This window comes from Rhipicephalus sanguineus, chromosome 10, assembly GCF_013339695.2.
Source record: "Rhipicephalus sanguineus isolate Rsan-2018 chromosome 10, BIME_Rsan_1.4, whole genome shotgun sequence".
In the NCBI taxonomy this organism is placed as follows: domain Eukaryota; kingdom Metazoa; phylum Arthropoda; class Arachnida; order Ixodida; family Ixodidae; genus Rhipicephalus; species Rhipicephalus sanguineus.
This window is the reverse complement of record NC_051185.1, coordinates 87,573,640-87,717,818: the sequence shown is the minus strand read 5'-3', so window position 1 is coordinate 87,717,818 and position 144,179 is coordinate 87,573,640. Positions and strand designations below refer to the sequence as shown.

General features: G+C 47.1%; 3 protein-coding genes across 3 annotated transcripts in view; 1 reads left to right on the top strand and 2 right to left on the bottom strand.

The window, feature by feature from the left end:
* LOC119372213 (cytochrome P450 3A24-like) overlaps window positions 1–42,520 on the bottom strand; it is a 52,265-nt gene extending 9,745 nt beyond the window's left edge. The window contains exons 1-11 of the mRNA XM_037642690.2: window positions 42,453–42,520; window positions 40,455–40,551; window positions 40,281–40,333; window positions 35,800–35,896; window positions 28,167–28,283; window positions 23,275–23,363; window positions 21,306–21,451; window positions 20,358–20,473; window positions 16,965–17,106; window positions 15,254–15,414; window positions 13,176–13,267 (exon numbers count right to left, since the gene is read on the bottom strand). Of these exons, the coding sequence (XP_037498618.1) occupies window positions 13,176–13,267; window positions 15,254–15,414; window positions 16,965–17,106; window positions 20,358–20,473; window positions 21,306–21,451; window positions 23,275–23,363; window positions 28,167–28,283; window positions 35,800–35,896; window positions 40,281–40,333; window positions 40,455–40,551; window positions 42,453–42,520 (1,178 nt within the window). The remainder of the gene's footprint in view (window positions 1–13,175; window positions 13,268–15,253; window positions 15,415–16,964; window positions 17,107–20,357; window positions 20,474–21,305; window positions 21,452–23,274; window positions 23,364–28,166; window positions 28,284–35,799; window positions 35,897–40,280; window positions 40,334–40,454; window positions 40,552–42,452) is intronic.
* Window positions 42,521–67,167: 24,647 nt separating this feature from the next.
* Window positions 67,168–68,447, top strand: LOC119372211 (uncharacterized). The gene has a single exon (XM_037642688.2). The coding sequence runs from the start codon at window positions 67,191–67,193 to the stop codon at window positions 68,376–68,378; it is 1,188 nt and encodes a 395-aa protein (XP_037498616.1). The 5' UTR covers window positions 67,168–67,190; the 3' UTR covers window positions 68,379–68,447.
* Window positions 68,448–77,857: 9,410 nt separating this feature from the next.
* LOC119406578 (cytochrome P450 3A24) lies at window positions 77,858–141,457 on the bottom strand. Its single transcript, XM_049420146.1, has 13 exons — window positions 141,428–141,457; window positions 135,530–135,582; window positions 126,594–126,690; window positions 113,503–113,619; window positions 100,059–100,147; window positions 96,044–96,189; window positions 95,262–95,377; window positions 91,877–92,018; window positions 90,150–90,310; window positions 88,522–88,613; window positions 80,741–80,884; window positions 78,204–78,366; window positions 77,858–77,947 (listed from the first exon to the last, which is right to left on the bottom strand). The coding sequence occupies exons 1-13, from the start codon at window positions 141,455–141,457 to the stop codon at window positions 77,858–77,860; spliced, it is 1,440 nt and encodes a 479-aa protein (XP_049276103.1).
* Between the last annotated feature and the right edge of the window lie 2,722 nt (window positions 141,458–144,179).

Below are 144,179 nucleotides of genomic sequence, written 5' to 3'. Positions count from 1 at the left end.
GCCCGGGAGCCGTCTGCACGAGCCGCGTGTATTGATTCACAAGGTGGGCCTCCCGCAACTCCTGGTAGGAGTTGAGCACACCTAAAGCTCTGAGTTTGGCGTTGGAGGTGGCCACAGGGAGATCCAGAGCTCGCTTAGTCGCCTTGCGGATGATGGCGTCTATTCTGTCGTCTTCGTGCTTGTTAGTGCGAAGGTATGGGACGGCGTAGAGTATCCGGCTAGTCACGAAGGCATGGGCGAGCCGAAGCGCGTCCCTGCCCCGCAGACCGCCCCGCTTGTTGGAAACGCGGTGGATCATGCGCCCTACCTGTTCGCCTACTATCCGGAGTTTCGCAATTGTGGAGTCCGGTCTGAGTCTATGGTGAATGAACAGGCCGAGAATTCGAAGCTCCTCCACTTCTCTGATGGGAACCCAAGACAGAGAGATGTGTATGGCTGATTTATCTGTTGGCATCGCTCTAACATGCAGAAGCTCTGATTTGGTTGGATGCCTCGATGTGCGCGCGCTTCCGCTGCAGGGTGCAGACACCATTTGAAAGACTCCGCGCCGCCTGGCGGCCATATTGTTTCAAAAGTGTCGGGCGGCGCGCAGAGGCCAGCGCGGGAACGACGCTGTAGACACGCTGCTCTTGACGTATTGAGATGCGTTCTTTGGCAGCTATGACAGGCTGCTGTGTGACACTGTGTACTAGTTCACACGCGAAAGGCCAGAGGATGTTCCGCTTGCCTCGTAACAGCGAGCGAAGAAAAAAATGGGAAGCAGAAGTGAAACGCCACCGCTGGCATCCGACCGACAGCACCAAGATATGCGAGGTTAGTTGTTGACTTGTCCAGCATGTGGCCGTGAATTTTTTATCGCTGGCAGTGAGCATGCTGTTATAAAAATCCTTGCTTGTCTCGCTGTAAGTGCATCGCATAATCATCGCGTGAAGCTGCTTTTAGAAAGAGGATGCTAAGCTTTGCGTTAAGCCGTGCGGAGTGAATAGTTGCCTCGGCTACCTTGCCGATAAGCTTAGATAAGCTTGGTCAAGGCAAGTTAATCATAGCTCATGCTAAACAAGCATAGTCGAAACAATCAATAGTAATTGATACAAATTAATACTGATTGATACTCACTGATACCAATTAATTGAGTTTGGACAAACCAATTTAAGGCTAGTCGATACCAATCTATACTGATAGATACCTATCAAGTGGGATCAGGCAAGATTAGTGGAGATTATGTCGGATCACGCTAATCTGGTCCGAGCTGAGATGGCATAGCCATGAGGTTGATTCGACCCCACTAGGCTATGTTCTTTTGGATTGAGCATGACTGAATAAATCCGGGTTAAGCTAATCCTGAAGAAATCATTGTTGAGTGAATTCAGAATGACTAGCCATTTGGATGACTGAGCATCGCCGCAATAAGCCAATAGAGACTAAGCCGGACTAAGGTAATCCGGACTAATGTAAACCCGAACCAGCCATTTTTAGTAAATTCAGTTTGTCTAGTCTGTTGGATGATAGAGTACGGCGACAGAACAGTCTGGATTAAGCCGGGTTTAGCTAATCCGCATTAAGCTAATCACGAGCAAGTTAATTTGTAGTGAGGTTGTCTCGCCTGTTGGATGCCTGAGCATGGCCACGTTAAGCCAGCCCGTATTAAGCCGGATTAAGCTAATTCGAATTAAGCTAATCCTACAGAAATCTATGTTGAGTTAGTTGAGATTGCCTAGCCAGTTGGATGACAGAGTATGGCTACGATAAGGCAATGTGGATTAAGCCGGATTAAGCTAATCCACATTAAGCTAATCACGAGCAAGTGAATTTGGAGTGAGTTTAGATTGTCTAGCCTGTCGGACGCCGGAGCGTGGCCCCTTTAGGCCCATCCGGATTAAACCAGATTAAGCTAATCCGAATTAAGCTAATCTTGAGCAAGTGTCTTATCAGTAAGTTGAAATCAGTCATGCGAGTCATACTCTCTTACCGCGCCATGTCAATATTGGTAGTGAAGAAGTTAAAAAATCCGCCATCGAAGCCCCATGACTTGGTCATGTGCGTCATGGTGCATATGACATGCATGACATGATTTTCGTGTTATGACCAGTCAGTTATGGTAGTTATGCCTTCTTATCGTGTCATGTCAATTTTGGTAGACACCAAATTAATAAAGTGGCTGTTAGAGCTCCATGACCGGGTGATGTATGTCATGGCCTACATGACATGCATGACAAGGTTTTCCTGTTATGATCAGCGATTTATGTCTTCATAATCTCTTACGATGCCATGTAAATTTTGGTACTCAACAAGTTAATGGAACCGCCATTACAGCTCCATGACCAGGACATATATGTCATGGCGTACATGACATGCATGTCATCTTGCATAGGGGAGCGCGGATTTGGTTAAAAAGAGATACAACACGACAGAAAGGATGCTCAAGTGCTGTCTGTTTCTAACCAAATCCGCGCTCCCCTATGCAAGATATCAAACCAACTAGCCCAACAAATGACCATTTTGATGCATGACATCTTTTTGGTGTCATGACAAGCCATTTTTTTTTCATCTTACGCTGGTATCATACCCTGTCAATTTTGGTACTCGTTAACATAATCAATTGGCCGCGAGAGCACGAGGACCTACACAGCCAGTGAGATAGATAGACCGATAGATACGCTCTAAATGCCTTTATTTTGCCATCAAAGGCTTCGTACGTAATAATTAGTGCCTAATCTATGTGTTACCAACATTATGTGTGCAAGCCAAATCGCCAGACGAGATAAACTGCGCCAAATTACCGCGCATTTCGGTGAAAGCGTTCCATCTTTGCATGCCAGGCATTGCCACCGAACGCGAACGTTAGAACCAATATGGCGTCCACAAAAGCAGTGTCTCCACCCTGTTCCAGAGGAGCATATCGAGGCATCCTAACTTAGCGCCATGCTCACTCATAACGTAGTTCAGCGCAAAAAACAGGCAACAGACGAGTGAGAGGACAAGGACACAGCGCATTCTTCCAACTAAAGTTTATTGGATTGGGACGCATGTATATATACACACAGGGAAAGCAAGAAAAGAAAAAAGAAAAAAGAAAAAACCAGGAAGTAAAACCGAAAGGTGAAGAGAAGAAAAGTGCCGATAAGTCACACACGTGGGCCAACACCGCCCCCTTCCCATGTCTTGCCAAAAACAAAAGCTCTTTGTCAGAAAGATGCAAGGAAGGCATGCTTACGCATGCGTCCCCAGACCGTTTAATTTCCTCAGCCTCGATGATTTCCCTCACCCTTGGGGTGAGGGAAATCTGGGGACGCATGCATAAGCATGCCTTCCTTGCATCTTTCTGACAAAGAGCTTTTGTTTTTTGGCAAGACATGGGAAGGGGGGCGGTGTTGGCACACGTGTGTGACTTATCGGCACTTTTCTTCTCTTCACCTTTCGGTTATTACTTCCTGGTTTCTTCTTTTTTCTTTTTTCTTTTCTTGCTTTCCCTGTGTGTATATATACATGCGTCCCAATCCAATTAACTTTAGTTGGAAGAATGCGCTGTGTCCTTGTCCTCTCACTCGTCTGTTGCCTGTTTTTTTGCGCTGAACTACGTTATGACTGACTCGTTCCAACTCGCCCAACAAGCAACGTTGCCATGCTCACATCGCGGCGCACCTTGTTCCACCACGTGGCGGCGCTCTCTCCGTGCCACCCGTCTACTCTTCCGCGCCCTCTGCTGATCTATCTATGGTCGCGTTAGTACACGTCATCACTTGCTGCTCTGGGTGTTTCATGGAGGGACGTGTGTGAGCTTGCTGCGCGCAAAAGCAAGGCAGCGGTTGTGAATAATTCGGTCCTAGTGTACTGTGTCTATATACTGAAGCTACACAAGTTGACAAACAAACGTTAACCCAAACCAACTAAAAGTGAACCAAAACTTTACCGAACGCTGCGGGCTAACGCCCTTAGAGACACTTAAAGAGGTCCTCAATCACTTTTAACACGAAAATGTTTTATGCCAGGGTCCACCACGGCTCCACTGACGTATTTCCGTCACGGATATAACGTTGTAAAATATAGACTAACAGTGGGCAAAGAAAAAAACCAGAAGAAAAAGTTTCGTCACCGGGAATCGAACTCACAACCGCTCGCTCCGCAGCGCGCAGCTAGAACCGATTCGGCCACGGACGGCAATGCTAACGCGCAATGCGACGGCAATGTTCTTCGCAATGCTAACGGCTAGCTATTTATATACACCATTTGCGGGTGGCTCGACTCAGAGATCTGTGTTACGGTGTGTTTTCGTTATCACTAGCCAGATGGCGCGACGGGCTCGAAGAGCGTAGAAGAGCGCTCTTGACATGTCGTCGCCGCTGCGACGAGCGACCGCCTCTATAGGGCGTGGTTGCTTGTGCGTGCGCTTATGTCGTGATTGCGGTGGTTTGTACGTCTCGCGTTGAGAGCACGAAGGTTGCTTGGCCCACTCTAGCGGCCGCTTTTGCGTAAGGAGCGCGGTGCTCACACAGAAATAAGTTACAAATGTGTCAGTTCGCTCTCATCCTATGTATGTTCGTTCCGTGAATCCTTTCTGCTTGAGCAGGGCATCGCCCTTGGGGCGAAAGAATGCGCAACAAACGCTCAACCACGTCTGTGAAGACACGTTTCACTTTCGTGTTATACCGATACCTATAACAGAGGGATCATTCATGTTTTTTTCCAACAAATAATCGAGTGGCGTCATTATCAGAGTTTATTGCCTCCCGAATCTATTGTCGCGGAAATTTGTCGAATCGGTCAAGAACGAGCGCAGCTACAGAGATTCGTAGCACGCTTTAAGCGCTTCCTCCTTTCTTCATGACGTGCGCCTTGGAAGCTACACAGGAAGTGATTTCGTGGAGGGAAATTAGCTGCGTCAGCGCGCGTCATGACGTTGAGCACGTGTCATGAAACGGGATCGCTCCCGTCCCCGCGTGATTCCGGTTCGTGGTAGTGCTGCTACCGCGTAACATTAGCATACTTGTAGCGCCACCGACATCGACGGGATTGCACAGTGAAGAAAGAAGAGGTCGGACGTGACCTCGTGCGGCGCGGCAGCAAGGCTGGCGCGAGGGGCGCAGAAAAATAAAGAAAAAGTTAGTTGGTTTTAGGCTTCGGCGCTAGAAGGACGTGCCGAGTCGTTTTCTTATGTGTGCTCCACAAATTGGTGACCCGGACGTGATTGACCGTGAGCAAGCCTCGACCAACTCGGCCAACGCCGAGACCTCTTCAACCGCTGCGGTTATTTCGAACACCATCCGACTGCCAGAGTTCTGGGAACGGAACCCCTCGGCGTGGTTCATCCAAGCAGAGGCCCGTTTTGAACTCTCGCGGATTACGTCCCAGACTCGCAAGTACCTCCTTGTGGTCGACGCGCTTCCAGCGGCCGTCATCGACGAGATTTCCGACCTTCTCGGCAATCAACGGCCAAGCCAGCTACTGCGTCGATTCCTTAATCTGCTCGGCCCACGCGTTTCCACTACGGACAGCACCTTCGTCCGTGAGCTATTCCTTCAGCGCTTGCCCACCCAAGTCCAGATGGTGCTGGCAACTGCTTCAACCCAGAATTTGTCAGAGCTCGCTACATTGGCTGACAAGGTTATGGAAGTTGCGAATCCACTTCCAGTGGTTGCAGCTGCGATTCCGGCTTCAGCATCGCACGCCGTCAGCCCTTCACTGACAAAGCGGTCCGAGCCAGAATCACCATCATTTCCCGTAGCTGAGATATGCGACAGACTGGAGAAGCTTCTGGTTGCCACTACTCGTAGGAGCGCTTCTCCTCCTTCACGTCGACGTCGCCGTTCTCCATCTTATCGACGCTTCCCATCCATCGAGAGCCAGCGCAACAGTGAATCACAGTGACATCTGCTGGTACCACCGCCGTTTTGGCGCTCGCGCGCGTCGCTGCCTCCTCCCTTGCACCTGGTCGGAAAACCGCCCCGCCGACCGCTAGCGGCGACAAGCGGTCACGGGCCTACCCCATGTCGCCTCTTCTATGTGTACGACAAGGTCACTGGGCAACGCTTCCTAATTGATACAGGCTCACAGGTCAGCATTCTACCAGCTACACGAATGGATCGCACCGCTACTCCAATGCTGTACTTGCAAGCTGTGAATGGAACGCGGATTCCAGTATTTCGACAACGGTCGCCCACATTCAACCTGCGACTACGAAGACCGTTCCGCTGGCTGTTCATGGTCGCCGACGTTCCTTCTGCCATTATCGGTGCTGATTTCCTCACCGACCATGGCCTCATTGTCGACGTCAAGCGACAACCTCTCCTAGACGCGACAACTTACCTCTCTGTGAAAGGCATTGCTTCGCCGGGAACCACAGATTTAGCCCTCTCTTGTGCTACGGTTTCCAATGAACCCTTCGCGGATTTGCTACGAGAATTCCATGACATCACCGCACCGCCTAATTGGAAAAAACCAGTTTGCCACGACGTACGCCATCACATCGTTACTGTCGGACCTCCTGCTTTCTTCCGGCCACGTCGACTTACTCCGGAAAAGATCAAGGTTGCACGTGCAGAATTTGAACATATCCTGGAATTGGGAATTATTCGCCCGTCCGCAAGTAACTGGGCAGCTCCACTCCACATGGTGCCCAAGAAATCGGGTGACTGGAGGCCATGCGGAGACTACCGATCTCTGAGCACTAAGACAATTCCGGATCGGTACCCGTTACCCAAGATACAAGATTCACTGCCGCTCTGCACGGCGCCAACATCTTTTTGAAGATTGACCTTGTCCGCGCCTACCACCAAATTCCCATGGCTGAATCAGACATGCCCAAGACGGCTATTACAACACCATTCGGACTCTTCGAGTTTTTGCGAATGCCATTCGGTCTCAGGAATGCCGCTCAGTCCTTCCAACGTTTCATTGACACAGTCACGCGTGGTCTACCCTTTGTTTTCGCCTACGTCGACGACTTGTTGGTGGCCAGCCAATCTGCGGAAGAGCATTTACAACACCTTCGTTGTGTGCTACAACGACTATCTGACCACGGCATCGTCATCAACGCCTCGAAAAGCGAGTTTGGTGTCACTAGCTTAGTCTTTCTGGGACATCACCTGGACACCAGTGGCATCTGCCCACTTTCATCAAAAATCGAAGCAGTCCAGAGCTTCCCTAGGCCCACAACGATCACGAAGCTGCGGCAATTCCTCGGCATGGTTAACTTTTACCGCCGCTTTATCAAGAACTGTGCCGATATAGTGGCGCCTTTGGACCGTCTGCTTACCAGCAAGAACAAGACGTCCTTACTCCCTTGGGACTCCACTGCTGAAGACGCCTTTAGCAAGATCAAGGGCGCACTCGCCAACGCTGCCTTTCTTGCCCACCCCAACCCCACGCCATCTCTAGCCCTCATGAGTGACGCGTCTAGCACAGCCGTGGGAGCGGTTCTCCAGCAGCGTGTTGACAACTCATGGCAACCTTTAGCCTTTTTCTCCAAGAAACTCAGCCCAGCGCGAGCTCGTTACAGCACCTTCGGTCGAGAGTTACTTGGAATTCACCTCGCCATCCAACACTTTCGCCATATCGTCGAAGATCGACCATTTACAATTTTCACGGACCAAAAACCGTTGACATATGCGCTTTGCAGAGAGTCGTCGACGCACACGCCACGAGAAATCCGCCATCTCTTGTTTATATCGGAATTCTCCACCGACATCCGACACGGCAGCGGCGACCAGAACATACCTGCTGACACTCTCAGCAGGGTGGACGCCGTGACAGCACCTGCAAATCCTGCGTCACTCGATGTGCAGACGCTCGCAGCACACCAAGCTAATGATCCCGAGCTCATACAACTGCGCTCATCTCAAACAGCACTGCGATTGGACGATATCCTGCTTGATGGCGCCAACCTCGTCTGTGACACTTCTACAGGCACACCCAGACCATTTGTCTCTAGGACGTTACGCAAGCAGCTTTTCGACACGCTGCACCAGCTCGCTCACCCCGGCGTTCGTGCCTCGCAACGCCTTGTTTCATCGCGCTACGTATGGCCCCGGATGAACGCAGACGTACGCGACTGGGTACGTGCATGTACACCCTGCCAACGTGCCAAAGTCCACAGGTGCCCTGTTCCCTCAACTCGCCAGTTTCTCCAGCCTGACCATCGTTTCGATATTGTTCACATCGACATCGTCGGACCACTACCACCGTGTGACAGATTTCGCTACCTGCTGACAGCTGTCGACAGATTTACTCGATGGCCAGAAGCGACCCCGCTTCCAGACAGCTCTGATGCAACCGTCGCATCTTCACAACACGGGTTGCCCGCTTCGGATGCCCTACCAAGATCGTGACTGACAGAGGACAGCAATTCGAGTCTGCCCTCTTTCACGAACTCCTACGCTTGCTTGGCACGCATCGTCTTCGCACGGCTGCCTACCACCCCCAGACCAATGGCCTCGTGGAGCGCTACCATCGACAGCTCAAGGCAGCACTGATTGCCCATGGCACGCCATCGCAATGGGTTCAACGTCTGCCACTGGTACTTCTGGGTATCCGGTGCGCCTTGAAATCGGACTTCGGGTGCTCGAGCGCGGAGCTCGTCTACGGTACTGCGCTCCGTCTGCCCAGGACTTCTTCTCCTCAGAACCACCCTCGGCAGCTCTGTCTACTCACGAATACGTACACCTTCTTAGGGACCTCTTCCGGGATCTTAAACCCTGTCCGACACGTCCTCCTCCAGACCGCACCCCGTACATTACATCCGACCTGACTAATGCAACCCATGTTTTCCTGCGCTTTGGACCTATTCGGCCTGCTCTCCACCCACACTACCTCGGGCCCTTTCCGGTACTAGAGAAACGCGAGTCGACATATGTCGTAAACGGTAATGGCAAACATGACACCATCGCACTGGAGCGCCTGAAGCCAGCCTACTGTGAGACGACTCCCACAGTCGCCTGGCTCAATCCAGTTCCACATGTCTCCGTTCCCGTCGCTGCGGACACTACTTCAATCCGGAGAGTTTCCTGGCAGTGCTGATTTCGTTCGCAGACCATGCTGCTCTCTAGGGGAAGGAGCTATGTAGCGCCACCGACATCGACGGGATCGCACAGTGAAGAAAGAAGAGGTCGGACGTGACCTCGTGCGGCGCGGCAGCAAGGCTGGCGCGCCGAAAAATAAAGAAAAAGTTAGTTGGTTTTAGGCTTCGGCGCTAGAAAGACGTGTCGAGTCGTTTTATTATGTGTGCTCCACATACTAAAGAACGCTGCACCGGCTCGTGGCGGCACCCTGTTGCAAGAGGGTCATTTCATCCAAACGCCACTTTTGCCTTTTCTGAGATTTCGACCAATAGGAGCAATCTGCTGTATGACGCAATATAGCAGCCACCGGTAGAGCTGGAGAGAGTGAGGATGGGCGTCTGTATGAAGAAATGGCACTTGAAGAAATGGCAACCTTGCCCTCCGCTTATAAACTCTTCTTGCCGAGCATGACTGCAAGATTTGGGTGAACTCTTTACAGCAGCGTTTGCTTTCTGCCGAGTGTATTTTTTCACCAAGCACGAAGGGTGCTTGAGAAATCCGTTATTTGGAACATTAAGGACAGCGAAATTTCATTCCGATGTATTGGTGAAGCGAACGTAACAGGCGACAGCCAGCACACTCCAGCGCTATGGGCGTCGCGATGGCTCTTGCATCTCGGCGCATTTGTTTCCCTGCTGACCAGCGCTGCGCGTGGTTCGTCTTTATATCTTCCTCAGTGTTTATCTCAAGTGGGCGCTGCAACCAGTTGCATTTATTGATCAACCAACAAGCCCATTGTTGCGACTCTCGCTCTTGCCCTATTTGCGCGTTCTTCGCACCGGCTACGCAGATCCACGACGAATTCCGCGAGAAGAGACACGGACGGCGTTTCGCTATTTAAAGCGGCGCGTTGGTCTGGAACCATCCTGTCTGCGTGCTGCGCATTCTTCGAAAAGAGCAGTCGTCGACGCACGCATCGGACCGTGCGTCGAACCACGACACCCTGTACTCCTGACTTGCACAGATAGCCGAGCTTCTACGGCAACGCGTGCCCCAATTCTCGTTCAGTCGATCGGTGGCGCTCCTATAACCTGTTCGTCTGCTACTGTGTGGCCATTTGCACGGCGCTCGAGTGGGAACGCTCGTATTCTGTGTCAAACTGCCGGCATATATTTGACTGTTTTTCCACACGTAGACGGAGGCTTAAGCAAGCGGTTCAGCGCGGCTAAGTATTTGTTGTACAGTGTGTGGTTGGCTAAAGTGTAAAGCCGTAGACTTGCGTGGTGCAAGACGGCCCACATGATGCCGTGTCCTTAGGCGCCCATTTAAATGTGAAGAGTTTCTAAATCACTTCTCATATCTTTATTTTCGGGATTATCTGCATAAATGCATAATAATTACACTATATGAACGCTCTGCGCTGGCTGAAACATCACCACGAGCGCTGACAGTGATGCAGGCGAACAGGCACTGAATAGCGCCTTGGCGATCATACATTCCGTCCCTGGCGGCAGAATGAGTTAGCAAGAACATGCGCACTAGAGTGGAGGCACCCGTGCAGGTCTGGAGTTCCAGTAGGCTGTGCTACGAGTTATAGAGGGCATGGTATTTCGGTGGGCGCGGCCGGAGCAGCGTAGCGTGACTTGATGAAACCAGCCCTCGCCCGCGCGCTGAGCACGTCATATGTAAGCGCACCTTCAGATGTGTGCTCCCTTGCGCTGGCCTAAGCTCGCTCCACTGCCATACAATGGAGGTGGAGGACTGTCAACAACTAGGTCCTAGTGGAGTGTGTGCGTTCGCACAGTCCGTATGTTCAAATAAAGGCTCCTCGGTAGTTTACCGAAACTGTAAGCTCCACACGCAGTTGACATGCCAAAACGCTAACCCCCTAGCGCCAGTACGACTCCTTAAGCGCCGATACAACTAAAGTAGTCCATCAGATCATTAGGCCAAGGAAACCATAGGAGCCAACATTTGGTCTTCAACTGTAGTGTAGTAACCATGACGTAAACTGAAATAATTAAATACAATCTGAAACACTCCATCCGTTGGTGTTATCCGAACCCAAACCCTTCGAATAAGTGTCCGATGCTCTACCAACGGTGCTCCGACGAAGGCCCCTCTCCTTTTCTACTTCGTTGGGCATTTCTGTTCATTTGGTTGCGTTTAACTACAAAACGAGCCCCTCGAAAAAAAAACATCCTTTTTCAGCCGAGCGAAGGCCACCAAAAGTTATTTCCCTGATCAAAAAAATCAATATATAAACAACACCAAGGACGCTTGAGCTTCGCCTTCAGGAGTAGAACGCGATAGCGTAATCGGGCCCCGTGCACATCATCACCTTCTCAATTGCTAGCCTGCTTTCGGTTCTCGGTGCATGCCTCAACCTTGCCGTAAGGAAACGAATGGCTGTGCGCGTAACATTGACCGTTTCAAAGTCTCCTAGAATGCCTACTGCAAATAGAGTTGTTAAATGCCCACTACGTCATAAGTCTTTCTTTCGCGTATCAGCGAACGGCCCAGTATACGCGTACGTAAGGCAACACGCGAACCTACGCAGCTGCTCACATTGTTGATGCTTTCGCTGATAATGATGATTAAGTATGTCTCAGCGATTTGTAACGGGTGGGCATTTAAAACAGCGATTCATTGCGCAATCCACATGTTTTGAGGCCTGGCGCGATTCTACGCTTCTGTCACGCAATATTGCATGCGTTAAGGAAACTCCTTCAACTACATGACATTCATATAGTGTTGTTTACCGAGGTAGTCTCAAGCAGTATCATAACTCTGTAGTAGAGCACCTGTCTGCCACGCAGATGGCGTCGGTTCAATTCTCACTTGAACCGAACATTTTTATTTTCCATTTATTTTATTTGAATCGTTCTCGATTTTTCGGTCACGGACAAGAAGATGATTTTTATAGCGGCGGCATGTCCCGCGGCGTCGTCGGCGTCCGCACTCACGCTGCGCATGCGCAACTCTCCTCCTTCCCTCTCTCCAAGAGCTGCCGTTACTCTCTCCACTTCTCTCGTACCACCTGCTTGCGCTTCTCCTGCGTTCTCGCTTCTGCTCTAACGGCGCATGCGCTACTCTCCTCCTCTAGTCTCCTCTCCTTAAAGTGTGAATATAAACCGGGTAGAGCGCTGCGCGCGTTCAGTTCAGCGCTTGCTTCGGTTCACTCCGCTTGACTCCGTTGATGCTTCCGATGATGTGTAATGGTCTGATGAAGTGTGATGCGGGCTCGACATGCCGAAGTTCTCTCCTGCGCAACGCCGCGATGAGCGCCAGCGCATGCGCGTCCCCTACCCCTCTCTCTCCTCTCCTACGCTGGCCTCCTCTCGCGCGCTTGTCGACCGCGTTCCCCACTGGCAGGCTAGAGGGAAGACACGACGCGCGTAGCGTTCCTCTTCGCGTTCCGCGACGCGAGGTCGGTAGCATGCCCAACGAACGCCCACGGAAGGCGATCGTGCAAGTGCTCCGGCTTCGCATTGCCTCATGGTCCCCTTTAGCGAGAGATGGTGTAATTTTTTCGCTCAAATCCAATGACACCGACCAGTAAAACGACCGGTACACTGACGCGGACACCGGAGTTTCTGCGAAGTGAGCTCTTTAACGCTGTCACGTTAGAAAAAGGAAATTACAATGTTAAAGATAGGCACACAGCGACTGAGCGTTAGCAAAACAACGACAATAAAGCATGTTTAATCAAAAGTCATTGTTCGTGCCTAAACACTCACACCCCATACATGCTGCATTTAGGCATTATGTGTTGTCGCTATTATTTCCTTTTTCTGCTAAGTTAAAATTTGTAGACGACATATAATTTACAACACAGCGCTAATTCATTGCAGGGTAGCTGTTAGTCGGCAAATAGAAACGTTGTGCTACTTTATTCTAGAGATCCATTGCGCTCACGTCTGAAAGTTATTTCGCCGTGTGAGAGCTCCAGTTAAGCCTCGAAAAAAGTAAAATATCTATAGTCAGGCCTTCATTTGCTTCATACCATACGTTGCTGAGAATCCGCTAAGTGAACAGTCAATTTCACCGTACGCCGATAAACTGGAGCGCGCGATTACTATTGGTACTGGTTCAGCAGTTCTCAAGGTATATACACAATCAGCCAGCGCTCAGCTGGGCAATTCATTGAGCACACTCTTATAAATAGCCTCGCAAGCTCACCTTGCTGTAGCTGGAAATAAGCGTAGCGCTTCGGATACCACGCAGTTGAGGTACTTCAATTGAGATATGACGTCCAAGCTCGGTTCTGGGCCCTGCGCAAGATCAGTACGGAGCCGTTTCAGCAGCAAGTTGTTGAAGTAGACAACTATCGTGCGTGCCGTATGAGGCGTGATGTGAAACAACCTCAGGCAACGCGGGCTTCAAGTTCAGGTCATGTTTTTATCGCTGCCACATTTGTATTGTTATCTCATTCAAGTCACACAAAGAGAGAAATATATTTGGACTAGAATGAGCAAGAAATGTAAAACTTAGGACTATATTGAATACGCTGATGTATTTGTTGGTGACGTTCAGAACGCCCTGAGAATTCCCAAGACATCATGTATGCTCTGGCATGCTGGTTTACTTCTAAAGACAGAATGAAATACACTATTGCCACGCCAATAAAGGAAATAGTACGAGTCTAACCGAGGCATCATTAGGATCAGGAAATTGCGTGATTTTAGCACAGTAATCATTACAATGGCCATTAAAGTCTTCGAATCAACGCTTCCAGTTCCTTTCAGTTAAGGGCATGAAAATTAGGAGTTTGTCAGGTGGAATTCCTGAAAGAAGCATCAAAAATTGAACAGCTTCACACTGGTGGTACCAAGCATGAAGGAACAGCGGCCAATCCTTGCCTAGAGATGGTCAGTTAAGCCTAGATATAGCCACATGAGCACAGAGAGGGGCAGTTAAACCTGGGAAAGCCATGCTGAGTCTAGGAAAGCCAAGTTGGCTCTCTCTTTTTTTATTTCTCTCTCTTTGTTTGTCTTTCTTTCTATTTTTTCTATCTCTTTCTCTGTCTATTGATTTCTCTTTCTTTTATTTTATTTCTGTCTGTTTCTCTTCTCTGTTTTTCGATCTTTCTTTCTTTCTTTCCCTCTTCCTTTCTTTCTTTCTTTCTTTCTTTCTTTCTTTCTTTCTTTCTTTCTTTCTTTCTTTCTTTCTTTCTTTCTACGCTTTTTTCGTTTTGCGGCCTATAGCAACGCAACCATATGGTTTCTATGAACGCTTGTTCTCCTAGCGTGCCTGGATATCCAGTAGATACGACGCTCGTTTTCGGACCGTGAGCACCCGGGTTCGAATCACTCCTTGGCAAATAATTTTATTTTCTTTATTTCTCTCTGCTTCTTTCTCATTTCTCTGTATCCTCCTCTTTCTCTCGCCCACAGCAACACAATAATATGGTTTTCATAAACGCGGGTTCTGCTAGCGTGTCTAAAAGCCGAGTCGTTACGACGCTCGCCTTTGGATCGTGGGTACCCGGGTTCGAATCCCGCATAGTCAATACATTTATTTTGCTTTATTTATTTGTTCCCCTTATTCTCTACACTTCTCTTTTCTCCTCCTCCGTTGCATCCTCCAACGCTCTGGTATGGGACGCATGGTGACGCCATCGCTCGAAGGAGTTTTGCGAACACAACCGGACTAAGATCGAGCTTAAACAGCCCAGCTTTTAAAATTAACCCTTTCAGCCCTGGATTTTTTATTTTGGTTGGGGACCATTTTTGTGCTTGTTTTCCTAATAGTTATGACCTCAGAAGGCCACAAACGAAAAATTGAGCCAGTGGTGCAAGTATTAATGGATTTGCAGATATGACATCAAATTAGGTCATCAGGGCTCAGCGACTGTGAAATGAGAAAAATGGCATCTTTTTTCCTGCTATTCACTAGAGTACACCAAATATGAACCACGTCTCATTTTTCAGTGTGATACTCATTGAAACAGCTTCGGTACGTCGACCTGAACATTGCGCTTAGCCGCCTCAGCTGACCCGCCTCGGCGTCACCCATGACTTCGGTCAAGCTTCCTCTCCTTTGCGGCTCCGAGCTCCACAAGCATGTCACCATTTTGGTGTCAATAGCAGTGGGGATCATTGAAGAAGTATTCCCCCAAGAATGGGCAGTTTTGGTTTCATTTCCGAGGTGCTAGGGGAAATGTTGTGTGATGGTGTCAATTGACACCGCCAGGGCCGAAAGGGTTAATGTGTCACAGGTACGCAAAATTCAAGGTGCACAGTCGGAAATGCACTTACGTTGGTCGCGAAGCAATCGTCCACTTCTTTTCGAAGTTTTTCCTGGACGTCTGGATTAAGTGCAAGGAAATAGGCGGTGACAGCTATCGTTGTCGAAGTAGTCTCCTGTCCGACCACGAAGAAAAGCACACACTGCGCCATGGCTTCGAGTTCACTCAAACCTTCAGAAAAGCAAACATATCTCATGTTAGTAAATTATGTGCGCAAAAAAGCGGTATAAATGCTACTACTCAGCCTATTAGGGAGTGTAAGAAACTGTTCATGGTTATATGAAAAGAATGCCAGATCCTGAGTCAAAAGGCAAAGCGTAATGTTCAATGTTAGCACAAGTTTTCCCGCTGCAAAGTCACAACGTTTCATTCGAACATAAGACACCATTGAATGAACCAAAATGCCTCGCATCGTCTGTGCAATTTTCGCTTTCTCTTTGCAGAAGTTTGCAACTTAAGACGATGACTGCCCACACAATTTCTTTTACAGTGATTTGCTGATAACTCTACGTCTGCTTAGTGTACTTTTATGCATAATGATTTCGAAAATGACGTTTGTACGTGATTTTAAAAATCTACATTTCTGTGTCCATCTTACGCAATATGCGCAAATGAAAATCCAGCAGAAAACTGGTACTCCGCAATCAATTCATTGCTTTCTGCAACGACAGAATAACACGAATGGAAATTATGAATAAAGTGAGAGAGCTGTCTCGAATACGCCGGCACACACTGTACAGAGTAGTTGCACCGTCTAGAAAGTGCGGCTTTAAGCACGTTCGTATTAGTTGGCCAAGAAAACGTGGATTTGAAATTCAACAACTATATAGGCGAAGTGCGAGAGGCCCGTGTACAGTGCGATATCAGTGCAGATTAAATAACGCCAGATGGTCAAAATTTCCTGAGCCCTCCACTACGGCGTGCCTCATAGTCATATCGTGATTTTGGCGGGTAAAACCCAAGATATATTCCTAGAACAAGCACCGCTTGAAACCATCTTCCCCGCCTACCTCGCCAGAATAGTGGACAAACAAAATTTCAAACTTGCCGTACAAGGTGCCTTGTAACTTACACTCCCTTTTAAGTGCACGTGTATTTATTGTTTTCGCACCTCCTTTCTGGTAGGGCCTTCGGGGCTTGAAATTATCTTAAATAAATAAATAAATACTAGCATCGTCGTAGCTCAATTAGGTGCCCTTCAGTTAACGAAGCACTTCGCTGCTATTCGAAATGACATCATTTTTTCTGACAAGTTGTCTTTATGAAACTCGCCGCTGTGCAAGAAGACCATGAGTACGTGGACATAAGTACCTTCACGCAATCACGAGTATGAATTACAAGAATAGCATTTTCTTGGGAGACCAGTGTGTCATGCGCAATACCTCGACCCTTTTGGAAGCAGTGTAGACAGTGACATGCCAAAAATATTTGTTTCTAAAAAATTCTAAGAACAAGAATATTTTTTTGCGGTTTGATATGGCGACGAAAAATTGAGTCCTTTCGATAACCTCATTCTAGTAACCAATAGTAGTACAGCAGTCAGACGCACCCATTCAGACGTTTCACCTAATCTGAAGTTAAAGCTATTTAGGGCAGCCAGTCATGAATTGACATCATTGTATTGGCGTATAGATGCGCTGGTCAAACAAGAAGTGTTATTTTTTGAAAGGTACATCTCAAAACGTCATTAACGCGCGTGAGTACAAATGATAAACACGCACGTTTTCTATTGGTTGGCGCCGTCACATTAGTTTCCGAACCAGCGTGGAACAGCTTGTGCTCAAGCTCCAATGAGCCATCATCGCTGGAGGCCAGACTACCATCCTGAGCATCCATCATTAGTTGCAAGAAATCTTCTTGGCGCTGAAAAGAAACAAGATAATATTGTTACACGAAGTGTTATCTGCAGTGTGTCGTAAAGAATGTTTTAAACATACGCAATCACAGAACTCGTGAACTTATCGAGGCATTTCAAACCAAAAAAATTGGCCGCGTATCTGCGTGCTTCGCTGCAAATGTCGTGTAAAGACGATAGAAGAGGCGCTGTGTGAGATATGGACGGCATCTGGCAATACGTCGGGAAACATGAGTGCTGTGTTGCATGCTGGTAGTCCCGGCGCAGCAGCAGGCGAAGACCGGCGGTGACCAACGCGACCGGCGGGGTCGCCAGCCAGCCCGCAAACGCGGTTTGGCGCGAAGCGCTGAAGCAGAGAAACGTCCGCACTCAACGAGTACTCTCCACACACTCTTTTATTTACACGTCGCCTGGGTAAAACAGGAACGCCAGAGCGGCGCCCACAACCGGCAGCCTGAAGGCCGCCCACAACGCTGCTTTTTCATTTTTTAAATATTTTTTTTCACCTTCTTGGCCTTCTCAAAACTAAAGTTTTTCAACACCAACCCATGGCATTCGTACAGTGCAATACAGAACCGAAACCGAAACACAACAATGAGCTCGTGCGAAGGGCACGGAGGAAGGCAAATTTCAGCGCAGTCGCATTTTCAGCTTTGTTGAAACAGCGCTCACTAGACGACGACGAAGTAAAAGAAGGCACACGACAGGACAGCGCCTGTCCTGTGCCTTCTTTTACTTCGTCGTCGTCTAGTGAGCGCTGTTTCAACAAAGATGAACGCATACCAACTCGCTCAAGCTTCCATTCTTATGCATTTTCAGCGCAGCTTAAGAAACTAGGCTCCTTAAAATTACGTATGTATGCATTTTCTATTAAAGGAACACGCCACCTAATACTTACCTAGTGATGTTGCACCTCAGATATGCAGATATTTGCACCTCAGATATTTACTTTTTGATCGACAACGTTCACAAGTATGAACAGCCGTACCAGTTCAAGACGGCTGGCCCTTGGGCAAGTGGTTCAACTTTGGCCGAGTGGCTGAATCGAGGGACGTGCCGACAAACAGAAAGACAGACAGACAGAAAGACAGACCAAAATTTCTGCGTTTAAGTTCCCCAAGAAAGACTATCGTCTTTAAAAAAAATCGACAGATCGAACGTACCGTGGGAATCAATCTTATGTGAAGCATGCGGCTGGAAGGCGACTGTGGCGTATTTTATTCAATGAGCGAAACGTTACGAAATGACTTTAAGGGTATGTGCAAACGGTACACGCACACACGTATGTTCAGTCGCACATATTTTATATAGCCAGTTGCTTACAGTTGCGTAACGATGCCAACAGCAACATGGGTATTAACAATACGAGACGCGGTAAGCTGATATGTAGTGCCTATACTTATGGCCGTTATGATGGAGAACGCAAGCACGCTTTACGAACCCGTGTGCATGTGTACAAGTGGTTCTCGAGAGTTCTCAGGTAGATCGCGGCGAGTGGAATGTCTTTGTTATTGTAATTGATGTTCGCAACGCAGACCTCCCTGATTTCTCTGCTTGTCTGCGCGTGTTCTGTGACTGGCGGCCGGCGAAGTGCGATGCGGACTACGTTGAAATTGCGTATCGCCGTATACCTATATATGTCCACGCCTCCGCACCTGCCATGAAACCTCTTGCTGTGGACGACACAGTGGGCTCATCGCTCCATGTTTCAGAAAGTGTTAACACAAGAGTTTTTGTGAGCAGAGAGTCTTTTTCGAGGTCATGCACGTGCGCGTGCACGACCTCGAAGTGATTGTTGTAGTTGTGGCATCCAATGAAGGTGGTAGCCTGGTCCAAGACTATATCTAGAGGCCCCTGTTGCCGCCTTAGTTGAATATCTAGAGGCCTGTTTGCTAGCCGGGTCATGTCGCACGACCTTGGCATTGTCGTCCCGGCCAAGAAGATGCACATCACTACCGCACAACCCTCAATAGATTTAAAATGGGTGCCCGTGGTAATGCGCACTACCACAACCACGATTTACGCCAGAAAATATCTCGTGTAAGAGGACACAGTCTCCCCTTGCGCAAGCAAGCGCCATGACTATATATAAGTCACAAAGGGCCACATACGCCCAGGTAGACTACGGATACGATAAGCGCCAACCACTGAAGCTGGTCTACGTAGCACTTTCGAGGGCTACCAGCCACGACGGCCTATACCTCACCAACGGAAAAGGTGGCTTCAGGTTCCGACATGCGGCCGGCTTTATCGACAGACAGTCCGTCGCCGACATGACACATCTAGCAAAGAGGTCTCTAGAGGTTGTCTTGAACCAGGCTACCACCTCCATTCGATGCCACAACCGCAACAATCACTTTAGGTTCGCGGCTACGTGCACGACCTCGAAAAAGACGCTCTGCTCACAGAAACTCTTGTGTTAGCTCTTTCTGAAACCAGGAGCGATGAGCCCACTGTGTCGTCCACAGCAAGCGGCTTCATTGCAGGTGCAGGGGCGCGGGCACATATAAGGACACGGCGATGCGCAACTTCAACGTAGGCCGCATCCCACTTTGGTGGCCGCCACTCACAGAACACACGGAAACAAACAGCGGAATCAGTGAGGTCTGCGTTGCCAACATCGGTTACAATAACAAATACATTCCGCTCGCCGCCATCTACCTGAGAACTCTCGAAAACCCCTTGCACACATGCACACGGGTTCCTAAAGCGTGCTTGCGTTCTCCATCATAACAGTCAAGTGTGAGCACTACATATGAGCTTACTGCGTCTGGTATTGTTAATACCCATGTTGCTGTTGGCATCGTTACGCAACTGTAAGCAACTGGTTATAGAACACATGTGCGACTGTTCAACATATGTACGTACGTGTACCAATTGCACATATCTTCAGTGTCATTTCGTAACGTTTCGCTCAGTGTAAAAAATTACGCCAGAGTCACAATCCCGTCGCATGCTTCGCATAACAGCGATTCCCACGGCACGTGGAATCTGCCGAATTTCTTTTTTATTCACATTGTTCGCAATAGCTGTTGTTATGAACTCCGTCAGCGGCGGCGGTCAGCTATGCCATCAAACTCGGTGGTTGTTGGGATCTCATGATAGCTTTTGCTGTAAAAATGAGTAAAAAATGATCAATGACTTCACAGCGATTCGCTGAGTGCTCCCGGCAAAATATTTTACATTAAAACATGCAGGCAATGTGCTGCAAATGTGCCGACATCAATGGAATAACCAATTAATAAAACATTATACGTACTTGACCATTCTGACGTCTCTCCTTGATGATGCGCTGGCAAAGATTTCTGAAATACTCATACTCTTCATCGTCTGCGATTATAGAGCTAAAGAACTTGATCAGACCAGGAAAAAGCACTGGAAAAGACCAACGACGTTATCGGTCCTTTCGTCATTCCTTTTTTTGTCAACAGTTCCAAAAATGAACCGACACAGCTGAAATACACCCTTTATTTAGTTGTACCACCTTTGACAACATTCAAACAAAGTCTCCCTTCAGCAGAATAAAGGTGTAAAAGTTGAACACCAATTAATATTAAGGCGCTGCTGTGCGCTTTCCTTAATAATGGAAAGGTTTCTTTCCCAGTCATAGGCTGAAACCGCTTATGCATCACGCACTGCACCAGTAGCAGGGCATTGAAAGTAAAGACATACTGGTTCTCTTCAGTTTTGTGCAGTATTAGTTCTGGTTGGGGTTCACTTGCGGCTAAGCTATGCCTCAACTTCCGATTAACGTACGAAGGGGCCCTGAGTACAACGCAAGGTCTGGGTACGGGCTAGTTCGTATTTCATTTTAGGTGGCGATCGCAGCGCAAAGTAATACACGAGACAGGAGACACGAGACTTCGTTGCTCTCTGTCTGGTATCTTACTTTGAGCGGTGATTACAGTTTAGACTTGAGTACGAGATGACCAGGTTTACTCCTAGCTGTTCATTGTAGTTTTTATTGTCTGCTCACCCTCGCAATCTAGTTGCAGATAGCCTCGATACAATTCAATTCAGCTCATTGTTGAATTTTGGTTTAGGTTGAACATTGCAGTCAGAACTTGAGCTATCTTTCCGGGACAGTCCATATGTATTCAGAGCAACAGGGAACATCATCGTTGGCGTTATTTGTCTTTTGATATCACATTTCAAGAAGAATTTCGCGAAAGAGGTTTTCAAGCCCGTAGAGGGAACCAAGGCATACCTTTAATAAGAGACTTCAAGGATAATCCTGGGGAGAGGACTTTAGCGGCCTGCGTCACAAACTCGTTGGTCGCATCCGTGTGGGAGTCGATTCTCGTGCCGAACGCGCACCTTGCAATGACGTCAAGGGAGTACTTCCCGAAGAACCTGGCACAAGAAAATACCCTATTAAGGAAAACATTAAATAAATTTCGTTGCACATAAATGTGTCATCAAAAAGATCGTGGGCGATATTTTGCGAGAGAGCCATAAATTTGCCATAACTAGCGCGCGTCACTGATTCTATTGCAAAACACGCTAGGTGCTTATGTGGGGACAATAATTGCTCAATGTTATCTACATATTACCCGCTCTTCTCTCGACTAATGATGCCATAAACCCGAGTGACCGCGCCATAAACACAAAGAGTCAATGGCCATTGGGTAATTCGAGCATCGTGAGCTGCATAGCTACGGCGGCTGCCATGGGATGCCGCCATGTTCCCGCGCTCTCTCTCGCGATCACGCTGAAAGTAAGCCGCGGGATTTAAGGGAAAAAAAAGTCACGGTTTCGCCGCAACGGCGAAGCAATGAATGCGATAGCAACAAATTCGAATGTAACGCGAAGAACAGAAAGCAGCTCGAAATTGCCAGCGCGTCGCTCGAGCCCAAAGGACGCACGAAAAAAACGCACAGGACGAGCGCGAACTATCATGCGTCACAGCTCGACACTTGAAGCGCACTGCTGAAACATAAAGCAGCACGCACGAAACGAACGAACATGTACACACAGGACGAGCGCGAACTAACTGTCACAGTTGTTACTTGTTTCTGTTTGAACAGCGCGCTCCTTTCGCAAACGCGGACGCTGCAGCCGACGAAGTGACCTTCGTACGCTCTGTGATTTCAGCGCGCACATCGCGGGAAAAGCACAAGACATAACTCCCCGCTCGGGAGCGCGGCGACGATCTTTAAAGCGCGGCACGCGCGCACGTCGCGCCATCTATGTGGTGACTAAGAGAATATGCTGAAGTAAGTGGTGTACATAAATAGCTCGCCGTTAGCAGGCGGAAAGACGCTACTGTTAATGGCCTAACCCTCTAACGCCGCGCGCTGGGAAGCGAGATGTCGCCCGTTCGATCCCGCGCGTTGGAAAGTTTTTCAGATTTATTTTTCTTTGTGTCTTTCATATATATATATATATATATATATATATATATATATATATATATATATGGTGCATGACAGCGGAGACGGGGATGGCGAAAATCAGCCGAGACTGTCCATATAATTGCTATCGCAATAAAATTGATTTGAGACAAAAAAGAGTGTGTGACTATTCCGTCACACACTAATGCACCTTAACTAGTACCACATTACCGCACACTGTTTAACGCTTTTTCCGCACGCACGCATATTCAAAAAGTCTCTTCTCAACGACAGGAATGCTTCAGCGCACGTGAGCTAATGGCGCTCCACCACGATGAGGCGCTTAATTTTGATGATGTTAGGCCGCCGTTCTGAAATGACGCCAGAATTGGTCACAATTAACGATGCTAGCATTAATTATACAATACGTTAGATCAGTTATGATTTAATTTCGGTATTATCGGTCACGAACGCACTAATCAAAGCATATAGGTCACAAACAATAATGTGGCTGCCAGGAGTCACATAACGAGAAACGATAACATCCAAGTGTTTCTTCAGAAAAACCAGTTTCGTTAACGAGTACAAAAATTCTGTACATACGATGCTAGGCTCCGGCCTAGCATCGTATGTACGATGTAAAGTGAACTTTTAACTACATTATTGTTCTGATAAATGAAACATGCATCGAGATATAAATGCACTAGAGTTCGTTCTTTTTTGCTTTCTGTAGCAGACTAAAGAGAAAGATCCCATGGCATTTCGCTGAATATTGTATATGAAACGCAAATGTAATTTTATTTTCAGAGGGGTGATTGTTTTGCTGGTCTTTTACTCACTCACCGTTTGACATCGATGTCATCGTTTTTCTCCGCAAAACTTTCGAGGTGCTTACGCGTGATCCTCGCACATTCCTGAATGAGTACATTCATCTGGAAAACACAATGTATCCCCATATGTTTGTAATATTTTTACATTTTTACATTGTACAATTTACAGTGCCACCGCCACATACGTGTCAGTGCATTAATTGATCATTTCCTTTTTTTTTCGCTCCCCCCTCTCTCTCTGTCTCTCCCATCTTTCCACTCCCCTTCCCTTTCCCCCGGCGTAGGGTAGCCAACCTGACTGCTGTCTGGTTAACCTCCCTGCCTTCTCCCTTTCGTATTCCTTCCTTCCTTCCTTACATTGTACAGTGAAGAGTATTTGTCGCGGGCCTTGCTGGACTCAAGGCCAGACTCTTCAACGAGCTTTGTTTATTCACATTTTAGTTTATCTCGTGCCAATGTTTTTTTAAATTTTAATACTATGTTACTCTAACTTCTGAATGCACATGAAAAACAGATTAATCAGTGCCAATTAATTGTTCCACACCCCCTCAATTTTACTAAGCATCATATTTAAAAAAAAAACACACATATTAATGCACTCGCCATGACTATATAAGATAGTGAGATTGTGAGTGTTCACATGAAGCGCGACGAGTTTCGTGGAAAAAAAAAAATTTAAGTTCGCTTCCATGAACATTGAACTACAGACTGCGTTAGAGAATGACCTTTGGTGATGGTACACTTTAATCAAGGACAAAAGCATGGGCAGACATTGCCGTGTAAAAAGCGACAGACGACAGTGCAGTAATTGACCACCACATGTACTGACCACCAGTTCACTATATGCAGGACGCAGCTGGCTACTGTACAAAAAGACGCCCTGTCGCTTGCAAACAACGTCATCCCCGTGGAACACCTGATCTGTCCACGGCTCCTCGTGGATAATTCTCAGGTATCGTTGTCCTTGTAAGATTGTGTGCGGCTACATTTCCATTTTTCAGGAGGTCCCTTCGTGAGCATTGTGCCCATTAGCTTGCAAACGTGTGAACGCAACTCTTTGAATACTTGAGACATGATTTTAGGCAGATGTTTATTTTGTTCCTTTTGCTCCTATTATCCCACTTTGACATAGGACCATGTACTAGAGGTTAGAAGTGAGTATCTTGCGGTGTTTTTACAGTGCCTATAAGTGCCTATATTTGCATTTGTGCTTAATTACCTATAAATGCCATTTTCAAAATCGGCGCCTCTGTGAACACTACTTAGCATCAAGTATCGCTTTCGGATCAAGTTTGAGACCCTTATTTATGTTCCCGGCAAAATTGTTCGGAAATATGTGGGGTTCAACCTAGTCCCCAAGTTCAACGTATTCCCAGAAAACAACCGCTAGCAGCAGTGAAGTGGGACGCGGCGGCCAGCATACGTCGCCGCGCTGACATGGCGCCAGTGGATGGCGATTGCGAAACCACGAGCGGAAGCCGTGAGGGGAGAGTGAAGTGCAAAACAATGAAGAAAAAATGTGATGTGCACGAGGCTTTTGTTTTGTTTGCAATTCCCATTTTAAGGTATTTACTGCCAGGGGAGAACTTGGCTGCACGCGATTGGACCCGGCTAATAGGAGGCATCACCCCCTTCTGGTATTTTAGCGGTCTGGCTACCTGCTCCTGCTCTGCCCTTCTCAGCCATGCCCAAAAGAAAGACACCAGCGAATGCTTTGATTGTGGGCGCTTGACTCACCATGTATTGAATAAACGGAGAGACCGCGTTCTGTGAACAGTGCGCGAATAAGGACAAATGGACGGCTATATGTGAAACTGATGGCGCCTTTGTGTCATCTCAAACAACATCTTTTGTTTTCCTGTCGTAGATACAGGTCGCACACGTCTTCACTTGGAATTATTTGCATATATGTAAAAAAGTATTGCGCCGATATTTACTATGTTGGATGCCTAAAGTGTTGTTTTGCCTGCCTATTTCTGACGCCTAAAACTCGCTTTTGAAATGCCCAAAAATCCGGCCTCTATTGGTTACCTAATGTCACGGTGAAATTCTTCTTCGTCTCCCGTTAGCGGAGCTTCGCAATTTTAAATGGTAACCGTTCGGAATACAGCTCAGCGTTCACACGAATACCGTGGACCCTACGCTAAAGCAATGTTTAGAAAGAAAAGAGGGCGCGTTGCGTTGCATCGACTTAGAGTTACTGTATATGCTGCCTTTAGGTAGCAGAGTTGCGCATTTGTGTTCCAAACGCCGCTAGCAACCATGCGTTGCGGAGAAGCTGACGCTGGGGCCAATTTTTGTATTTCTCGATGGCGCCGCTGCAGCGAACTGGATTGACACTAGTCATTCACATTAAAGTAAATCACCGGTCTTCGACACGCCAAACATGTCGACCGGTGACCCGGTAGGCATGTCGCCTGCAAAAACGGAGTGAGTCTTCACGACATAGCCATGGTTGCTAGCCAGACCTATGCGCAGCAATGCTGCCCAAAGGTTGCATATACAGTAACCCTACATCGACTGAAACTTGATCACTGCGCTCCGTTTGCCTGGTACTTTCCTTTCTTGACCCCTCTTCGCGCACTTCACTCAAGTTGAATGCCCGGAATTCAAGGCCGTCGCGGATAAGTGGCCAAACATCCGGGCCCGTATACACAAAAAGCGCCTTAAGATAAAACTGCTTGTAATCAAGTCAGCCAATCCTGACGGTGGACATATAATTATCGACTCCATCCACCCAGTGGAAGAAAAAGCTTACGAAAAAAAAATGGCGAAGCTTTCACTAAGCCGCGCAAGGCTTAAAACATCGTAACTGGACGATTCTGAACACTAATTTGGCTTTTCTAGGTTGTTTCTATGCCTTAGCTAGGTGATGCAGGTTGTTTTCTAGGTTGCTTCTCTGGCACGAAAGGGAGGAGAAAACGTTTAAAGGGTGCGGCAAATCCCCGTAACTATGCTCGTACTTGACGGATTCTAAAAATTTTTGGCAGAGTATTTGTGACGCAATAAACTCCTGTAATGAAGCCATTCGACGATTACTTTGAAAAGTGTTGCAAGGTTCCTTTAATAGGTAAATTCTAAGTTTCATCAGCAGTAAATCATCAGCCGAACCACTGCGTAAAGATGGTCGGACAGCGAAGCCGTTCCGTTCACGGTCGAGTTCGCGCCGACGTTCCTCGTAAGAAGCTTGTTGCTCGGCGATGCCCGGCGGTGCGGAAAACAGGCGGTCTACCCATCTCGAATCAGGCGAAGCGTATACGCGCGAGTCTACACGATTGGCTAGCGAGATCACGTGATGTTGTGAATGAACCGCTAGATTTGAAATACGCGATTGGTCAAACGGGGATCACGTACCCTACCGGCTCAGTCAGTGGCGTTTCAACGGACGCCTACTACTGCTACGAACCATGTTAGGTAAATACAGCTTGACTGTAAAAGCAGTGCAACTATACGAAGACGTGTAAATACTTTAGGCTTGACGTGGCCTTGTGTTTGCACAACCAAAATCCATCAAACGTAGGGTCAGGGTCGCTATTAAGACTCCCCTGCCTTCCTACTTCACTTGAAGGCCCCGTGGCTTTCTTTGAGACCTCGACTGCCAACCATAGCCACAACATTATTTTTTCATGGAGCGTTCCTTATCCTCGCAATTTCAGTGGGGTTGAGGAGGTGTGTTTGTGGTCACAGCTGTGCAAAACAGCCTGAACAAGAATAGATCAACGCACTCAACTAATTGTTGATTATAGAATACTAGTTAGAGTTACGAAGGACAGCTTTGCATGAGATTTCCCAGGCTACATAAAAAAACCTCAGTTCATTGGACTTCTACTATTTATTAGATTTTCCTGGAGTTCATACAGCGTTATTCATCGCGTCGCAATGACCTTGAGCTGCCGGAGCGCAAGCGCGGCACAAGGTGCTTCCGGCTGGCCTTGAAAAAAGAAGAGCCGAAGGTTTAACGGATGCTGCCACGGAGCTTAACGGTCGCTCAGTCTACACATAGATGACCCGCTCACTGGACCGTCTATGCGTGCGCTCCAGCGCAAGTTACAAGCGGAACCCAACCATTCAGTACATATAGCTAGATGGCAAGCTGCGAAATTCCTCATAAAGGCAAAGTTGCCTGCTGAAACACCGCGGCAAACGCAGGTGTGATTAGCACTGATAGACACCGTGCAGTCGATTTTTCGAGTGTGGCTGCAGTGCCAGAACGCACAGCCCAGCGGACAGAAAGAGCAAGATTAAGAAGGGCTCGGCAAACGTGCGAACGCGGTGCGCGCGTCCCCCTCCCCCTCCTCCACTATGAGTGGGCGTACTGTGGCCGGGGGAAAGCGGTGGGACTCGTGCGCGCGTCTGAAGTACTTCGTGCCCCTAGCGGCAAATGGCAGCAACCTTGTGACGGCCACTGAGAGCTGTGTAGCTCCCTCTGGTCAGTGGACGGTGCCTTAAGAGGAGCTTAACAAGCGCTGAAGCGTGCCGTGATCGAAGCTACTGCAGCCGCGACCTGTGTGCACAGTCATTGCAAAACCGAGCGAAAGATACTTTTCGCTCGAAATAAGTATGTTTAGAAGAGTTTGTAAGTTATGAGGTGTTTGTAAGCTATGAGATGGAAAGAAAAAAGTGGAAAGTGGCCTTAAGAAAGTGGTTCACCATGAGACAAATAGATTAGCAAAAAAATGTCCGGTGAGCATTATGCTGGATGGTTGCCTCTCAGCTGCAACTGCCCCTGTATTAACACGGCGTAAAAAGCAAAATAGTGTAAAAAAAACTACGATGTCCCTGGATTATGAATGTGTGGGACATTATAGCAGTTGATCATGGCGATTAGATAATGTTCAGATCAATAGCATCATGCTTCCAGCATGAAGCAAAACTACTAACAACAGCTTGAGTTTCGCGACGTACCTTACGCAGCTTCCCGGTTGAGAACGCCGGGCTCGAAGCGGGGCGGATTGTGCGCCAGCGGTCAGCGCTAGCCATAAACATCGTGATGTTGCTTAGTGTGTCTGGGGGTAGTTGATACTGCAATGAAGGGTGAGGAAAACAGTTATACTGGCTGGCTGTGAGTACTGCCATATATATACATATATATATATATATATGTATATATATACATATATATATATATATATATATATATATATATATATATATATATATATATATATATATATATATATATATATATATATATTGTAATGAAGGCAGTGGACACGGAGCTCGAGCAAGAGAAAAGAGAAAGACGACGTGCTGTGATCGTTGGGCTGTTCCGTGTTAGCTCTTCGGCAAAGTAAACCGCTGCGTCCTCGGGTCAGCTCCTGCCTGTAAAACACCCCATTTGAACTCGTGAAGGTGCTGGGTATAACGAGCAACCATTTACGGCTGATGGGGTTGTAGTTGTGGCGGTAAAGCAGGTTATCTCGAACAGCAAAGTGTTGTGCTTGGCGGCGAAGCGTCCGGGAAATGGGAGCGGCCGTGCGGTTTGACAGAAAATCCAAAAGCGACAAGATCCAAGGGTCTTTGCGTTGCTCGGAAGGCATGTCAGAAATGTTGATGGCCATGGCAATTATATATATATATATATATATATATATATATATATATATATATAATGAATGCCAGGACAAATTATGGTATGCAAACCATTGAGTATGAAACTATGTCTTTATGTAATATGTATCCTAGTGTTGTTGAAATAGCCAGTAATTGAAAAACAATCTATGAATTTCAACATCTAATAATGAACATGTTTTTTGCTTCGGAAGTGGATGTGTTGCATAAGTGTTAATATGTTTGGTTCCTGCATTAGTAATGGTACTGTTAGCGAGCATTACTGGTCACTGCATTATTCATTATGTTCTTGTTGTTATTACTGCATTAGTGATTATGTTCTGCTACTATGTCATTACTGTCATTATGTTATTACTGTAAATAGTGATCGTGGTCTTACTGTCCTAGCGATTATTTTCTTGTTAATTGATCATGTTCTAGAGAAATTGGAACTTTCGACTTCGCTGTCTCTGCTGCCCCAGCGAGGTAAGGCCTAGTCAGGGGGTTTAAGTCCTCCTTTTGCCTTGCCTCGCGGGCAAACCCTGTATGTGTTATGCCCCCCAAAAAAAACCACTCGCGGAGATAGATGAGCAGACAGGCTCAGAAGCCAACGGCGAGCGGGATAGGGCATCGGCGTCGGAATGCTTCCGGCCAGAACGGTAAACAACGCGGATGTCGAATTCCTGTAAGCGTAATGCCCAACGAGCGAGCCGACCATTGTAATGAAGGCAGTGGACACGGGGCTGGAGCAGTGTACACGGGGTTCGAGCAAGAGCAAGAGAAAAGAGAAAGACGACGTGCTGTGATTGCTGGCGTGTTTCGTGTTAGCTCTTGGGCAAGGTAAACCGCTGCTTCCTCGGGTCAACTCCTGCCTGCAAAACACCCCATTTGAATATCTATCTATCTATCTATCTATCTATCTATCTATCTATCTATCTATCTATCTATCTATCTATCTATCTATCTATCTATCTATCTATCTATCTATCTATCTATCTATCTATCTATCTATCTATCTATCTATCTATCTATCTATCTATCTATCTATCTATCTATCTATATTATAAACGGCAGGAAGGCGAAGATGGAAGCTTGCGATGAAAAAATCCGCAAACAGGAGGTGGGTGCTCGAGCCGACGTTTCGACAAGTGGACTTCTCTTTTTCAAGGCTGGAACTGATTGCATTAGCGCTCGCGTTATATTGGTTATATGCATCGTGCTCTCTCCACAATAAGAGCGAAGGGGAGGACAACTGCAAAAATGGGTGGGGGGGAGAGGCCGCCGTGACGAACTGGGTGAGTCAGAAGCACGGGGATAAAAGAAGCAAAAACGGGGGGGGGGGGTGGCGAGGATATACGTTTCGCTTGAATAATGGTTGTTAGAGGAAGCACGTGGCACATAACGATGATGGGTTAGAAATTCTTAGAAGAAGGGCTTAACTCTCCTTGGTTTTCGTTGTGTATGTGCCATATCGTATGGATTCAAGAGCCCCCTTATTAGTGTTAATACTTGCTGGCTGGAGTGCATTGATCTTGTGAATTAGGCTTGACTGTATATTTTCTGTCTCTTGGGGACGGGAAGTTTGACTGAAGTATGCAAATCTCTGTATGCTGGCACTCTTGTGGTCGTCTGCTTGACTTGACATGTACCAAAATTGGCATATGAGGACATGAGTGGATGACGAACATGATTCAGAGGTCGCGACATGTATAACGTGACTTGCCTGCCGCATAGGTCACCGAACCCTTTCCAGCTGTCACGTGTGGCACTGAGCCGCGTGTTACGGCCCGTGGTGCGCAGGTGTTCGCCACAGGTGATTCAAAGTATATATCATCCAAGGAACAGCGAGAAGAGACTTTGGAAATCGTGACCCGACAGAGTTAACGAGCTCGTGCCGCAGGAAATGCCGTGCAGGCGGTGACGGCGTTGTCAATGAGCGAAAAGTCTTTATGGAAGCAACAAATAAAACTCACAGCTCGAGCCGGAATCGAATCCCGGCATTCTGCATGGCAGTCTACCAAGTACTCTACCACGCTGGTGCTTCAAATTTTACAGGGAAAAGACCGCACACAAGCCTCATGTCGGGGCAACTCCAATTATGGTTGCAGTTCTGGGTATCTCGTAATATTAAAACGAGTAATTTGAACCTGCCACCTATTACATAGGGCTTCGCCATTATCTGTCATCGTAAGCGTCGCGTCGGAGTTCATTTTGAGCGCCACTCCGCAAGCTATACCCAAGCGTTGCTCGAGTACGCCACTTATCATAGGCACATCATCAGACCCTAGCGTGCACTTTGTTGCGATAAAACTTACACCTGCTTTAACGTGTGTTCCGACGTTAGGTCGAGCCACGAGCGTTGCACTCCTTTACAGGCCATTGTATAGTCGACGTGCCTGGCAAGCCCGCAACATGCGCACAACTACTAATTTTACACATAGACGTTTCTCCACCTCGTAAAGCTTGAGTGAAAGCGAAAAAATTACACCATTTCCCGCTAAAGGGGACCATGAGGCGATGCGAAGCCGGAGCACTTGCACGATCGCGTTTCGTTGGCGTTCTTTGGACATGCTACCGACCTCGCGTCGTGGAACGCGAAGAGGAACGCTGCGCGCATTTTGTCTTCCCTTAGCCTGGCCGTTAATTTTCAAAGGGCGAGCGGGGAACGCAGTCGGCAGGCGTGCGAGAGCGGGGCAGCGTAGGAGAGGAGAGAGGGGGAGGGGATGCGCATGCGCTGGTGCTCATCGCGGCGTTGCGCAGGAGAGAATTTCGGCATGTCTAGCCGGCGTTTCAGAGGAAGAGTGTAGAGGGGGCGGGGAGAGGGAAAGTGGAGAAGGGAAGGGGAGAGGGAAAGTGGAGAGGGTGTGCGCATGCGCAGTAAGGGCGGTCACGGCGCACACCACCACCACCACCACCACCGGATTGAACTCCGCCATAAGATACTTCGCATCTAAAAATCTGGCATTGGCTGCTGCTTGCCGAGTGCTTCGCATGAAATAGATTCCAACAATACGTGCGCGCTGACGGAATTTTTTTCGAAGTGGCTATTACGAAGAGGTGTTTTATAAACTCAGTGAAATCAATTGATACGTTCTCATATAATGGTTCCGCTCATGACTGCAGGTGGTGATATTCATTAAAGAGAGCCAGCAGATACATTGCTTCTCAAGGGGGCCAACTTCACATCGAAAATAAAAATTGGGATAGGCCATAGGTTTCCATAAAGAGTCGTACGAAACAAAAGATATTGAAAGCGTACTATGAAACTGCGATGAAAGCCGCGATACGATCATGTACCGTCACGCCTACGTACGCAATAAGCACTGAGAGAATAAATTAGGGTGATGATAAGAAAACGACAGCGGAGGTAGAATACAGCAAAAAAGTTCAGTATTTGTTAGCGTGGGATATGTTCTGTTCGTCGTGCATTCCACCGCCCCTCTAGGTTTATTTGTCTGCAGAAGTTCACAATTTGTGTTCATTTTTGCACTTTTACACGATACAGCACGAATAAGGCATTGCCGTGCTCAAAAAATTATGACCACCAACGTCATTATTATCCTCGATATCACGAGTGTGTACAGAAAAAGGCCACTTTGTCGTGCGCGTATCAAGGGCAGTTTGCAATTTCAAAGAAAATTAGGAGCGTTGCATGATAGAAAACACGCTCAAGCTCCTCCGAGATTTGCTTACCAGCGGTAAATGGTGTATATAAATAGGTCGCCGTTATTTCGCCGGCGCAGGCATGGGGCGTGGTTGAGTTATCTAATGCAACGGGCTGGGGAGCGAGTTGTCGATGGTTCAAATCCCCAGGCGGGTGCTTGGGAACTTTTTTCTTATGCTTTAGTTTTCTTTGTGCCTTGTATATATATATATATATATATATATATATATATATATATATAAACATACACATATCTGAGGCATGACGGCGACGGCAAAAATCAGCCGAGAATGTCCATTTAATTGCTATCACAATAAAAGAAAGATGTTAGGAGAATGCTATGAAGCGAAGAAAAACCTAATGAAGCCGAAAAGCACAGACACAGCACGACGTGCTGAAAGAAAGCAGTAGCAAGAAGGTTTATGGTGAGTAAAACCGATTTGCCTGCGGGTAATGCTCGCAGCGGCTTGAAAGGTGGAGGGATGGTGCGAGGCAGTTCAGGACTCGTAGGAGATGATTTCTGGTAATTACAGATTCGTAATGAAACACTCGTAAGGAGAGTAGAATTTCCTATCCTCGCCTAACGCCGCTGTGTGTGGTCCGTGGCCACTGAGCCTGCGCTGGCTTCACTTATTTATCACGAAGCGAGCGAAGCGCAAGCAGTAAACGACAGAAATATCCGAAGAAGAAATACAAAAGTGCACGAATGACAAAGTAGCCACCGAAGGACAAGATGATACTGTCTATGCGAAAAAAATGTGAGTTGATATTGTGAGTAGATGCGACACTGAGGTAGAGCAATGTCAGTATTTCATTTCGCTGAAGATTGACGGGAGCAGTCCTGGCAAGAGCTTGCGCCACCTTGCGCGGTAACGTCCTGTGATGTGAGTATGCATGACTAGAAGTAACATAAACGTGGGTCTGACGACACCTACATCGCGAAGGCACGTGTGAGCTCTATACGGCTGTGCTCCGCAGGCCGCACCAGGAAAGAATATCCATAAATCCTCGTAAACCTGACCTGAGCTCCGCCTCCGAGCTGGTCCAAGGCAAATTACGTCGGAAACAGCGACTCCAATACATCCAAAGCGACGTTGAGGCGTGCAATATGGTGTCGGGGCCAGCGGAGCGAACGCGACAAGATGGCGTCGAATTAACGGCTGTAAAGTTGCTAGTTATTTATATGCTTATTTCCATTCATGAATTGTATGTTTTCGATTTGCGTTCTTTGTGTGAAATATAATAATTTGTGTTATACGTTGCATGGTGGGTGCTCGATGACCCTGCATGTTTCACAGGGAAGCTGAATGTGGTTAGGGTTCTGTGCATTTTTCCTGAGCGCCGGGAAATATGTTGTATTAGTGTCCTCAGCTGCACTTAAGAGGCCTAATGATGCTAACTGCGTCAACTTCCTGTGTTAGCAACTATGTGCGCAATTAGCAGCTTCGGTAGGCTTTGCCGACTCTTTAGTTAAACTTGCAGCTCGCTACGAGCTGGTCGATCACCGTCCATAACCTCCCTTGTACCCGAATGGAGCAAGCGCAAGGGCGCACGCATCTCATTCCAACGCATTCCAGCCATGCGACTCCTGACGCATCCGAAAGCGTCGGCGTGAACGACCGCCGAACAAAAGGGGAGTAGTGGAGGAACGAGAGGTGTTCTCGATGCTAGTGCTGTCACGAGAACACAGCGAGAAGCGCACGTCCCGGTCCTGACGCCTGCCTGACGCAGCGCAGCGGAACATACGCAGGTGCAGCTGGCGCCAGAGAGCGCCACCACGGCAGCGAATGGAGCGGCGCGCGCCATGCGCGGGCGCAGTGAGTAATGTCACCCCCAAATGAAACGAATGATACAGTACACTAGTGCGGCGTAATCTTCCAAATGTACCTAGACGCCAAAAGGAGTGTCTCTAGGTGTACTTGCAAAGAAGCTATACGCATTGCATGGTCTACTGGGACCCTTAATTTTCATTAAGTAATAAGCGAGGTAAGTATACTCATAATATAATAATAATAATATCTGGGGTTTAACGTCCCAAAACCACCATATGATTATGAGAGACGCCGTAGTGGAGGGCTCCGGAAATTTCGACCACCTGGGGTTCTTTAACGTGCACCTAAATTTAAGTACACGGGACTCAAACATTTTCGCCTGCATCGAAAATGCAGCCGCCACGGCCGGGATTTGATCCCGCGACCTTCGGGTCAGCAGTCGAGCGCCATAACCACTAGACCACCGTGGCGGGGCAGGTAAGTATACTCGTACTTATCTCAAAACCTGGGCGCTACGTACTCACCGAGCGTCACTTTCCTATGATAACTTACGGCGATGTGGACCGTAGAACTATATTGCTTGGCGAAGTGTCGTCATTGCTACGTGAAGTGAACGAGTAATCAGTATGTTCTTAGTTACCTGGGTAATAAACAGCATTGTACTAATTAGCAGTAATAGTTAGCAAAAGCCCAATTAGCATAGTCATCATTAGTAAGTTAATGATTAACAGGTTCTAATTAACGTGGCTTTTGTCAGCAAGATCTTATTAGCAAATAACCTTATTAGCCTTACTCAGCAAGGTTTTGGGATGATGAGGACAAAGAAAGCACACGTCGGGCCCAGCACCGCGCTAGAAAGTAGAGGCCGATCATGATGATGATAGCTCTTTGTTCACTCTGCACGGCCTAACCGCGAGCTTTAGCAGGAAAAAAGGCTATTTTCCTGCGGCTCCCTGAGCTGGCGGTAGTTTTATACACTCTGGAGCTGTCGCATTTACGGGGGCTCTCCTCGTTCGGGAAGGATCGTGGCTGTGTTAAATCTAAGCGCATGATGCATTCGGTACTGGTCACACGTGGTTGCGGTACTAGCGGACTGCGTCTGCGAATCGGCTTTCACAATTGCCTCTTTGCTTTGGTGAATCTTTGTTTTGTTTGGTCGATGGCGATCGCAAATGTGCGGACATCCGCTACGCAAGTTGGTTCGAAGATCTAAGACAATTAATTGCCACCGGACAAGACAACAAAAGTGTACGCATGCCTTTCTTCCCAACCGCCACTGGTCAAGACGATAAATGAGGGTCGTGCCTTCCGTCGAAATACTGTGTCACGCTTGTGTAGTGTACTAAGCAGATTCGCTGGCCATTCACATTTACTGAGCGGAATGGCTCACAATTTTGAGTCTGCGAACTCCATGGCTCTGTAACGGGGAAATTAATGCGCGATTGCTTCAGAAACTGCCCTGTACGATGGCATGGGTGCTTGAAATAGCCACAAGCGTTATATTGACGAACGCCTCTACGATAAAAAGAAATAGCGAATGAAATTAGCATACCTTCCTGTTGGGCAAAAGATGGAAGTCTTTGACGAGGCTCTGCTTTACCAAGCGTGGTTCGGCAACAAACAGACATGGCTTTCCTTGTTCATAAGCACTGCGTCAAAGCAAAGCAAGACGACACGATCCAGAGTATCAATTGAAATAGCATGCCATACGTGTTTAAATAGATAACGTAACTGCGAGCATTTATACCCGACATAAATCGACTGTATACCAGCTTTGGGACACAACTTCTTCTCGCTGCCCTAGTACCCAGATATGGTGGCCACGGTGACGTTAATACACAGTCACCTCACCCAAGCACCGCTTTTGCGCCTGCATGCGACCCTTTCTGAGCGCTTTATGACAGTTTGCATTAGTGTTATGGCGCAAAGAGGGCCTGTGTCCGTGTTTGTTTGCGGCTTACGCAGATACTCAAAATATTAGTACCCTAAGATGGCAGCAGTGATGACATCGATTCGCATCTGGCGCTGACTGCACTGAACACTCACCTTTAATGCTGCTCGTTTTTTCGAAAGCGCCGCACTAGCGTTTAGCTGAAGCTTTATGACCGGAGTTGAATATGGCTGAGGCAGGGCGGAGTTTGAACAACATGTTAGCTAACATTGCCTACTATTGCAATAAGGCCTTCCCCATAATCACATATATGAGTCATTTCTGAGGCGTATTTCACGTGAGGCGTTTAGCGAAAAGCATCGATACTGATCTCCAGAAGGACTAAAACATGGGCGCCGATTTTGAAATATAGAGTTTTTATTCCACGGCTATATTTGGACACATGGTGACTAAATAGGGAACCTCACGAAAAAAAAATATGCTTCAGCCCAGTCACATATGTGTCCTTCGTGAACACATATATTAAGAAAAAACTGGCACGAAGACAGGCATGTGCTCGCCGGGCTGCTAGCGAAAGGCTCGTGGGCCCTGTGTTTGAGACCCCTTCTCTAACTATGGTTGACCACCGCTGTCGTTATCGATACCTTCATGGTTCCACGAGATTCTCTCAACGTGAGAACGCGTGCCTCCTTTTACAATCTGCTTCGTTCGTTCGTTCTGTCTCCTTCTTGGTTTGTTTTGTTCTCTTCAGGGTGGTATAAGTACAACGATGCTGGGGGATGAAACAAAGAGGAAAAGAAAGGGCGTCTTTCAACAGGACGTACAGGAAGGAGATACGCTCTTTCCTGGCCTCTTTGTTCCTTCCCATTGGTTTGCATTATCAGTTTGTACAGTATGAACGAAGTTGCCCAACAACAGGTCTCGGGACGATGCTGGTATGCGTCCTGTTTTAACAGCAAAACTGTTTAGGTTTGCTGTAATTTGTCTGTAGGAAACAGAAATGATCACCACTATGAACCGGCACGGGCTCTCTACATCGCCTTCTTCATCTTCGTCCTCTGGTGCTTCGCTCCCAGAACACGTGCGCCGTTTTCTCCGGCGTGGCCTGTAATTACCCAGATGGGTGAGAGAACGAGTAGAGAGAGAGATAAAGAGAGAGAGAGAAAAAAAAGAAAGAATGATATGTAGAGAAAGAGAAAGACAGAAATTTTTCGCGCAAAAAAATTCTTCACCAGGCGGGATTCGACCTAGCGTACCCTCAACACAAAGGGGAGCGTCCTAAGCACTCGGCTATACAGCCACGCTATCAGAGCATAGCATAGCATTGTATAGTATAGCGTAGAAAGGGGGAGGGAGGGGAAGGAGCGCGAGGAGGGGAGATCGTAAGGGATAGCATAGAAAGTATGAGAAAGAGAGAAATAGAGAGAAAGAAATGCGGATAGAGGAAGAAAGAGAGAAAAAGATAGAATAAAAAAATGAGAGAGTAAGAAATCCAGTGAGAGACAAAGGGAGCGAAAAGCATAGAAAAAAGGAGGAAATGAAGCGAGAAATAGAGGGAGAAAGATAGGGATGATATAATAAGAAAGATAGAAAGAGCAAGAAGGAGAAATGAAGAGAGAGAAACAAACACAGCAAAAAGACAGAAAAACAGAGTGAAGAGAGAAGAGGAGAGAAATAGAGCAAGAAAGAAAGAGAAAATTTGCAAAACTTAGCAATAGAGAAAACGCCAGGATTACATAGGTGCCCGTCAGCTCTGCTGTCTCTTTAGCATTGCGTCTCTTGTGCGAGCTACGCTATTCTTTGCTTGCTTTTCGAGTAAAGTTTGTTTATTGGTCCAGGTGGTGCACTTTTGTTCCTCGGATGTAGATACGGATGTTCGGCAGTGCATGTGTGGTGGTGTGTTCTTTATTTGTTTTCAAATAAGACGAAGGATACTGTAAGAAGTGGGCCCTGTAGATCTCCGCAACCGGATCGCCAGTGCTACACAGGATAGGCTCGCGCTAGAGGCTCATTCTGTTGCTACTGACTAGGCCTACACAGTACAATCACTTGATCATATGACTTTGTAATGGCTCTACAATTTGGCTGTGCAACTGGTTCAGGCTGGCTGAGGAAGAGGCAGAGCTGAGGGGCAACTGCTTCCTACAAAAATAATCTGATCTGCGATAGAAGAGTGGAATCTTGCACCGAGTTTAGGCCAGACAACGATTCCTGACGTAGAACAGGGCGGCTGGTGACGAGGCATCGGTAGAGCTCGTCATAACTTGGTAAAGCTAAATAACTTGAACTGGAGTACAGCGGCTCTTCGAAATCAGCACCTAAACGTGTCCTCATCGATGCCCTCGGGTGTCGGATTTACTTAACCACCACGGTTAACTGACGCATTGATACGTCGAGCCAAATCATTGACATCCTCCAGATAACTCAAAAATATCACTAGGTTGCCGTTATCGCGAGTGCGGGTGCCCTTCCGCACTAAGGTTTTAGCAGCAGGGCGAACTAATACTGCATGAACCTTATCTTGGCCGCAGTCAAAGTTGTAATGGCGCTTTCGTGGTGCCGAAACTACATGTCGGCTATAACGGTTAAGTAAAAACCTACGGTGGTCAGTTTTATGGTATCATTCCATTTGTTGTGGACATTCAAGTCGTGCTCATAAAACGACTGCGAGTCATCAGCACCAGGGTATTTAGTGCCTCCGGAAGCGTTCCGCTGACGGAATGAATCGGGGCATGCAGTGGCCTTGGTAGCAGGTAGTGCTCTTGTGTTATTTTTGGTGGTTCTCGAGGTAGGTAGGTTATGGCTGTCCAATCCCAGAATTGCAGAAGAGCCAGCTACCTCCACTTCCAAAAGCTACAACTTGAAGAAAACAAAGAGCAAGACGCGACAATGTAGGCCTAGCCCTCACAACAGCAAGAACACAAGCATCTCCTACGTGGCGCTGGCGGCCCGACTGCGCAGCTCTGCATGACGCTTTTTTTTTTTTTACTTTATGCCACGTGTTGATGTTTCCCCGCTAGCCTCCTTCTCTTTTACTCCGAAGAAAATTGCACCATTAGTTTGCCAACTTCAGTGCTCAAAAAGGCCGCTCCGTGGCGGATATAAGAAATTATTCGCTCTTCACTTGCGCTTCCTGAAGCTATCGAACTTCAGATGGCTCATGGATTGCAAAATCCGCCGTGTGCCACCAGAAATGCTGTCTCCACAAAATCGTGCTTAAACTACCATTGGCTGCGAATTAACGCCGCGTGCACGCTTCATTAAGCTGAGCATAAGAAAGTAAACGCTGCCTAGTGCAGATTCTGGAGCTGTCCACTTAGTGCACTGCCACTTTTGGCTCCCGTTGATTGGCTGGTGCTTGAAGAGCAGCACGGCCCCTGTTTCTGGTTCTTCTTCCTTAGCGTGATTTTTACGTGATGTAGCACCTACAAATCTCGACGCATATGAGAAGAACGGAATGCGTTTCAATGTGGCGAAGGCACCCGCCTGAGATCTGATGTTGGCTGCGATAATATCGGAGGCCCTGCATAAACTCCGATTCTGTGATGACGTTAGGCCTCGAAATAGGTTTGATGCGGCTTCCAGTTTAACGCCCCTACGGGACTACGATATGGGCTGGTGCTGTTATCGGTAACTGAACGCGCTCTGATGGCACCAGCCGGAAATGGACATATCCATTAGATGGACAGTTTCAGAATTGCTTCTCATGTCTTGCGTGAGGCCATCGCCCCTGTTTCACGTCACTTTAGCTCCATTATGCCTGCTATTCGCGCGTTGCTTGTCCGCAAAATCTATCCCTTCCGTTGTGACTTGGCTTCGGTAGTTGTACTATAATGACAATAAATCTATAAAAACAAAACGAATATGAAAGCAATAGAACCGGCTGACGTTATTGTTTGCACTATGAAGCTACTACCCCACACTCTTCTGTTGCCTTCCCTACTGGGCTAAAGCGGTGCCTTCAAGATAGGAGACATGTGTACTCTGTTTTGACATCATACTACTTGGAGAAAGTTCGTGACAACAACGTTTTTGCCGCGCCATTATTGCGAATGAAAGTTTCGGTCTATGCAGATAATCCTACATTTCTTATTCGTGCAGCGCATCGTCTCATGAACAAAAACAGGCGTAGAAATTCTCACCCGTATAATCGACCATGTTTCTTATATCTTTCCTGATCGATGAGGCATACTGGCTGCAAGAAACACAAATTGTTTATATATGACTTTGAACAATTGGGCAATGCAAACGTTCGAGTGAATTAATTGCATCACGCACTGTACGCGCTGCGGTGTATCGTTGAATTATTAGCATACCTTCGACAATAATTCCTTGGCAGGTCCGAATATCAAGGAAAGCTTCTCGTGGGTCACGCCCTGGTTTTTCCAGTAGTTGCGGTGTCTTGCTGCGTACCTGTTGACAGCGTGATATTACAGCCATTGAAAGCAAATAGTGGGTTTAGCTTTGAGATTTCATTGTGACCCTATTAGACACTCGACACGCATGAAAACTTTGCACGTAACCAATCGATGGTGATACCGACAACACACGTTGTCAATATCGACACAACACAACACACAACCAAACCCATGCATTGATCTGGTGTTGAAGACCGAACTGGTTGAGTAAATGGCTGTCAACCCGCTCGGATGTGGTCACACAAAAAGCTTGCCAACAACCGGACAATTTGCCTATCGACGATTGGTCGCACACCCAGAATTACGCGAATACCTATACCGGAGCAGAACGCAGTATTCTTCGCAGCCTGCCTGGTCGACCTCAGAGGAAGGGGTTTTTAAATAATATGATATTACAGAAACGAATCGAAACATAACCTTAATCAGGAAAAAGATCTGCTCACTACTTCTACGTAATAGGCAGATTAAACCTAGCAGCCCGCACCTATCGGTATAATAGCAAGCAATCTTTTAATCTAAACGGTTCTGTTTAGATGCGTGCGGTCGCGATCGGTAACACTTAATGCGGCTGATGAACTGTTCTTCCATATATTCATGGCGCATCCAAGACACCTCATAATTGTTGGGGTGTTACGTTCCAAAAGCACGGTATGATTATGAGAGACACCGTAGAGGAGAGCTTCAAAAATTTTGACCGTCTGGTGTTTAACGTGCTCCTCAATCTAATTGAACCTACCTCTAGCCATTTGCCTCCATCTAAATGCGGGCGCCGCGTCCGGGATTCGACCTCGCGAGATTCCGGTCAGCAGTCGAGCACCTTAACCATTAAACTAGCATGGCGGGTTCCCACAAACTTAATAAAATAGGGCGAAGATTGCATGCTGACGTAGTTTTTTTCAGCTGATAGAAAACTTTTGCGCCTTTGCGTTAGGACTAGCCCGGTTGCTTAGGCGCGTAGTACTGGTAGCAATAACCATAACAAAAAGTATGTGCCTTGTTCCAAAGCAGGAATAAAATACATATAGGTGTGCGTAACGTACCTCTATCATGAGGTTTGTCCTACGTAGGACAGACGGGTAGATGTCCTCATGTTAGACTGCAAGTGCAGTCGCGCTCAATATGACTTGCAACATGGGAGGGAGTGGCCTGATGAGTTCAAACATTTCGCATGGCTTCAACGTGTTTGCATTTCAACAACCAAATGATATTTTCCTAGTTTGAATCATCCCGGAGTGAGAGAACAGCTTTTAGTTGTGAAAATAAGAGCTAGTGGAAGCCATGCACAGTCTTTGAACTTGTGAGGCCAAGCGCTCCCGTGTTGCAAGTCATATTGAGAGCGACTATACATATGATTAAAGTGCGAAGAGGGCGATAAGGTCTCCTTAGTTTGCATTGCGGACATGTGGCTGCATTCTGTTCTTTCAGAACGAGCGTAGTTTACCTATTCACCCTAGCCAAAATATCATTGATCATTGAAACTGCGGCGATCGCTCAAGATGATCGGTGCAGTAAGCCGTCGATAGCTTTAACCTAGAAGGAGCTCAGTATCGTGCGTTTGCACATGTGCTCTTTTTGATCTTAAGCGGGCTGTTTGTTCTTTGTTTTTTTTTTTTGAGGGATTACCTATGTTGGTTTCGTGTTTAGGAAAGGCGCGCTTTTTATGATAGTTTATTTTTCATATACTCTTGTTGTTCAAAATAAAATGCCAGGTGCAAGTCAGCGCTCGACTTCGTCGGTCGTTGTCCTGTTAGTGCGCTGCAACCACACACATAGTGGAGCGCAAGCTTATTGGACGCACATGCCCTAGCACTCGAAGTGCTGATTATCCTGTTCTAAAACTCTAATACGTTTATGAAGACTACTGTAAGTGACAACAAGCATTTCACCATTACTCACATGTAAAGTAGAATGAGAGCTGTCACACCAAGAAGAATCCCATCAGCTAGGCCCAGTAGGAACGTCATTGCAAAACCTTCCTTGCCCAGTGCAAACTCAAACGGAAGTCCCGTACTGGAGACGCAACTATCCGAACATAGACACCTTCCTTCTTTTGTGGCACCTTATCTCAACGGGAGGATTGCGAAAACTCACAATGATGCGTTGGTGAAGCGGGTTGTTGTGAGCACTTCTTGCTACAACAAAACACTTATCTGACTGGTAAATAAAAATGCCTTCCGTTCCGACTTGTTCTGAAAAAGAAAGCGATAACAGACGGTATTTCGAGAGAAAAGAGGTGCCACGTGTATCAGGAGGTACAACGTTCATTTCTGTGCTGGAAGCGCTTGGCAACACAGCAGTAGCGCAGCGAGACATTTTATTTCGGTTGGGGGTGGGGGGTAGGAACATACTTTATGTATGTTCCTGCGTGTGCACGTATTCCTATGTATGTTCCTGCGTTTTTATGTGTGCACGTATAAGTATGCAACCATGCAAAATTGAAGAATTTTTTTTGGGGGGGAGGAAGGGCTTGAACCCTTTCTTTGGCTTCGCCACTGCGCATGACTTCTTTGGCTTCGCCACTGCGCATTGTGCATGAAGAGGCCACGATACGTCACATATCAGTTGTACCTCCATCAGTGGTACCTGCATGGTTCCTAATGAAACTGTTTGTTCACCGACATGCATGCGGAAGCTCCCCTTCCGTGAGGAAAAGCCAACATCCTGTGACAGAAAGCCAATCCCCTGGGGCGTTTCACACGGTCCGATGTTCGCTGTATCAAGTGTCCCAGCTATTTTTTTCATTGTAGCCGTACACTTTCCTGCCGCGTTCAGACCACTGTCGCGTTCGAAAACAGTTCGATGTGAATGATAAATCGATCGAACCGGATTCAGTAGGTATTGCCACGTTTGGCTATAAAGAATCCGTCTGTAAAGTTATCAGACTGGGTCGGGCAAAAACAGCTTAATGATTCAATAGGAACGTATCATTGAAGTTCTTCACTATAGTTTTCATGGGAATCGATACACCGCTTCCAACGCGATTGCCACGCTGCAAAAGGCTCCCTGAATGTCGGCTGCCGTGGCTTCTATCAGAGACTGTGACAGCCGCTTAGATGGAATAAATGGAATTATTCTGTATATGGAACTGTTTTCGAATACGGCGATGCTTTAACATCAACGCATAGGAAAGTCGGCGGTTATATAGAACAAACATAGCTGGAAAACGTGATACAGCGAGCATCGGGCAGCGTATACACCATCTTGGCGGTGACCTTTCTGGCTACCATTCTGGCTACCCTTGAGCATCGGCAACAGGACAGTCTGTCAGGCTCACAACAGGACCGTAACAGGGCTGCATCAGGACTTCTTCATGACTGCACCAGCACTGATGTGAAGCCTGGCAGGCTTGTTCCTGTTCCCAAACCCAAGAGAGGCCGGAACGGTGACCTTTGCGACGGTGTTCCTGCTAGGCAACGGGCTCTAACAGATTCTCAGATAGAGGTCACGGCAGCTGACTCTCCGAGACCCTTTGCAGCGTGGGAATTGCATTGGAAGCGGTTTATCGGTGCTCAAGAAAACCATCATGAAGGAATTTCATAATATGTTCCGATCAGAATAATATTTTTTGCCGAACCCAGTCTCTTAACTTTACGGACAGACCTCGTATATCAGATATCTCATTCATGTAGTAAGCAGTAGGTAGCACAAAATGCCCGCTGCATAAATTATGGGCGCCGAGAACACGCTGGTTATGTCAAAGAATGGTCGGTACGGTTTGCTGGTCTCGCACTGCATCACGTGTGGGTGCAAGCCGCTTTTACAGCGAAAGCTCTTATGAGATCATTTCAGCGGCCATTTTTGGCGCCGTAGTTCTCCGCCGCCCCCGCCGCCGGTGTCCTTAACCACTATCGCTCGAAATAAGAAACAAAAACGAAATAAAAAAAAATTCCAGGATGGAACGAGGTTCGAACCTGGGCCCTCTGCGTGGGAACCCAGCGTTCAACCTTTTTTTTCTTTCTTTCATGGTATTTATCACACTGAGTATTGCAGTGCACAATAAGAGCACAAATAAAGCAAACAAAAGTACAATCACATAGCAACCTCTGAGCCATGCCGGTGTTTGAAACTGCTTTGCAAAAAGGTCCTATACAGGCTTCATGTCGGGAAGGAACCACATTAGCATATGCAATATAGCGTGGTATAAGAGTAAAATAAGCACCAAGCGTCGCACAACGCAAGTTCTGTAACCAGGCGTCACACAATGCGAATTGCGCAACGAGTAGGTTGTTGAATGCTTCCAACCCATTACAAAGGGCTCTGCCATAATTCTTCATCGTCATCAGGCACAGCATCAACAAAGTGCGCATAATACCTTACATGCGTTTAGCAGGTACCAACGCTCTTCGTAGAATGACGAAAAATGGCACAGTGCCTGCTTCCCTACTTCTCCAAAATTATATTGCTTCATAGCGTAGTGGCTTCCTCGCAAGTGCACTTGTATTGGTTGCCATGGACGCCCATAAGCGCATGATCCCTTTCCTCGGGGTCTCAGTAATGTTCTTCGCCCCCCCCCCCCTTTGCGCGCCGACGTCAACGTATACAGCATGGCGGGAGAGGGAAATAACAACCGGGCGTCACCCAATGCAAGTTGCATAACTGCTGGGCCGTTTAAAGCTTCGAACCCATAACAAAGGGCTGAGCTATAATTCTTCATCGTCATCAGTCGTCGCGTCAACAAAGTGCACATAATGCCTTGCAGACGTGTAGCTGGTGCCTCGCTTCTCCGCAGAACGACAAATAATGGCTTCGTAAATGCTTCCCAACTTCACAAAATTTGTGATTTATGGTGTAGTGGGTACCTTGCTTGTATTTATGGCGTCGTGGGCACTTGTATTAGTAGCCCCAAGAGACCTTACAACCGGCTCTAGAAACGCCGCTCTTCCGGCTTTCGCTGTGACTGTGCTGCGGTTTCAGCGCAGGCCTGGCGTTTTTTTAAGAGCCCCGCCGTCATAAGGAAAAAAAAAATTGGGGGACCCTTAAGCTTGGCCTTTAAGAGTTGAACGCAATAGCCAAATCCGGCCCCTGGTGCGCACTTCAACCACTAAGTGCATACTTATGAATGTGTATTGTTACACACACGCGCGCGCACGCGAGAATGGTACATACAGGTTTTTGATCTAAAGCAAGAGTCGCATGGCCTTCAAGATATACACCGCGCGCTTGCCATCTCGGAAGCTATGAAGAGTCTCACAATGCCTCACAGATGGCAGCACATTATCTAGCGTTTGCTGTTTGCTTGATCAACGCCTCCCCTGGAAAGGCGCACGGTCGGGCTAGACCGCAAGCGAGCGCGCGCGTGCGGTTTAGCCCGGCCGTGAAAGGCGGCATTGGCTTGATATGTTTTCCGCTAGATGGACATAGTTGTCCATTTTCTTTCTCGATTTTTCGCTCACGGATGATTTTTCGCTTACAACCAACGGTCCCGACACCGACGTCGAAATTTCTGCGACACGAGCTCTCTAACGCTATCGCGTTAAAAAGTCACAGTTTCGCCGCAAGGGCGAATCAATGAATGCGATAGCAAGAAACTAATGCTATACGAAGTGAGGCTCGCCAATGGATACTCTCAGTTTGAACAGCGCTCCTGTTGCAAAGGCGGCCGAAGCAGCGAAGTGAACTAGCGTGCTTCAAGTGTCGAGCTGTGAAACTTCTTAGATCGCGCTCATCTTCTGTTCGTTCGTTTAGCGGCATCTCTTGAGCTCCAGTGATTTTCGTACGCTCCGTAACATGAGCGCGCACATCACGGTGAAAGCGACGGCTTTTAAATGCGCCCGTCGCGCTCCTCGCGCCATCTCGCTGGTAATGAAGAACGCTTATAAGAGCCTGCCGTCTCTGAGTCCTTCCAGCGGTAAAGGGTGTGTATATAACGCTCGCCGTTAGCTACGTGAAGGATCCGCGCTTTCCGGCGTAGTGGTTAGCGCCACGCGCTGCGGAACGAGAGGTCGCTTGTTCGATTCCGCGCTTCGGAAGCATTTTTCTGAATTACTTTTCTTTGGGACCTTGATATATATATATATATATATATATATATATATATATATATATATATATATATATATATATATATATATATATACATACTTATACATATACGGTGCATGACGGCGGCGACGGCGACGCAAAATCCAGGCGAGACTGTCCATATAATTGCTATCGCAATAATACAAAAACACGACAACGCTAAAAGTTGTTGCGGGAAAGGAAATTTATAGTTAAGAGCATGATTGCATTAGCATTGCCCCCATCGGGCTTGGTGATAAACACTTAATATTCCTAAGGCTGTAAAATTGTTCGGGCATTGCATTTGTGTGCATTTTGAATGGTTCATCGTAGCTTTCTTCGGCAGTGCGTTATTTGCACGCTTAACGAAATGAATGTTAGCCCTCCCCTTCATCCCTCCACTTTGTCTTGCCTCCTATTTTTTAGTTACGTGTAAAATGGTCCATCATCACAAGCCCAACTTTATGGTCGCGTAAGTAAATATAGCCTAACCTTTCGAGATTTAACAGCACCATTGGTGTCAATATATTGCCTTGTCTCAACTTAAAGTAGAAAAAAAAAATTTGAGAGATCCCACGCGTTATGGGAATCGGTTTCATGCGAAGCATTCACTGAGCACTTCAATGTTGTATTTTATGGCTTTGAGCCCAGCGTTACGATGAGGATCGACATGTTTTTGTCAGTGTAGTAGCTGTGTGCACATCGCGGTCTTACCAGGCACGTCGACAACGCCGCCGTTTAAAGGGCAACTTATGGTGCGACGTAACGTCAGCCCTCACGTAAGAGTACATACGTCAGTATTATCGCAACTATGTGCACTTTATGGTGCAGTCATGTAGATAGCATACGTAGCTTTCGTTAATGTATTCCTCCGGGGTCGAGCAACGCTTCTGTATAGCTTACTGAACCGTAGCAATAAAAATGTAGTGGTTATTTGTCTACTACAAAAGCGGAGCCAACACTGGAACCAGAGACGTTGATCTGATATGGTGCCTGTATCGCAGGAGTATATATGTAGTGTCGATTGCTTTCTTGTAAAATTAGATGGCCAACAGCACCACAACCACGATTGACGTCGCACCGTCATTACGCCTGCATAGGCTGTTTTTCCTAAGCATATTATAGACCAGGCATGGCTCTGTCATAGAATACCTGATTGCCACGCAGAATGCTTGGGTTCGATTCCTGCTGGGATCCCAATTATTATTCGTCGGGTCAACGCTCCCGATATGGGTTTTTTTAACGCTCTCGTGATTAAATTACCAATGTCTGTACTCGCCGTTCCTGGGTAGATATAAACTGTCAATCACCTGTGGCGCATACCCGTACAACGTGGCCCGTGGTAAACGGGTATGCGCCACGCGTGTCTGGAGGAAAGCGTTTGACGGCGTACGCAACATGATTTTTAAGTTATTCCTGTAATGACCGAAGAGACATGTTCCTCAAGTCCTCTTACCCTCTCATGTCAATTTTGGTTTACACCAACTTAAGGAGGCGAACATGAGAGCACCCAGACGTAGGCGGCTAGATAGATAGATAGATAGATAGATAGATAGATAGATAGATAGATAGATAGATAGATAGATAGATAGATAGATAGATAGATAGATATATAAAAACGCTCAAAGTGCTCAAGTTTTGCGAAGAAATGATTCGCAGTTAAAAAACAAACCCAAACACTGATGATAGCGAGGGAACTACGAAGCTTTTGCTGTTCCATACAAGATGCGATAATGTTATAGGCCGCTTACCCAGAGGACGAAGAAGAGAAGGACGGATTCGTTGCCGTTTCGTCATCTTGGTTGTTACCCCAATCACTGCGATTGTGTCAGTATTGTAAATACAGTCTTCTTCTGTCGTCTCCCCATAACATCTTTGGTGGAGGCGCTCGGTATATCCGAAGCACACCACGGAACTTCGCAGCGGGCGTCTCCTTGGGCAATGCATCATGTCGACAGGGTGGCCTGTTGAGCCGGCCCCCGCTACGCCAACTGAACCCAGCCACGTCGTAGTGACCCATCTCCTAGCCTATTGAACGAGAACTAGCCGCCCAGAAAGAACTTTCGTGCTGTGCACAAATCTCGACGGAGCCGTACAGGGTGCGTCCAAGATGTCTTAGCCTTGTGCCCGCAAGTTGACGACCAAATGCCCGAAACTGATAAACTCAGCCACATTCTTAAAGCATCGACGATGACGCATTTCACTTACTCGTCTACAAGGACTGCTCCACCATCGACGACATCGTCAGGGAGGGCCGACGCTTTGAAGAAGCGAAGAGTCGTCGAGTCGCTCAGCAATTTGTTCGGCTCCGTAACACCGCTGCCACGTCATCGTGCGAAGACGTCCAGCTCCAGCCGCTGCCCTGTACTGAACATTTCCTGCGCCTTGTGCGGCGAAAGACCGAGGCAGCATCCCCATTCGCACCGCAGGCCCGTTCTTAAGAGGAAACCCGCCCAACAGTGTCGTCCATCCAGGCCTTCGTGCGAAAACTGGCGAACGCAGGTATCCAGCCTATATGTGCCCTAAGCCGTCCTGCGGTCAGCACTGTTCCATCCAACCGCCCACAACCGAGCTATTCCAGGTTCCGTGATCCGAACTAGTGGTGTACACGAAATGACATGCCGATATGCTTGAACTGCAATGAGGTAGGCCACATTTCTTGCTATTGTCGCTATCGTCGGCCATCGTCTCCTCGTGCAACGTACCGTGCAGATGACACTCGATCCTCACCTTTTGCGCCCGCGAACACGCTACGAAACTTAACGCCCAAACCTCGGCCGCACGTTACGACCGCTCGCTGTCCCCGCAGAACCAGCGACGTTCACGGTCACCTTTGCCCCGTTGGTCGCCTTCGCCGTACCCTCGCCGTCCCCCTTCAGAAAACTGACCAGTGCAATTCCCGGAGGTGACGCATTACCTACCGACCCGGAAATCACCTGCTGACTCTAGCTCCCGACAAAACCTTTTAGACGTAGGAGTAGTTGGCGTGCCTCTTTCGGCGCTCATCGACACTGGCGCCCAATTTTCAGTATTGAGTGCTACCCTTTCTCGCCGTCTCCGCAAGGTTCGTAGGCCCGCTTCATCACCTGGTGTTCGTGTAGCCGATGGCGGTACACCTTGCGTTCTTGGAATGTGCAATGCGCGTGTGAGCTTCGATGACCATAAAACCTTAGTTCTCTTTGCTATTCTGGATGAGTGCCCTCATGACCTCATTCTCGGCCACGACTTTCTGAGCAGGCATTCTGCCCTTACCGACTGTCCTTCTGGCCTTTTACAGTTAGAGCTTCCTGCTAAGCCCGACCTCAGCATCGCATCGCCACCACGTTTATGTGCTGTGCAGTTGGTTCGTTTGCGCCCAGCTACACCTACCTAAGTCTCATTTACCCCAGACCCTCCTGTATGTGATGGCGACTGCCTGATTACCTTTCCATTGGACGTTCTTCTGACGCGACGTGTAGCTCGGCCTCACTCCCTCGGGACTGTTTCTGGGAACCGAGCGTGCATGCCTGTACTCAACTTTGGACGCTGCGCCTAGTTGCTTCCCGAAGGTATCACGCTGGCAACTATAACACCTTTAGACGCATACTACCCTGTGAACCTGGCCATTGATACTCCACAACCGGCTTCAGGAAGCCCTGCTACTAGCGCAACACTTGATGACCCGCTCGACGACATGATTGCCCCGGATCTTTCCCCTTCTCAAAGCAACGAACTACGCCTTTTGTTGGCGTCACACTGCGACGTTTTCGATTTCGCTTCGTCGCAGCTTGGCCAAACATCCCTGGTCACCCAATGTATTCATACCGGGGACGCAAGACCCATGAATGGACGTCCTTACCGTGTCTCTCCAACCGAGCGCGGCGTCATTCAAAAGAAAGTTGACAAGATGCTCGCTAAGGACATCATCGAGCCATCCTGGCGGTTCTGCGTCGACTATCGGCACCTTAACGAGATCACCAAGATAGACGTATACCCTTTGCCGCGATTAGACGAAGCCCTTGATTATCTTCATGGCTCACGGTATTTTCCTTCTATAGAACTTTACTCAGGTTATTGGCAAATAGCTCTCGATGAAAATGATCGGGAGACGACGGCCTTTATTACACCGGATGGGCTCTACCAGTTTCAAGTCATGCCCTTTGGGCGCATGATGAACTTCCTACTTTGGGGCTTCAAATGGCCCACATGTTTCTGCTACCTCGACGATGTTGTCGTTTTCTCACCTACGTTCTCAAGCCACCTGCCACGCTTGTCGGCTGCTTTGCAAGCCTTTCGCACCGCAGGTGTTCAGCTCAACTCTTCAAAATTACGCTTTGGCCGCCGCGAGATGACCGAGCTTGGCCATCTTGTTGACGCTGCGGGTACATTGTCTGAACCTGCAATAATACGCGCCAATGGGAACTTCCCTACTCCACGTTCTTCCAAGGACGTTCGCTCATTTTATGGCCTATGCTCGTATTTTCGCCGCTTTGTTAAAGGTTTTATAGCGATTGCGCAGCCCCTCACATGCCTTCTTAAAGAGGACGCCCCTTCTCTTGGGGTCCTGCCCAGGCGTCGGCTTTTTCTCACCTCGTCGACCTACTCACATCGCCCCCTGTGTTGGCTCATTTCGACGACTCTGCACCCACCGAAGTATGTACCGATGCGAGTGGTCATGGAATCGGCGCTGTTCTCGGCCAAAATCAACGTGGTCAGGATTGCGTTATTGCATACGTCAGCCGCCTTCTTTCCGCAGGTGAACGGAATTATTCAATAACAGAGCGAGAGTGCCTCGCTCTTTTTTGGGCCGTCGGCAGGTTTTGTCCTTATCTGTACGGCGGACCCTTCACCGTTGTCAGTGATCACCACGCCCTCTGCTGGTTTTTTTTCTCTCAAGGATCCCACTGGTCGCCATGGTCGTTGGGCATTACGACTTCAAGAGTACACGTACGCTGCCGTATACAAGTCTGCCCGCTTGCATATGGACGCCGACTGCCTGTCCCGTTATTCCGTAAACCCACCATAAGCTTCTGCGAACGATACCATTCCATCTGTGCTCGCAATAACTGACCTCTTCAACATATCTGCTGAGCAATGCCGTGACCCGACTCTCCGCAAGATCATTGACCGCCTCAACTCATCGACTCCTGATTCCTCCCTTCGTCTCTTCGTGCTCGATCGAACCTTGCTTCCTCGCAGTTTCACACCTGACGGTCCTGACCTCTTGCTTGTGATTCCGGCACACCTTTGCTCGGCTGTTCTGGCCCAACTTCATGATGTGCTGACAGCGGGGTACCTCGGATTTTGCCGCACCTACGAACGTGCTCGCCGTCGTTCCTATTGGCCAGGAATGTATAGGTCGGTACGCCCTACGTCACCCCGTGCGGCCTTTGTCAGCGCCGGAAGAAGTCAACACTCCCGCCTGCTGGCCGTCTTCAATCGCTCGACATCCCATATGAGCCGTTTCATCGTGTCGGCCTCGAATTGCTTGGTCCGTTTCCTACGTCTGTCTCGGGAAATCGATGGATCGCCGTGGCCACGGACTGTGCAACACGGTTTGCAATTACTCGCGCACTTCCAACCAGCTGCGTGGCCGACGTAGCAGACTTCTTGCTCCATAATATCATCCTTCAACACGGGGCACAGCGCTAGCTCTTGACCGACCGTGGCAGACAGTTTCTTTCCAAGGTCATCAATGACATCCTGATGTGTTGCTCAACCAAACATAAGCTAACCATGGCCTACCATGCACAGACGAATGGCTTGACGGAGCGGATGAACCGGACCATTACCGATTTGCTAGCAATGTACGTGTCGGCCGACCACCAAGATTGGGATACAACATTGCCTTTTGTCACGTTCGCTCATGACACGTCCCGGCACGAGACGGCTGTTTATTCGCCTTTCTTTCTCCCATTCGGCCGAAATCCAGCGTTGCCTATGGACGCGATGGCGCCTCCTTCCATGTACCCACCTACTTAGTACGCTCAAGAAGTCATTGCCAGCACCTACCATGCACGTGAGGTTGCGCGCGTTCGGTTAACCGAATCGCAAGCGGGCCAACAACCTCACTATGATCGCCATCACAGAAACGCCCACTTTCATTCTGGATCTCTTGTCCTCCTTTGGTCTCCAGCGCGCCGTGTTGGGCTTTCTGAAAAGCTACTCTTCGCGTGCACTGGACCATACAATGTATGCTGCTTAGTGACCGACGTGACGTATGAATTCGAGCCATTGTCTTCGTGCTTGTCGACGCAGCCCCGCACCGACATTGTTCACGTTGTCCGTCTGAAGCCCTATCACGTATACCCGAACCCTCTGACGGGTGTGTATTGTGACCATTCTCCCGACCGTCTTTGCCCGGGTGCACCGAGTCGGTGCTTTCCCCGCCGGAGGGTAATTTTATGCGCCGCTTACCCAGAGGACGAAGAAGAGAAGGACGGGTTCGTTGCCGTTTCGCCCATAAAGTTTCCTACACTTACCTAGAGGGAAAAGTGGCGCTGGGAGCTGTTGGACGCATGGGAATGCCGGGATATGTGAGCTTCGAACTTGACTCGGATTCGTATACATCACGTAGAGCCCAGACACCTCGAAGACGCGTCTAGCTTCAACGCGTTCTTTGCGCCGAAATGATGATGATGATGATGATGATGATGATGCAAACTTTATTGGGGTCCAGAGAAGACGCAGGGGAGACCCCGCAAATGGTTGATTTCTTACTGAAGGAGCACGTAGTGAGCTATTTGTTTTTTAATATTGCAGAAGAACGAGTTTTCTTAAACATTGGAAACTTCTGCGTCGATGTATAGTTTTACGAAGCGTAAAAAGTAACCAAAGGCCGCTAAACTTGGAAACGTCTGTTTCTTTCTTTTGCCGTTTGGTTATGCCGTTAAGGTGACTGGACGTTTATTTTAAAATATAATACGCGTAAATGACATTCGCTTATAAAAGTTTTGTTTGAGAGAAGCAATCGTGCCCGCTTTTGAGCCGAAGCCTCGCTCAACACCAGCCAACACAAGCCTCGCAGACACATATACCGTCATTCCCAGCGCTCCAACGGCGCCCCTTAAGAAATTCGCATAGACGGTGGCGCCAGATTTCCCTCTAGGTATGTTTGTAAGAAACTCTATGGTTTCGCCACCTTGGTTGTTACCCCGATCACTGTGATTGTGTCAGTATTGTAAACACAGCCTTCTTTTGTCGTCTCCCCGTAACAATATGCCCTAGATTTTTATTGCGATAGCAATTATATGGGCAGTCTCTGCTGATTTTTGCCGTCGCCGTCATTCTGTATATATAAGTATGTATATATATATATATATATATTATATATATATAGAAAAGTCCCAATGAAAAATAATTCCGAAAAAAGCTTCCGAAGCGCGGAATCGAACCAGTGCCTTCACGATCCGCAGCGCGTGGCTCTAACCACTATGCCACAGAGCGTAAATCGTTCATGCAGCTAACGGCGAGCGTTATATACACACCCTTTACCGCAGTACTCAGAGACGGCAGGCGCTTATGAGCGTTTCTTCATTACCAGCGAGATGGCGCTAGGAGCGCAACGGGCTTACTTAAAGGCGTCGGCCAGCTCGCCCCGCTTTTGCGAACGCCGTTTCTCTTCGCCCTACATGGCGTGGTGGCATTCGTGCGCTTGTCGAGAAAAGAAGGGGCGGGCGGGGGGGGGGGGCGGGTTGGTGCGGGGTCTGTCTTGTGCTTTCTCCGCGATGTCCGCACTGAAGTCACAGAGCGCATGAAGGTAACTTCGCTCGCTGCAGCGGCCGCGTTTGCACAAGGAGCGCGCTGTTCAAACAGAAATAAGTAACAACTGTGACAGTTAGTTCGCGCTCGTCCTGTGTGTACGTGTTCGTTCGTTTCGTGCGTCCTGCTTTATATGTGAGCAATGCGCTTCAAGTGTCGAGCTGTGACGCATGACAGTGCACGCTCGTCCTGTGTGTCTTGTTTTCGAGCGTCCTTTGTGCTTGAGCGACGCCCTGGAAATTTCGAGCTAGTTTCCGTTCTTCCCGTTACATTCCAATTAGTTGCTATAGCATTCATTGCATCGCCGTTGCGGCGAAACTGTGACTTTTTTATCTGTCGACAGTCCCTTATGTGCATTTTAAGCACAGTCCATCCTTTCCCTTGAGAGAGATAATCGCCATATAAAACTGTAAGCCCTTTGCAAGCCGAGTGACTCGCTGCAGACATATACCAAGTAGAATTTTGGACAAAACGTGGAAAGGCTTCTCCAATCAATAACGCGATAACATTCTCCTGTAGTGGTGAACAGACATTCATGCCCTCGGATAGCCTCATTTATTTATTTAATTTATATTATTGTTACGTGGGTATGGATTTACTTACAGGTGAGGTGAAATGACTAAAAGCAGAATGAGCGTAACTGCAGGTCAAGACCAGTCCGGTTCGCCCAACTACACAACCACACAGTCCAAGCGCCCGCTCCCCTACTCTTCCTCTTCTTCTGCGTTCCGCACACTCGCGCGTCTTCCTTACATTTTCCCCGGGGGCAGACGAAGCTTGCCGAGCGAGCTAAAGATGCCTATGATGGTACTGCTTGAGGCGAGCCACATGAACAACTTGTGTAACACGCGAACGCCGGTTACTTGCCGTCACTTGCGCGACAACGTAGGTTACGTCACTTAAACGAGAAATTATCACGAATGGGCCTGAATAGTTGGCTAGAAACTTCCGGTACAGTCCTTTTTTTCGAACAGGAGTCCACAGCCAAACGTAGTCACCAGGAGAAAAACTTACAGGAATATGCTTGGCATCGTAGCGACTTTTGCTTTGTTCTTGCGAGGACAATGTTCTAAGGCGCGCAAGTCGACGTTCTTCTTCGGCACGACACAATGTCTGAGCGATGGAAAGATCTTCCTGAGGCGAGAAAGGTAGTATAGTGTCGAGAAAACTCTAAGGGTTGCGTACATAAAGCAGGAAGAAAGGCGCATACCCAGTACCTTCATGCTTGGCGGTATTGTATGCGTAAGTTACGAAAGGCAAAATGGCGTCCCAGTTCCTGTGGTCAGCATCAACATACATCGATAGCATATTCGTAAGAGTACGATTCGTCCTCTCGGTGAGACCGTTAGTTTGCGGATGGTAAGGAGTTGCGTGACGATAAGAGGAACCAAAAGGCGCAAAAGTTCTTCAACAACGTCGGCGATAAATTGCAGTCCACGGTCACTGATGACTACCCGTGGAGCGCCGTGCCGCAATACGACCCGTTGTAGGAGAAAAGAAGAGACGGCGGCCGCTGAGGCAGATGTAAGTGCCTCTGTTTCCGCATATCAGTATCACTAGCATCAGTATGCAATTCTGTGAAACCTTCGGGATCAAAATGCTTCAGGATAGGTCCTGAAGTCAGCAAAAATTTCAGTTGTTGAAATGAAGCCTCACACTTATCATCCCACAAGTACGGCGCGTCTTTATGGAGAAGGGACGTCAACGGTGCAGCGAGCTGAGCAAAATTCTTAATAAATCGGCGGAAATATGAGCATAGACGTAGAAAACTTCGCAGGTCCTTCACGTTTCGCGGTTGTTCAAAGTTACGAACCACTGCGGTCTTCTGTGGGTCCGGTCGAATGCCTTCTCTGTCCACAAGAAAGCCTAGCACGAGGGCTTCACGTTCGCCAAAATGACACTTTTCAGAGTTTAAAACAAGGCCAGCTTTCTATATGCATTCAAGTACAAGCGACAAGCGGTGATTGTGCTCTTGAAAAGTCTTTCCATAAATAATAACGTCATCTGAATAGTACATGCAAATCTCCCACTTTAGTCCACGGAGTACTGTATCCATAAATCTCTCGAATGTCGCTGGAGCATTGCACAAACCGAAGGGCATAACGTTAAACTCAAAAAGACCATCATGTATTACGAAAGCTGTCTTCTCCTTGTCTGCTGGGTGTATGGGAATTTGCGAATATCCTGAACGCAAGTCAACGGAAGAAAAATAGGAGGCAGAGTGCAGACAGTCGACGGCGTCATCTATACGTGGTAGAGGGTAGACGTCTTTTTTCGTAATGGCGTTTAGGCGGCGATAGTCCACGTAGAATCTCCATGAATTGTCCTTCTTTCTGACGAGAATGACAGGAGCCGCCCAGGGACTACACGATTCTTTTATCACTCCCTTCTTCAACATGTCTTCAACCTGCTCTGCGATGACTTTCCTCTCAGAAGGCGATACGCGATAGGGCTTCTGGCGAATCGGCGGTGCTTGCCCTGTATAGATTCGATGTTGTGTACGAGATGGTGGCGGCGTACCGGAAGATGATTCGTCCTGGGCAAAGTCAAACACGGAAGCGCAGCCTGCGAGCACCTCCTGCAGTAGACACCGCTCAGCAGAAGGAAGTGACTTGTTAACCATACGCTGAATGTTGGCAGAATAGTCAGGGTTGGAATCTGGGTGGGATTTCTTAACGGCCGGCGATGGTTCAATTGACCGGATGGTAAGAGTAGTTTGTTCATAGTTTGCCAATTTAAGTCCTGCAGGCAGAATTATGGGCTGCACTGAAACGTTCACGGTCCACAAGTCGGCACAGCCATCGACGGCGAGCACGAGGCAGCGAGGCACAATGACGTTTTTCTTGAGTGCGTTATTAAAATCCGGCTCGGCTAAACCATAACAAGAGCCCGCACGAGAACGTGAAGAGTTTACGCGCACAAACATTGCGCTATGCGGGGCAAAACAGATGTCTTGAGACACTGACAACATGTCCGAACTATCACCACTATTTTCCGTCAATGAAGTGGGCAAGGCGCTTCGAAGAAAAAGCGCGCCACCGCCACAATCCAGACGGGCATCGCATTCACGCAAGAAATCAATACCAAGAATAATGTCATGAGTCGGACGTGCCAGCACCGTTAATTCAGCTCTAAACTTTTGATCCCTACGGCAACTGAAACAGAACAAACACCAACAGGGCATAACGTTTCTCCTCCTACACCGCGAAAGGTAGCACTCCGATTCCAAGCAAACATTACTTTCGTCCCAAGGCGATTTTTGAAAGACAAGCTCATTATAGAAACCGCAGCACCGGTATCGACTAGGGCAACAGTACTCACAGTGTCTACAGAAACACGCACTTTGTTCTTAACCATTACAACACAAGGGGGTCTTGAGAAAGATTATTTTGCGGCCTCGCCCCCATCGGTCGCACTAGTTAGTTTCCCAGCGGCGGTGGTGACACCGAGCGACGACGCGGTGACGACGATCGCCGTTGTCTTGCTGGCGGTGGGGTAACGCTGCGGTCGGAGAAAGGGGAGTCAGCGCGTGCTGCGTGTTGCCGTTGAAAGGAGTTCGGAAATGGTCGGGGCTCATCAGTAGACACACGGGGCGTGCACACGTTGAATCGCGGCGTTCGCTGCTGGCGGCGGTAGCAGTACCTAGCGATGTGACCAGGCAGCCTGCAGATGTAGCAAGTACGGGCGTCGCGACTGGTCGTCCTCGCTGAGAAAGACCTCTCTGGTTGGTAGAAGCCGGGAGATGGCGGCTGGGGAGCAAATCTCCGTGATGCAGCTTGCCTACGTTCCTGGTTGTCGAGTGGCCGCTCTCTCCTTTGTTCAAACCGCTCGGTGTAAGTCGGTCGAGGCTCCGAGTAACTCGGACGCGACCGAGATACCGGTGGTTCATGGGGGCGTTGGTCGAACGCACACTGATGACATACGTTAGCTGTGTCCACAACTTGTAGCTGGGCAAGTTCTTCTTTAACAACTCGTCTGATAACCGAGGAGATGTCGTCATGGGATGGGACGGTGACACTTGCAATCGTGATCACATTACGAGGCGCCCAAATTTCGGAAGAATTCTCCTCCCCTCCAACGCTTCAAAGGCACGGCAGTGCTTTCTCAAGTCGCAGGGAGTGTTCAGATCTTCTTTTGTGATGAGAAAATTATACACGTCTTCCGCGATTCCTTTTAGGAGATGGCCTACCTTATCTTCGTCAGACATAGTCGCACTTACGATTCCGCAAAGTTTCAATACAGCTTCGATGTAGGTGGTGCAAGTTTTGCCGGGTAACTGAGCTCTGCGCGAAAGCGTCTGCTCAGCCTACTTAATCTTAGCTGTCGAGTCCCCAAAACACTTTTTCGTGGTACCACCTGTTATTTATGTTCGTCACACAGTCACGTCACGCGATACCAATTTTGGTGTATATCAAGCTAGCGAAACGGCCGCCAGCGCGCCATGAGCGTGGCACGTAATTCATACTGTGCATGACATGCGTGTCATGATTTTCATGTTACCACCTGTTATTTTTGTTCGTCACACAGTCACGTCGCGCGATAGCAATTTTGGTGTATATCAAGCTGGCGAAACAGCCGCGAGGGCACCATGAGCGTAGAATTTAAATCATGCTGTACATGATATGCCTGTCATGATTTGCAGGTTAGGACCTGACCTGTCACTTGTGTTCGTCATACACTAAAGTAACGCCATACCAATTTTGGTATGCATGCCATTAACCAAACGGCCAGGAGGGCTCAAAGTCGTAGCGGCTAGATAGATAGATAGATAGATAGATAGATAGATAGATAGATAGATAGATAGATAGATAGATAGATAGATAGATAGATAGATAGATAGATAGATAGATAGATAGATAGATAGATAGATAGATAGATAGATAGATAGATAGATACGCTCAAAGTCGCAGAAGTTCGCCAAGCAACGCTTAGCATTTAAAAATGGAAACATAGAACATTTTCGCAAAGCTTTTGGTGGTGTATATGGCAGAAAAGTCGGCAGATCCCACGCGTTGTGGGCATCGGTTTCAAGCGAAGCAGTCAGTGAGTACTTCTATGTTCTACTTTATGGCTTTGAGCCAAGCGTTACGAGGTGCATCAACGTGTTTTTGTAAGTGTAGTAGCGATGTGCACATCGTGGGCTTACCAGGCAGGTCGTCAAGACTGGCGTTTAAAGGGTAACTTCTCGTGCGACGTGACGTCAGCCCTCACGTTAGAGTACATACGTAGGTATTATCGAAAGTAAGTGCACTTTAAGCTACCATCATCTGAATATCACGCGTAACTTTTGTTAATGGATACCACCGGGGTGGATCAATGCTTCAATATAGCTTGCTGAATCAGGAATACAAATGTAATCTCGCCCCTTCACGCTGGTCTAGTGCATGCTTGTCATGCTCGATGCTGACCCGAAGGTAGCGGGACCGAATCGCGGCCGCGGTGGCTGCAGTTTCGATGGAGGCAAAAATGTTTGAAGCCCGTGTACTTAGATTTAGGTGCACGTCAAAGAACCCTAGGTGGTCGAAATTTCCGGAGCCCTCAACTACGGTGTCTCTCATAATCATATTGTGGTTTTCGGAAATAAAACGCCATATATTATTAATACAGATGCAATGTTTATTAGACTGCTATAAAAGCGGAGCCAACGCTGGAACCACTGACGTTAACTGATATGACGCCTGTATCGTAGGAGTAAATAAGTAGTGTTTATTGCTTTCTTGTGAAATTAAATAGCCAGCACTACAAACACAATTGAGGTTAAACCAACATTAGGCCTCCATATGCTGTTTTTCCAAACCAGTTTACAGACCTGGCGTGGCTCGGTGGTAGAATACCTGATTGCCACGTATAATGCTTGGGTTCGATTCTTGCTGGGATCCTAATTCTTATTCTTTCCATTCTTCGGGTGTGCGCTGCCGATGTCGGTTTTTCTTAACTCTCTCTCATATAAATGAAAAAAAAAGTCTGTTCTCGCCATTCCCAGGTCGATATAAACTGCCATTCACCTGTGGCGCATACCCGTACACCGCGGTACGTGGCAAACGGGTGTGTGCCACACGTGTCTGGAGGAAAAGGTTTGACGACGTACACCACGTTATTCATGTGATGACACGACAGTCATACTCGTCAAATCCTCTTACCCTCCGATGCCGAATTTCGGTGTACAGCAAGTAAAGGAAGCGATCATGAGAGCACCTAGACTGCGGCGGCTAGATAGATAGATAGATAGATAGATAGATAGATAGATAGATAGATAGATAGATAGATAGATAGATAGATACATAGATATAAACGCTCAAAGTGCCAAAGGTTCGCTAAGAAATGCTTCGCATGTAAAAATTGCAGTAATATTATTGAGCTTCGAACAACTTACACAAATATCTTGGCTTAGTATTTAAACCAAATTTGGTATTGAAGAAAACAAAGGTACTTTGAGAATAATTTTTCCGATAAACTTTGCTCAGGCCATATTCTGTCACGTGGCCAAAATTTCTGTCACGTGGCCACGTCACAGCCAAAGAGTTATCACGTGGCCACGTCACAGCCAAAGAGTTATCACGTGGCCAAAATGTCTTTCTCGCAAAAGTAATCCAGTGATTCGCTCTCTTCAATGAAGAAATCAGCATGATTTCTTTCGAAAACATTTCAGATGGTCGCCAATATGTCTGGCGAAAATCTCAAATGGTTTGGCGTGGAATTACCCATATTAAAAAAGTAAATGCATGGGCTTCAAGTTGCCGATACAATTTACCTTCAGCAGCAATGTCTTGGCAGGTCCGAATATCAGAGAAAACTTCTCGTGTACCACGTTCTGGCTTTTCCAGTTATTTTGGTGCCCCGCTGCATACCTGTTGACTATGTAGTACTATAAACATTACAAAAATACAGGGAACTATAGATTGCCTGCAGCCCGCTCCACTTATACACGAAAGTTTGCCTTCATAATAAATAGATGGAAAGGATTTTTTTTACTAGAAATATTTCTGCCGCCGTATATATGTGTGTCTACGTGTTTTTCTGCATCGAGAAGAGGATGTTGAGCAAGGGGTTCCTAGGAACAGGAAAGCAGGAATTCAAGCGAAACAGCAGGAGCATATATGGCAGCAAAAAGAACACGTGGGAAAAATGTAATGGTGGGTATGTAGGCCGGTTTGGAGCATATTGCGTAAATTAATTTTGTACTAGAACACAATATGAAATTTTAAAACATCACGTCGCTGTGGAGAAGACATAAGACTTGCTTTTTTCGATGTCTACTTTGAAAGCTGAGGTGAACATAGTTCATTATGTGTTTTATACATATTATCTTGCGATGCATGCTTCCTGTACTGTTTTGAACATTTACCTACAAACCTGCTGAAATTCGCGGGCCTGAAGAAACTGTTCCTTAAAAAAACACAGGGGCAACCAACCAAACGATAGATCGTGTTCGCGGACTCGAAGCTTCCGCACAGAGCATGCGCAAGACGTATAAGGCATCCAAACAATATTAAGGGATTTGGGACAGTGATTACCATCATTTTACTATGAATTCCGTGGCCGCATCATCGTGTATCTGTGTGATTACGGACACTGTTGTATATACACAAATTAGGAGGCGGATGCAGCTTTCGTAGATGTCTATACTTGAGACAAACATTGCCGAGTATGTTTTAGAAAATTGAACTTATCAGTAATGGCAATAAAACATGCCACGTGGAAAGAAAACGACCATCAAATCTGTCACCTTAATGCCCCCATCTTCGTTCAACAGACTAGGCATGGAAATGAGGGCTTCTGCAACACCTTATTCTCTGCAACACGTCATTTACTTCATCACCTTGAGGCTTTGCATTCAGCTTTGGAAACACGCCGAATTTACTGAATACACGCTCAACCTGTGCTACGATGGTTGATCACTAGCCCGTAATACGATGCAACTGGTGCGCCAGAACGACCATCATAGAGAAACAAGAACTCCAGGTCTTCGCGGTACACACAGCAAGCAGCATCCAGCACAAGATGGAGGAGAGGCCTGACACACAGGTCGTTTCAGATAGAAAGCGCCAAGTATTAAAAAATTAAGCATAGGCGCTACGCGTCTCCAATTAGCGCAGTATTGTTCTGGGCCATATAGGGCACGTCAGAATAATTTTTTGCAATCCGCAAACCTCGGCAATTAACAAAGATTGATTAATGAATATTCAAACTAGTTATTCTAGAGAAAAATCTTCAATACACAAGTTGTAGCGCTTGCTAAGAAACACCAAAATTTTCTATCGATGGTAAGATAACTCCCCTGCTTAATTTTTTTTCCGGCCTATGTTTAAAGCGCCCGAAATTAAAAAAAAATACCACGTAACTGCCGCCTAACACGCGGCGCTTTTAGTGCCCTCATATGTAAGTAGAACGAAATATCAAAGGCTGCTTCGCGCACGGACATCGATTGAACAGGCTATCAGTGACTGTGATGGACGTTAAAAGTGAGACATGGAGCGTAGAGTGTTAACAACAACAAAAAATGTGGTTAAGCGAAAACGCCAAAGCCACGGAACAAATGCCACATGAGACCGTAGGCAGCATTTCACGCAGCAATGGCATTCGTTCTGTTCTTTTCGCACCAATGAAGAAACACATTGGAAGGGGCGAGGGTGAAAGCGTGATGGGGGACCGAGATAAAATATTCACTCAAACTTTGTGGCCGCTTTTTCGTAGATTTTTTTGGGGCGGTACACCCCTACCATCATTTAGCGTCCATCGCAGTCACCGATAGTCTGCTCAATCGACCTTCGTGCGCGCAGCAACCTTTAACAATAATTAATAACTTAACGGTACTAAAAGCGCCGCGCGTAAGGCGGCAATCACGTGGTATTTTTTAAAGTTCGCGCGCTTGTAAGAAAAGCCGGAAAAAATTAAGAAGGGGGGTTACCTTACGATAGATTAAAAAATTCGATGTTTCTGAACAAGCGCTACAGCTTTCGTACTGAAGATTTTTCTCTAGAGTTACTGTTTTTAAGTACATTAAGTAATCTTTGTTAATTGCCGAGCTTTGCGGATTGGAATAAAATATTCTGACGTGCTCTAATGGCTTAGAATATTACTGCGCTAGCGCCTATGCTTAATTTTGTTATTACTTGGTGCTTTTTGTATGAAACACCCTGCATTACTGAGTACGAAGGCGCTAGCGCAAGCCAGGCCACAGAGAAAGCTAAAGTCAAGCCACTGTTGCTAAATTGTGCAGGCGCGCATTTTATCGGTATAACATCGTACCAGTAACATCTTTGTGCGTCGGAAGCTCTAACTTGGCGTGGAGCGACTCCTTAGATTGCTAACAATACAGTTTTGTGATGGATTTTTTTTCAAATAAGATAAGAATATGATGTTGCCTTCGGAGCACAGTTTCAAGAGGCAGGAGGCTCTGTGAATATGCAAAATTTTTTTTTGAAGAATTGGCTAAGAAACCCCCATCGACAAAAACTGCCTTCACAAGGCTGAATGCGCACGAACCAACGCGCTGACTAAGGGAATTAACCTCCAAATGTCGCCCTCCAGAAGACACCATGAAAAGACGACGCACGTCCACCAGCTGCAACTGAATGTCTTTTCTAGGAGAGTCGCCCTCCGAATGCTTATCGGCAAAAGCATACATGCTGCTCCGACGAGAGCTGCAAGTGGTCTGGCAGAGCTGCTTATCTATTGCAAACACGTTGCGATAAAGAAAAATGCATCCTCCTTGTTACATAAAAGGACGTTCGAACGGAGAGAACGGTGTTTTCTGCCTAGCTGTACAGATTTCACCACGGAACGTATCCTTGCCGGAACAAGTTTGTCCTGCAGTGCTGCAGTACACAGGGACCCAATGCAAAAGCTCTCATGCTTCGCAATTTCGGTGAAGACCTAACTTGGCCTTGACAACTTCATGGCATCCCACGATGGCTTCTCGTATGGATATATGTCTATTTCCGGGATGACGATTGCCATATCTCGGCGTAAATTGTCGGTTTAATAAATACGACCTACTATGAATGGACACATTAAGCTTCTATTTCTGGTATGTGTCCTGGACCTTTCATAATTGTATCAGGAAAAAAATGCTACATAAGCCCGTCCTCGAGCCGTTCAGTAGGAACATTCAGATGTCATGCAATGTCACACGATGCTGAAGTTTTTGTTTACGAAGCAGCGTCATGTATTGGGCTTAATCTACAAGAACAGAGTGATTTAACTTGACTGCTTTATTCGGAAGCAGAGATTTGAATCTTCACAAGATCTCATATACTGGTCGTGACTGTGCAAATCTCATGTCATGGCTATGCGGACAGCAACAGTTTTTCTGACTCACCAAATAAAGAACAATGGTAGTGATTAAGTAACATTGAAATGTCAGGGTTTTCCTTCATTATTTCCTCACTAAATCTGTCGAAGGAGCATCCGACGCAATTGTAGTTTTATTCTTATATGCTACATGGTGTAATACGCACTCACCTAAACACCTAACATAACCGCGCCCCCTTCACCATCAGCTACTGCGCCACCCAAAGCACCATCCGAACAACTGTTTTGCAAATACTCACATGTAAAGCAGAAAGAAAGCAGTGACACCAAGGATGACCCCGTCGACTAGGCTGAAAGAGAACGCCATTGCAAATCTTGGTTTGTAGTATACAGTCGGCATAGAGATGCAGATATATAGATGCACGATGAACTGAGAGTAAACGGATCGGTTCTGTCTCGGACGCCTTCTTGTGCCACACCCTCTCTGAGTCAGTCGGCTCAAATGACTCACTAGTATGGAGGCATCGGTGAAAGTGGTTTGAAAGACAGGTACTCGTTGCGTCAGCAAAGCATATCTCTGGCGGATAACTAAGTTTATCCTTTTCGTTCGGGCCCTTCGTGAAAGAGGAGATAGGAGACTGACTTCGGGCTTTAGGGAGATGGCGCACATATCTACAAGCACGATGTTATCTTGCATGCGCGGCACGCTCCGCCAAAGATCATCCACGAAGAGGCGTGTTTACAAGTGGTGGGTGAGTTGTACTTCAGAAGAACATAACGAAAAAAAAAAACGTTGGCGCGATCCCAGAGTCACTCACCATGCCGGCTCATCCGAAGTCTCGAACACAAAGAAAAAAAACACAAGCTGACGATGAAAATTACCTTTGATGACATTCGATGTGCCCCTACAGTACCCCCGCTTTTCAAAAGTTACATGTACGATCCCTTATTTGAAATTATGCTGGGAGGTATTAATCACCTTTGCTTAATACGCAGCACATAGTAATCTCGGCACCTGAGAGTAAAGAGTCCGTTCTTTCTCACTACTTACCGCTCTTGCCAACGTGTTCTACTTGTCGTCATTGGCCCTTTTTATCAGAAATGCTTGGACAAGCCGAGCGCGCACATCAAATGTATGCGGTTAAGCGTGCTTAAATCGCACATATAGCTTTAAAGAAACCCTGGGACACTTTTTGAACATTATCAGAAAACGCTTCCAATTTCTAGGCAAGGCTGCTGTATACGTATATAAGGGTGTCCCAGCTATGACGCAGCATGAAAAAAAAAAGATAGAAGAACGGCGTCACGCGAAGCGAACCTGCTGCATATCGTTCATAGTACACAGAAGTAGCCACTGCTATTTTTAAATGCGAAGCATTTCTTAGCGAACCTCAGGCACTTTGGCCCTTTCTATCTATCTATCTATCTATCTATCTATCTATCTATCTATCTATCTATCTATCTACCCGCCTACGTCTGCGCGCTCTCCAGGTCGTCTCCATGATTTGGAATACACCAAAATTGGCATAACAGAGGATCGGTGTATGATGAACACGATCCACTGGTAATGACATGAATAACGCAAAATACCTGTTGCGTACGTCATGAAACCCTTTTTCTCCGTCACGTGTGGCACATACCCGCATACCAGAGTTCATGTTTTGCGGGTATGTGCCACAGGTGATACACAGTCTCAACCAACATAGTAACCGCGGACACTAACACAATGACATGCAATGACAGTGATGATGATATATAATTGTTGGCATTTTATGTCCCAAAACCACAATATGATTATGAGAGGCGCCGTAGCGAAGGGCTCCCGAAATTTTGACCATGTGATATTCCTTAACGTGTACCGACATCGCACAGTACACGGGCATCTAACATTTTGCCTCCATCGAAATTCCACCGCCGCGGCCAGCATCGAACCCGCGACCTTCGGATCAGCAGCCGAACATTGTTACCGCTACACCACCGCGGCGGACGCAAGGAAAATGAGGAAGCTGAAGACAGAACAGACCTGGCGTAATCCATCACGCAAAAACCAGGATCAATGCTTCCTACAACAAATATGCCGAGAGAACCAGGCCTCTCATCATTACCGGTGACTTCAACATTGAATTCTCAAACCCAACAACACCTCGTCCTTAAACAGCCTGAAAGACGGCTTGGATGTGGACAGGGCATCAAAATACCTCGCTGCCACGTTCCGGAGTGACCCTCTGCGTCTCCTACCACGCGGGCGCGTCTGACCTAGGGACCTTAGGTGTGCCCGGTGTTCTTTTATTTTCTTTCCACATCACGAGTGGGTACAGAAAAGGGCCACTTTGTCGTGCGCGTCTCAAGGGCAGTTTTCAAATTCAAGGAAAATGTAAGAGCGTTGCGTGATAGAAAACACGCTCAAGCTCCTCCGAGATCTGCGTACCAACAGCGGTGAATAATGAACATAAATAGCTCATCATTTCGCCGACGCATACATGGCGCGTGGTTGAGTTGTCTCACGCAGCGCGCAGGAGAGCGAGGGGTCGCTGGTTCGAATCCCTGTCGAGTCCTTCAGAATTTCTTTCGTCAGCTGTATTTTTTTTGTGCCTTAGTTTATATATGTGACGTGGGCCAGGCAGCGGCACTCCGGGCGAAATGCTCACCAAACCATTCGTCTTTGTGGTGCAGGTTGTGGCTGCCGTTTTCGGAACGGAAGCTGCTGAATATGCCTCCGTTTTGACAGACCCGTCACATGACTGGAAGGATCATCACGGCATCGAGATTCGACTGCGTGATCACCGTTGTCTTATCGAAGAAGCCATCCTTCCCTTTGTCCCGACTCCGACGCATGCGCCAACATCGGTGACGTCAGCGGCCTCGGACCTTCCAAAGGCTATAAGAAGCTGCGTACCTCCGTCGAACTTCAGTGGGCCAGGCAGCGGCACTCCGGGCGAAATGCTCACCAAACCATTCGTCTTTGTGGTGCAGGTTAGTTCCTACTTGCCTGCGCCATGTTACCGCAGTGATAACCGCTTTTTAGTGTTGCTGCCACGCCCACTTGGTAGCTTTTTCTCATGTATTTGTATTTTTGGTGTGGATTTGTTAGTTTGCGGGGATATTGAGGCAAACCCTGGCCCTTCGGATAAAGAAATACTGCAGCAGCTTCTTTCAGGACAAAAAAACATGACTGATATGATGAACAGTGTCTTATCAAAACAAGAAAAAATTGAAAAAGAAGTTGCTAGCTTGACTGAAAGGATGAGTTCTGTCGAAATGCAGACAAAGCCTTTGATTGAACTGAAAACAGATGTAAACGATTTAAAGCAAAGAGCAACACAACTTGAGAAAGATTTGGAATTTGCGGTCAAGAAAATTGACGAGTTAGAAAACAGAAGTCGACGAAATAACTTGATTGTTTTTGGCCTGAGGGAAGAAGCTAATGAAACGACTGCTGACCTTACTGAAATAATAAAAACGGACTTATTTGAAGGAAAGCTGGGAGTGAATGTCAGTGGCATAGAAAGATGTCACAGATTGGGAAAAAAGAATGGCAAAGAACGACCAGTAATTATAAAAATACTCGATTACCGGGACAAGGTAGCTATTCTACAGAGGTGTTCCAAGCTGAAGGGCACCGAGCTGTCGATAAGTGAAGACTTTTCCGCTCGTGTTCGTGATATCCGAAAAAAATTGTGGCAAAGTTCGTCGCGTGAGCGCACAAATGGATCTAAAGTGAAGTTAGTTTATGACAAAATAAGCATTGATGGAAAGATTTTTTGTTGGGATGATGATAAGAATAAGAGATATAAGTTATCTAACCAAATTAAGGCTCGGGGAAACTAGATGAACGATGTTTAGTGATGCTAAATGTGAATTGCCGCAGTATTGTTAATAAGGCTGAGAAATTGGAAGGCATGCTTTTAGCGCATGACCCAGATATTGTGTTGCTAACTGAGACATGGCTACGAGATGATGTTTTTGATAGTGAGTTTGTACCGAAAAATTACAGAGTGTACCGTAAGGATCGAGATGGGAGGGCAGGGGGCGTTGCTGTTCTTTTTAGGAATACAACACGTGTTGTAAAAATGCCAGACGTTCAAGACATAGAAAGCATCTTCTGTAAAGTGTACAATGGCAATATTAGATATCTTCTTGGTGTCGTTTACAGGCCACCCAATGCTTCCCTCGATGTTATCGCAAAGCTTAAGGATTACCTTCATTGTCACGTAAAAACCGAAGATAAATTAATCATAGCGGGAGATTTTAATATGCCAAACATGAATTGGGAAACATTTTCATCAGACCCATTTCAAGCTGCGGATACTGAAATATCCGATATCATGTTTCAATATGACTTGACGCAAATAGTTACCGACCCTACTAGAACAGATCAGGGGACGAAATCTATCCTAGATATATATCTTGTGAGTGGCAATATAAAAGAAAGCATGTCGTGCAGCGTCATAAACGGCATATCGGATCACAAGGCTGTGGTGCTGGCACTAAAGGGAGTTGCACTTAATCAGCAGACGACGGTGAAAAGGTTTCCCAATTTTTCAAAAGCAGATGATGAATCTATAATTGATGTACTGGCCCTTGAATATGATCATTTCAATGCAGGCAATCGTAGCGTTGAAGAACTGTGGCTTTGTTTTAAGAGAATAATTGAAGATTGTGTGCAGCGTTTCATCCCTTTAATTACAAAGAAAGCCGAAAATCACAATCCCTGGATAACAAGAGAGACGCTACAACTGAAGCGAAAGTTGAAACGGTTAAAAAAAAGGTCGAACAAGGCTAAAAGTCCTGATTTAAAAGCAATTATTTGTAATATACGTGAAGAAATTAAAGAAAAGTCTTTTCGTGACAAAGAAAAGTATTTTAACGAAAAATTACCGTCATTTATTAAGACGTGTCCAAGAAAATTTTGGAAAGAGGTCACTCCAGGCACGTGTTCTACCGATGTATTTCTTTTAGATGGAAAATTTGAGAGTGACGAAAAAGCTGCCTGTACGGCCTTTAATAACTATTTCAACAGTGTCTATACAAAAGATAATAATCATCTCCCACCCTTCGATGCAAACCTACCACCAATATCAGATGTCACCATTTCCGAAGAGGGTATCTTTAATTTATTGTTAAATCTGGATGTTAAAAAATCTGTTGGACCAGATGAGATACCGAATGCCTTCTTAAAACGGTACGCAGAGTGGTGTGCAAAATATTTGTGTGTGTTGTATAATAGGTCTCTGAACGAAGGTGTGCTCCCTGAGGACTGGAAGGTTGCCCGAATTAAGCCCCTACACAAAGCAGGTGACAAAACTCAAATAAAAAATTATCGACCGGTTTCGTTAACCTCAACAGCTTGTAAAATTCTAGAGCACATAATTCACAAACACATTGTTACATTTCTTGAGGAACACAAAGTAATAACAAGAGCACAGCATGGGTTTCGACGTGGATATTCAACCACTACACAGCTGGTTGAAACCATCCACGATTTTTCTACCGCACTAAATGAAGGTGAACAGCTAGATGCCATTTTTATGGACTTTCAAAAGGCTTTCGATAAAGTTTCGCATACAAAATTACTTCATAAATTGCAATATATCTTGAAAAATTCGAAACTGATAGCATGGATACGAGCGTACCTCCAAAACAGACAACAATTTGTTTCACTTAATGACAGCTGCTCTAGCAAACTTCCTGTAGATTCCGCCGTACCTCAGGGCTCGGTCCTCGGACCTCTTTTATTTCTTTTATATATAAATGATATAACCAATGGTCTTTCTGTTAATGTAAAGCTTTATGCTGATGATTGTGTGTTATACACGAAAGTATCATCTGCTGGGGATCAGATAAGGCTCAATAATCAATTTCACAAGGTCGTTTCTTGGTGCCAGGAATGGCAAATGACAATTAATTACAACAAAACAGTTTATATGAAAATCACACTAAAGAAAAATCCTTTATGTTATCAGTACGGCACAAATAGCGTCAAGCTAACAGAAGTTGCAGAATACAAATACCTTGGATTATGGATAACTAATGATCTCAACTGGAACAAACACGTTGACATAACTACAGGTAACTGTCTACGTAAACTCTTTTTTTTAAAACGATCCTTAAAGTATTCTACCCCGTCAGTACGCATGCTAGCATACAAAACACTCATTTGTCCAATGTTGGAATATGCTGTGATAATATGGGATCCATTCACTAAACGGAATGTTAATCAACTAGAAAAAGTGCAAAAGAAAGGCTTACGTTTTATTTATAACTCCTACGGTAGAACATCGGTATCCGAGCTATTAATAAAAAGTGGCCTCCAATCCGTTGTGGACAGAAACCGCATTTGCCGACTTAAGTTTTTCTTTCAAATAATAAATGGCCATTTAAATGTTGACACTACAGGCATCCTTCAGTACTCTTCCGGTTACGCCACTCGCAAGCGACACAGTAAAATGATAACCCCTTTAACTTCACGGATTAACTGCTACAAGTATTCATTCTTCCCTAGAACTATTAATGACTGGAATAGCCTTGCAAATGATATCGTTTTACATAACACACTGTCATTGTTTCAAAACAGCCTCGCCTAAACCATCACTAGTTATTGTATTGTATTATTTGCTTTATTGTAATTATTGTGTTAGTCTGTAACATGTATTATGCGTATTACGTTACTATGTATTATGTTACTCTGTATTGTGTTACTCCACGAATTTACTGAAATAAGCGTTTTTGAACCTTAGCCCTGTATATTCACATCGTACTTAGTTATTGCACGTTGATTGTTCCTTTGAATGTATGTACATATTTTCGAACATTTTCCCACCCTGCCACGATCTTTCAAATGAAAGATCGCAGTATTTATAAATAAATAAATAAATAAATAATAAGGCAGGGATGGCAGGAGAAGCTGACGAAGAGGGAGTGCTCTTCCTATGGAATAAAAGTATGGCCTCTGAGCCACGGCACGTCTCTCATTCATATTGTCACGTGGTCGTGACGTCTACGAAGGCAGCAGTCAGCACGTCCAACATGAATCTCTTTATTTGGCCGAACTTGTGGCCGGGACACTGAAAGCCAAACTATAGCAATACACTGATAGCGGCGAACAGAGCGTCGACCGTCGAATAACAGACAAGTGGCCAAGCGCGTCGGCTTTTATACAGCTGCTATCGAACTTTCCAGCGATATCGTTGGTGGAGGCGTTATTTCTCGACCAAGCTGGAACATTCGTGTGCGGCGCGCACTCCTAACAAAACGATCTGCAATAATCGCGAAGCTTCTCGAACAATAAGGTGCGGTTTGCGCTGAGCGTTGCTGAGAGTCTTTGTGGGCGAAAACCGAATACAGCAAAAGGGATAATAAGAAACGCACGTGGCAATGCCCCCCTCTGAAAAAGCATCGTCGCTATGCTTAAAACAGAACCTGGGGGGGGGGTGGCCAATGCATGTAGCAGGAAATAACAACAATAAAGCAAGAAAGTACAATAAACAGTAAGCACAAACAAGAAAGTACAATAATAAAGCAATAGTGCAGTCCTGAGATTCACTAACGTGCGTAATATGGCTTGATGCGCACGACATGGACTACTTCAGGTCGGGCACGGCGCCGCTGAGAGTTCGTAATGCCATCAGGAACAACCTCGTAGTCGAGTGCGCCGAGGCGTCGAAGTACTTACCCTGTACGGTCCGAAGTATCGTCGAAGAAGCTTCTCACTGAGTCCCCTTCGCCGTATTGGCGTCCATACGCATACACGGTCACCGGGTTGGTACTCCATGTGGCGTCGTCGAAGGTTGTAGCGGCGGCTGTCAGTCGTCTGCTGGTTCTTGATCCGTAGGCGGGCGAGCTGTTGTGCTTCTTCGGCGCGCTGTAGGTAGGTGTTCACGTCAATGTTTTCCTCGTCGGTCACGTTTGGTAACACGGCGTCGAGCGTCGTTGCCGGGCTCCTTCCGTAGACCAACTTGTACGGTGTCATCTGCGTCGTTTCTTGGACGGCCGTGTTGTAAGCGAATGTCACGTACGGAAGGACGGCGTCTCACGTCTTGTGCTCTACGTTGATGTACATGGCCAGCCTGTAGGTGATGGTCTTATTTAGACGCTCGGTGAGGCCATTGGTCCGCGGGTGGTAGGCGGTGGTGCGGCGGTGGCTCATCTCGCTGTATTTGAAGACCGCCTAAGTTAGGTCTGCAGTAAATGCGGTACCTCTGTCTGTGATGAGGACCTCTGGGGCGCCATGACACAAGACGATGTTCTCCACGAAGAAACTTGGCCACCTCGGCGGCACTGCCTTTGGGCAAGGCCTTTGTCTCGGCGTAGCGGATGAGGTAGACAGCTGCTACGACGATCCACTTGTTGCCGGAAGTCGACGTCGGGAACAGCCCCAGTAGGTCCATCCCGATTTGCTGGAACGGCCAGTGAGGTGCTTCACAGAAGTGCCGCGGGCCTAGTCGGCGGTGTCTTCCGTCGCTGGCGATCTCGGCAAGTCTTTACGTAGTGGGTGACGTCGGCAGCAAGGCGTGGCCAGTAGTACTTTTCTTGTATTCTGGCGAGCGTGCGGGAAACACCCAGGTGTCCAGCTGTCGGGTAGTCGTGTAGGGCCTGGAGGACTTCTGGTCGCAATGATGAGGGCACGACAAGAAGGTAGTCGGCTCGAACTGGCGAGAAGTTCTTCTTCAGGAGAACGCCGTTCCGTAAGAAAAACGACGGCAGTGCTCGCTTGCATACATTCGGAACTACGCCAGTCTTGGACTCGAGGTACTCCATAAGGCCCGCCCAGTTCTGCGTCGGCTCGTTGCCTTTCGGCGAAGTCGTCGGCACTTATAGTTCCGAGGAAGCAGTCGTCGTCTTGCGGCGGCGCGTCGACGGGGGCATGAGACAGGCAGTCGGCGTCAGAGTGTTTTCGTCCGGACTTGTACAAGACGGTAATGTCGAATTCTTGAAGCCTCAGACTCTATCGTGCGAGACGACCTAAAGGCGTGATGGTCACTGACAACTTTGAAGGGCCTGCCATAGAGGTAAGGGCGAAACTTTGACGTAGCCCAGATGATGGCAAGGTATTCCTTTTCTGTTGTGGAATAGTTGGCTTCTGCCTAGGATAGTGACCGGCTAGCATAACTGATAACCCTTTAAAGCCCGTCAGTCTTTGGCACAAGGACGGCACCGAGTCCTACGCTGCTTGCGTCGGTGTGTATTTCCGTATCGGCGCAATCGTCGAAATGCGAAAATATGGGTGGCGTCTCCAGGCGTCGTTTAAGCTCGTGAAATGCCTGCACTTGCGCCGTCTCCCACCTGATTCCGCGCAAGTCTTCGTGAGAAGCGTCAGTGTTTCGGTGATCCGTGAAAAGTTTTTGACGAAGCGTCTGTAATAGGCGCATAAACCAAGAGATCGGCGCATGGCCTTCTTGTCGGTGGGTGGCGCGAAGTCGGCGATGGCAGCTGTTTTCCGCGGGTCTGGGCGCACTCCAGACTACTGATCACACGGCCCAGAAAGAAGAGCTCGTCCTACGCGAATCGGCACTTTTCTGGCTTCAGTGTCAGTCCAGAGGTCTTTATTGCTTGATGTACTGCCTCAAGCCGCCGGACATGCTCGTCGAAGGTCGAGGAAAACACGACGACGTCGTCCAAATACACAAGGCACGTCAGCCACTTCAATCCGGCCAGCGCGGTGTCCATGCGAGAGGTACTGGAATCGATACCCAGCACATCCACGAGACGTCACGTGGTCGTGACGTCAACGAAGGCAGCAGTCAGCACGTCCCAGATCAATCTCTTTATTTCGCCGAACTTGTGGCCGGCAAATTGAAAGTCAAACTATAGCAATACACTGACAGCGGCGAACAGAGCGTCGACCGTCGATCAACTGACAAGCGGTCAAGCGCGTCGGCTTTTATGCAGGTGCTATCGAACTTTCCAGCAATATCGCTGGTGGCGGCGTTATCTCTCGACAAAGCTGGAACATTCGCGTGCGGCGCGCAGTCTTCATAAAACGATCTACAATAATTGCGAAGCTTCTCGAACAATGAGGTGCGGTTTGCGGTGAGCGTTGATGACAGTCTTTGTTGGCGAAAACCAAATACAGCAAAGTGATAATAAGAAACGCACGTGGCAATATAGACGTCCAGCGACACAGACGCCATACTTTTATTCCATAGCACGAGCACTTCCTCTTCGTCGGCTTCTCCTGCCATGGCTTCGTTTGTCACATATATATTAGCTGTAAACAGCTCATATTGGGAATGGATTTCTTGCGCGAATACGGGGCTGTGATTAACATCCGCGACAGGAGCGTAACGTTCGCTACAACCTGGGGCACTGCTAATGATGAGGACAACCAACGACCTCGATTACGTATCGCCGGCGACGACGTCATACTGCTGCCGCGGAGTTGCTGCCTCGTACCCGTGCACTGCGAGAGCTTGCAGAGCGGCACTGGCATCGCAGAACGCATCAATGAGCTAGCATTCACTTGCGGCATTTCTATTGCCAGGGCTGTCATCAATGTGATCGATGGACGCGCTGACCTCTTGTTGACGAATTTCAGCAAGGAACGCCGACACATTGTTAGAGGCACTGCCATTGCCTATTTCGACGAACTCGCGCAAATTGAAGATTGCCATCTAGTGGAGGAGGTGGCAGCGTCTCCTATCACTACACCGACACCTGTTGACGTTAGTCCGACGTTATCGACCGTCGAGCGAGACCGCTTTCTTGCGCTGATCCACAAGTTCCACGGCTGCTTCTCATCAACTTCAAGAGTTGGTCAAACGCCGCTCACAAAGCACCGCATCATCACAGATTCTGACGCCAGACCCATCAGGCAAAATCCTTATCGTGTTGCCCCAAAGGAGCGTGATGCAATTCAAAAGCAGGTGAAAACGATGCTGGAAGATGGCGTTATTCGGCCATCTAACAGTCCTTGGGCATCGCCTGTAGTACTCGTAAAAAAGAAGGACGGCAGCTTGCGTTTCTGCGTCGACTACCGGAAGCTCAACCAGATCACAAAGAAGGATGTGTATCCGCTGCCGCGTATTGATGATTCCCTGGATAGACTACGAAACGCACGCTACTTTTCGTCAATGGACTTGAAAAGCGGCTACTGGCACATTGAAGTGGATGAGAGAGACCGTGAGAAGACCGCTTTTGTCACGCCCGACGGACTTTATGAATTTCAGGTTCTCCCTTTCGGTTTGTGTTCGGCGCCAGCAACGTTTCAGCGTCTAATGGACACTGTACTATCAGGACTTAAGTGGCGAACCTGCCTGGTGTACCTCAATGACGTGATTGTCTTTTCTGCTACGTTCGATGAACACTTAAGAAGACGTGGCAGTTTCTCTGAATGATAAAGCGTGTTTGCCTATCGTTCTCCATGTCCTCGTCGATCCCACGTCGTTACAATATACATACATATACATACCCGGGACATGACGGCGACGGCAAAAATTCGCCGAGAGTGTCCATATAATTGCTATCGCAATAAAAGACAGATAAACAAATAGACGCAGACAGAGAGAGTTAGAGAGCAAGAGATGAACAGATAAAAAATAGAAGGCGAGATAGCGACTACAGAGAGCTATAGAGAAAGAAATAACAAACGAAAGAAATAGATAAAAACATCAAAGGAAACAGACCTACCACACAGAGAGATCGAGAAACAAGGACAACCCGGCCGCGGCGGCTGCATTTTTGGTGGAGGCGAAAATGTTCGATGCCCGTGTACTTAGATTTAGGTGCATGCTGAAGAACCCTAGATGGTCAAAATTTCTGGAGCCCTCCACTACTGCGTACCTCAAAACCATATCGTAGTTTTGGGACGTTAAACAAAATATATCATTATTATTATATAGGTTATTTTGAGAAACAAAGACATAGGAAGAAAGATAAAGAGAAAAAAAAAGACAGAAAGAGAGAGAGAGGAAGAGATATAAAGCAACATACACAAAAAGAAGATGGAAAGAGATAGAGAACTCATAGCCATGTATAGTGCATTATAGCAAGTTTAATTTGTCGTGTGACGTCGAAAAACTATAATCTGCATTATCCGGCACGCACTCTCTTCTTTATCTTCTTCAGCCTGGTCCTCTTCCGCTTCTAGTCCACGATCTCTGCTGCGAATTACTCTTGCGCGACATTTCGCAAGCTGCTGTATTTTTTTTTTGTATAGTTAACAAAATTTCGATCACCTTTCATCTTATTTCACTTTCTGTCTTATTTAGCTTACCCAGCCATTTACAGTGCGAAATCTTGATTATTTACTTATTGGGAGGTAATCTTTGTCTAAAATTGCATTAAAAGTGGTAGTCACGCTAGCCGTGATAAGTGACCAATGGGTCGCTTAATTCAGTAAAGCTTTGGCATCTGTGTAACTAAAGCTTGGAGCTATGCAATGAACTGGGATAAATATTATTCAGTACATATCAAGGAAGCAATGTTAAAAAACCAAAAAGACGGAGCAAAATAGCCCATTTAGACTCAACCTGTTTACCAAATCAGCTGTGAATTGAAAAATATTCCATCAATTTCTTTTATTCTCGTTCACTGCACACATATATATGTTGTAATTTAGCATACAAAATTTCAGTTCGAAGTCCACACTGAGAAAAAAAGTTATGAAAGTTTGCGTCACAGGATTTGGAACAAATTCCTATTTTGAAAAAAAAAACACAGACAAAGATTTCAGAGCTTGCTAAAAGTGTTCGTTCCCCTCGTGGCCGCATTTAGAAATTTAAATCAATTGAAAACACAATATTAATTAGAACATAAAAGTTGAATTTAATGACATCCTTTTATGAAATAGTCAAAATAAAACTGATTAAGTATTTTGATTATCATTAATATAGAAGAAAAAACGCTTATTTTCGTAACGAACGCAATGTGGTTTTGGTTTCGATATATCAGCATGGGGTATGGAAAATTTGCTGTAACTCGAAAACTAATGACGATAGGAGGATATTTTTGCTGCAACATATTTTTTAATATTTGGGCGTCCATAAAAAGCCAGAAATTAAATATAGATTTGGCGACAAAAATGGACTTTTGAAGGTGGCCTACCACCCTAATCAAGCACTCCGTTCGACATGCACCACAATGAACGTGCCTCCACCTAGGGTGTATCTGATGTTTCATTGGTATGGTTAGCTAAGTTTCGATCAGTTTCACTGACAAAAAGAAACTAAATAGGTGAAAAGACAGCAAGGTTAACCACTCCGTGTCCTTTTGCCTTACACAATACGTGGTTACGCAAGGAAAACACCCATCTTTGCTGCTACATGGCACGCACTACACAGTAAGCTCTCATTATTTTTGCGATAGCTTGGCTAGTCGTGTCTTTCTGGTCTTCTCCGGGTTCCAACTATAATTTCTTCTATCGACATGACTCCAGGTCCTTTGTTTATGGTCAAGGGAACCTGCAAGGTAAAAAAAAAACAGTCTCATGCATTCGGCAATGGTCACGATGGGAAGAAGCTTTTGTTTTTCAAGTTTTTAAGAATAACGATTCATTCATATTGTATCATTGCAAGCTCTTTTTCGATGAATTCGCAGTTGATTTGTGAAAGCAACTCGAACATATGTCAGCATGCCGCTAGAGTATGACGGCTGCGAGGGACCCCAATGCTTTGCTATAGATTGCTGGCTTACGTGAGCCAAGTAGCTAGGGCGTACCTTTGTGTTGTCGCTGCGAAAGAACTCAACGCTGTGGAGAGAATGAAGCAGACAGAGCTTGACGGACTGAAGCGCAAAGCGCATTCCGATGCAGTTCCGTGGCCCAGCACCAAACGGAAGGTAGGTGTACGGCTGAATGGAATCCACGTTCTCCTCGCTGAAACTGTGGGAGGAGAAAGTAAGGTACATGTTTGAACGCAGCAGTTGCTACCTTAAGAACAGCTGTGCACCAGGAACAAAATTTCGAACAGTTCCACATAGGTGAAAGTCTCTTCCTTCGTTTTGCCCATTTATTTCTCAGTAACCCTTTGAGCCGTCCGCCTTACGTAAGCTTCATTGGGTGACCTTCTTTCCCTATGCTCCTCTCAAGAGACCCCATCGTCTGTGCAGCTTTGCTGTACATGAAAATGTTTTAATTGTTTCGCACGAAGGGCAACCTTGGCATTGACGATAAGGTTTAACGTTGTCTCGGAGTGGTGTTTTAACTACGCACGAGTCTCACACGTTCGAAAAACGCAACACGCTGGAAACGCGTTGTAGAGCTAAAGGAATGTCTCCCGCCGTGTTCTATTCCTCTCAGCATTTTGCCTTCTCCGCTCGCGTTGACGCTGCTAATAAGGCAGGGCAGGTGCTTCGCTGGCACGGCGTTTCTCCGGCGGCTCAGAGCAAGGACTGGCTTCCACATCCCGTGCCCTTGAACCGCATATACTATTTTGGGTTGGCATGGTCGAAAAGAAGTTGCTTTACCCGTCACGGTTCTTTGTGCAAGTTATCTACAGCGTCAGTGCAGCGACGTTCCAACGGCCGTATTGAAGTTTCTTGTGCTGAACCATATGACCACTGCGAATCAAGGCCACCTACAAGTGTGCCTAGACGGGTGCGCATGTTCGCAGATAGCTGGGTAGACGCATCCTGCATAATCTTCCTTGGCGTCTCATGATCTGGCCTCCTGGATTGCGTAGTTTCCTCTGCAGCAGTAGGAAGCGAATCTAACTCGGCGGTGTGAAAGGTAATGGAACACTCAGCACTAGAGATGAAGGCGCTGAGGAAGTCAGTCAGCCTTGCACTGTATACATCGTTACCTATCTTCACAAGAGTTTGCAAGGCTATTAGCCATTGCTGAATAAATATACGAGTATAGAGTTTACCTACAGTATAGGTGAATACCATGCCACGTAGAAATTCAGGGGAATGAAAATGCCGATGCTCTTGCAAGCGAAGCACACACTTGGGCCCAGGGACGTAGCCAGAAATGTTTTCGGGGGCGGGGGGGGGGGGGTTCAACCGTACTTTACGCATGTAGCCAAGGGGTTGTTCGGGGTTCAACCCCCCCTTGACAACGCCCCTACTTGGGCCACAACAATGATAATTCTAGAGAACGCTAAGTATATATATATATATATATATAACGTTCTAAAAAACTGCATGTTGGACACCCGCGAAGAATTTGCAGAAAAAGAAAATACGCACCGTATGTAGAATGGTTTTTATGTTTCTGCCGTGGGACTGGTCCCGTGGCCAACACGATAAACCAACATGCTATTTTCGACGTATGTCTCGTTTTTTGTCATATATGCAATCCGTAATTGCTCTAGGTCAATACAAGCCTGTGCGATCAATGAACTTGCGGCGAAGATGTAGCACTGTTGCACCGCATTAAAACCAACCCGAACTTGACAACCCAGCTTAGATTTTAAGGGTGGACGACGTACTTTTCAACTACCTTGATTCTATTGTCATATCGGTGACATTGAACATGTCGTTCAGCTATGCCCTCAGTTCGACACAGAGACCAAAAGGATGGTATACAAACTGTACATTTAGAGACATCGTTTTGACCAGGTGACCAGTGGCAATCAGGAATAGAAATCGACGCCGACTCATTGGCTTCCTGCGTGACATGGGGCTAGTCAGCCCCTGGTGACACCCCTGATATCCGCTCATAAGAGGCTCAGGCGGAGCAATTACCGGTTGCGTATATCAGGCGAGCCCCGCTTCTGCGGCGTCTACGCGCACGGTGGTGTAGTGGCTACGGTGCTCGACCGATGGCCCGAAGGTCGCGGTGGCCGCGTTTAAATGGAGAATAAATGCGAGAGGCCCGCGTAACTAGATTTAAGCCAGCGTCAAAGATCCCCGGTGTTGCAGCATCGTCACCACCAACGCTATATACCTCGAGTACTCAGTCTACTGTGCGTACACTGCAGGATTGAGGCTCGCCCATGATCTCCAAATTACGCTGCCTTGTACGGGATGATTCTATTTTGTTGTTGCAGACCTCTTCAGTTCATCACGCCAACATGGTTGTAATGCCGTGGTATCCATTTCGCTGCCTTTCCTGATGATTGGTTGTGTGTCCTGCGCATTGAATATCACATCTAGGGCACCTAGCTGACATATTACGTGAACGTATACAGCTGTATACAGTTACCATTCTTGTATGTGTGCTTTGGATGCCTTTTTAACTGCGATCAACCTTCGTTCGACAGCAGCTGGAGGAAAGAACGGGATAATTAAGCAATTTTCTTGCTGGTACTTGCCGTTCAGGTCTGAAGCTCTCAGGATCGGGAAACAACTCCGGGTCGTGGTGCATGGCGTAAACAGGTATATAAAGAGAACATCCTTTCGGAAGCTTGATTCCAGTGTCACCAAGAACATAGTCGATGTCGCCCGACCGCTGAAGTCTGAAACACAATATCAACTATGTACTCTGAGATGCAGATTTTGGTGTCCTTAATCTCACGTCCTTACTTCATATACATGTCACGCACATGTAGGGCGACTGATCTTATCTCTGTGCACAGCCATTTAACACGAACATATCGCATGGCGTGTTCAACTTGTGCCATATCAGTGACTCTCGGTGGATAAAATTGAGCCTGGCGCCTTTGAAACGCCAATACTGAGTAGGTTTTGATGATGTCATAAATAATCCAGAAGGGGAAGCTGAATACTAAACTGCTAGCCGGAAGGCAATAAATACTGTTGTCAGTAGATTATGTGGTCGGCAATTAAGTTTACTTATGTTTTAGCACTCATTTTGATGGCAGTTGCACCTAGCGACATTAAGTTTCTTGCGGAGCACCCCAGATTCACCACCGAGCCCGGCTTGTCCATAAATTTTAAAGAAACCATGAGAAAAATATAGCGATATATAAAGAAAATCTGAGAGATTGTGTATTATAGACATGACATAGAAGCATACGTTTACTATAGAAAAGGGCCACTTAACTGCAAGTATAATTAATTAAAATTAAGTGCTATAGGTGCGCATCGAAACTACAAAAACGAAGATATTGGTTTGCGCAGAATGAACAGAGGTAATTGATGTTTGGGGGGTACGCAGTACACAAGTGAAGGGCTACATAGAACGCGTCAATTTACCTTAATTAGAGGCCTAATTACGCTGTCCAAAGGCCATAGCTTGTCTCCCAATAGAGTTTGAATGACGGCATCAGAGTTGTTGACGCACCTCGAAGTGCTCAGTCAGGCTTCACGAAGCTACCGATTTGGCAGTGGGTTGGTGTTGGAGGATTGTGTCCGAATCGCATTGCTATCGCTGCTCGAAGTACTTGCTTGTGTCTGCTTTAATGGTGGGCAACCGGTGCATAAAAACGTCAGACGAGTGCGTAACAGCAGGTACACGTTACCGGTATTTCCTAGTTATTACGTGTAAAGAACTGCCTCACAACGATAAGAAGGTACAAGTTTGTCACCTAGTCATATGTAGGCCTGTCATTGTTGCTAATGAAGTTCCGCTCTAAGTTATAAATTTTGTCTCTGTTTTCAGTGTAACAAATAAGGCATCGTTAGCTATCTGAATACCTTGAGTGCAATGTAGGATGGTTGGGAGGAGGCTCTGGCGCGCGACACGGCAAGGCACAGCGATGACGGTAAGAAAGTGCTGTTGACCCATTTCAAAGCGGACGTGTGCTCGTAAATAACACAATACGCCAAGAATATTCGCGTTCACGCCGTCACTTTCGGGGCCCACTGGAGCCTTACAATCTAAGCCCGTTTCCGCAAGGCACTTTTGCGTCGCAGACTGAGCTCTTGCGAACCCACCAAAGCGCGTAACCAACAGAAACGCACTCCACGGTCGAGCTTACCACATTTTCCGGAACGGCATTCTTTTTTTTTTTTAACTTCATAAGAAAAGCGCCACACAGAAGCCTCTGTTAACTTTTCACAGCACACAAAGTAGATACAGGATTTTTCCTAAGGGGGTCAGCTTCTGGGAGAGCCTCTTGGGCTACGTATAGATTAAAAATAATGTAAGGGGGGTGGTCAGGCTTTCGGGCCACCCCTCTGAATTTGGTAGCGATAGCACATGAAATGTTGAAAAAATGCGCATAGTGAAGCAATACGCGCGCAAAGCATCCCACCAAATGCTACCTTGTTGAACTCGCCAATCGAAAGCCAACTACAAACACGCTCCAGCACAATCGGTCCGTTCGCAGAGAATCGATGACGCCCTCGACCGACCTGTCTAACATGTAATTGTTCTCGCAATGTAATAACCAAAGTAATGCAAAGTAACAGCAAGCGCAGGCATGCGCGAGTAGCCGCCATGTAGCTTCGAGGCTCGCGCACGAAGCTGCGGTTTCTCTTTACCTCCAAGCACACGGCGCGAAAGCTGTCGGGTTCCGGCATGGCCCGAAAAAAGTGTTTTCTGATGAGTGGCGATGCTGTCACATACGGCATCTATGAAGAACTGCGAACGTAAACACTGCGTTAGTCGTGAGCAGTGGCCGAAGCAACGGAATGATCTGCCGCTTCTCGTCGGCCTGCGAACAAATATAGTAACATAGAGGATAGTTTCCTGGAAACCTTTCTTGAGCCCCCCAATTTCCTCAGTCTGAGCAACACGGCACACGAAAATATGTCGGCATTGCCGTTCCTAGCAATCGCCACATGTCGATACGTACGCTCCGTGTGTGCACATGCGGATCGCGTTTAGCCTTCAACATGACGGAAATGCACACGGCGACCGCTAGATGGCAGCAGACTTTGCATAGGGTCTATAGGACACGTGCAACACTTCAGTATAAGGTTAGGGAAGGAACTGATATGTCACTCGGCAGTATGCTCCGCGCGTCACTCGGCTCACGTCGCACGTGCAGGGTGCTCCCTCTCCGTCGCCCCGGCTGCGTGGCGACAAAAGCAACGAAAGCTTTTGGTGGCATGTCACATGCGATTCACGCGATGCTCGCTGTGCCTTCCTCTGGCGTAGAATCAGAGCGTCCAAGGTATTCGACTGCGCAAAGTCGCAAGTTCATGTGCGTCTGCCTCTCTGGAGTCCATGCCATTGGTGTCGTCAAGGGGTTCTTCATCGAGGGAAGGAGAGCACGAGCGTCCCGCGTCTAGAGCCACAGAAGCAGAGGCGGCCATCGGCTGCTCGTGCCGCGTTAACACGCCGGAGGCATCGCATGCTGCCTACTCGTCGCAGGAGAGGAATAAGGCATGAGAGAGGAGGGGAGCGTAGGAGAGGAGAGAGAGTGGGATGGGACGCGTGTGCGCTGGCGCTCATCGCGGCGTTGCGCAGGAGAGATTGAGGCGCGCGAGGGGGAGGGGGCTGAGCTTAGGAGAGGAGAGACAGGGGGAGGGGACGCGCATGCGCAGTGGAGCGCGGACGCCATTGGATCAAGCTCGCTCATAAGATGCTTCGCATCTAAAATGTGCTTTGAGCATCCACCGCGGATTGAATGCTAGAAGCTAGCGTCAGCGTCACTGAAATTCTAGACCTCACCACCACACGACGGTGATAAGCTGTATTCGCTTATTCCAGGCATGACAGTAGCGCCGTAGAGCACCTTCAAGTCGACGGAAATAATAGATTGCGCCCTCACATTTCCGGTTTTGCTCAACAGCCTATCAGCGCGCACCAACGACGATGCTTTTGAGATTGTCGTCTTTTGCGATCGTCTGAGTATACGGCCCTAAGCAGAGGCACCTTGACACACAGCATGCGCGAGGTGCATCCTACGTTCTGCTGGAACGATCGGGTCCACGCTAAGCCTTTGCTCTTCAACTTTCAAGGTCTGACGCTGCCAGTAGTCTTCGAGGACTTGCACAGGAGATTACACTCGCTCTATGGTGTCAACTGAAGCAGCCAAACCAACCGGACAAATCGTCAACGCCATCTCTCCTCTTTGATGCATCTCTGTATGCCAACTGGACTCCGCCGAAGAGAGGCCACACTGTTTTATCACTTATTGCTAGGGGTGGCATTTACAAAATCCTATTCCTTTCGGATTGGAACGGCCGGAGAACGCTCTTAGCCATACCTGTCGTTGCGAGGAGACGCTACATCACATCCTGTGCGACTGCCCGGTATATAATATTCAGAGACAGTCACTGGCGTCCGTGCTAGCGCACTTTGACAGTAGACAAATGTATGTTGAAGCATATCTTGCATGTCGTCAACAGAAGACGTCGTAGCTGAAGGCAACGAAGGCCACTGCTGAAGTTTTTAAGAGAACTTGGACAAGCGGCTGTGACAGAAATGTCGCGTTCCACGCAAGAGTGACCGACTGTGATTGACCTCTTTGTGTGCTGTGTCATGTGCTATCTTTCTCTCTTTCTTTCCTTTCCATCCTTAAATCTCCCTCACCCTGTTTCCATGTGTAGGGTAGCAAACCAGTTTTGCTAAACTGGTTAACCTCCCTGCCTTTCCTTTTCTAATGTTACGTCCCTCTCTCTTTCGTCTTGTGCCCGCTGCCCTATCCGCTCGTCCGCAGGGCCCGCTGAGCCGCTTAGCTATTAGTCATTATTGTATAGTGCTCGCTACAGCGTGCACCTTCACTCGCGCCATCTGGCTGACGTGGGTCAAGAAACCACCGCCAACATATCGGCCTACCGCTACAGTGGAGCCGGCGAGTCGCGGGCACGTCTAATTTCGTTCGCTCAAACCACGGCTGAGAGCAGCACGTTCGCTGCACGCGAATGCGCGAGTCACGTGGTTCTTTCGTGGGCTTTCTTTGCGGCTTAGAAAAAATAGTATACGTGAAACTTTGTTTATCGCAAATAAGGCAATTGGGGCCAAGGCTTAGCAATTTACTTAAATAATCCTAATTAACATACTAATGAATTACAAAACAAAAAATTGTGTGTAGAGCACAAGGTGGATTTCAGCAGTTTGAAACTGATTTCACTCGCCTGCCTTCAGTATTGTATTTTTTTACTCTTGGCTAAAAATAGCTGGGACACCCGGTATAAAATTAGGAGTGTTCGAAAAAGAAATTCCCATGAGTTCTGGCTTTCGTTATTTGTACCCTCCTGGCCAAGTTGCGCTTCAATCGTACGGCGGGCATTGATGCCTCTGGCAATAGGTTTTCGACCACTTTTTGTTCCATGTTTCGCAGCCGATATAATTTGACCTTGGCCGCGGCGGGAACAGCGTCGCCTGACTGGATGAAACCGGTCCTCTCCCGCGCGCTTAGCACGTCCGCATGTAGGCGCATCTTCACACGTGTACGCGTTTGCGCTGGATTAAGCTCGCTCCGATGCCGTACAATGCAGGTGGACGACTGTCAACAACTAGGTCCCAGTGGAGTGTGTGCGTTCACAGTCCGTATGTTGAATTAAAGGCTCCTCGGAAGTTTACCGAAACTGTCCTCTCCACAGACATTTGCAATCTCAAAAAGTTAACCCCGCTAGTGTCATTACGGCTCTCAAGCGCAGCTAAATAAGTCCATTAGATCAAATGAGTCCCTCAACTAAATGAGTCCATCAGATCACAACGCCAAGGAAACATCAGGGACCATTAATTGGTCTTTAACTATAGTGTAGTAACCATGGCATTAATTGAAATGGATTAAATGCGATCTGAAAACACTCCATTCGTTGCTCTTATCCGAAACGAAAACCTTCGAATTACGTGTCCGATGCTCTACCAGTTGAGCTCCGACGAAGGCCCCTCCCCTATTCAATTTTGTAGGGCATTTCTCTTCATTTGGTTGCGTGTAACTACGAAACGAACCCCTCGAAAAAATTACCCTTCTTCAGCGAAGAAAAGCGCACCTAAAGTTGTTCCTTTGACAAAAAAACATAAAAAGAACAACTTGGAGGGCGCTTGAGCTACGCCTTCAAGAGTAGAACGTGATATCGCAATCTGGCCCTGTGCGCATCGCCTCAATTGCTAGCCTCGCTTTGGTTCTCAGTGCATGCCTCAGCCGTGCCGTAAGGAAACGAACGACTGCACGCGTAACATTGGCTGTTTGAAACTATCCTAGAATGCCTACTGAAAGTACAGTTAAGTCCCCACCACGCCATATGTCTTCCTTTTGCGAAACAGTGAAGGGCCCACTACGCGTCCGTAAGGCAACACGCGAATCTACGCAGCTGCTCACTTTATTGATGCTTTCGCTGATGAATATGATTAAATGTCTGAGCATTTTGTAATGGGTGGGCCTGTAAAACACCGACTCATTGCGCAATTTACATGTGTTAACGCCTGGCGCGATTCTCCGCTTCTGTCAAGCAATAATACATGCGTTAAAGACACTCCTTCCACTACATGGCATTCGTATAGTGTTTTTTTCGAAGCAGTCTAAAGCAAAAACTAGGCTCTATGGTAGAACATCTGCTTGCCACGCAGGCGGCCGGGGTTCGACTCTCACCCAAGCCAAATACTTTTATTATTCATTGTATTTTATTTGTATCTTGATCGATTGCTGGGTCACTTACACGATGATGTTTCGCTCACAACCAACGACACCGACGTGTATACCGACGCCGACACCGGAGTTTCCGCAAAACGAGCTCTTTAACGCTGTCGCGTTAAAACAGGCAATTACAAAGTTACAGATAGGTACACAGCGACTCAGCGTTAGGCAAACTATGACAATAAAACATGTTTAAGTGAAAGTCGTATTCCTCCCAAAACTCTGACACCTCAGTAACTGCTGCATTTAGGCATTATGTGTCGTTGGTAGTATTTGGTCTTTCTGGTAAGTTAAAATTTATAGCCGACATATAGTTTATAACACAGCCTTAATTAATTCTGAGGTAGCTTTTCATCGGTAAATAGCAACGTTATGCTATTTTATTCTTGAGATCCAATGAGCTGAGATCTGAGAGTTACTTGGCTGTGTAAGAGCCCCAGTTTAGCCTCGATAAAAGTAAAAGATATAGTCAGGCATTGATTTGCTTCATATCATACGTTGCTTAGAGTGCGCTAAGAAAACCGTCAATTTGAGCGTAGGCCGATAAACTGGAACACGCGATGAGTCAAACCCCTCAATAACGAAATCGCCGGGGAAGCGAGTTTCGTTCGTTATCGTGAGAATTTCGTTGTCGCAAAAATAGAAAGATACACACACCAACTGCTTCGCACAACCAAATTTATTTAAAGAAGTCACTCATCTCACTCTGTTACACGCTGCTCTGAAGGAGCTAACAGTTTAATAAGCTTTGCATAGCTTCGTCGTCGTCGTGGGGCCGAGGAAAGTGCGAGTGATGTCAAAACATCAAGAACTTCGCGCGAACTTACCTGTCTTTCGTGCATTTTTTTTCTCTGCTCACTCTCGTCCAGGGGCGTCGCCAGAAATTTCTTTCGGGGGGAGGGGGGCACGTCCTTGATCTCTAGTGGGGGTCGGGCAGGCAGATGTGATCTAATCTAATCTGAAATAACTTGGCCCCTACGGGGCTTCGCCAGCGGGCCGCGCCGAGTGTCATTTTGAACTCTGTATACTATGGCGAAAAAAAAAATTCGGGGGGGGGGGGGCACGGGCTCGGTGTGCCCGCCCCCCTTGCTACGCCACTACTCTCGTCGTCACTCTGATATTCTTTGCTCAGACTTTTGATGAGAGCGTCCTCGCAGAACACTTCGCGCACGATCTGGTCGGCGTCAGCACGCAAAACGTCGTGCAATTAGACAGCGTCTTGTTGAACTTGTGGCTATCTCCGTCACCTTCATCAGTCTCATTGTTATCGTCATCATCCGACTGCATGCAAACAGCAATGGTCGCCTCGATGCTTGTTGGCGGAGACGTATGTGCCCGACTTGTAGAATGAGCGGTGTCGAACTGTTCGAACTTCTGGTTTCTCAACTAGCTCATGGGTTGAAAAAAACTTTGCGGATTACTACCTGAAAGTTTCGTTATTGTGGGATTGTTTTAAAATCTGTTCGCTATCTAAAGGGCGCAAATGCATTGAAGTCTATGGACGTTCGGTGGGGATGGCAGATTTCTTCGTGTTCGCGAGAATTTCGTTGTTGAGGGCCTTCGTCATATTAAGGGGTTCAACTGCATGCACAATCAGCCGCGCTGAACTGGGCAATTCATTCAGCACACTTCTTCCAAATAGCGCTCAAGCTCACCTTGGTGCCACTGGAAATAGGCGTAACGCTTCGGATACCACGCAGTTGAGGTACTTCAACCTAGATATGACATCCAGGCTTGGTTCTGGGCCCTGCGAAAGATCAGTACAGAGCCGTTTCTGCTGCCAGTTTTTGAAGTACAAATCTATCTTGCGAGCCGTGTGAGGCGTAGCGTGAAACAACCTCAGGCAACGCGGGCTTCAAGTTGAGGAAATGCTTTTAATCGCTGCCATATTTGTATTGTTATCTCGTACAAGTCACACGAGCAGAGGAAATTTTGTTAGACCAGGACGGAGAAAGAAATGTAAAACTTAGCATTATACTGAATACGCTGATGTGATCGTCGGTGACGTTTCAGAGCGCCCTAAGAATCCCCAAGATATCATGTATGCTCTGGCCTGTTGGTTTGCTTCTAAAGTCAGAATGAAATATACTGTTTCCACGTCAGTAACGGAAATATTGCGAGGCTAACCCAGGCATTGTTAAAATCAGGAAATTGCGTCAGTTTATTCCGGAAATCATTACAATAGGCCATTAAAGCCTTAAAATCAAGGATTCCAGTTCCTCTCTGTTAAGCTAGGACATGAAAATTAGGAGCTTGTCAGATGGAATCCCCGAAAAAAATCACACAAATTTAGGCCAGCTTTGCACTGGTGGTACTAATCACGAAGGAACAGTGGAGTAGACATAGTAAATTTACATTCCGAAAAAACGAGAGACAAAAGAAGAAATACTACACAGGACAAGCGCTGAGGAGCTGGGCGGCCATCCTCAGCATACCAGTCAAGCGAAGCTTAGAGATAGCAAGCTAAGCTTACATATAGACACATAAGCATAGAAAGCGGTAGTTAAGCCTGGGAAAGCCAGTGTTGAGTCTCTCTCTATTTATTTCTCTCTATTTGTTCCTCTTTCTTTCAATTTGTTTCTGTCTCTTACTTTGCCTATCTTCCTCTTTCTTTCTCTTTTCTTTCTGTCTGTTTCTCTCTCTCTCTCTGTTTCGCAGTCTTCTTTCTTTCTTTCTTTCTTTCTCTCTATGCTTTTTTTTTCGTTTTGTGGCCTATACCAACGCAACCATATGGTTCCCATAAACGCTTCTTCCCGTAGGAGTGCCTGGTTACCCAGTGGTTACGACGCTCGTCTTCGGACCGTGAATGTCCGGCTTGCCAAGAAATTTTATTTTATTTATTCTTTCTCTCTCTTTCTTTCTATCGATCTGTTTCTCTTCATTTCTCTCTCTCTCTTTCCTTTCTCTGTGCCCTCTTCTTGTTCTCTCGCCCCTAGCAACGCATTGATATGGTTCTCACAAACGCGTGTTCTGCTAGCGTGCCTAGATATCCGAGTGGTTATGACGCTCGCCTTTGGATCGTGGGTACCCGGGTTCGAATCCCGCATAGTCAATATAATTATTTTGCTTTATTTATTTGTTCTCCTTATTCTCTAGACTTCTAATCTGTTTTCCTTCTTTCCTTCCTCCAACGCACTGCTATGCGACTCACAGTGACGTCATCATTCGAAGGCGTTTTGCGAACACAACCGGAACAAGCTCGAGCTTAAACAGCTCAGCTTTTAAAATGTAATGTAGTCACAGGTACGCAAAATTCAAGGTGCACAGTAGGAAATGCACTTACGTTGGTCGCGATGCAATCGTCCACTTCTTTTCGAAGTTTTTCCTGGACGTCTGGATTAAGTGCAAGGAGATAGGCGGTGACGGCTATCGTTGTCGAAGTAGTCTCCTGTCCGGCCACGAAGAAAAGCACACATTGCGCCAGGGCTTCGAGTTCACTCAAACCTTCAGAGAAGCAAACATCTGTGATGTTAGTAGGTTATGTGCACAAAAAAGCCGAATAATGCTACTATTCAGCCCATAAGGGACTGTAAGAAACTGTTAATGGTTATCTCAAAAGAACGCGAGATCCTCAGTTAAAAGGCAGAGCGTAATGTTGAATGTTAGCACACGTTTCTGCGCTGTGATGGCCGATAGTTTCATTCGAACGTAAGACACAATTGAATGAAGCAAAATGCTTCGCATCGTCTATGTAATTTTCGCTTCCTCTTCGCACAACTTAGCCACTTAAGACGATGACTGCCCACATAAGTTCATTTAGTGATTTGCTCATGACTCAAAATTAGTGTACCTTTATGCATATTGATTTGGAAGAATGAGTTTTCTACGTGGTTTTAAGAATCTACATTCATGTGTCGATCTGACGCGATATGCGCAAATGAAAATTGCAACAGAAAACTGGTACTTCGCATTCAATTCATTTCTTTCTGCAACGACAGAGTAACACGAATAGATATGCTGAAAAAAGCGAGAGAAGGCTGTGTCGAATACGTCGGCACACACTGTACGGAGTAGCTGCACCATCTTGAAAGTGCGGCTTGAAATACGTTTGTATTGGTTGGGCAAGAAAATGTGGACTTGAAATTCAACAGCTATATAGGCGAAGTGGTAGAGGCCCATATACTGTGCGATGTCAGTACACGTCAAAGAACACCAAGTGGTCAAAATTTCCGGAGCCCTCCACTACAACGTGCCTCATAATCATATCGTGGTTTCGGCACGTAAAACCCAAGATATATTCCTAGGACAAGCGAAGAACCACCTTCCCGCCTACATTGCCAGCATAATGGACGAACAATGATTTCAAACATACCATGCAAGATGCCTTGTAATTTTCTTCTTTTAACTGCACGTCTAATTATTTCTTTCCCAAATCTTTTCTGTAGAACCTTCGGGCCTTGAAAGTATGTCTAATATATTTATTAAATAATTAAACAAATATCAGCATCATCGTAGCTTAAATTAGGTGCCCATCAGTTAAGGAAGTACTTCGCTGGTATCGGAAATGACACCGTTTATTCGGATAAGATTTTTTGATGAAACTCGTCGCTGTGCAAGAAGACCATAAGTACCTGGATATGAGTACCTTCACGCAATCACGAATAGGAATTACAAGAATAGTATTTTCTTCAGAGATCAGTGTGTCATGCGCAACACATCGACCCTTTTTGAACGAGAATTGCTGAGCGTAGGCAGTGACATGCCAAATATATTTGTTTCTTAAAAATACTAAGAACAAGAATGTATTTTTCGCGGTTTGATATCACGACTAGAAATTGAGCCCTTGCGATACCCTAATTGTAGTCAACCATTGTAGTACAGCAGTCAGAGGCACCAATTCAAACGTTTCAACTAATCAGAAGTTAAAACTCTTTAGAACAGCAAATCATCAATTGACATCATTGTATTGGCGTATAGATGCGCAGGTCAAACAACAAGTGTTATTGTTTGAAAGGTACTGCATTTTTAAAACGTCATTAGAGCGCATCAGTACAAATGATAAGCACGCACGTTTACTATTGGTTGGCGTCGTCACATTAGCTTCCGAGCCATCGTGGAACAGCTTCTCATGAAGCTCCACTGAGCCATCATCGCTGGAAGCCAAATTACCATCGTGAGCATCCATCATTAGTTGCAAGAAATCTTCTTGACGCTGAAAAGAAAGGAGATAATGTCGTTACACGCAGTGCAATCTGCAGAAGATCATAACGAATGTTTTAAATATGCGCAATCACAGATCTCGGGAACTTATCGAGGCATTCCAAACCGAAAAAATTCTACATATCTCACGTAACGTGTGAATCGATGTTATGCGAAGCATGCGGCGGGAAGGTGACTGTGGCGGAATTTTTTACATTGAGGGAAACGTTACGAAATTACGCTAAAGATATGTGTAATTGGTATACACAAACATATCTCTTGAAGAATGGCACATGTGTTCTATAACCAGTTGTTTACAGTTGCGTAACGCTGCCAATAGCAACGTGGGTATTATCAACACCAGACACGGTAAGCTGATATGTTATGCTTATCCTTGACCGTTATGATGGAGAATGTAAGCACGATTCACAAACCCGTATGCATGTGTGAGAGGAGTTCTTGAGAGTTCTCAGGTATATGGCTTCTAGCGGAATGCCTTTGTTATTGAATTGATGTTCACAACGCAGACCTCGCTGATTCCGCAGCTTGTCTGCGTGTGTTCTGTGACTGGCGGCCAGCGAAGCGGGAGGCGGCCTACGTTGAAGTTGCGCATCGCCGTGTTCTTATATGTGCCCACGGCTCCACACCTGCAATGAAGCCGCTTGCTGTGGATGACACAGTGGACTCATAGCTCCGGGCTTCAGAAAGTGCTACCACAAGAGTTTCTGTGAGCAGAGCGTCTTTCTCGAGGTCATGCACGTGCGCGTGCACACAGTGTACGCTGAGACCGGCGAGCCTGAGGTGATTGTTTGATTGTGGCATCGAGTGAAGCTTGTAGCCCAGTCCAAGACAATGTCTAGAGGGCTGTTTGGTAGCCAGGTAATGTCGTCGAAAGACAGTCTGTCGATAAACCGGCCACATGTTGGCACCAGAAGTCACCTTTTGCGTTGGTGAGGCGTAGGCCGTAGAGGCTGGTAGCCCTATAAAGTGCTACGTAGACCAACTTCGATAATTCGCGCTTATCGTATCCGTGGATTACCTGGCGCATGTGGCCCTTTGTGAGTTATATATAGTAAGGGCGTTTGATTGCGCAAGGAGAAACTGCGTTGCCTTACGTGAGATATTTTCTGGCGTATATCGTGGTCGTGGTGGTTCGCATTACCACGGGCACCCATTTCAGTTCTATTGCAGGGTGTGCGGTAGTGATGCGCTTCGTCTTTTATTTTTTATTTATTTGAATGCGCGGCTAAACTTCAGTGTTCGCCTCCCGCGGCGGTCGCAGTAACTATGCGACCAACGATGCTCAATTCACCATCAATGCCATAGATTCATTGCCATATGCTCAAATAACCGTGCCATATACTCAAACTGCGCCGGAAGACCCTCGACTGCCATCCACTGGTCCACGTGGTCCCCTAGAATAACGCAGTCTTCCCTTCATTTCTATGAGGCTATAGGCGATGGCCTCATGGTCACCGAGTATGACGTCAGATTGATTGAGAGCCGCTTTGTGACATGCGAAGAAGCCGCCGCTAGATGCCCTGACGGCATACGGCTATTTTACAGCAATGCGGACGTCGACCACTATTAAGGACATTGCCTCGACGCTCCGGACGTGCTATGGCATCCCGCATGCGATAACATAACTGGCGATAAGAACGAGCTGGTACACAGGGATGCCCTGACCAAAGTGGCCAGGATGAACGCAAGCGACATGGGTGGCCTGCCTGCCTCAATTTGCCTCAGCATCGCCAAGCCGTACATGATTACGGACAATATCGACGTAAACGAAAACCTCGTTAATGGAAACATGGGCACCTTCTGATACATCGAGCGTGAAGAGCACGGCAACCTCGTGCGACTGTGGCTTGAATTTCCGACCTCAACGGTAGGCATTGTCGTCCCAGCCAAGACGAAGCCCATCACTACCGCACAGTTCTCAATAGAATTGAAATTGGTGCCCGTGGTAATGCGCACCACCACATTCACGATACACGCCAGAAAATATCTCCTGTAAGAGGACACAGTCTCCCCTTGCGCAAGCAAGCGCCATCACTATATATGTCACAAAGGGCCACATACGCCGAGGTAGTCTACGGATACCATAAGCGCCAACCACTGAAGTTCGACTACGTAGCACTTTCCAGGGCTATCAGCCTCGACGGCCTATACACCAAATGAAAAGGTGGCTTCAGGTTCCAACATGTGGCCGGCTTTATCGACAGACAGTCTGTCGACGACATGACCCGGCTCGCAAACAGGCCTCTAGACATTGTCTTGGACCAGGCTACCACCTTCATTCAATGCCTCAAGCCAACAATCAAATGAGGCTCGCTGCTCTCAACGTACAGTCTGTCTACGTGCACGCGCGCTGGAACGGCCTCAAAAAAGACGCTCTGGTCGCAGAAACGTTTGTGTTAGCACTTTCTGAAGCCTTGAGCGATGAGCCCACTGTATCGTCCACAGCAAACGGCTTCAGTGCGGGTGTTGAGGCGTGTTCTGATATAAGAACACGGCAAGGGGCAGCTTCAACGTAGGCCGCATGCCACTTCTCCAGCCGCCACTCATAGAACACACACAGACAAGCAGCGGAATCGGCGTGGCCAGCGCTGCGTACATCAATACAATATCAAAGACATTCCGCTCGTCGCCATCTACCTGAGAACACTCAGGAACCCCTTCCACACATGCGCCCGGCTTCGTGAAACGTGCTTGCGTTCTCCATCATAACGGTCAAGTATCAGCACTACATATCAGCTTACCGCGTCTGGTATTGGTAATACCCATGGTGCTGTTGGCATCGTTACGTAAATGTAAACAACTGGTTATAGAAAACACGCGCCACTGTTCAACATATGTGTGTTCGCGTACCAATTGCACATATCTTTAGCGTCATTTCGTAACGTTTCGCTCAATGTAAAAAAGTTCGCCACACTCACCTTCTCGGTGCATGCTTCGCGCAACATCGATTTCCACGGTACATGGGATCTGCCGAATTTTTCTTTGTTCTCATTTTTCCCGATAGCTGTTGCTACGGACAGCGCCAGCGGCTGCGGACAGCTATGACACCAAAATCGGTGGTTCTGGTTCTCTCATGATAGCTTTCGCTTTAAAAAGGAGTAAAAAATGATCAATGACATCACAACGATTTGCTGAGAGCTTCCCGCGAAATATTTTACATTAAAACATGCCGGCAATGTGCTGAAAATGTGCCGACATGTACGGAATAACCACATTATAGAAACATTATACGTACTTTGCCATTCTGACGTCTCTCATTTATGATGCGCTGGCAAACATTTCTGAAGTACTCAAACTCTTCATCTTTGGGCATTAGAGAACTAAGGAACGTCAGCAGGCCCGGAAAAAGCACTGTAAAAACCAAAGACATTATCTGTACTTTTATCGCTCCTTTTTTGTGAACAGTTCCAAAAGAAATGACATACGTGCTTCATTTATTTGTACCACATTTGAGAACGATAAAAAAATCTCTGTTCATCAGAATAAAGGTGCAAAGTTGAAAACCATTTAACATTAAGCCGCAACTACGCACTTTCCTTAATAACAGAAAGGTTTCTTTCCCAGTCATCGTCTCATGCCGCTTATTCATCAGACACTGTACCAGTAGCAGGTCATCGAAAGCAAAGACATAGCGGTTCTCTTTGGTTTTATGTAGAATTAGTTCTGGTTGGGTTCACTTATGGCTAATGTATGCCTAAACTTCCAATTAGCGTACGAAGCTGCCCTGAGTACGAGATGGCCAGGTTCACTTCAAGCTGTTCATTGTAGCTTTTATTGCCTGCTCACCCTCGCAATCTAGTTGCAGATAAATTTATTTCAATTCATTTGAGCTCATTGTTCAAGTTCTGTTTTCGTTGGACACTGCTGTCAGAACTTGGGCTATCTTTCCGGGACAATCGATATGTATGCAGAGCAATACAAAACATCATCGCTGGCGTCATTTGTCTTTTAATATCATAATTCAAGAAGAGTTTCGCGGAAGATGTTTTCGAGCCCGTACATTGAACCAAAGCATACCTGTAATAAGAGACCACCAGGATAATCCTGGGGAGAGGACTTTAGCTGCCTGCGTCACAAACTCGTTGGTCGCGTCCGTGTGGGAGTCGATTCTCGTGCCGAACGCGCACCTTGCAATGACGTCAAGGGAGTACTTCCCGAAGAACCTGGCACAAAATAATACGGACATTAGAGAAACTCTAAACCATTGACAGTTGCACATAAACGTGCTATTAGGATGATCGTCGGCGATAGTTTTCGGCAAAACTATAAATATGCCATAACTAGCGCGCGGCATCGATCCGATTGCAAAACACGCCAGGTGCTTATGCGGGGACGAATCGCACTGTGCCCGGATAAGGCATAGCGAGGTGTGTGGGAGGACGTCTGCATGCAATAAAGGGGCCCTGCAACACTTTTTCAGCATGGTAAGAAAACGCTGCCGATCGGTAGTCACAGCTGCTAAGAACGTGTGAGCCAAACACTAGCAGTGCAACACGTGGGCTGGAATTTAGCAATCATTTCTTAAAGTTAGCTAGATATTACCCGCCCTTCATTCGACAAATGATGCCATCAATCCAAATGACCCAACCATTAACACAAAGTCAATGGCCATTGGCTAATTTGAGCATCGCGAGCTGCATAGTTACGGTGGCTGCCGTGGGATGCAGCTACGTTCCCGCGGCTCTCTTCCGCGATCACGCTGAAAGTAAGCCGCGCGTTCTAAGGAGAAAAAAAAGAAGAAAGTGCTCAAGGCCGTTACGCATGCTGACACATAGACGTAGCTTCTTGATCCCTTGTCATCTCCCACCCCCCCACCCCCGCACCCCGTATTTTGGCGTAGCGTTCAGCGCGCTCGCTGGCACCAAAGGAGAGACAGAGAGATTATAAAGCATGCGACAAATTCCTATAACTCCACTCGTGCTTGACGGATTCTAAAATACTTACACCATATCCCGCTAACGGGGACCATGAGGCGATGCGAAGCCGGAGCACTTGCACGATCGCCTTCCGTTGGCGTTCGTTGGGCGTGCTACCGAACTCGGGCATGCTACCGACCTCGCGTCGTGGAACGCGAAGTGGAATACTGGGCGCGTCGTGTCTTCCCTCTAGCCTGGCCATTAATTCTCACAGATCGAACGGGGAACGCGGTCAACAGGCGCGCTAGAGGGGAGCAGCGTAGGAGAGGAGAGAGAGGGGGGACGCGCATGCGCTGGCGCTCATCTTGGCGCTGCGCAAGAGAGAATTACGGCATGTCGAGCCCGCATTTCAGAGGAGTCAACCGAAGCAAGCGCTGGACTGAACGCACGCAGCGCTCTACCACTTGAAGGAGAGGAGACTAGAGGAGGAGAGTAGCGCATGCGCCGCGACAGCAGAAGCGAGAACGCAGGAGAAGCGTAAGCAGGTGCTGGTAGAGAAGTGGAGAGAGTTACGCGCAGCTGTAGGAGAGAGGGAAGGAGAAGAGTTGCGCATGCGTAGTGTGAGTGCGGACTACCACGCCGCGGGACATACCCCCGAGCAAGAGATGCCTTCGCATCTAAAACTTTTGTGCCAGTCGACTCGTAAGGCAATAAACTACTTAAATAATTGCATTCGATGATTACATAGAACAGTATTACAGGGTCCCCTTTCATATAGGCACACACATGCACAATTATTAGCCAGTGAGGACACCTTCAGGACAACGGTTTCATTGGCTTCACTGCAGCATTGGCCATCTCGAATTGTCCTTTAATGTATCATAAAAGTATTATTATTATTATGGATATAAATTTTGCTTATTACGAAATTACGAAACAACGGTATATCTGCTAGAAGGTAACTGGAAAAAAATGGCTTCGTGTGAAGCGGGCGGCATGAAACTGGGATAAATGAATGGGCTTGTACGTAGTGATCCGTCATTACAGGCAGAGGACAAGCGCTTGCGACTTGTCCCCTTTTGGAAGCCCTTGGTAGTGTTTCCCTATATCTGCAATGACGTATGAAATTAAATACGTGCAGAAGCGGCCCGTTGTATTTTCGCAATCCATTGCGCGCGATTATGAAAGCGTGTATGCCGTCTTATTCTCACTCAAATGTGCCCCGGTGGCGCCTCTTCTTGTGCTTCTGTGGCGCCCACAGATGGTACATACGCAAGCAGTATGCACACAGACGGTACATAGTGATCGCGCCTGTATTTAGAAGCAAACGTATCTTGCAGTGCGGATGTGTGATTTATCTGGGCAAAATTCCGGAAATTTCCTGCTCCCATATTTCATCTCCGTAGTGCGTTTGTTTAAGTTCCAGCGATGAAATTGACATACACCATTCCTCAATGAACTGCCCACAACTTTAAACCACCCGCTCGTTGCACAATTCGCAAGTGTTGACGCCTGGCGTCATTCTACGCTTCTGCCAAGCAATATTACAGGCGGTAAGAATACTCCTTCCACTACATGACATTCACATAGTGTTTCTTCGAAAAGTAGTTTCATGCCATAGAGTAGCGCTGTGGTAGAACACCTGCTTGTCACGCAGACGTCCTGCGTTCGATTCTCACTCATACGTAACATTACTATTATTTATTTTATTTTCATCTTTCTCGAATTTGCGGTCACGGACAAGATGATTTTTCGCTAACAACCAACGACGCCGACACCGGACATTCTGCGAAACATGCTCTTCAATGCTATCGCGTTAAAAATTAGTGTAGCTAGCACCGGAGGCGCAATTCAAAAGAGCTAAATTACGGCGATATTAATGAGCTTCGTTGTTAAAAGTCAACAAGCGCTTAATTTCAGCGCAATACATACAATGAAGAAAATACATTACAGCCTTGAATTCCATCGCTATAGGCGTTCTTGTAATACTCTTGGGTATATACAGGGTGAGGGTGTTTTCATTTAGACAGGTTTTTTATAAAAAATGCTATGACAATCAGGCTCGTATTATTTTCGCAAGCGAACTCTACGCTGAGGCGGAAAAAACTGGCCGCAGCTAAAATTACCCCGTGTTATTGCCACTGGTACAACGTGGAAAAAGGACCTTTGGTTTTAGGGGACTATGAAGCATATGCTTGTCGACGCCACAGGCAATTTACAGGGCTCGCACGAATAAAAACAGTGGTGTCCCACGAAAGACATAGCTCCTCGCCCTCATAGGTCTGTTGTATGGCTGCTTTCGTGTTGTTTCCGGCAGATTAAGCCCAAGGAATATTTTTTTTTAATCAGAGGGATACAATCATGACACTCTCGTGTGTGCTTGGGAGGCGGGTGTGGTCGCGTGTCGTTAGATTTTAAACATATATTTTAGATCAGATTTTAGACAAAAAAGGACTGATTATCGACACAGAATATAGATTATAGGTATTTTATTTGAGACAAAAAAGAGAACGTGACTGTAGCGTCACACACTAATGCACCTTAACTAGTACCGCATTACCGCACGCTCTTTAATGCTTTTCCGCACTCACGCATATTCAAAAAGTGTCTTCTCAACGACAGCAATACTTCAGCGCAAGTGAGCTAATGGCACTCCACCACGATGGGGCGCTTATTTTTGATGATCTTAGGCCTCCGTTTTGAAATGACGCCATAAGTGGTCACACTTAACGATGCTAGTATTAATTATACAATACCTTAGATTGTTATGATTTAATTTCGCGATTTTCGGTCACGATCGCACAAATCAAAACATATAGGTCACAAACAATAGTTTGGCTGCCAGGAGTCATATAACGAGGAACGATCACATCCAAGTGTTTCTTCAGAAAAACCAGTTTCGTTAACGAGTACAGAAATTCCGTACATACAATGCTAGGCTCCGGCAGACGTATGCCAACCATTGAGCATTTAATTGAAGTTTTAATTACAATATTGTTCTGAGAAATGAAACATACATCGACCCATGAATACACTAGAGTTCGTTCTTTTTTGCTTTCTGTAGCGGACAAAAAAGAGCAAGAGCCCATGGCATTACGCTGAATATTTTATATGAAACGCAAATGTAGTCTTATTTTTCGAGGAGTGAATGTTTTGCTCGTCTATTACTCACTCACCGTTTGACATCGATATCGTCGTTTCTCTCCGCAAAACTTTCGAGGTGCTTACACGTGATCCTCGCGCATTCCTGAATGAGTGCATTCATCTGGAAAACATGGTATCCCCATATTTGTGTAATTTTTTACACTGTACAGTGAATAGTATTTGTCGCGGGCGGAGCTGGACGCAAGGCTGGACTCTTCAGAGAGCCTTGATTATACACATCACTTTAGTTTGGCCAGGGCCATTTTTTTTAAACTTTATTATTATGTGACTCTAACGTCTGCATACACATGAAAAACAGATTAATCAGTGTCAAATAATTGTCCCGCCCCCCTACATTTTTCTAAGCATCATATGTCAAAAAACACACATATTCACGCACTCGCCACGACAATATGAGATGGTGAGATTGGGAGTGTTCACAAGAAGAGCGACGAGTTTCGTGGTCTAATACGCATATTGATAAATATCGTGTTAGGAAAAAGAAATTGAAGTTGGCTTCCACTAACAATCCAACTACCGACTGCGTTATGTAGCCAGGTGGTCATTGTATACTTTGATCAAGGACAAAAGCATGGGCAGATGCTGCCATGTAAAAAACGACACGCAACAGTCCAGTAATTGACCAGCATATGTACTGACCAGCAATTCACTATATGCAGGACGCAGGTGGCTGCAGTACAAAAAGAACGCCATGTCGCTTGCAAACAACTTCATCCCTGTGGAACACCGTGATCTGCCCACAGATCCTAGTAGATAATTAGCACGTATTGTTTTCCTTGCCAAACTGTGTTCCTCTACATTTTTTTCAGGAGGTCCCTTCGTTATCATTTCGCACATTAGCTCGCAGACGTAGGAACGGAGCTCTTTGATTACTAGAGACCAGATTTGAAGCAGATGCCTTTTTTTTTTCCTTGCGCTCCTATTGTCCCACTTTGACATAGGAGCGTGAATTAGAGGTTAGAAGTGAGTTTTCTAGTGTTTTACAGTGCCTATAAATGCCTACTTTAGCGGCCGTGCCTAATTAACTATAGGATGCAGTTTTCAAAATCGGCGCCTCTGTGAACACTATAGAGCATCAAGTATCGCTTCCGTTTTCAGTTTGATACCCTTGTTCATGTTACCGGGCAACATTGTTCGGAAATATATGTGGTTCAACCTTCTCATCCAGTTGAAACAACTCCTGGAAAAGAACCGCTAGCAGCAGTGAATTGGGACGTGCCGGTTAGCATACGTCGCTGCTATGAGAAGGCGCGAGCGGATGGCGAATGGGAAACAGGCCGTGGAGAGCCGTGAGGGGAAAGGAGAGTGAAGAGCGAAAGAAGAAAGCAATATGTGATGGGCAGGGGCCTTTCGTTTTGTTTACAATTTTCATTTCAAGGTGTTCACCAGCGGGGGACAAATTGGCGCTACGCCATTCGAACCTTCCAATACGAGGGATCCCTGCCTTCTGGTCCTTTGGCGGTCTGGCTATCTGCTCCTGCTCTGCCCTTCTCGGCCATGCTGAAAAGCATGGCCGAGACACCTAGGAATGATTTGAATCGACAGTGGACGCGTGATTCACACTGCTATCGAATAAACAGAGAAACCGCGTTATGCGAACAGTGCGCGAATAAGGACAATTGCACGGCTATATGTTAAACGTTTGGTGCCTTTGTGGCAATATAAACAACGACTTTTTTTTTTTATTTTCCTGTCGTAGATACAGGTCGCGCACGTCTTCGGTTGAAATTACTTGCATTTATGTAAAAGTTACTCTGCCTATATTTGCGGTGTTGGATGCCTAAAACGCTGTTTTGGCTGCCTATTTCTGACGCCTTAAAGGAGCGCTGACACAAAATTTCGAAGGCGAGATAATGAGTTAAATAGATGTATGCGGAGCCGTACACAACGTCTACGAAATATCAAGGGCCAATATAGCCTAGAACGTGTTTAAAATCAATTTTAAAGTGCATGCCGCGCGACTGAGCGAGATGCGAGCGCTTCGCGACGCCGACATCAACGCGGGGGGTGTGTAAACAAACCTACGTCACGAGTTTGTGTTGGCTGGTGGCTGGTTGTGCCCTTGCGCTTGTGCCGTGCTACCTGCCATGTCTTCCTCCGTGCCTGCGGCTTGGCGTGTTCTAGTTGTGTTCTCTTCCGCTGTTCGCTCGTCGTGCCCGTTGGCAGATGTTATGGCCCGCTCACGCTAGCGGCAAGCCTGCCGCAACGGCGCGGTGCCGCAGAAGGTCGGCCGTCGCCGCACGCGCGAGAGCTGTCCAACTTGCACGGCAAGCTTCGCCGGCGAGGCATTCGCGCCTCCGAAAAACTAGAGTTACTCTATATGCTACCTTTCATATACAGTGACTCTACGAAAAACATGGCAGCACTGCCAAAAGCGGTTGTCGTCCACTTCGAATCTATCAAGTGGCCGCCGTGCGCTCTGTAACGTGTAAGTTCCGAACTGATGCTTCCATTTGCTTTAGATTGATGTCCTTAAGCTTCGACAGCAATGTATTCGTCCCGATTCGGCGCCGTTTTTGAGAGCCATAGTCAAATAATCGATGCTGTAAGCTTAGCGAGTCGAGATGGGCGCTTCCGAATGCTCGGAGGACATAGATTACGCGTTTGTTAGTTGTTTCCAATCCTCCATAGCTGGCGCCACTTCACGTGGTTCGGCGCCCACCGCACTCACGCTCCCGCGTCGCCTACGTCACAATTTTGCGTGTTCACGTGGCCAGCTGTGGCTACCCGTCCTCCGGAAGTAGTGCTGCCCAGCTCGGTGCTTTGAAACCGAAACTGCGACTGGGCGCTCTAAAAACGTCTCTAAATAAATAACCGTCGCGCACTCGCGCAAACGAGTTTGCAGCTGTGATAAGTGGATCATAAGCTATCTATTGCAACAAAAAAAACAAGGTGCAAAATTTTTGTGTCAGTGCTCCTTTAAACTTCCTTTTTTGAATGCCTAAAAATCCGGCCTCTATTGATTACTTATTGTCAAGGTGATATTCTTCAACATCTCCCGTTCGCAGAGCTTTGAAGGTGTCAGTGGCAACCTTTCGGAATACAGTTCAGCGTCCGCAGGGCTACCGTGGACCCTGCCCTGATGCAATATTGAGAAACAAACGAGGGCGCGTTGCGTGCTTGAACTGAAACTTGATCACTGCGCTCTTGTTTGCTTGGTACCTTACTTTCAGGTCCCGTATTCGCGCACTTCACTCAAGTTAAATCCCTGGTATTCAAGACAGTCGCAGCTAAGTGGCCAAACATCCGGGCCCGTACACACGAAAAGCGCCTTACGATCAAATTGGTTGCAATCAATTCATCCAATCTTGACGGTGGATGTATAATTAGCGACTCCATCTATGCAATGGATGAAAATGGCTACTAAAAAGGAATTTTGTCAATTCGGCCCCGGATTTTTTATTGCGAACTTTACCTACACACACGTCTCCCATGGTTGAAATTGTCGATGTTAGGACTTCGACAAACATTCACGTCCATCATATCTGCCCCCTTTTCAATGTTAATGGGGCCCTGAAACATTTCCTCACAGCGAAACTGTTTAAGTAATTGGTAACTTGTGCTCCGTCGTGCAAAACTCCACAGGTGGGCACGCACCACGAGAGTTGGGCAAGCCCCATTACCGAGTACAGCAGGTGCGAGCGTTAAACAAAACTCTGTTCGTCGAAGTGAAACACGCGAAAGAGAGAGAGAGAGATAGGAAGAAACAGCAGGAAAAAATAAAAAAAGAGAGAGAGAGACAGCAAATGGAGAGAAAGAAAGCGACAGAATGAAAGTGAAAAATAAAGGGAAACAAAGGAAAGGAAGAGACAAAAAGACAGAAAAGGAAAGACATAAAAAAGGAGAAAGATAGAAATGTGTAGACACAAAAAAGAGATAGAAAAAGACAGAGAGCCAGGCAGAAAGAGAAAGAAGCAGAGAGAGAGAAGGGGATAGAAAGAAAAAGGAAGAGAGAGAGAGAAATGTAATGCGGAAAGGCGGGGAGGTTAACCAGAAAACATATCTGGTTTGCTAACCTGCACTAGGGAAGGGGTAAGGGGAGACAGAAAAGTAAGAAAGAAAGGGATGGGATAGGGAGCGAGGAACGCACAAGCACACACACACACAGGAGTGTCACAATTAGAGCACTGCACGGGCTCGGGCCTACCCGGAAACCCGGGCCCGGCCCGGCCCGTGGGCCGGGCCGGGCCGGGTAAAGTAGCGTTCACGGCGGGCCCGGGCCGGGCTCGGGCTTGAAGCTCCGGGCTTAGGGCCGGGCCCGGGTTTGAGGTGGCGGGCTCGGGTCGGGCCGGGCTTGGACTTTGTTCGGTTCTTAAATGGACACTATAGTGAAGCAGTGAATCGTTTTAGACTGATTAGGTGCACTCTAAGAACTCGAATGTCATTAATTTCGCCATTATTAGTTTATTATCAGACGGGAAAATGAAGATTAAAATTCCATTTTTTAAATGTCACGCCGAAACTCCGAGCATGACGTCACGGATTTCAAACTGTATTTGTCATACTTGGGAGACATTGGCTCTATAGAATTTCCTGACACTCGGTATGTTAAGTCTATGACCCCGTCAGAGCTTAATGTACCTAATTTTTAGTGATTAGGAACTACGTAGGCCTCATTAGATGCTGTCAGAATCTATGATGTCACGGCGTCTGCTGCGCGAATTTCAAGGGGGCGTCGCCACCCGCATTTATCTTTTTGCGAGTTTTCTCAATTGCCAAGAAGCTTGTGTTCATAGTTTGCGCTTGTAGTGTACACTTCGTTTCGTGTCTCCCCCCCTCCGCTAACTTCGTATTTCGCAGTAATTGTAGCGTAGTTTTTATAATCATGAAAAACCAACTAGCCCAATACTTCACTTTGCTCGCATTCGTTATCACTTCATCTCCCAAATGTTAATGGGAGAGAGGCTAGGTCGTATCAGATGTCAGCTAACGTTGCCATTTAAGAGAAGAGCTTTCCGATATATCACATATGGGTCATTTCTGAAAGGTATTTGGTGGCAGGATTCCAACAACATATCGATACCTATCTTCGACATGACTGAAGTCTGGACGCCGATTTTGAAATATAGAGTTTTGTTTTACGGTTAGGTATCAACACATGGTAGCCGCAGGGGATGCCTCACGACAACAAAGCTTTAGGCCTGTCATGACTGTGTAGCTTAAAGTGGGACTGACACCATTTTTCGTAGGCGTGTTTGCTCTGCCATACAAATATCTTATATGCAGAGACGGCTATGAGCAAGTGTGAAGCTCAGCAAATGCTGATAAGATGTTTTAATTTTTTATTAAAGTCAATTTTTCCATGGCGCACCTACTGACATCGACAATAGCTTGACGTCAGGCTACGGTACAAATAATGGTGACTTCACACAGCAGTCTGACTAGTTGTGATGACGTTAGCTACCAAAACTTCGAAGATGGCCGCTTGTGCGTCATCAAAACTTCCAAAATGGCCGCTTGTACGTCACCAACGGAGCCACGATATAGCCACGATGCGAAGCGGCCGTGGAAACGTCAGTATATATTGTGTGAGCACGCGACGAGAAGCTCATACCGTGTTGTGACGTCAGGGTACAGTAGGAAACGAAACTATATATAGCTTTTAAAAACATACTGTAATTAATTTTTCAGGGCGCACTCGCGCTTAGCACTACCTTTTCTATGCTCTTGAGGGCTTGACCTTTCATCTGACGCCAAAAAACGACAACTGCAAATATTCGTGTCAGTACGCCTTTAAAAACATACCGTTCTCAAGAAAATGAAAAAAAAAATGGGACGAAGACAGTCATGTGCGGGCCGCGGCCCTCTAGGGAGAGGCCCATGGGCCGCGTGTTTGGGTCCCCTGCGTTATACAGGTATAGTGTGTGAACTACACGATACTGCCGCAACACCGTTGGAATGTGCAGGAATAGCATAGGTTCAAACAGCATATATAAGGCGTGAGGCAAAATACTTGCTTGACGAAATATTACGCTTGAAAAAAAGCAATTATGAATTCCATGCCGGGAGATGTCCCTTTACCTCGAACCATATGCATCCATTGGATTAGCGCCGAGAAGCTTATTGAAGCCTTTATTACCAAACTGTAACGAACACCGAAAATAGATCGAAATTGCTTCGTCCACCTCCTGCCAATCGTATACCCGCGTAGTCCAGTGATCACCTTCTACCAGTACAACATCGTTAGGAAGGCATAGAGCATTATGACAGAAAAAAAGAGCGCGGTGCAAGCCGTGCATAGCATACACTGCTGAAAACTGCAAGGAGAAGCGTTCAAAGAGAGGTGATACCGAAGAGTGTCACGAAGTTCGGGAACGATAGAAATGAAGGGATAAGCTGCACAGCTACGTTCATTCTGCAGAGGTCCACAAAGACATCCTAAGTTTGCTCCAGTGGTGGAAGTTAAGAACAACGACTGCCGACACCTTCACAATTCGCAAGGCAGGTGTGTACCCCTGCGGCTAGCGCATGTAGCAGCAAAACTTCTTTGCAGACTAGTTGGTTCATACTTGTGAACTCGCCCTTACTGCGCAACCAGCAGGAAAGAAGAAGGGAGACAGGAAAGAGCGCAGTAGTGCGAGAAACTTTAGCGTGGCAGGATATGTGATGCAACAGTAGACGGCGTGCTTAAAGCCGGAATCTCTAGATAATTTGATTTTTTGCACAATAACACGTGAAGAAATAAGCCATAAAATATGCCACAAAAGACTTATGACTGCATATAGTAGCACTGGTGTGATATATGAAAACAATGCTACCACAAATATTTTTTTTTTCGTCCTTTCGGCGGCCTATACGTATTTCTAATAGTACATGTAGTGTACATGGTGTTGTAACCGGCGACGAGCTGTTGTAAGAGACTCTCATTGGCGCATCTGCCATACGCGGTCCGCGTTCCCCAAGAACGCAAAGGATCTCTATATGCGTTGCAGGCAACGCGCGTCGGCGTTGCTGCAATACGCAGTCGGCGTCTAGCGCGTGCTCGGACGGAGATAAAAGGAGCGCGTCGGGTGTGCGCTGGAGACTCACTGGCCTTCGCTCGCCCTCTCGTCTCGCTCTGGGCCCTTGTGATATAAAGGCGCGTCTCTACGCCTTGGTTGTTAAACCTCATGTAAATATGTAAATTAAACAGGTTTTCTTGTACGTGTGAAGCGTCGCAAGAGTCCTTCCTCGCCGGAACCTGGGTGGCAGCATCAACCCCTCCTCGGTCACATCAACATGGTTAGTTATAATTTTTGTCTAGGTTAGTGTATTTACAACAAGGTAATAAACTTGGCTTTGTTCCTCTCTCTTACTGTGGCAAGGTGCTACAATGCTGAAGACAGGTGTTACATATGCAGAAGCCGGGTGCATGATTGCCTTTGTCGTTAGAGCATGTTTTAGGTTTCATTAAAGAGCTCAATAAAAACTAATTGAAGAGAGCATTCTGTTCTCTGTCTCCTCTGTTTTCATTGCACTTCCTATCGAAACTGAACTGACGCTGCAAATCACTTTCCTTGCTGCAATATCTGCTACAAAACGCTCTTGATGATCCCCATTGCATATTCAAAAAAAAAAAAAAACACAGCTAGTATACCATTACCGAGCAAACATTCATTGTACCCAGTATGTCCACGCAACTGTTTCCACAGTGAGCCCCTTTTTACACGAAATTACCGTAGGTTAAAGTAGACTTGTTAGCGAAACATTTGCCATTAAAGCGTAGACGTTTGCTATTTAACACTTTGCTGTAGACTCTACGTTCTGCCAACACCACCTATATTTTTGGATCGGGCCTCTGTCGGGCCTGATCTGCGGTCGGGCCGGGCCGGGCCGGGTAGGCGAAATTTTTTCTCGGGTTCGGGCCGGGCCCGGGTCGCGCACTGAATCACCGGGCCGGGCTCGGGCGGGTAAACCTGAACGAGTTCCGGGCCCGGGCCGGGCCCGGGCCTAAAATTACGGCCCGTGCAGTGCTCTAGTCACAATCGTTCAACGAGGCGGGTCGCTCGCAGAAACCTCATCAGCGCCTTCGTTGCTTTCTGGCGTGAAGCTCGACCTTTCCGACATTCCAAGACTGACTGCTCAGAAAGCGGCTGGTCGTCGAGGTGAGCAAACACTGCTGAGAGGGACTGTCTCTAAGAGCTGTCCTGAGGGCACTGACATAAAATGTGTTCAATGGTTTCGTCATTGCCGCAATGGTCACATGCAGCGCTGTCTGTCATTCCGATGCGGCACGCAAAGGCTTTCGTAAAAGACACCCCAAGCCACATGCGGCAGAGAAGGGTCGTCTCGGATCGGGGCAGGCCAGATGGCGTACTGAGTCGTAGGCATGGATCCAGGCGGTGAAGACGGGTGTGGAGAAAACCGGGCGTGTTCCACATAGACCTTGCGACATCATGAGCAAGCGTATTAATCTTTGCTGCTGCGTCGCTTCTTGATAGCGGGATAGGTTTCATCACGCCATTTTCATGAGCATTCTTAGCTGCATCGTCCGCATGCTCGTTATCGATGATGCCGCAGTGGCCTGGCAACCACTGAAAAGTTATAGCATGTCCTTCGTCTATTAGTTGATGGTACAATTGTCTTATTTCCAGCACCAAATGGTCTTGAGCCCCACGACGTAGAGCAGTTCGAAGACATTGCAGAGCTGGTTTCGAATCAGTAAAAATGCCCCAATTTTGTGGTGCTTTTCGATCAATCCTGCGGAGTGCGCTGCGGAGTGCCGCGAGCTCCACGGCTGTCGATGTTGTCTTGTGTGACGTTCTAAACTGTATGTTTTCGGCTCTTGCTGGGAAGATCACAGCTCCTGCAGATTCTCCAACAGTTGTCGAGCCATCTGTGAAAAGTTTAACATGATCTTTGTAATCTTCGTGCAGCGTGAGTAGAGTCATCTGCTTCAAAGCTGGCGATGAGAGCTCCGCCTTTTTGCGAATCCCCGGAACTGTCAAGCGTAGTTTTGGTCGGGCAAAGCACCAAGGGGGTGTTAGAATGCGTTCCGGAGGCGTGTAGGCTGTTGGAGGGCACTCTCGGTAAGTCAATATTCGCTTACAGAAGGAGGTACTCGGTCAATCTTCTGGAAGCGAAGCAAGATGGTGGGCAGGGGCGCGAGCAAGGTGCCTAATGTGAGCTCTAAGCACCTCCAATGTAATGTGCACCGTGGCCGGATGATCTTTGGCAATTGCGATGGTTGCAGTTGTTGATGTGCAGTGTGGTAATCCAAGATAAACTCTGAGTGCCTGGCCCTGGGCGTTTTCGATCGTGCGTATACTGCTTTTGCAAGCGTTCGTCAGAACCGGCAAGCTATACCTCAGGTACCCCAAAAACAGCATTTTGTATAGCTGAAAAAAAATGAAGCGGCAAATTTATATATAGAGACGAAAAGAAAGGTAAGAAATATAAATAAAGATAGAAAGAGCGAGAAAGAAAGAAATAGAAACAGATACAAAAAAGAGGCACAAGAAACAGAGAGAAAGAGAACGAAATAGAAGAGAGAAAGAAAAAATAAAGAGAAACGAGAAAGGCCACCCAGATCCGCTCTACCTGCAGGCTTGGCACTACAAGGGCCAAGCTGCCATAATTTTTCAGCATGGTCAGAAGACGCTGCCGATCTGTAGTCGAAGCTCCTGAATACACGTGAGCCAAACATTAAACCGAAGCATGCGGCCTGGAATTTACAATGAATTCTGAAAACCAGCTAGAAATGGCTCCAGCTTCTCCTGGAAAATGTTGCCATGAGCACAACGGACCGCGCCATAAACCCAAAGTCCACGGCCGTTGGGCTTATTTGATCATCGTGAGCTCCATGGTTACCGCGGCCGCCGCTGGATGCTGCCACGTACGCGCGCGCTCGCTCGCGATCACACTGAAAGTAAGCAACGCGTTTGAAGAAAAGAACAGGAAAGAAATAAAAGTGGTCAGACGCGCGCTGACGAATGGACTTAGCTTCTTGACCCCTTGTCTCTACCCTCCCTCTCTGTAGCTTTCACCACGTGCGCTCGTACGAAAAGAGGGTGAAAGCGCTTAAAAAGTGTGGCAGATCCCCGTAACTCTGCTCCTACATTACGGATTTTAGAAATTCTTTCGGCAGTGTATTCGCGAGGCAATAAACTCCTGTATTTAGCTAGTCGACGATTACTTGGAAAATTATTGCAGGGCTCCTCTGAGAAGCACTTTTTAAGTAAAAAATTAGTCGGCGCATCCATTAAGGAAGAGGGTAGTACAGCGAAGCCGTTACCTTCACGGTCCAGTTCGCGCCGACGTTCCTCGTAAGCAGCTTGCTGTTGACGATGCCGGCAATGCGGACAATACGAGGTCTACCCATCTCGATTCAGGGGAGGTGTATACGCGTGAGTATATATGATTGGCTAGCGAGATCACGTGACGTTGTGAATCAACCGACAGATATGAAATAAGCGCGCGACTCGCGCGATTGGCCAAACCGAGATGCCGTAACCAGCCGGCTCAGCCAGTGGCGTTTTAACGGACCCCCACTACTGCTACTAATACGACACATGTTATGCAAACACAGTTTGGCTGCAAAAGCAGTGCAAGTATACGAAGACGTTTAGAGACTTTAGGTTTGACGTGGCATTGTGCTCGCACAACCAAAATGCATTGAACGTAGAGTCCGGGTCGCTATAAAGCCTCCCCTGCCTTCCTACTTCACTTGAAGGCCCCCTGGCTTTCTTTCCACAACATAGCCACAACACTGTCTTTTGATGGAGCGTTCCTTTTCTTCGCAGTTTCTGTAAGGTAGATGGGGTCTGTTTGTGGTCACAGCTGTGCAAAACCGCCTGAACAAAGATATACCAACACTTGCAACTAATTCTTAATTATAGAATACTTGTTATAATTGCGCAGGACAGCTTTGCATGAGATTTCCCAGGCTACATCGAAAAAGCTCAGTGCATTGGACTTCTAGTATTAATTAGATTTTCCTGGGGTTCATACAAGGTTGTTCATCGCGACGGAACGTGCGCCCGGCTGGCCTTGACAAAAGAAGAGCTGAAGGTATAACGGATGCTCCCACGGCGCTTAACGACCGCTCAGTCTACACATACATGGCGCGCCGGCTGGACCGTCTGTGCGTGCCCTTCAGCGCAAGTTACCAGCCGAATACAATCATCCAGTATACATAGCTAGACGGCAAGCTACAAGATCGCTCAGAAAGGCAAAGTTGCCTGCTGAAACACCGAGGCAAACGGAGGCCAGATTGGCACTGATAGGCACCGTGCAGTGGAGTTTTCCAGTGTGACTGTAGCGCCAAAACGCACAGCCCAGCGGATAAAACGAGCAATATTTGGACGGGCCCGTAAAAGGTGCGAACGCGGTGCGCGCGTCCCGCCCTCCGCCCCCCCCCCCCCGCCCTCGCTTTCAAATAGTGGTCGTACTGTGGCCGGGAAAGTGGTGGGACACGGGCGCGCGTCTCAATTACTTCGTGCCCCTAGCGGCAAACGGCAGCGAGCTTGGGGCGGCCACTGAGAGCTGCGTAGCTCCCTCTGGTCAGTGGACGGTGCCTTGTGGGGAGCTTAACAAGCGCGGAAGCGTGCCGAGATCGAAGCTACTGCAGCTGCGTCCTGTGTGCACAGTCATTGCAAAACCGAGCGAAAGATACTTTTGGCTCGAGATAAGCACGTTCAGAAGAGTTAAACTGCAGTCAATGTTTCTAAACGCGTTTGTAAGTCATGAGATGGTACGAACATAAGCCTCAAGAGAGTGGTTCACCATGAGACAATTAGATTAGCGAAAAAATGTGCGGTGAGCATTATGCTGGATGGTTGCGGCTCAGCGGCAACTGTCACTGTATTAACGCGGCGTAAAAAGCAAAATAGTGTAAAAAAAACATGGTTGATCCCTCCGTCATAGGAATCGGAATAACACGAAAGTAAAGCGTGCCCTTACAGAAGTAATTGAATGTTTACTGTACATTGATTTAAGAGAATTTGCAAAATGTATATTGATGCCTGGCAGCTCTAGCACCGTTTAACGTGGATGTACCCACTTTGATCATTGGTGGTACATCTCCATCCCGACAACTAACGTCCATGCTAACTCATTAAACAAACCCTTGTGGTAGCTGTAGTAGTTAACGGTGAAAGTGCAATGAGAGAACGAGGTGCGGTAGCCAGAAGAGCGTCGCATATTGGACGCAGAACTTGGTCGCCATCCCGCGGCATGTTAAAATGTGATTGAACACCACGGCCAGACTAGAGAGAAACGCAAAGCGCGCCGTGCCGCCCCGGTAGCCTGGCCGCGATTTTTCTCGGGGCGAGCGCGTGAGCGGGGAACGCGTTGTTACAGCCACATGGGGCAGGCGCGCGTCGCAGAGCTGTTTTAGGGGCGAAGCTCCTTAAGGCGGCACCCGTTCGTCTCTTGTAGTCGTAGTAGTGCGTAACCAGTCGTAACGCTAGTACCAGACCTTGACCTCCAAGGTGGTGCCGGTGGGAGATTTTTCCTGTGCGTTGTTGAACAATAAAAAATTCGCAGCGTGCGCGTTAACTAAAAGCCGAATTCTTCTGTCTGTCATTCCCCATTAGCAGCCATTGGCATGTTCCAGTAGGAAACGTTGTAGAAGTAGAAGTGTAAGTGTTAGCTAAAAGCGGACTTTCTTCTGTCCTCATTCCCATTAGCAGCCATTTGTTTAACTCCAAGGTAGTGCCTGGTGAGATTTCTCCTGTGCGTGATTAACAATAAAAATTTTGTTCAAAACGCCGTTGATTGATGAAATAAACCAACGAAAGACGCCAGATGTTTTCTAAAAGCAAAACGAAAGAACGCCAGATGTATATACCTTTAGTATAAAAGCGCCCGATCTCACGTCGGTGATGATGTACTGGGCAGAATTCACGGATGATTCACGGTTTACCGATGAACCTCCGCCGCTTCGCCCACTCATCATCATTCACTCCGTGGATATGCTGTGATTTTTTTTGTTTGGATTAGCGTGATGCTATGAGCGAGGCCGACGCTCTTACGACGCTTGCTCTAAGGTCGCCACCTCACGGTGTCTTAGGGCATTGACAAAATTGAACTTCTATTGAAAACGCGCCGGATGGGACGGACGTGTAACGCGTTGCAGGTGCTTATCGCGGAGGCCACAGTAAATACGAATTACTTTACCACTCCCAAAGGGCAACACCACCCCGCCGACCGAGAGAGTGGTAGTATAAAAGGCGCGTTTGTAAAGCCTCTAAAGTCTCTGACCGTGGCGCAATTCGATGCTCGTTGTCGAAACTTTTTTTCTTTGCCATCTGATCGTGTATATTTTTTCGACATTATTTCCGTGACGGAAATACGTCACTGAAGTCTTGGTGGACCCCGGCATAAAACACTTTCGTGTTAAAATTTACGATGTCCCTTGATTATGAATGTGTGGGACACGATAGCTGTGGAGCATGGCGGTTAGTTAATGTTTAGATAATTACCATCATGCTTCCAGCGTGAAGAAAAACAACTAACAACAGTTTCGCGACGTACCTTGCGCAGCTTCCCGGTTGAGAATGCCGGGCTCGAAGCGGGGCGAATTGTGCGCCAGCGGTCCGCGCTAGCCAAAAACATTGTGATGTATCTTAGTGAGTCTCCGGGTAGTTGCCGCTGCAATGAAGGGTGGGGAAAACAGTTATACCGGCTGGCTGCCGGGACTGTCATATATATATATATATATATATATATATATATATATATATATATATATATATATATATATATATATATATATATATATATATATATATATATATATATATATATATATATATATATATATATATATATATATATATATGAGAGACGACGCCCAGTTCGGTAATCGAAAGGTTATATTTCAATGCAGTAACGGCGCGAGCCCGAAGCGGCGCAGCCCGCGTGACAAACGAAGATGATGATGACAATGGTTTCTGTATTCTGTACAGATGAAGATGAACACTATATCGTTTGTGTGCGCTGACATATATATATATATATATATATATATATATATATATAATATATATATATATATATAATATATATATTATATATATATATATATTCCAACGACCAACACATTAGTACAGACATCTTCCTTTGCAATTATTGCTATATGCATGTTCGTTCAGTATAGAAAAAACAGCCTTATGGGGCAAGCACGAATGCTCAGTAAGAATTTCTTAGCGAACCAAAGCACTTTCAGTATCTATCTATCTATCTATCTATCTATCTATCTATCTATCTATCTATCTATCTATCTATCTATCTATCTATCTATCTATCTATCTATCTATCTATCTTGCCACTCGTGGTTGTCTCCTTCACTGGGTATGTACCAAAATTGGCAAAGGAGGACATGAGTGGATGACGAACACGATTCACTTCCATGACACGAATAACGTGGCTTGCCTGCCGCATATATCGTGGAACCCTTTCCACCTGTTCCGTGCCGCGCAGGTATGCGCCGCAGGTGATTCACAGTATATGTCATCCCAGGAACAGCGAGGGGAGACTTTAGAAATCGTGACGCGAGAGTTAAGGAGCTTGTGTCGCAGAAAATGCGTTACCGGCGTTGACGGCGTTGTGAATTAGAGAAAAATCTTGATGGAAACAACAAATAAAAGTCCCAGCTATAGCCGGAATTGAATCCCGGTATTGTGCATGGTAGTCTACCAAGTACTCTACCAATCCAGTGCTTCAAATTTTACAGGAAAAAGACCTCACACAAACGTCATGTTGGGGCAACTCCAATTATGGTTGCAGTTCTGGCTGTTTGCTTTTAGAGCAATGACTTGCTAATAGCCATCATCATGTGAATCGCGTAATCATTAAGTGCGTTATTTAAACCTGCCACCTACTACAAAGGGTTTCACATTAATCTATCATCGTAAGTGTCGCGTCGGTGTTCATTTTGAGCGCCAATCCGCGAGCTATACTCAAGCATTGCTCGAATACGCCACTTATCATATGCACATCATCGGACCCTAACGTGTACTTCGTTGCGAAAAAACCTTCATCTCTGCTCTAACGTGAGCACCAACGTTACGTCAAACCATGAGCTTTACACTCCTATACAGGCCAGTGTACAGTCGACGTGCCTGGCAGGACTGCAGTATACGCACAACTACTAATTTTAAAAATAGACGTTGATCCACTTCGTAACGCTTGGCTGAAAGCGAAAAATCTGGCATAGGCTTCTACTTGCCGACTTCTTCGCATGAAATATATGCTGACAAGAGGTGCGATCTGACAGAATTGTTTTTCGAAGTGGTCATTACGAAAAGTTTCTTTACAAACTCAGTGAAATCAATTCATATGATTTCACATGAGAATTCCGCTCATGACTGCAGGTTGGGAAATTCACTAAATAGAACCAGCAGATACACTGCTTCTCAAGGGGGCCAGCTTCACATTGAAAAAAGAAAACTGGGATAGGCCATAAGTTTGCCCAAACAGCAGTGCGAAACAAAGAAGTTGAGAGCATGCTATGGAACTGCGATGAAGGCCGAGATAGGATCATGTACCGCCACACGGAATAAAATAAGGCTAGGAAAAGAAAATTGGGAGCGGAGGCGGCACACAGCCAGGAGTTGAACACATGTTAGCTTGGGACATGAGTTCTATTCCTCGCCGCAATCCACCGACCTTCTAGGTTTATCAAATGCGAAGCATTTCTTAGCGAACCTCAGGCCCTTTGGCCGTTTCTATCTATCTATCTATCTATCTATCTATCTATCTATCTATCTATCTATCTATCTATCTATCTATCTATCTATCTATCTATCTATCTATCTATCTATCTATCTGTCTGTCTGTCTGTCTGTCTGTCTGTCTGTCTGTCTGTCTGTCTATCTATCTATCTATCTATCTATCTATCTATCTATCTATCTATCTATCTATCTATCTATCTATCTATCTATCTATCTATCTATCTATCTATCCGCCTACGTCTGGGCGCTCTCCTGGTCGTCTTCGTAACTTGTAATATACCAAAAATGGCATAGCCAGCGATCAGTGTATGGCAAACACGATTCACTGCCCATGGGAGGAATAACGCAGAATACCTCTCGCGTACGTCATGAATGCCTTTCTCTCAGTCACGTGTGGCGCATACCCGCATACCAGAGTTCACGTTATGCGGTTATCTGCCACAGGTGATAAAAAATTCAGCAGATCCCACGTACCGTGGGAATCGATGCTATGCGAAGCATGCGCGAGATGGTGACTGTGGCCGAATTTTTCATATTGAGCAAAACGTTACGGAATCATGCTCGATAAATGTGGAAGTGGCATGCGCACACTGATACGTTGAAGAGTCGCATATGTATTATATAACCAGTTGTTCACATGCAGTTGAGTAACGATGTCAGCAGCAGAATGGATGTTACCAACAACAGACGCGGTAAGCTGATATGGAATGCTTATATGTTTCGATACTGGATAGCGCGAATCCTAACAAGACAAAGAAGGAACACGGATGCACAGGACAGGCGTTACTCGCAACCAAGCTTCATGCAGGAAAGTTTCTCTAGATATATACACAGCCGAGTGGCGCCCGCAGCCGCACTGCACCTAGGTTACAGTCATAGTTGCAGTTCTTGGATTTGTTATACGCGCGTCCTGTGCAATCTGTGTTCTTTTACGTCACCTTCTTTAGCGCTTCATCAATCATGCATGCATTCCAACTAGGCCAACTTTCGATTCTACTGTTACACTTGTGCGTTGTGACGGAAAACGCACGCACGTTTCACGAACCCGTGTGCATGTGTGAAAGAGGTTCTTGACAGTTCTTGAACAAGGTCATCATCACCATAATCAGTGAGCACCAGCAGATGGACTGGACTTGTTAGTCGGATCAGTTCGTGATCGCGGCTACGAGGGGTCTGAGTGCAGTGAAGGGCGCGGTATAGTACAGCTGGTGGAGATCCTGGATGCATCTTACGATTAAATGATTTATGATGCCTCCTGTCGTGGATGTGGCAGCGAGATCTTTTGACGCGCTGTCCGCATCCAATCCGTCTTTCACGCAGTATATGGACCAAGCATTTCTGCGTCTTGATAAATCAATGTTGAAGTCACCGGTAATGATGAGAGGCCTGGTTTTGTGGGCAGATTTATTAGGAAGCATTGATCCCGGTTTTTTGCGTAATCCACGTTGTCCACGTTGCGGACCACGAGGACGAGTGGATGGTAGTTGAGCGTCTTCCAAGGGGGTTCTGTCTTCAGCTTCCTCGCTTTCCTTGTGTCAGCCGCGGTGGTGTAGCGGTTACGGTGCGCGGCTGCTGACTCGAAGGTCGCGAGTTCAATCCCGGCCGTGGCCGGTCGAATTTCGATGGCCGTGTACTGTGCCCGTGTACTATGCGATCTCGGTACACGTTAAAGAATACCACACGGTCAAAATTTCCGGAGCCCATCGCTACGGCGTCTCCCATAATCATATCGTGGTTTTAGGACATAAAACCCCAACAATTACTATTATCATTACTTCCTTGCGTGTCAATGTGTTTGTCTTCGCGGTTACTGTGTTGGTTGAGACTATACCCTGTGGCACATACCCGCATAACATGAACTTTGGTATGCAGGTATGTGCCACACGTGACTGAGAGAAAGGGTTTCATGACGTACGCGACAGGTATTTTGCGTTATTTATGTCATGACCAGTGAATGGTGTTCGCCATACACTGATCCCCTGCTGTGCCAATTTTTGTATATTAAAAGTTTTGGAGACGACCAGGAGAGCTCCCAGACGTAGGCGGCTGATAGATAGATAGATAGATAGATAGATAGATAGATAGATAGATAGATAGATAGATAGATAGATAGATAGATAGATAGATAGATAGATAGATAGATAGATAGATAGATAGAAACGGCCAAAGTGCCTGATGTTCGCTAAGAAATGCTTCGCATTTAAAATGTCTCAATCAACACAGTAACCACGAAGACACACACATTGACACGCAAGGAAAGTGATAATAATAGTTTGGGTTTATGTCCCAAAACTACGATATGATTATGAGAGACGCCATAGCCAAGGGCTCCGGAAATTTTGGCCATCTGGTATTCTTTAACGTATACCGAGATTGCACAGTACACGGGATATCTAGCATTTCGCCTCCATCGAAATTCGACCACAACGGCCGAGATCGAACCCGCGAACTACAAGTCAGTAGCCGCGCACCGTAACCGCTACACCACTGCGGCGGACGCAAGAAAACCGAGGAAGATGAAGACAAAACACCCCTGGAAGACGCTCAACTACCATCCACTCGTCCACGTGGTCCGCAACATGGGTCACGTGGATTATGAAAAAACCGGGATCAATGCTTCCGATTATAAATCTGTCGAGAGAAGCAGGCCTCTCAGCATTAACGGTGAGTTGAACATTGATTTATCATGGCACAACAACGCCTAATGATTGTACTGCGTAAAGACGGTTTGGATATGGGCAGGGCATCAAAAGACCTCGCTGCCACATACAGGACAGGAGACATCATAGATCACTTTATTGTAAGACGCATCCAGGATTTCCACCAGCTCCTCTACTATACCTCGCACTTCACTGCACTTAGCCCCCTCGTAACCGCAATCACGAACGGATCCGATTAACAAGTCCGGTCCGGCTGCTGGGCTCACTGATCACGGTGTTGATGACGTTGTTCAAGAACTGTCAAAAACCCCTTTCACACAGGCACACGGGTTCGTGAAACGTACGTGGGTTCTCCGTTATAATGAACATGTATAAGCATAACAACTGTAACAACTGCAACTGTGACTGTAACGTACTTACGTGCAGTGCGCCTGCGCGCGCCATTTGGCTGTGTATATATCTAGAGAAACTCTCCTGAATTAAGCTTACTTGCGAGTAACACCTGTCCTGTGCATCTGTGTTCCTTCTTTGTCTTGTTCGGATTCGCGCTATCCAGTATTGAAGAATATAAGAACTACATATCAGCTTACCTAGTATGGTGTTGGTAACACCCATGTTGCTGTTGGCATCGTTACGCAACTGCATGTAAACAACTGGTTATAAAGTACATATGCGAGTCTTCAACATATGAGTGTGCGTATGCCACTTCCACGTTCCTCTAGCGTCATTCCGTAAGTTTCGCTAAATGTGAAAAATTAACCACAGTCACCATCCCGCGCATGCTTCGCATAACATCGATTCTCACGGTACGTGGGATCTGCCGAATTTTTTTGTCTGAACGCGTTCGCAATTTATGTTCATTATTGAACTCATGCATGATACATTACGAATAAGGCGCTGCCGTGATGAAAGAATTACGGCCACCGCCATCATCATTGTCGTCGTCGATATCATCATGCGTGTAAATATTAGACCAAATGGGTCGAAGAGAGAGTAGAGCCAGGTCTTTACTACAAGCATTCGGTAGGGACAAGGAAGCGCTGTTTGTAGACGCAGCAGAATACGCGGATCAACGTGCATTCGCAGTGGCAGTCCTCAACACTGATAAACAATTGGTCAGCTCGTGTAGTGTACGCGGAAAAAACCCTGAGGCAGCGGAAGAAGTGGCGATCGCCCTAGCCATCGTTTGCCCCGGTTGCAGGTATATAATAAGTGACTCGCAGGCGGCGGTCAGAAATTATGCACAAGGCAGAATTTCACCAGAGGCCGCGGCTATCCTCAAAGCGAACGCGAATTATATCACCTCTGAAGAGACGGAGGAACGACACATTATATGGTTCCCGGCTCATACGTCCCCCCACACCCCCGTACCCAACCTCAATGGAGAGGTCCATCGCGTAGCGCGAGGTCTCACGTTCCGCGCTCGTGTAGAAAGGTCCTCTCCAGGGGATGCAAATCCAGAGGAGGGCTGGACAGAGAGAGACAGAATGACTAGATCATCATCATCAGCCTGTCTACGCCCACTGCAGGGCAAAGGCCTCTCCCATGTTCCGCCAATCAACTCGGTCCTGTGCTTTCTGCTGCCACGTTATACCTGCAAACTTCTTAATCTCATCTACCCACCTAATTTTTTGTCTCCCCCTCACGCGTTTGCCATCTCTTGGAATCCAGTCAGTTACCCTTAATGACCACCGGTTATCCTGCCGACGTGCTACGTGGCCGGCCCATATCCATTTCTTCTTCTTAATTTCAACTATGATATCCTTAACCCCCGTTTGTTCCCTGACCCACTCTGCTCTCTTCCTGTCTCTTAAGGTTACACCTATCATTTTCCTTTCCATCGCTCGCTGCGTCGTCCTCAATTTAAGTTGAACCCTCTTTGTAAGTCTCCAGGTTTCTGCTCCGTAGGTAAGTACCGGTAAGATGCAGCTGTTATATACCTTCCTCTTGAGAGATAGTGGTAGACTACCATTCATGATTTGATAGTGCTTGCCGAAGGAGCCCCATCCCATCCTTATTCTCCTAGTTATTTCACTCTCATGGTTCGGCTCCGCGGTTACTACCTGTCCTAAGTAGACGTACTCCTTTACAACTTCCAGCGTCTCGCCACCTATCGCAAAGCGCTGTTCTCTGCCAAGATTGTTCCACATTACTTTAGTTTTATGCATATTAATTTTCAGGCCTACTCTTCTACTTTCCGTATCCAGTTCAGTAATCATGAGCTGTAATTCGTCTCCCGCGTTACTCATCAATGCAATGTCATCAGCGAATCGCAGGTTACTGAGATACTCTCCATTAACTCTTATCCCTAATTCTTCCCAATCAAGGGCCCTGAAAACCTCCTGTAAACACGCGGTGAATAGCATTGGAGAGATCGTGTCTCCCTGTCGTACGCCCTTCTTTATTGGGATTCTGTCGCTTTCTTTATGAAGGACTATAGTGGCTGTGGATGCGCTGTAGATGTCTTCCATTATGTTTATATAGGCTTCGTCGATGCCCTGATTCCGCAGTGCTTGCATGACTGCTGATGTCTCCACCGAATCAAATGCCTTCTCGTAATCTATGAAGGCTATGTATAGGGGTTGGTTGTATTCCGCGCATTTCTCTATCACCTGATTGATAGTATGAATATGGTCTATTGTTGAGAAGCCTGTACGAAATCCTGCCTGGTCCCTTGGTTGATTAAACTCTAATGTCCTATTAATTCTGCTAGCAATTACTTTTGTGAATACCTTGTAGACAACGGACAGTAAGCTGATGGGCCTGTAATTTTTCAGGTCCTTGACGTCCCCTTTCTTATGGATCAAGATGATGTTGGCATTCCTCCAAGATTCTGGTATCCTCCCTGTCGAGAGACACTTCGTATACAGGGTGGCCAGTTTCTCTAACATAATCTCTCCACCGTCTTTCAGCAGGTCTGATGTTATCTGATCCTCACCAGCGGCTTTGCCTCTTTGCATTCCCTTTAGGGCTTTCTTTACTTCTCCTGTTAATACTGGTGGGATGTCAGATTCCTCTGGGATATTACTGCTTCTTACATTATCATCCTGACTGTCTCGGCTGCTGTACAGATCTCTGTAGAACTCTTCCGCTACCTCAACTATTCTATCCATATTGGTTGTGACCTTGCCATCCTTGTCCCTTAATGCATACATCTGATTTTTGCCTATGCACAGTTTTGTCTTCGTAGCTTTGAGGCTTCTTCCGTTCTTTAGAGCATGCTCAATTCTCTCCATGTTATACTTTCTTATGTCGGCTACTTTACGCCTATTGATCAACTTCGAAAGCTCCGCCAGCTCTATTTTGTCTGTTGCATTTGAGGCTTTCATAGCTTGACGTTTCTTAATGAGGTTTTTCGTCTCTTGGGATAGCTTACCAGTGTCCTGTCTAACGACTGTACCCCCGACTTCCACTGCACACTCCTTAATGATACTAGTCAGATTATCATTCATTGCGTCAACGCTAAGGTCGGTTTCCTCGGTTAAAGCCGCGTACCTATTCTGAAGTGAAACTCTGAATTCTCGTACTTTCCCTCGCAGAGCTAGTTCATTAATCGGCTTCTTCTTGCGTATCAGTTTCTGCCGTTCCTTCCTCACGTCTAGTTGAATTCTAGATCTTACCATTCTATGGTCACTGCATCGGATCTTGTTAACTACTTCCACATCCTGTATAATGCCCGGGTGGTCGCACATTATGAAGTCTATTTCATTTTTAGTTTCGCCATTAGGACTCCTCCACGTCCACTTACGAGTAGTCCGTTTTCTGTAGAAGGTATTCAAGATCCGTAAATTATTGCGTTCTGCGAACTCTACTAGTAACTCCCCTCTGGCATTTCTAGAGCCGATGCCATATTCCCCAACTGCATGATCTCCAGCCTGCTTCTTGCCTACTTTTGCATTAAAGTCGCCCATCAGTACAGTATACTGTGTCTTTACCCTACTCATTGCTGATTCTACGTCTTCGTAGAAGCGTTCAACCAGTTGATCATCATGGCTCGATGTAGGCGCGTAGGCCTGTATCACCTTCATCCTGTACCTCTTATTAAACTTAATCACGATACATAAAACCCTCTCATTAATGCTATAATATTCCTCTATATTGCCAGCTATATTTTTATGAATAAGGAACCCCACTCCTAGTTCTCTTCTGTCAGCTAAGCCACGATAGCATAGGACGTGTCCGTTCTTCAGCACTGTATAAGCCTCCTGTGGTCTCCTAACCTCACTGAGCCCTATTACATCCCATTTAACACCCTCTAATTCCTCGAATAGTACAGCTAGACTCGCCTCACTAGATAAAGTTCTAGCGTTATATGTAGCCAAGTTCAGATTCCAATGGCGGCCTGTCCGGACCCAGAGATTCTTAGCACCCTCTGCTGCGTCGCAGGTCTGACCGCCGCCTTGGTCAGTTGCTTCGCAGCCGCTGGGGACTGAGGGCCGGGGGTTAATTGGTGTATTCATGTGGGAGGTAGTGGCCAAGTACTACACCAGGGTGGCCAATCCTGCTCTGGTGAGGGAGTGCATTGCTGGCTGTGGTCGCCAGTGAGGCTGCACCCCAGGCCTTTTACACAATTCCATCATCACGCGGATTTTTCTTTTTTTTTTTTTTTTTTTAATCCGGTTGGGAATTGTCCGGCACCGGGATTCGAACCACGGACCTCTTGCATGCGAAGCTGATGTTCTACCCACTACGCCATCGCTGCATGTTAAACGCTGCAGTTGAACATAGCCGTGCAATTGTCGTTCTTTCCCGCACGGTTCGCAGAATACGGCATCTCCTTTTATTCTCTAGCACGGTGAGTCTAGTGTACACTGCCGCCTGGGTCTCTCTCTTTTCGGCATGGCTGAGAAGAGCAGCACGGGAGCAGGTATATCCAGGCCGCTAAAAGACCGGTGTCCGTAACCACTATCGCGCGAACTAAAAAAAAAAGACTCCAGAAAAAATTTCCGTGATGGAACAAGGTTCGAACCTGGGCCCTCTGCGTGGGAGCCCAGTATTCTACCTCAGAGCCATGGCGGTGCTTAAAAGTGCTTCGTAAAAAGACCCGAAACAGTTCCTTTCGAAAGTACTTACTGAAATGCCCTGGAGGGCTTCCGCGAGGTGTTTTTGTAGAGCGCCGACAGCAAAATCTATGGGGAGCGCGCCGGCGGTATCCTACCTAGCACGCAATCGAGGCGCGTCCAATAGAGGGCGACTCCGTAACTCCTCGCCGCCAATATACCCTAGTGAACAGAAAACAAGCGGTGAGAAAAAAGATGAAAACAGAAGCAAAGATGCGAAACAACTAAACATCAACTATCACTGAGCCTGCTGCGCCGACTCGCGCATCCCAAAAAACAGAGCTCCCTGTCTGACAATGCAACTGATGGCTTGCTTACGCACGTGCTCCTTTCACGCGTCATCTGGCCTGCCTCACAGATTATGCGCTCGTGCTCTTCTTTATATCTTATCCAGAACTGTGGTCCTTTCAAACTGCGGAGTGCACCAACACGTGCTCACGCGAAGCGACAGCAAGCCATCGTTGCCATTACGAATGTTATCGGCGTGCTCCCGTAAGCGCTTGTTCAGGCATCTGGCCGACGTAGCACGCGCCGCAAGACAACGGCATCCTGTACACCACGCCCTGCGCACAGTCGACAAACTGCGTCCTGTGCTTGACCACGCACTGTTTACCGCGCCTCGGGGCAGGTCCTGTTTGCCAACTGGGCAACTTGTGGAGCACTGAAAACCACTTTCACGTTGAGGCGTTGTCCTATTTTCTTTAGACGATGTGAGACCGAGTGCATATACGGAATGACCGCCAACTTTTCCCGCTTTTCCTCTGTGGTGCTCTCTTCGTTACCGTCACTGCCCTTACGTTTCCTCTTTCTGTGCATTGCCCCTGCCACAGAAATACGCAACTGGCGCGGGTACCCTTCTCTTTCTAGGCGCTTTGACTGTGCCAGGAGACTGGCTTCCAAAACGTGATGGCAGGACCTCTCTAATGCGTTCTGGAAACATGACTGTACGATGGCTCTCTTTACTAGTTTGCTATGTGCCGACGAGAACGGCAGAATAGGCTTCTGCGAACGGGGCTCGTAACACCAGCACGTGTGGTGCTCCGAGAATGAAATCTTAGAGTCGAGAAAGCGGATGTTCTCCCTCTCCGGCGTCACCACTATAGCGGACAGAGGCATTCGCGAAACGTTTCTAACACCTGCGTGACCTTAGCATGAAAAATATCCAAATCGCAGTTCAAGATTATCAGATAATCGTCCACGTAACGAAAAGTTTTTACGAAGGATAATTCACCAAGCCTTTCATTCAATGCCCTGTCAAATTTGGCCAGCAGCAAGTCACTCAGAAAAAGGGCTGTGGACGAACCGATTGAAACACCCTCTTTTTGAATGTACGTCTTCTCACTCCATTCAACGAAGGTCGACGTCATGTACAGAGATAAGAGGTCTAAGAACCCTTTGGACGTCATACACGCGGTGTTCTAAAACGCCAGCACTCCTGAACCATCAATGCACTTTATCGAACCTTTGTGGGGAAGGGAGTAGTAGAGGTCTTTTACGTCAATCGAGAAAGCCGTCAACGCGGTGCCCGATTGCTGCTTCAGAAAGTCAAGACGCTGTGTACCGGAAGAGGTACAGAGCGTCTTGAGGTGTGGCCCAATGTTCGCGGTCGAACCAAAAAATCTGCACCTAAACTTTTACCTTACGTTCGTTCAATGGCAGGACGCCCTCCCGAGGCAGAAAGTGAAAGATGTATTTCTGAAGGCGTAGATGTACTTTCAAAGCGTCCCCAGCAAAGCGGAAGAATTGCTCCAGGCAACTTTGTTGATTACTTCAGGGTGCATGAATTGGCATTACTTCCCGCTGACAAGGAAGGCGGGCTTGCGGTTTTGAGCAAGGACATGTACATCGCAAAGGCCACCGCGGCTGTTTGTTCGGCCTTCCGGGCCTGCACAGATGTGTCGCTTAAAAAAGTTCAGAGCAACGCAAAAAAACTCTGCAAAAGTTTTAACCTCGATAAGCTGGCCGGAATGATTGAGAAAAGCACTCAGATACTGTGACATTACAAAATTTTATCAAAAATCCAGGTGTATTTATCCACCCCCAAGCCCATAACTCGACAGGGCCCAATCGGTAGATTGGAGGCAATTACAAACCCAGACCTTCCCCAACCCCGTTCACCTCAGGAGGATATACCCAGACGTCTATTCAGACGATAACTGCAAATTATGCGGCTGGACTCACGCATCTCTTAGGCACATTCTCTGGGAATGCGCGGTTATAGGCGAAGAACATGCAGTCTCCCCAGATGAAGCTGCGGCGCGGTGGACGGCCGCGCTGCGCAGCTCAAACCTGCACGATCAACTGTGGGCCATCCAGCAAGCCCGTGAGGCGGCGAGGAGACAGGGTCTCCGGTCCTCCTCGGGGGCGGCCTAGGCCCAGGCCACGAATTTGCCGGAGTTCTGAATAAAGTTGTTACCACCACCACCAATACTTTAGGGTGAATGTGCAAATGGCGCGACAGTGTACGAAACAGTCAAAGGGATCACGTAACGAACAAATAGCCAGGATAAAATTAAGTTACCCTGCATCCGATGGCGTATTGCATCACGATATATAGATTATATAAGCTCTAGTTAACTATTTAGGCAGCGAAGGCTTTAGTAGTAATACATGTGAACAAAACCGATAAATTTCATCATAATTAAACTCTCGGTTGCCGGGGAAACGAGGGGAAAAAGCATGTATTCAAATTATGTCTTGACATGTTCCAAACCTGAAAAACTTGCCGACAGCCCATCGCATTTAGCATGTGCGTTCGCTCTGTGTAGAACATTGGTCAGTGAAGACTTTGTGTTTTAATATTAAGAAGACTAACATCATGCAAACAGAGAAACCGCTATTCATGACTTTTGTGACGACGCATGGTGTTTAGTGATTTTGTCTAGTGACGGCCACCGGTGAAGACAAATAATGTGGGTTGTGCCTTACTTCGAAATTCCGTGTCATCTTTGTGTCGTGTACCAAACGTATTCTCTGGTCATTCACATTTACTGAGCGGAATGGCTCGCAATTTTCAGTCTACCAACTCCATGACACTGTAATGGTGCAATTTCTACGCGATAGCTTCAGCAGCTGCACTGTGTGATTGCAAGGCTGCTTGAAAAAGCCACAAGCGTTATATTGAGGGACGCGTTTACAATAAAAAGAAATAGCGAATGAAATTAGCATACCTTCCTGTTGGGCAACAGATGGAAGTCTTTCACGAGGCACTGCTTTACCAAGCGTGGTTCGGCAACAAACAGACATGGCTTCCCTTGTTCATAAGCACTGCGTCAAAGCAAAGCAAGACAATACGATCCAGAGTATCAATTGAAAGAGCGTGCCATACGTGTTTACATGGATAACGTAACTGTGACCATTTATACCCGACATAAATGGACTGTATACCAGATTTGGGACACATCTCGCTGCGCTAGTACCCAGATATGGTGGCCACGGCGACGTTAGTACATAGTAACGTCACCAAAGCGCCGCTTTTGCGTGTGCATGTGACCCTTTCGGAGCGCATTATGACCGTTTGCATTGGTGTTTTGGCGCAAGGAGGGGTTGTGCCGTGTCTATTTGCGGCTTACGCAGCGACTCAAAGTAATAGTACCTTAAGATGGCACGAGTGATGACATCGATGAGCATCTGGCGCTCACTGCAGGAAACACTTTTAGTACTGTTCGTTTTTTCAAACGCGCCGCATTAGCGTTTCGCCGAAGCTTTTTGACCGGAGTTGAATATGGCTGAGGTAGGGAGAAGTTTGAACAAAATGACAGCTAACGTTGCCTACTATTGCGATAAGGCCCTCCCCATAATCACATATATGGGTCATTTCTGAGGCGGATTTCACTTGAGACGTTCCGCGGAAAACATCGATACGGATCTCCAGAACAATTTAAATTTGGGCGCCGATTTTCAAATATAGAGTTTTTACTCCACGGTTATATTTGAACACATGGTGAATAAATGGGGAGTCTCACGAAAAAAAGAAATGCTTGAGTCCAGTCACGTATGTGTCGCTCGTGAACACAGACAACAAGGAAAAAAGTTACACCATCTCCCACTAAAGGGAACCATGAGGAGATGCGAAGCAGCATTGGGGGTGCACACCAAGTTTCCGTTTACGTTCACTCGCCGTTTCCTTAGTGTGTGCTGTTTGTATTTAGTGTTTGTGTTATCATGACGTAGCGAGCCCTGCGCTGCTGCTGCTCCGCGACGATCTCAATCTCGGCAGAGATTGGAGTGCTGCTGGAACTGGCGCCGACGTTGATGTTACAACTCATCTGAACGGGAGCGAAGCGAGAATGACGGAAGCCGACTGAGAGCACGCGATTATATGAAATGGGGGAGGGAGAGGAGAGAAGGCGACCGAACGCCTACGTAAACACCTGCGTAAAGGAGAAGAGTGCGCGGCTGCAGCGCGGGGGAGGAGAGGAGTGAAGGCGACCGAACACCTGCGTAAAGGAGGAGTGTGGCAGAGAGAGTATGCGCATGCGCAGTGGATCGCGGACGCCACCGGATCACGCTCGCTCATTAGATGCTTCGCATCTAAATCTGGCACGAAGACAGTCATGTGCTCGCCGGGCTGCTAGCGAAAGGCTCGTGGGTCCTGCGTTTGATTCCGCTTCTCTAACCATGGTTGACCGCCGCTGTGGTTATCGATGCCTTGTTGGTTCCGCGAGATTATCTCAACGTGTGAACGCGTACCTTCTTTTGCAACCTGTTTCGTTTGTTTGTTTTGTCTCCTTTTTGATTTGTTTTGTTCTCACCAGGGTGGTGCAAGTGCAACGATGGTGGGTGATGAAACAATGAGGAAAAGAAAGGGCGCCTTTGAATAGGACGTACAGGAAAGAGATATGCTCTTTACTGGCCTCCTTGTTCCTTCCCATTGATTTGCGTTATCAGTTTGTACAAAGATGAACCAAGTTGCCCAACGACAAGTTTCGGAACGATACTGGTGTGCATACTGTTTTAGCAGCGAAGCTGTTTAGGTTCGCTGGAATTTGTCTGTAGGAAACAGAATTGATCACCACCATGAACCACACGCGCTCTCTACATCCCTTTGTTTATCTTCGTCCTCTTCTGCTTCGCTCCCTAAACACGCGCGCCGATTTCTCCGGCGTGGCCTGTAATAACCCTCATGAGTGACAGAACGAGTACGGAGAGAGTTAAAGATGGTAAGAAAGAGAACGAGAAAAAAGAAAGAATGCTATATATAGAAAGAGAAAGAAAGAAATGTTTCGCGAAAAAAAATTCCTGAAGAGGCGGGATTCGACCTAGCGTACCCTCAACACAAAGGGGAGCGTCCTAACCACTCGGCTATACAGCCACGCTATCAGAGCATAGCATAGCATTGTATAGTATAGCGTAGAAAGGGGTTCGGAAAGGGAAGTGAGTGCGAGGAGGAGAGATGGGATGGAGAGGAGGGCGAAAGGAGGAGGAGAGTTAGTAAGGAATAGCATAGAAAGTATGAGAAAGAGAGAAATAGAGATAAAGAAATGCGGATAGAGAAAGAAAGAGAGAAAAGAGAGAATCAAAGAAAGAGAGAGAATCAAAGATAGAGAGAGAAAGAAATCGAGTGAGAGATAGAGGGAGCTAAATGTGTAGAAATAAGGAGGAAGGAAGCGAGAAATACAAAGAGAGAGAGAAAAAAGTATGAAAGAGAAAGAAAGATAGAAAGAGCAAGAAGGAAAAATAAAGAGAGAGAGAAATGAAAAAAATAAATAGAAATTTACGTTCGTCATACAGTCGCGTCGCGCAATGCCAATTTTGGTTTATATCAAGCTAGCGAAACAGCCGGGATCGCACCATGAGCGTGGCATGTAAATCATGACATACATGACATGCATGTCATGGTTGTCATGTTACCCCCTGTTATTCATGTTCTGCATACAGTCACATCGAGCAATACCAATTTTTGTGTATATCGATCTAGCGAAACGGCCAAGAGTGCACCATGAGCGTGGCATGTAAATCACGTCGTACATAACATGCATGTCATGATTTTCATGTTACAACGTGTCAGTTAGGTTTGTCATACCGAAATGTCTCGTCATACCAGTTTTGGAATATATCCATTTATTTAAACAGCCGCTAGCGCCCCGAGACCATGTCTTGTAAATCATGCTGCACATGACATGTGCGTCGTGACTTGCACGTTAGGAACTGTCAATATGTTGGTCATGTACTCTTGTCACGCCATACCAATTTTGCTATATATAAAATTAACGGAACGGCCGCAAGAGGTCCAAGGCTGTGCAATGTAAATCATGCTGTTCATGACATGCATGTCATGATTTTCATGTTATGACCTGTCATTTATGTTCGTCATGCGGTCTTGTTATGCCATACCAATTTTGGTTTGCATCCGCTTAACGAAACGGCCAGGGGAGCACTAACGTCGTAGGCGGATAGATAGATAGATAGATAGATAGATAGATAGATAGATAGATAGATAGATAGATAGATAGATAGATAGATAGATAGATAGATAGATAGATAGATAGATAGATAGATAGATAGATAGATAGATACTGAAAGTGCTTCGGTTCGCTAAGAAATTATTACTGAGCATTCGAGCTGGCCCCATAAGGCTGAGTTTTTTCTATACTGAACGAACATGCAGATAGCAATAATTGCAAAGGAAGATGTCTGTACTAATGTGTTGGTCGTGTGAATGCATATATATATATATATATATATATATATATATATATATATATATATATATATATATATATGATGTCGTATGACGGTTTATTGACAAAGTACTGACGACTTGTGCAGTCGAAGTAGCGCCGGTCCAACAGGAACTCAGATCACGCGCACAGCAACAGCCGACCGAGCGTGGCTTCTCCCTCCTCTTAACTACAATATATATATATATATATATATATATATATATATATATATATATATATATATGACAGTACCCACAGCCAGCCGGTATAACTGTTTTCCCCAACGCCAGGACAACGTAGGTGCCCATCTGCTCCGCCGTCTCTTTAGCGTTGCGTCCCCGGTGCGAGCTACAGTATTTTTTTTTTTGCTTTTCGAATAAACTGTGTTTATTGCTCCAGGTGGTTCTCTTTTGTTTCCTCGGATGTAGATATGGATGTTCGGCAGTGCATGTGCGGCAGTGCATGTACCACCCTAGCGGTACATGCAGCAACCGGTGCTACGTGCTGCGTACTTGCGAGGCGCAGTAGCATGCCGGAGAAGGGCGTTGTGACCTTACGTAATTTTCGAATAAAGTTCTCGTCCATGACTGAAATCGCAGCCCCAGTGTCAATAAGCGCAGTTGCGGCAGTTCCTTCTACTGTGACGTCGAGTAAATTGCGTGGTGACTGTGCAGGCCTTGTAGAAGTCGCGAAGCTGGCAGTTCGTGCCTGCGGAACTGCAGCAACTAGTTTCCCTCGCTGGGTGACTGCCGACTACGTAAGGGTGAAGGCGAACGACGACGGGGTGACGGGGAGCGATGGTTGCTGAAAGGTCGTCGTGGAGGCGGCGAAAAGTCGGAGCTGAGACGCGTGGCGTGGTCGCTAGTAGCGTGTGGGTAGCCGTATCCGGGCGTTGCGGCAGCTTGATGCGCAGGTGACATGCGACGGTTGCAGAAGCGCGCCACATGGCCGGCGAAACCGCAAGCGAAGCATATGGGCCGGTTGTCGCGTGTGCGCCAGGGGTTCTGAGCATATTGACTTCGAGTTGGCATTGGAGGCGCAGGAGGCTGGGCTGTTCGCGGGTGCCTTGCTTCAGAGTAGGCGAATGTCGGCGGCGGTGGTCGTGCCGCGGCCGCGGCATAGGTCAGAGGTGCAGCAACAGGCAAACATGGCTGGGTGAAAGGTACCGATTCGGCAAGTTGCTCGCGGATAGCCCTCCTGATGGGATTAGCCAGCGATGCGTCAGGTTGTAGGGGTCGATCGCTCAGAGGCAGCATAGAGAGCTGGCGCGCCACCTCCTCTCGAATAAAGTCTTTGATTTGGCTAGAGAGTGATGCAGCGGGCGACGGGTGGGAGGCTAGCGTGAGGCTCGAGAGTGGTTCAGCAGCTGCGACAGCGCTGCGTGCAAGGACCCTTTGTCGACGCAGCTCATCGAAACTCTGGCAAAGAGTAACGACGTCCGCGACCGAAGCAGGGTTCCGCGCCAGAAGCATCTGAAATGCCTCGTCCTCGATACCTTTGAGGATATGTTTCACTTTCTCCTCTTCGCTCATGGAGGCATTGACGCGGGAGCAAATGTTTACGACATCCTCGATGTAGCTCGTATAGGTCTCACCGGGCTGTTGAGCACGCTGGCGTAGACGTTGTTCAGCGCGCAGCTTTCGCAAAGTCGGGCGGCCGAAGACGTCTGCGATCGCTGTCTTGAATTCAGACCAGGTATGGAGCTCGTGCTCGTGGTTGTGAAACCAGAGGTTGGCGACGTCAGAAAGATAGAAGATGACAACACGGAGTTTGGCCGGGTCATCCCAGTTGTTGGTCTCACTGACGCGCTCATAGGTGGAAAGCCAATCTTCCACGTCAGCCTCACCGGTTCCGCTAAAGATAGGAGGGTTACGGTACCGCTGAATGGCGCCGCTGGAGCTGGAAGCCGCGGCGGTGTCGGGCTGACTGGTGGCAATGTCGGTCATTGCAGCAGTTGAAGCAGCGGGCAACGTTCGGTTGCGAAGTTCCACGTTGAGGTCAGGAATTGCAGCAACCTCCACCAGATGTCGTATGACGGTTTATTGACAAAGTACTGACGACTTGTGCAGTCGAAGTAGCGCCGGTCCAACAGGAACGCAGATCACGCGCACAGCAACAGCCGACCGAGCGTGGCTTCTCCCTCCTCTTAACTACAATATATATATATATATATATATATATATATAATATATATATATATATATATATATATATATATATATATATATATATATATATATATATATATATATATATATATATATGACAGTACCCACAGCCAGCCGGTATAACTGTTTTCCCCAACGCCAGGACAACGTAGGTGCCCATCTTCTCCGCCGTCTCTTTAGCGTTGCGTCCCCGGTGCGAGCTACAGTATTTTTTTTTGCTTTTCGAATAAACTGTGTTTATTGCTCCAGGTGGTTCTCTTTTGTTTCCTCGGATGTAGATATGGATGTTCGGCAGTGCATGTGCGGTTGCGTGTTCTTTATTGTTTTGGAATAAGGCGAAGGGTACTGTAAAGATTGGGCCCTGTAGAGCTCCGCAGTCAGATCGCCAGTGCTACACAGGAGAGGTTCGCGCTTGAGGCTATTTACTGCTTTGCAAAAAGACCCTATACAGTCTTCATGTCGGGAAGGAACCACATTAACATATGTAATGTAGCGTTGCAGAAGAGTAAAGGCCAGGCTGCGCTTTCCGCGCAGGCGTGCCCTTTTTTTTAATGACCGTACGGTTTGGCTGTACAACTGGTTCTGGCTGGCTGAAGAAGAGGCAGAGGCTAGAACCTAGGGGGGGGGGGGCATCTATTTCCTACAAAAATGTAGTGATCTTCGATATAAGGATGCGATCTTGCGTCATGTTTAGGCCAGACAACGATTCCTGACGTGGAACAGGGCGGCGGGTGACGGGGCGTCGGTTGAGCTCGTCGTAGCTTTGACAAAGCTAAATAACTTGGACAGTACAGCGGCTTTTTGAAATCAGCCCCTGAAACGCCTCCTCATCGATGCCCTTCGGTGTCTGCTTTAGTTAATCCCCATCGTTCACTGGCGCATCGATACATCGCACAAATCAGTGACATCCTCCAGATAACTGATAAAAAATGTGCAATGGCTTAGCTCGGCTATGCCAGGATATACGTAGCGTTAGCAAAGGTTCAGCTGATTATTCTTAGCTTTCCAGATTGTGTAGGATTATTAGCCTTCTTCTGTTCATTCTTCGTACGCTGAACCGCTAATTGCCAGCCAACTACTTCGGGATCCGATGAGTTAAGCTTCTCGGCTCTTCCGCGTCGTCGAGCAGCATTTGCGCTCTCCTTCTTCATGGCGTTACCCACCTGCAAACGCCAGTCAGAGGCGCTATCAAGCGGCCCCAGCGCAGTGTCAAACGGCGACTGCACAGCGAAGACGAATAGCTGCGCGCGCACCGGCACCACTGTGTCTACGACGTCACTCCTCTCGAATGCGGCGCAGACCAGCAGCGGCGAGCCGCGCGCGGCAGTGGCGGAGTCGGCGCGCGCGCCGGCGCCAGTGTGTCTACTGCGCCTACAACGCTACTCCTCCCGAACGCGCACACCAGCAGCGGCGAGCCGCGCGCGGCGTTGTCGGAGAGCGCGTGAGATGCCAGCTCCGCTGACCCAGCTGTGTGACATCAGTGATCCTCGCGCATGCGCAGCACGGCTCGTGACCATCCACGCGAAATCGGCTCCGGCTAGGCAAGTGTAGCTAACGCTACAAAATATCACTAGGTTGCCGATATCGCGCGTGCGGGCGCTCTTCCGCACTAAGGTTTTGAATAGCAGGACAACGGAATACTGCAGAACCTTACCTTGGTCGCACTCAACATTATAATGGCGCTTTCGTGGTTCCGAAACTACATTTCGGCTATAACGGCTAAGTAGCAACCTATGGTGGTGAGTTTCATGGTATCATTCCATTGGTTGTGAACATTCAAGTCGTGCTCATAAACGACTGCGAGTCATCAGCACCAGGGTAATTAGTGCCACCGGAAGGGTTCCGCTGACGGATGGAACCGCGGCATGCAGTGGCCTTGGCAGCAGGTACTGGTGGTCTTGTGTTGTTTCTTGTGGTTCTGCAGGCTCGTACAGTATGGCTGTCCAATCCCAGAATGGCAGAAGAGCCAGCTACCTCCACTTCCAAAATACAACGGGAAGAAAACAAACAAACAGCAAAACACGACAGTGTAGGCCTAGCCCGTCACAGCAGCAAGAACATCTAGCACAAGCTTCTCCTACGTGACGCTGCCGGTCTGAGTGCGCAGCTCTGCAGGATGCATTTTTCTTCCTTATAGCGCGTGTTGGTGTATCCCCGCTAGCCCCCTTCCCTATTTCTCCGACGAAAATTGCACCATTACCTTGCCAACTTCAGTGCTGAAAAAGGCCGTTCCGTGGCCAATACATCAAATCGTTCACTGTTGTCGTGCGCTTCCTGAAGCTATAGAGCTTCAGATGGCTCATGAATAGAAAAATCCGCCGTGTGTCACGAAAACATGGTGCCTAAACTCCCACTGGCTGCGAAGTAACGCCGCATGTGCGATTCCATGAACCTCAAATGGAGAAGGTAAACGCTCTGTGGTGCAGATTATGGAGTGCTCCATTAAGTGCGCTGCCAATTGTGGCCGCTGTCGATGGGCTGGGGATTGAGGGGCAGCATGACTCATAGTTCCGGTTCTTCCTCGATAACGTGATTTTTTTACGTGTCGTAGCACCTACAAATGTCGACGCATATGAGAAGAACGGAATGCGTTTCAATGCGGCGAATGCTCCCGCCTTAGATGTGCTGTTGGGAGCGCGAATATCGGAGGCCCTTCATTAACTCCCATTCTTTGATGGCGTTAGGCCTCGAACTAGGTTTAATGCGGCCTCCCGTTTAACGCACCTGCGGGACTATGGCATGGGTGGTGCTGTTTGCGGTAACTGAACGTGCTCTGACTGCACCAGCCCGAAATGGACATATCCATTAGGTGGAAAGTTTCAAAACCGGTCCCCAGGCCTTGCGCGAGGCCATCGTCCGTGTTTCACGTCACATTCGCTTCCCTTATGTCTGCGATTCGCGCGTTGCTTGTGCGCAAAGGTATCCCTTCAGTTGTAACCTGGCTTCGGTATTTGAACTATAACGACAATAAGTTTATACAAAACAAAATGAATTTGAAAGCAATAGAACCGGCTGGCGTTATTGTTTGCATTACGAAGCTACCACTCCACGCTCTTCCGTCGTCTTCCCTACTGGACTAAACCGGCGCCTTCAAGATAGGAGACATGTGTACTCTGTTTCATGACATCATACTACTTGCAGCAAGTTCCTGAGAACAACACTTTTGTCACTTCATTATTGCGAATGAAAGTTTCGCTCTATGCAGATAATGCTACGTTTCTTATTTGTGCAGCGCATCGTGTCATGAACGAAAGCAGGCGTAGAAATTCTTACCCGTATATTCGACCATGTTTCTTATATCTTTCCTGATCGATGAGGCATACTGGCTGTAAGAAACACAAATTTTTATTTATGACTTTGCACATGTGGTCCAAAAAATGACAGGACACGGCGAAGAAGTTACCCAAAGCAGTGGCACAGCATTTTAATGTAGCAGGTCACAATTTCGAAGATCTCAAACTTTACATACTTCAGGCAAACTTCCGGTCCCCAAGAGACAGAAAATATGCAGAGTCATACCTTATTCACAAGTTCAATGCACTCCAGCCAGCAGGTATTAACGTTTCTAAGGGGGCTCTTGAATTTATTCGGTATGGCACATACGCAACGAAAACCAATGAGAGTTAAGTCGTTCCTCTAGGAATTTTCAACCTACTATTGTTCAACTGCCACGTGCTTCCACTGACAATCATTCAGCGAAACGTATACCCTCCCGTCTCCCGCCCCCCCGCTTTTTGTTCCTTTTTTTTCCCGCGTTCCTAATGACTCACCCAGTCGTCACGGTGGCCTCTCCCTCCTCCCCCACCCCTTCTTCCTTCTGATGGAGAAGGCACGAAGCATATACACACGATAGCTAAGGAAATCAGTTCCAGCCTTGAGGAAGACAAGTCCACTTGTCGAAACGTCGGCTGGAGCACCCACCCCCTGTTTACGGATATTTTCATTGCACATGTGGGCAGTACAAACTTTCCAGTGAATAACTTGCATCACGCAATGTACGCGCTTGGGTGTATCGTTGAAGTAGAAGCATACCTTCGACAATAATTCCTTGGCAGGTCCGAATATCAAGGAAAGCTTCTCGTGGGCCACGCCATGATTTTTCCAGTAGTTGCGGCGTCTTGCTGCGTACCTGTTGACAGCGTCATAATACAGTCATCGAAAGGAAACGAATAGTGGGTTTAGCTTTGAGATTTCATTGTGACCCTCTCAGACACTTGACACGCATGGAAAGTTTGCACGTAACTAATCGATGGTGCTACTGACAACACAAGTTGTCAATATCAACGCAACACAACACACAACCAAAGGCATGCATTGATCTGGTGATGAAGACCGAACTGGCTGAATAAATGGCTGTCAACCCGCCCAGATGTGGCCACACGAACAGCTTGCCAACAACCGGACAGTTTAGCTTGTGACCATTGGCTGCATATCCGGAATTACACATGTGAATACCTATACCGGAGCAGAACGCAGTATCCGTCGTAGCCTGCCAGGTCGACCTCAGAGGAAAATGTTTTAAATAATATGCTACTACAGAAACAAATCGAAACATAACCTTGATCAGAAAGAAAACTTCAACGAAAAACCACTTCTACGTAATTCACCTCGAGAACTTTGAGTGGCGCCCTCTCGCGTGTGACGCTAGAGAGGGGACTCGAGTGCTGCTCTTCGCGCGGGCATTCGCTACGTCAAGGCTGCTCGACGCTACCGGCCAGTCTCTGCAGCTCGAGTTATTGAAACATTAGTGGGCAAGTTCATAAAGCAAATTTTAATGAACGTTCAAGCAAAATGCCCAGCGAAATTGACCTGAGTTGCCGGCAGGAGCACGTTCAGTGTCGATTGCTCCTGCTGTCGTCTGCTAGCCATAAATGTCTACATCTGCATGTATGGCGACGACTTCTTTTGGCGATTGTTTTATGGCTGTGGAACACTCAAAATTGAATTTCCGGTCCATTTTCAATCACTTATTTCAGCGTTTAGGTTTCGGCTACCACGTGCTGCGTGTGTTCGGTTGCCAAGCCAGCTCGTACGATTCATTTTCTTTGGTCGGAGTATTAAGCGCATGACAAGCGACGTGTGATGTCATTCAAATAAATTAAATGGTCGTTACAGGCAAGAACCTTTCATTAAATTTAAGTTTTCAGCAGCTGCCGTGTAGGCGCGTTGTAAGTACTTCAAGTTTAAACAAGAAAAAATTCGGCAGATCCCACGTACCGTGGTAGTCGATGTTATGCGAAGCATGCGGCGGGTAGGGGACTGTGGCGTAACTTTTTTTACTGAGCGACACGTTACAAAATGACGCTAAAGATTTGCATAAATTTTATACGCACACATGTATATGTTGCAGAGCCGCATATGTGTTATATAACCAGTTGTTTACGGTTACGTATGCAACGTGGGCATTACCAACACCAGAAGCGGTAAGCTGATACGTAGTGCTTATACGTGTCTCGAGAACGCACGCACGTTTCACGAACCCGTGTACATGTGTGCAAGAAGTTCTTGACAGTTCTTGAACGAGGGCATCATAACCGTAATCAGTGAGCACCAGCAGCTGGTCATGACTTGTCATAGTATCCGGTCGTGATCGTGGTGACGAGGGGTCCATGTGTAGTGAAGTATGTGGTATAGTAGAGCTGTTGGAATTCGTGGATGCCTCGGTCATTTCGTCGACAAATTGTCTGTCGACAGAGCCGGCGACATGTCGGAACCTGAAGCCACCCATCGCATCGGTGAGGTATAGGCCGTCGAGGCTGGTAGGCCTGGATAGTCCTACGTAGACCAACATCAGTGGATGGTGTTTGTCGTATTCGTAGACTACCTGGGTGTGTGTGGCCTACGTATCCTGGTCTACAAAGCGGCTGTCAATCAATCTGGCATCATCCTCGGTCAGCACGAGGCCATCGCCCAGCCTCGTTAGAAATAAAGAGGGCAGTGCGTCGTTCAGGTGGACGAAGTGCACTTTACGGGGCGGTGATGTGGATATCATATGTAACTTTCGTTAATGTATTCCTCCGGGCTCGAGCAATGCTTCAATATAGCTTGCTGAACCATAGAATGCAAACGTCAAGTTTATTAAACTGCTATAAAAGCGGAGCCAACACTGGAACTACAGACGTTAATCTGGTATGACGCCTGTATCGTAGGAGTACAAGTCGTAGGAGTATCATGTAGCGTTTATCGCTTTCTTGTAAAATTAGATAGCCAGCACCACAAACACAATTGACGTTGCACCGATATGACGCCTGCGTAGGCTGTTTTTTCAAACCAGTTTATAGACCTGGCGTGGCTCAGTGGTAGAATACCTGATAGCCACGCAGAATGCTTGGGTTCGATTCCTGCTGGAATCCTAATTTTCGTTCTTTCTATTCGTCGAGTCAATGCTGCCGATGTTGGTTTTCCTTAACGCTTTAGCATTTAAGTAACCAATGGTCTGTTCTCGCCGTTCCTGGGTAGATATAAACTGTCAATCACCTGTGGCGCATACCCGTACACCGCGGCCCATGGTAAACGGGTATGTGCCACACGTGTCTAGTGGAAAGGGTTTGACGACGTACGCGACAGGATTTTAACGTTATTCATGTCACGACTCAGCAGTCATATTCATCAAATCCTCTTACCCTCCCATGCAAATTTTGGTCTACACCAAGTTAAGGAGGCGATCATGAGAGCACCCAGACGTAGGCGGCTAGATAGATAGATAGATAGATAGATAGATACGCAGATAGAAACGCTCAAAGTGCCAGAGGTTCGCTAAGAAATGCTTCGCATTTAATAAAAAGGTTGAGAGCACGTGCCAAAAGGGGATGCACGACGGTGATATGAAATATTTTGTAGGTCGTGCGGAGCTTTCTTTTTTTTTTTGCCGCCTATTTTTAACCCATACGTTATGAAATCAACGTTTGCTGACTCGTTCCCGGTCGTTTGGAAGCATGCTGTTCAGAATTAGTGTAATCATAATAACATAGATAAACACAAAGCTTTTGCATCAAAAGTCGTAGTAAGATATATTTGCAAATGAAATAGTGTAAATCACTCTCAAGGGTTGATTCATGGTAGGGCGTGATGCGGTCACTGTACTAAGAAGACACGCAGGTTGCCTCATGCATTTGCCTAAGATGACTGGAAGGCGAAATCCATCTTCTTCTTTTAGATGCGAAAGCATCTTATGCTCCGGCCAGTGTACGTTCTGCGGCGTCCTCACCCATACTGCGCATGCGCCAACTCTCCCCCTCCTCTCGTTGGAGGTGGCGTGATCGCTGCCTCCGTTTCATTTCTGCTCTCCCGTTTCTCTCTCTCCGCCACAGCTGTGCATCGTATATAATGCGGCGCGCGCTCACTCCCGTTGCACTCTCCTTCGCAACGGCGCTATGGATGGTCGCGAAGCTGAAAGTAAATGGCAACGCCGGCAAGCGAGTCTCGAAGCTCCGAAAGCGCGCGTTCGCTGTGCTTCCGTCATTTTCTCTCTGTGCAACGGTGTGTGAAACGCCATGAACAACATCAACGTCGGCGCTAGTTGCAGCGGCAGCGCCACCGCCGCGGAGCAGAGGAGGGCTCGGGAAGCCGAACGTCAGCGTCGGCACGCGGTAATTACGCCTGGACAACCACCGTTTCATAAGTCGCATAAGAGAAACGGAAACTCGATGCGCACCCCCCGCGATGCTTTCGCATCCCACCATGGTTGCCCGTAGGGGGAGATGATGTCTAATTTTTTGTTCATCGATGTTCAGTCGATGTTCCCCGCCTCCTTCCGAATGCTTTTTGGACGTCACGTGGTTTTTCGCTGCCTCCAGGATTGGAGGCATTGCAAGCTTTTTACACATCGCCTGCTTTTGAATTGCCTCCGTGATCGACCCACCGATCACGGCGGTAATAAAGACGGACGACGTCATGTGATGACGTGATCATGTGACGTGACGTTATGACGTCACAAATATTGGCGATCTGTGATGTCATGAGGACGTCATAAGGTGACGTCATCGTGTGATGATTTTTTGCATCACTCGGTTGAGGCTGCCGACTAGGGACGCCGACGGTGAATTTTGGCGTTTGATAAGGAATCCAAAGCTTTCACCTTAAAATACTCAATCTTGTTACAGCGCGGTAAAGAATAGCCAAAAGAATGGTGGAAAAGAGCTCTCTTTCTCCTCTTCTTGGACCTATTCGCCGATATCTTCTACTGTTTACCAAGCTCTATTATCGGTGACAAGCGAAACACGAACAGCGGAGCGCGTTCGCCAAGCATTAGAAACTGTATAATGCGTGCTTCCTGCCATCACCATTGACATGCACGCACACCCGATTAGGCAGCACTGCGCAATAGAAATCCTGAATCGGCTCACGAGCGGCAAACCGCAAGAGCGTATCTATCGCTAATCACAAGGGTGCGAACTGTGCCACGCGCACCACTGCTGGCGTTTCATTCGGAGCCGATAGTACGTGTAACAAGTTTCAATGTGCATTCAACTCGCCCAATCTACGCTAGTTTTCTGCAATAACGCGCTTGTCGATGAAGTTATCAATTTTATTTTGTCAGCAAACGTATTTTGTACTTCCGGCACACTGCAGCGCAAAAAAACACACAACGGACGGAACACGAAAGACGAAGACGAGCGCTGAACTTGCAACAACATTTATTGAAAAGATTGCACATGTGCAATTTTTCCAATAAAGGTTATTGAAAAAATTGCACATGTGCAATTTTTCCAATAGAGGTTGTTGCAAGTGTAGTGGATGACGTCTGCACCGGGCAGCATAAGTATATATACATATTTATGCTGCCCGGTGCAGACGGGATCCACTACTACATGCGCAAGAACGTCAACTCTTTATCAGTTAGTTGTAGGGAAGGCACGCTTACAGAACTTTCCGCCAGATAGGAAATGCGTTCTTCTTATATGATTTCTCGGGTGATCAGTTCTTCTTAATGACGGACCTGTTATTTAGCTCGGGTGCGCAATCCTGACAGGTTATACAATAGCTGGCTAGGAAACCTTAAACATCCATTCCGTCACGCCAATTTTTTACATGGTTCGCATGCTCCCTTAGCCTATCGTTGACGCCTCGCCCGGTTTGGCCAACGTACACTTTTCCGCACTTTAAAGGAATTTTGTACACCGCCCCTTCTGCGCAATCAACAAAGGGCCGCCTGTGCTTTGTGCCACAGACCTGCTGCTTCCTTGCCTCGTGGTCGGTCATTCTGCAGAGCTTAGACCGCCTGTGTGGTGTCGTGAATACGACTTTCACGTCGCACCGCTGGGCCACCTTTTTCAAGTTTCGTGAAAGCTTGCGCACATAAGTTTGTGCACGTAAGCTATTTCAACGCCATGCAGCCCAGTGAGTGACGCTACGAACTCGGTGGCATGATCGTCATGGCAATGGCTCTGTGTATATAGAAGATACGTTAAATGTTAACGTTTGTTAACCTTCTCCAATGCTAGGAGCCATCTAATGAACGATCATTACAAAAAATACAGCTAATAGTCGAGGAACGCAGTGCGACGTGAGCGGACTATAAAGCAAATGCTGCTGTTATAGCCACAGCCTACCAGACGACAAAAGCAGAATCCCCGCCTTTGCGTCACCGGAGCGCCGTTCGCAGCGCCGCCCTCCGTGGCGCACCAGGCAAATAGGCACGATTATTCCTAGCACCCGGCACCTACCGGTATAAGAGCAAGCAATATATTAATCTCGATGGTTCTATTCTAAAGATACGTGCGGTCACGATCGGTAGCACTTAAAGCGGCTGACGAACTGTTCTCCCATGCATTCATGGCGCATCCAAGAAACTTCATAATAATTGTTGGGGTGTTACATTCGAGAAGCACGGTATGATGAAAGATGCCGTAGTGGAGAGGTTCGGAAATTTTGACCGCCTGGTGTTGAACGTGGTCCTAAATCTAATTTAACGGACCGCTAGCCATTCGCCTCCATCTAAATGCGGGCGCCGCGTCCGGGATTTGATCTCGCGAGATTCGGGTCAGCATTCGAGCACCTTAACCACTAAACTAGCGTGGCGGGTTCTCCCAAACCTAATGAAAGAGAAGAGTGCGTGACGACGTAGCTTTTTTTTTTCAGGTAATAGAAAACGTTTGCGCCTTTGCGTTAGGACTAGCCCAGTTGCTTAGTCGCGCAGTACATAGCAATAACCATAAGAAAAAGTGTGTAAGGTACCTCTGTCATGAGGTTTGTCTTACGTAGGACAGACAGGTAGATGTCCTCATGTTAGACTGCAAGGACATATCAATAAAATGCGAAAAGGGCGATAAGGTCTCCTTAGTTTGCATTGTGGACATGTGGCTGCATTCTGTTCTTTCAGAACGAGCGTAGTTTACCTATTCACACTAATGAAAATATTATTGACAATTGAAACTGCGACGATCGCTCAAGATGATCGGTGCTGCAAGCCGTCAATAGCTTTAACCTAGAAGCAGCTCAGTGTCGTGCGTTTGCGCATGCGCTCGTTTTCATCGTAAGCGGGCTGGATGTTCTTTGGTTGTATTCTTTTTTTGAGGGCTGACCCATGTTGGCTTCGTGTTTAGGAAAGGCGCGACTTTTATGATTGTTTATTTTTCCTATACTCTTGTTGTTCAAAAGTAAAATTTCAGGTGCAAGTCAGCGCTCGCCTTCGTCGGTCGTTGTCCTGTTTGTGCGCTGGAGTCACACACGTAGTGGAGCGCAAGCTTATTGGATACGCCCATACCATAATAGTCAAAGTGCTGACTATCCTGTTCTAAAAACTCTAATATATTTTTGAAGGTCACTATAAGAGGCAACAAGAATTTCCCAGTTACTTACATGTAAAGTAGAATGATAGCTGTCACACCAAGAAGAATACCGTCAGCTAGGCTCAGCAGGAACGCCATTGTAAAGCCTTCTCGTCACAAATGGAAGTCCCGTACTAGAGACGCAACTATTCGAGCATACGCGCCTTCCTTCTTTTGTGACACCTCATATGAGAGGGAGGGCTGAGAAAACTCACAATGCTGCGTTGCTAAATGCGGCATGCAAAACACGTATCTGGCAGATAACTAAATATACCTTCCGTTTCCACTTCTTCTAAAAGAAGAAAGCGATAACATACAGTATTTGGACAGAAACGAGGTGCTACGCATATCAGGAGTTACAAAGTTCGTTGCTGCGCTGCACGCGCTTGGCAACACATCAGTATTGCAGCGAGACATTTTTTTTGTTAAGGGGAAGGGGGTTGCAAACAAATTTTATGTATGTTCCTGGGTGCGTTTATATGTTTGCACGTATATACATGTACACACATGCAAAATTGAAAAACTTTGGGTGCGGGGGGGGGGGGTCTTAAACTTTGACTTCCCTGCTAGAACACATCGCGCACACTGCAAACGCAAACTAGCCTAATTGGGCGTTTTAAGGGCTACAATCGTGCATAATACTACCTTTATCTGGACAGTACTCCCTTAGGGTGCAATGAAGTGGGTGTAAAAAGGTTCTGCGTTCTCAATTTTACTTAGTTAAGAAATTACGTGGAAGAAAGAAGGTAAATTTACTATCTGACGCCATTCGTCAAATGGAGTTTAAGAACAAAAAACTTCCATCTCACTTCCTCTCGCAAGTTTCTCTATTTTTTCCGAAGCTTTCCATAATGGCTTCAGCGCTGGCGGGCATGTATGCAGCTGTGCGGGGGAAAGAAGTAAAAGAAAGAAATAAAGAAACAAAGAAACTAAAAGGAAAAGCATGCGAACCTTCGATTTGGCCAGTCGGCACCACACGCACACTCAGTATACCCTTGTGTATAACGAATTGGCTAGACGCTGCATGCTTCAGCGCACTGAATAAAATCCCGTGCACAAATATTCCAAAGAAAGAGACATACGCAACTCTTCAAGCGGCCCCTCTGAACGTGTGCTGTATGCGTTCCAGAGGAAGCGAGAGGGCGCCCTTTGAC

Bases quoted from the DNA above. Each gene is read 5' to 3' on its own strand.
- LOC119372211 (XM_037642688.2), top strand. From the start codon at position 67,191: ATGCTCACCAAACCATTCGTCTTTGTGGTGCAGGTTGTGGCTGCCGTT.
- LOC119406578 (XM_049420146.1), bottom strand. From the start codon at position 141,457: ATGACCGACCACGAGGCAAGGAAGCAGCAG. The intron at 135,583-141,427 runs GTCTGTGGCACA...TGTTTCTTACAG, and splicing joins ACGAGGCAAGGAAGCAGCAG to CCAGTATGCCTCATCGATCA. The intron at 78,367-80,740 runs GCAAGTACCAGC...CTCCTCCCACAG, and splicing joins GAGAGCTTCAGACCTGAACG to TTTCAGCGAGGAGAACGTGG.